Below are 102,544 nucleotides of genomic sequence, written 5' to 3' on the forward strand. Positions count from 1 at the left end.
GTGGTTTTCTTTAGGTGTTTGAATACGTTTTAAAGAGTTGATTTAAAAATCTTTGTCTATGAGATCCAATCTCTATGCTTCTTCAAGGAGTTTTCTATTTTCCCCCAGTGTGTAAACCATAATTTCTTGTGTCTTTGAATGCCTCATAAGTGTTGTTCTGAACTGGACTTTTTTTTTTTATCGGTACCAGGGATTGAACCCCAGGGGTGCTCTACCACTTAGCCACATGCCCCGCCCTTTTTCTATCTTACTTTGAGACAGGGTCTCTCTGAGTTGCTGAGTGTGATCCTCCCACTGTAGCCTCCCAAATACCTGGGATTACAGGTGTGTACCCCCTTGCCTAGCATTAACCTGGACATTTTGAATATTATAGTGTGGCCACTCTGGAAAGTAGGTTCCCCGCCACCCCAGGCCTTGATGTTGGGGTTTGTGGGAGTCATTTCATTAGTGACTTTTCTGAATTCATTTTATAAAGTCTGTCCTTTTGTTGTGTGTGACCCCAGGTGCCCACGATCCGTTAGCACAGGGAATTGGCAGCTTCTCCTAGTTAATGGAACAGCGGTCCTTGCAGATGGCTGCATGTGGGAAACACACCTCGGATACTCAGCCGGCGTCTACAGCTTTGTCTGGCTCTCACTTTCTGCTTGCACGGCACCTGAAGATCAGCTAGAGGTGGGACTGCAGGCCCTTCTCGGTTCTCCTCTGTACACACCAGCCCCAGAGATGCAGGGTCACTTCTGTCCCCAGGACCACGTGGGGGCTTTCCACAGCCCTGTGGACTTCTGAAGCCCCCGGCTCTGCCTTCTCCACTGACATCTGGTCCTTTGTTTTTATTTCCATTTATTTATTTATTTTGCATTGCTGGGAATTGAGCCCCTGTGAGGCTAGTGCTCTACCACCGAGCGAAGTCCCCAGCCCTGGTCCTTTATTGATTTAGGTACCGGGGATTGAACTCAGGGGCATTCGACCACAATCCCATACCCCCAGCCCTATTTTGTATTTTATTAAAGACAAGGTCTCACGAGTTGCTTTGTGCCTCGCCATTCCTGAGGCTGGCTTTGAACTCGTGGTCCTCTTGCCTCAGCCTCCCAAGTGGCTAGGATTATAGGCATTTGCTACTGCAAACCGGTTCCTGGTCCTTTATTTTTAAACATAGAATTTTCACATAAAAATAATGACTCAGTGTATAAAATCTGCATTATAATTTTTCATTTAATGTTATATTGCAAGATTTTATGTTTACTTATATTAGTCTTCATAAAGGTACATTTTAAAATTCATCCTTTCATTCCTAATAGTCACTCTTCCAGGCACTGAACACACAGCAGTGGGCAAAACAAGGCTCTGATTTTATGAGGCCTACATCCCAGAAGGAAAAGAAATAAAAAATATAAAAAAGGAGTATATGATTGTGATGCAGTTTTCTAGAACATCATTTTTACTCAAAATTATGTCCCTATGACTCACCTGGACTTTATGTGGGCACGGCTCACTCATTTTTACCACTGTATAATATTCCATCTCATGAACATAACTGTGGGGACTGGGGAAATGCTCCCCAGAGATATCAGTTCTCAATCTCTGAAACCTGTCGTGGTCCCCTTATACAGGATCTAATGCAGATGTGATCAAGCTTACGAATCTTGAGGTGGGGAGATTATCCTGGATCTCTAGGGTGGGCTCTCCATGTTCCATTATAAGAAGAAAGCAAAGAGATTTGGCACAGAGCAAGGAAGAATTCATATTCAAAGAATTTGGGTTCATAGAGGAAGGATGTCGCCATCACCAGGAACTCTGACACTCACAGGAAGCCAGAAGATGCAAGGAGCACATTATTCCCTAGAGCTTCTGAAGAAACACTGAGCTACCAGCATCTTCCTTTCAGCCTAGTACTATTGGTTTTTTGACTTTTGCCTCAAGAGTGGCAAGAAAATAAATTTCTGTTGCTTAAATCCACCTAATTTGTGGTCATTTGTTACAGTTACTGTAGAAAATTAATACAGATTTATTTTGGAACCCAGAGTGGGGTACTGCTGTAACAAATACCCAAAAGTGTGGAGGCAAGCTTTGGAATTGGGTAATGCGTAGAGGCTAGAAGATTTTTGAGGGGATACGGCGCCAGGGGTTGAAACTAGGGGCACTTAACCCCTGAGCTACATCCCCAGCCCCTTTTTATTTTGAGACAGGATCTCACTAAGTTGCTTCGGGCCTTGCTAAGCCGCTGAGGACGACTGGCCATGAACGTGTTGCGATCCTCGTGCCTCAAGCCTCCTGGGTTGCTAGGACTGCAGTTGTGCACCACCACGCCCAGAAAGGCTGGAGGAATGCTGAGAAGCATGGCAGAAGAAACCCACTGATCAGAACGATGAATGTTTGTGGCTGTTTGTGATGACTCTGAACAAAAGGAGAAAAATGTTACTGGAAACTGGAGAAGAGATGCCTGTTACGTAGTGTCAGGAAGTCTCCTCGTACTGTGCCCTTTAGCTGTATGGAAAGCAGAACTCGCAAGTGATGAGCTTGGATATTTAGCTGAGGTGACGGGCAAGCAAAAGTTGAAGGTGCAGGCTGGTTTCTTTTTGTTGAGTGTGGTAAAAGATACAGAGAGTTCCAAGAGGAACTGTCAAGCGAAAAACGAACCAGCACTTGATGATCTAGGATATTCTCAGATTGGAAAAGATGCTAAAACGAGACGGTGCACTGTTAGGAAAGGGTGTGCTAGAGGGCAGGCTGTTGGTGAGGCTCAAGCCCCTTCTGCTACTGCCGAGGGTATTAGGTGCCTGAGTCACAGATCCACGGAACCATGTCAGCACAAGCCAGAAGAGAGAGCAGATTCCCCAGGAAGGATCCGTGGAGCACCCTTTTATGTAGTGATGCAGATCCCTGGGGCAATACACAGGAGAAGCACAAGATTTTTAAGAATGGTAGAAATGCTGCCGTCTAGACTGAGAGAGGAACCGACAAAATGAAAAGGAAGACAGGTTGATGGACTCCAAGAGTTCTACAGACAGGAAGCAGGTTTATAAAACTGCTCAGCTCCAAACACGTGCTGCCCTTTAAAGAAAAGGAAGAATGAGCTGGGCGTGGCCGTGCACGCCTGTAATCCCAGCTACTCGGAAAAGCTGAGGCAGAAGGATGGCAAGTTCCAGGCTAGCCTCAGCAATTTAGCCAGACCCTGTCTCAACATAAAAAATAAAAAGGGCTGGGAGTGTGGCTCAGTGGTAAAGCACCACTAGGTTCAGTTTCCAGTACTGCAAAGAAAGGGTGGTGAGGGGAGGAAAAGAAAGAGGAAGAATTGCTCAAAGGGATGACTTTTAGGCTCAGAGATCAAAGCCGCAAGTGCAAAGGCTGAAACTGTGGGTCACAGAGGATTCACCTCCTCGAAGCCTAATGGAATTTGCCCTGTTGGATTTTGGAATTGCCTGGGACCCAGGACTCTTCTCTCTTCCATGTTCTATTTGGGAGTGGGGATATCTGTAACTGTTTTATACGGTGCCAATCCAACATTGCATTTGGGGAATGGATGCCTTGTTTTTCTAGTTCCACAATTCCAGAAATAAAAAGGGATTTTTTTTTCCCCCATCAGAATGGATTATACCAGTCTCTTACCCATACTTCATTTATAAGACAAAATTTGGGGCTTAAAATTATAATTGGATAAGATTTTTGCACTTGAGTGTGTTATTTTATTCATATGTTTTTACTGTCTGATTTTCAATCGTTTGCTAATTGAAGTCTAAGATCAGGGTGCGAGCAGATTCAGGGTCTAGAAAGAGCTCCCCCACCCCCACCCCACCCCCCCGGGCTTCCAAGATGGCACCTTCTTGGCGCATCCTCACGTAGAGGAGGGGACACAGGCGGAAGGGCAAAAGGTGCTAGCTGCTCCCTTCACTTTATGTATAAGGCCACTAATCCCATTCAAGAGGACTCCATCCTCATAACTTAAGGACCCTCCAAAGCCCCCACTCTTAATACTATCACATTAGCAGTTAATTTCCAAGGCGGAATCCCAGGACCACATTTAGACCACAGCATCACCCTCGGGCTTTTTTTGAGAAATGAGCATGTGGCAGTTTTGCTGAGGTCTTGGATACCCAAACGTCCCTTTATCCTCTGCTCATACTTGAATGATACTTGGGTCATCGTGGAATTCTAGGTTGGAGACACTTTTCCTTCAGAATTTTGGAGGGACTCTTTCCTGTCTTCTTGCTTCTTGGGTCGTTGTGAGGTTCAGATCCATTCTGATTCCAGACTCCTTGCTCTGACTCCTTCCGTGTTTATGGGGGCTTGTCACGTCCTCTTTTTGTCCCACTGTTCTCAAATTCTACATTAACTCTCCGAGGCACGAGGAGTTTGAAAACTGGTGTATGTCAGTTCTTGGAAATGGTCTTGAATTGTTGGATACTCTGTTCCTTCATTTACTTCTGTTCACTCTCGTAAATCAGGTACCGACCCTCCTAGATCCATCCTCTAATAGTCTACTCTTTCTCTATTTTCTATTTCTTTCTCTTTGCTTGTTTCTTGAATGTTCCATCAATGTTGTACGCTTCTTCTTGGGTTTCCATAGCTGCCTTACTTTTTAAAGATGTACGTTGATTCCAGGGGTTCTTCATGCTCTCCGGATGCTTACTTTCATAGAATCAGTTCTGATTTCAGGAATGCAACGCGCCAGTTCTCTCTCTGAGGATACTAAAGCTGGCTCTTCCCTTCTCCCCTCCCCCACCCCCTTCTTCCCCCTGCAGAGCCTCTGTTTCCTGCAAGTTGCTTTTTCATGCTTCCTGGGTTTGGTTCCCTTCACGTTAGAGGTTCTCCTTGGTTGGCTAATAATCCTCTGTCGCCTGCTCATTTTTCAGAATGGGGGGAGTTTAGCGGGGTGCGGTGGTGCATACCTGTGATCCCCGCTAAGAAGGAGGCTGAGGCTCGGAGGATCCCAAGTTCAATGTCAACTTGGGTAACAGTGAGACCCCCATCTCAAAATAAAAAAAGTCGGGTGGTGGGAGAGGACATTCAACGACTGATGGGCCACTGCTCAGCGTGTTGGCTTTGACCTTCACAGTGTGACGTCCTTGGCTGGATGTCTGCTGGGGAAGACTGACCTTAGGGCTCCCTTCCTGGGCTGGCCAGAGGCCCTAAGAAGGACAGCTGGAAGGTAAAGTTCTGCCACCCTGCTGGCCACTGAGTAACAGAAGAGGTTTGGGGGTCTGTTTTCAGCATGTGTCCAATCACTTAATCTCTGGAGGTGGCCCAGGGACACTCTGTTTTGCCATCTCCAGGGAAAAATTCCCAGTCTTATGCTAAACTCAGAAGGGGAAGGTCCCCAGTGGCATGGAGTAGGGAGAGGACCTAGGGATGGGATTCTCAGTTAGCTTTGAACTAATGCTCCTTTGTGTGTGTGGGGGGAGTGGGGGGGGCGAGGGGTGCTGGGGATTGAACCCAGGGCCTTGTGTGTGCGAGGCAAGCACTCTACCAACCCAGCTATGTCCCCAGCCCCTGCTTCATACTTTAACCTTTATTACCAATGCCAGGGGTTTCTGTTGCTGCCACCTCTGACATTTTGCTTCCTGGGTCTGTTAGTGAGAGAGGTCCATTGGTATTCATAATTTAAAGGTAGATTTGCCTAATTTCTTCCTGTAGCTCTAATGATTTTTGCTTTAAGTATTTTTAGGCATGAATTTATCTATCTATTTATTTTTTTGGTACCTAGGATTGAACCCAGGGGCCCTTAACTACTGAGCCACATCCTCAGCCCTTTTTTTTTTGTATTTTATTTAGAGATAGTTGAGTTGCCTAAGGCCTCGCTGAGTTGCTGAGGCTGGCTTTGAACTCCGTATTCTCCTGTCTCAGCCTCCTGAGCCACTGACATTACAGGCATGGGCCACCACACCTGGCCAGGCATGAACTAATTTAGAACTGCCATATCTTTTGTGAATGTGGCTTTTATTTTTAAACATTGTTAGTAAATAAAATATTTTGGTCTTAAAGCTCAGCTGTTGATAGAGGGGCACCGCCTTTCTTTTTTTTTTCTGGTAACTTTTTTCCATCTCCATTCTATACTGTCAGCTTGTTCGCTGCTGTGACTAAAAGGCCCAACCAGAACAGCTGTGGAGGAGGAAAAGTTTATTTGGGGGCTCCACGGTTTCGGAGGTCTCAGTCCACAGGCAGCTGGCTCCATTCCTCAGAGCTCAGGGTGAGGCTAACATCACGGCAGAAGAGGGTGGTAGAGGGAAGCATGTTGCTCAGAGAGCAGAGAAAGTCCCACTCACCAGATATGAAATACAGACCCCAAAGCCAAGCCTCCAGTGACCCACCTCCTCCAGCCACACCCTACCAGCCTTCAGCCACCACCAGTCAATACAGTCAAGAGGACCAACTCACTCAACTCTGATGAGCCAATCATTTCTCCTCTGAACCTTCCAGTATTGTCTCAAACGTGATCTTTTGGGGGACACCTCACATCCAGACTATAACAATACCTTATGCTTAAGTGTGTCAGAAATGTCCTTTTTCCCCCCCTAGACACAGTGGTACATGCTTGTAAGCCCAGCCAGCGAGTAGGGAGGCTGAGACAGGAGGATCACCAGTTCCAGACCAGCCTGGTCAACTTAGTGACACCCTGCCTCAAAGTAAAAATTAAAACAGATCTGAGGTGTGGCTCAAAGTGGCAGAGCAGTCACCTAGACTGTGTGAAAGGTCCTGGATTCAGTGCCTGGTACTACAAAAAATATATATATTTTTTCTTTATCATGTTAAAATGTACAGCTTAGTGGCATTAAGTGCATTCATACTGTTGGGCAATCATCCAGTTCTCCTTGATAATCTTATTGCTTTTTCATCTTCAATTCCTACATGACCTTTCTATGTGTAGGACTGCAATATCTGGAGGCCTACAGCATCCAGATCTGACGTATTGTTTCTGCTTCTCAGCCCTGTGGCTCACATGTTTATGTGCTGGTGGTCTCTGACGGGGAGCTCACCGCCCGATATCAACCAACGGGAATCTCATACACAAGGCAGACACTTTGTTCCAGAGAATATTTACATCTGCTTCTGTCGGGAGCCAGGGGATGCCACCAACATGGGACGCTTCAATGTTCCTTGAATGTCCTAGTTTGATAGAGGTGCCCAAGATTCAGCCCTTAATCTCCCTCTTGGCCCAGCTCCCAGCTTTTGGGAGTGAGGAAGCAGCTTTTGGAGATTTGTTGTTGATGTTGTTATTGCTGTTGTTGTTGTAGGTGGACACAATACTTTTTTTTTTTTTTTAGATTTTTAATATTTATTTTTTAGCTTTTGGTGGACACAACATCTTTGGTTGTATGCGGTGCTGAGGATCGAACCCAGGCTGCACACATGCCAGGTGAGCGAGCTACCGCTCGAGCCACATCCCCAGCCCCACTTTTTTTAAACTTATTTTTAGGTGGTGCTGGGATTAAACCCAGTGCCTCCTCACGTGTATTTGGCAAGTGCTCTATCACTAGCTGCAACCCCAGCCTGCTTTTGGAGATCTTGGTGGACAACAAGGCCTCAAAGAACCATGGCCTCTCTTTCTCTAGGATAGTGTGTGTGTGTGTGCATGTGTGTGCTCACTCACCAGGTTGCTCAGGCTGGCCTCGTAACTCCTAGGGTCACGTGATCCTCCTGCCTTGGCCCCTTGTGTAGCTGGGGCTACCGGCAGATCCACCATGCCTGGCTGAGGAGATGCTTTTTCTGTAGCAGAAAGATTCCCCGCTGCTCCAAGTCCACCACGTCCTAGGAGTAGAAATTCTCTAGCCCATTCCACACACCCCCACTAGAGCCATCTTTTGGAGATATAAATCTAATCACATCACACTCTTGTTTAAATCTTTCAATCACTCCCCTTTGTCTAGTATAAAATCTGAACTCTCAGTATTCAGAGCCCCACATGATCGGGTCCCTGATTCTCATGCAGCTTCTTATCTTTCCACTCCCAAATCCTCACCCTCGGGAATTTTTTCCAGGCCCCTCATCCAGGTTGAGTTCCTGAATATACTGCCAGAACACCCTGCTCTCCCCGCATCCTGACCCATCACACACAGCTATGATGAGATGTCCCCCTACACATGACACCCTCCCGGATCACATATTTCACAAATGCAGAAACTCTGTCTTGTGTACTCGCCTAGCATCAGCACCCGGCGCTGGGGCCATCGAACGATCGATGGAATGGATGAATGGTGCGTCTCTGGGCTTTCCGCGTTTTTCTTATTGATTTTTGCCAATTCTCTCAAGGGAAAGAGGTTGACACCTTGCCTTTGGCTGAGAATATTTTCCCTTTGTTACTTGCCTTTTTGTTATTTGCTTTCAACAGGATGAAGAACTTTTACATTTTCACTGTCAACAGACCTACGGGTTCTTGTCTGTTGAGATCTCTTTAAACACTTCCAAGTTGAAGAAAGTCCCTTCCCAGATTCTGGACAAACAAATGTCCTTCGCTTTTTTTTCTTTCTTTGCACAAACTGCCAGAAGGGCTCTGATCGTTTTTCTGTCCTGCTAAAAAATGTTTAACAGTCTCCTTAGAGCTTTTAGAATAAAGTCCAAATTCTTTAGCTTGGTCTCCCAGGCCCCAAACCTGAACCCAAGGGCTCATTACCACTGAACCACATCCCCTGCCCTTTTTGTTTTTATGTTGAGACAGGGTCTCTCTCAATTGCTGAGGCTGGCCTCCTGCCTCAGCCTCCTGAGTTACCGGGATTTGAGGTGTGCACCACTGAGCAGGGGACCCCTCCATTTCTAAATAGATAATGAAATCTTGTTTATTCTTTAAGGCCTACTTTCTCTAAAAAGCCTCACCTTATGATTCCTCCTGAGAGGGTGAATGGTGAAGGGATAAGAAGATAATCTTTCAAGTCAGACAAACGTGGATTAAAATCTAAGATCCTTCATTTTGTTAGTCAGTGGCCAAATCCTTTCCTCTTTCAAGTTCCCCCCCTCACCACCCCCCTTTTATTTTTTAGCCCTGGGTGTGGAACCTCATGCAAGTTCTCTCTCCCTCGGCTCCATCCCTCCACACTCCTCCTCCTTCCAGGGGCCCCAATCTTTAAAAGGGCCCCGAAAGCAGTGAAGGACCACTGCAGGGGGAACCGGGTGTGATCCCCTAGGTACCTGTCCTAGGCCCGTCCCTGCCACACCCTAGGACCGTCCCTGCCACACCCCGCATCCTGCCTCTGGGTCACCCCTCCCCTTAGTGGTCATGTTTTCCCGGAAGCTTGGTCCTGGAATTCCACCCGCTGATCAGATGGCTGAGCGTCCTCCGCGGCAGGCCAGGTCCCAGTGAGCCACCAGGTTCCACTCTGGGGAGCCAGGCCAGGCCCCAGGCGCCTTGATGGGACTCCTGGACTATTGGCTCGGAAACATCCCCCTCCTTCCTTTCTCCATTCGCGCTGCCGTGGCTCTGAAGAGGTCTCCAGCACCCCTGCCCCTTTCCCACCACCACCCCACAGTATGATGGCGAGTTCGGTGGAATTAAGCGGATCCTCCCGATTTTAGCTTGGGTCAACCGAGGCTCAAGCTGGCTCGTGTGTGGCTGGGTCTGGAACGTGTGACTCTTGTCAGGCAGGGCCCGGGAGGCCTGGGCACTGGGCTGGGGGACTGGGGAGCTTGGCCCTATTCTAGGCGGTGGGACAGGAATCCGGCTCTCAGGGCCTCTGCCCTGGAGGGGATGCGAGGCTCCCGAGGCTGCAGATAGCTCTGTGTAAGAGCAAGGACGAGGACTCCCTGCTGTGGCTTGGGTCTCCGCAGCTGAGGGTGAGGTGGGGACTTCCTGGACATGTGCCTGGACTCCAAATGTTCTATCTGCAAAATGGGGAAAGGTCTGTGTCTCAGGATCTTAGTGTTCTCCAAGGGCTTTCCTGGGCCCAGCCCTTGGCTCAGCCCAGACTGTCCCCAGGGCCTGACCTCACCACGTGGGCCTGACCAAATCTCTGACACCATCGCAGCCTCCACCCTGGGCCCTGCCCTTCCCCAAGAGCCTGGGCCTGACTCCAGCTCACTCTCCGGCCAGGGGGTAGCAGTGGTCTCGGGCAGGCCTGGAGGCCTCCGCAGGCACATCTGACCCCTTCCCTCCACACCGCGTCTTCCCCTCCCTCCCTCCCTCCCTCCCTCTTGAAATCGGAGCCGGGATCCTGGGAGAATTCTGGCTACAAAACATTCCACCCAGTTGTCCAAACACTCCCCACAGCTGGAGCAGGGAGTGGTGGCCAGGGGCAGCCCTTGACGGCTGTTTCCATGGAAACAGGCAGTCCTCACTCAGAGGGCCACCCTGGCTGCCCTGGGGGGTCAGAGGATTGAGAGGACAAAGGAAGAGTCCCCCTCCTCCCCAATCGCCACCAACACCCAGTCCCTCGGGCCTGCCCCAGGCCACCCTGCCAAGTGCCCGGGCCCAGCCAGGTGTGCACACTTGGCTCCCTCCTCCAGCCTGGAGGGGGCCGGGCAGCCTCCCGAGCCTCCCCTTGTGGCCAGGCCGGCTCCTGGCAGGGGGGGGCAAGCCCCTGGAGGCGACGAGGGCTTTTACTGGAAGTCCAGCCGGCCCAGCGCCTCAGTCTCCTGTTTTTGGTCCTGATTTTTCTAAGTCGCAGCTGAGGGTGAGGTCTTGCAAGCCGTCTCATGTCCAGAAAGCGGCGTCTCTCTGCACGGTGCCCCGTCCCGGCCTCAGCTTCCCCCCAGGGGCTGCGGGGCTCCACTGTCCCGGGCAGCCTGCCCCCGCGGGCTGAGCCCGTCCCCTCCTCCTGTCGGGGTGATGGGAGATGCTCCCCTTTCCCTCTTCCCGTTTCCCATTCATAGTTCCCAGGTGAGGCCGAGGTTGCCCGGCAGAGGAAGGTGGGGGCACCAGAGGGTTTAGTGGGGGGACGAGCCAGAAGCCAAAACAGGAAGGGGGTGGGGGCAGGCCGTGGAAACTTCACCGCAGGAAGGGAGGCCGGCATCTGGTCTGCATTAGGCCGCGCCTGGAAGCCCAAAGCCGGGGAGATATTGTTATCCGCTGGGTGGGGCCGCGGGGGCCTGCCTCCTCGCAGAGGCCAACGTGAGAGAAGAGGGAGCCGGAAGGAGAAGGGGAGAGGAAACCCTGCCTCCACCCAAGGCTGTGGCAGACACTGGTCCAAGGGGACTTTCTTTCTTTGATTCACAAGTTCACAGGGGAAAAGTGCTCCTTCCCATTTCATAGACAACGGTTGGACTGAGTCCCAGAGAGGTTAAGTGACTAGCCCAAGGTCACCCAGCCAGAGAAGGGCAGAACAGGGACTAGAATTCAGACTCACAGACATTCCACACCGGAGTCGAGGCTGACCGTGCGCCAGGCCAGGGGGTGCCGAGAAGGATGCCGCGAGGAGAGCAGGCAGGTCTCTGCCACAAGGCGGTCAGGATCTTGCGAGAGGATCTGAGAGTTCCCAAGGACGTTCATGACGCAAAGCTGAGGGCCCCAGTGCTGTGCTGCAGAGGGACAGCTTCCTGGAGGCCGGGGGATGAGCCGAGAGACAGGGTGGGATGGAAACGGCAGACGGAGGGCAGAGTGTGGGGAGGCAGGCGGCTTAGAGGGCGTCTGGGCCGTGGCTGCTGGCCTGGCGCACCTCAGAGGGTGACAGTGTGGCTGGGGAAACTGAGGCACGGAGGGGCTAGAAGGGCGGTTGATGCAGCCCGACTGACTCCAGGCCTGAGCTCCCAACTGCTCACAGAATGTCCCGTGGTCATGGTGGCCAAAGCGTGAAGGGCTACTGAGGCTGGGCTGGTGGGCCAGGGCCTGTCCAAGGCCACACAGCCAGCCGTCCGCAGGACCAGCCCGACAGGCTCTCTCCACTGTGCCGACCTGGGAGGAGACGGGTGAGGGGACAGCAGCCCCCTCTGTGCCTAGGGAAAGCCCTGGGCCTCAGGCTCTGAGGGGAAGCTTCGCACCCCCGGGCCCAGAGCCCAGGAAGGAGGGCCCCTGACTCTGGTGCTGCTGGGAGCCTGGGAGTTAATAATTATGGGTCGAGGAGATAGAGGCCCATCTGGAGGCTACGCCCTCTGGGGCTGCTGCTCCTAGAGATAGCAAAGGTTAGTGTGGGGACCGCCTGGGGCGGGGAGCAGCCACAGCCGCCTGACCTCCCGGCTGGCCCCTCCGGAATGGATGCCTCCAAGGAGCCCACCGGGTGCCCGGCCAGAGGGACATGCCCAGTGTTCCTGGCCATGAGCTCGGGGACTGTGCGCTACGCCCCATCAGGCCCGGGTCCTGCCCTTTTGAAGGGCTTGAGAGAGGAGCCTTGGGACACAGGCAGGTGAGCTAGAGACCTGGGACACGGGGGACGGGGTCCTGCCACCGCGTGAACACAGGGGCAGGTGGAAGCTGGGCTCCCGACAGGGTGCTGGCATGCACCTATGAGCAAGTTTCAGGAGCCTCTTACAAGGTCACCTCCAGCCGGTAGCTCTGATGGCCTTGTTCCACTTGATGGTTGTTCAGAAGTGGAAATGGAAGCTCAGAGAGGGCAAGGCACTCATTCTGGGCCACACAGTGAGCCAAGGACACACCTAAGTCCAGAATCGGGGACTGGGTCACCCAGGCTTCTCACCTGCCCTCAGCTAAGACTCTGTGGTTAAGGCCACCAAGCCCGGGATGGGAATGGCAGGGGCCCTACGGGAAGGAAGTTGAAGAGGGCAGTGGCTTGTGGGCAGAGGAAACACCTTTATTTCTCCCTCTCTACCTGCTGGGCCCCCCTTCTGACTGTAGGCAGCTGCAGTGTCCTGTGAGCCCTCTGGTTTGGGGGGCTGATTTTTTTTTGGAAAACTGGTGTAAGCAGACTGGCCCTCACTACCCCTGGCTGTGTGACATAAGACAGGTACCTTAACTTCTCTGAGCCCATCCCTTTTTAGTGGAAGAACAGGGTTCACTGTGCTCTGGGAAGAGGCAGTGAAGCCTGGGAATCCACAGTCGCCTGGAGGCACAGAGGACAGGATATTTTTGGTTAGTAATTGGAGGTCAGTGTTCCCAGAAGGGTGACCACACACTTGTCCTTTGAGGCCTCTCTCAAGGGCCTCCCTCGTCAAGCAGCCCTGGTAGGCTGCGGACTCTTCTCTGGGGCTGTAACCTCTTCACCCCTTAGATTCCCCTCGTCAGGGCTACCGTCAGCCATCTCCTGCCCGGGCTTGCGGGCTCAGAGAGCAAGGCTCTGTTTTGGGCTCCCTCTGTGTCTCCTCCTTCTATCCCGAAAACAAAATTTCAAGGTCATCCTGGGTAATGACTTAGCGAGACCCTGACTTAAAATAAAAAGGGCTGAAGATGTAGCTCACTGGGGCAGACAACTTGCCCAGCATCTGCAAGGTCTCGAGTTCCATCCTCGGCACTGCACAGAAGAGGAAAAAAAAGGAAGAAAAAGGTGAACAGATAGGAGCAGGAAGACAGCAGTTGCTCAAGGCTTCGCTGGTGAAGGAAGCAAGTCAACAGACATGTTGACATCTGTGCTGGACTCGGGTGGGTAGAGGAACACAGGTCCCACAAGCTGGTCCCTGTCCTCTGGAAGCCAGAATCCTGCAAACAGTTACCCTGTGTAGGAGCCTGGGCTGAATGGTTCTGGAAAGTTGGAAGGGGTGCCATGGAGGGCTGTCCAGGTTGTTCACTGGATAAGGTGTTGGCCAAGGGAGTGAGCAAGGCAGGAAATCCAGCCTGGCCTCCACTCACCAAGTCCTGTACCTTGGTGGGAAAGGAGCACCCTTTTCTATTTTGACCAGAGACACCACATTTGCAAGTCATGCCCTAGGCAAGTAATGGTGTGCACCTGTCTCAGCCACTGGGGAGGCTGAGGGGGGAGGATCCCATATTGGAAGTCTATATCTGTACAATTTCCTTCTAGGTCCGCCTGTCATGGTTGTAAGGCCCATAGATTGTGTTCAGAAGGGGTGGCTGAGTGAATGAATGAAATGTGTCCCCCATAGGAAGACCTGTCACCCTCAGACATGGGCTAGGCTGTAGCCTAGTAGTCAAGAACTCAGCCTGGGCCCCAGGGTCTGGTGGCCTCTGCAAGAGGAAGGTCCTTGTCTCCGACCCTCAGTCCTTCTCCAGGGCCAGATGGTAGAAGCCCCAGTCACTGGCAGGAGAGAAGGGAGGTTGCCCTCACTGGCTCCAGGTCCAGACTGAAGTTCTGGCCAGTGGTCAGGGAGCGGGGACTGAGGGGCCGGCAGGTAGAGTAGTGGTCAGCGACGGGCACGTGTGGGCCATGTTGCTCTGCAGAGGGTAGATGGTGGAAGGGGGCAGAGGCAGGGCTGGGCAGGGGTGTCCAGTGGCTGGAGAATGGCAGGCCCCTGTTTGGGGAGGCTGGGTGGGGGGCTTGGCCAAAGACAGACACCCCCTGGGGATAAGGATCCCCAAAGCAGGGCTGAGGCAGAGTGTCACTGAGGGGCCGAGGCTGAGGAGTGGGTAGGAGGGTGTCTGCGGGCCTCGAGTGACAATCCCGGGGGCATCTGACCCTCGCCGCCTTTGTGAGGCTCCTGCGCGGTGCCGGGCGGAGGGGGCTGCGGGGAGAACCAGCGGCGGAGGCTGCGCGGCCCGGGGGCCTGACCAGGGGCCGTTCCTCACCGACTCCAGGGCTCGGCGGCCCGCAGCGGGGCTGGGCGGCCCGGGAGCGAGTGCGAGCTCGGCGCGTCCGGCGGGCGGAGGGGCGTGGCCGGGCACGTGTCCTGGGGCCGCCCCTCGGCCACGTGACCCGCCTCGGGCAGGGGCGGGGCGCGGCGGGCGCCGGAGCCGCGGTCCCAGGCGGCGCAGAGCGACCGACTGGCTGCGGGCGGGACTGACAGGCAGCGGGACACCCTGCCGGCCCGGGGCGGAGTTGGCGGCGGGCGGGGACGCAGCGCGGAGCGGCGCGGGGAGCCGACGCCGGGCACCTCGACCGGGATGTGGAGCTGGTGGGTCCGCGCGCGGGGGGCCGGCCCGGGTCTCGGCCGCGCCGCCTCCTGGGGCGGGAGAGGGGGGGTCCCGCCGAGCCTGCGCCCCACCCGGGACGGTCTGCGCCCCCAGCCCTGCCTGGGGCTGAGGTCGCGCGAGCCGGCGTGGAGCCGGGAAGATGGAAGAGACCTCGGAGCGTTTGGGGGGTTCGGGGTGGGGAGTGTGGAGGGCGACCGAGCCACTGCTCCTAGCTCACCGCGAGGGCAAGTGGCGGTGGCGGTGGGGGGACGGGGTGCCGCTCTGTGCCTGCCAGAGCAACCCTGGGGCGCGCACCTAAAGGAGGGACACCCTCCACCCGCTGGATGAGCTCTTGGAAAGCAGTTGGGCTGCGAGAGAGGAGCTGGGTCTCTCCAAGGTCGCAGGCAAGTTGATGGCCAAAGGTCTTGCCGGTACTCGGAGCTGTAGAGTGGCTGGGACCACCCTGCAGCCTGAAAGGGGCCAGCATAGGCTCTGGGTCCTGGGTCAGTGGCCCCAGGACCCCTCTCGGTCCAGACCATTGTTTCTCAGGTGGTTCCTATTCCCTGCTGGTCTGAGGGAGGGACCCCTGCCCTGGGGGTGCAGAAAGGTCGAGGTTTTTTCCATGGAGTTGGGGAGCACTTTCTCTCCCCCATGACTCCTGGGGGTGTATTCTTGTAAAGCACTTGGCCAGATGAGTTGTCCCAGGACCCAGCTCCCTCCCTGCCACACCAGGTGAGTGGGTAACACTCCCCCAATCCACCCCCCACCCCCACAAATGGGCAAGCTGGATCCATTTTCCTCCATGGCCCCCAGCAGAACTTGAGCTGAGGTGCTCAGAGAGTAATGGGGTTTCATCCCCAAGGAGCTCGGAGACAGGGGTCCCTGGTAGGGGTGAGGTGTGGAGAGGCTTGAGCCTCCTGAGGGGCAGAGTTGAAGGCGAGCCTCTTTGCTGGAATTATGCCCTGGGGGAAGGAGGCTGGGCTTAGGGAGAAAGTGACTAAGGGGCTTTGTGGTGCCTGGAGAGGTTAGGACAATCCTACCTGGGGATAAATGGGTTTTACCCTAGGGATAAATGTGTCTGGGGAGCAGCCTTGTCTGGAGGAATCTTGTGACCCTTTGTGTTGGGTGGACTGAGGCACGGAATTGCTGTGTGACCTAGGGTATGGGCTCCCTTCTCTGGGCCTCTAGGTGAAATAAGTAGGTTGTAGGGTAGCAGTGATTCCATCCTCAAGAATGTCCTCTTTTGGAGGCACCCAGGCTAGGGTCAGACAAGGCCCAGTAGATGGATGTTCTCTGTAGGGACAGAAGAAGTTTCAAGGTTTTAGAGAAGGCCTTGTCTGCCATATTCCAGGACCCTCGTAGATGAGCCAGGCTGCCAAACTGACCCCTCCACATGCAGTCCTCAGTACGGCACACTTCCCCACTTCCCATGTGGACCTGTGGGTCCTCTGGGACTTAGCTGGATACAGAGCACACAGTAGGGACTTCATAAATGCAGATGGGAAGTATAGATAGAATGAGGAGCTGGGAACCCTAGAGAGGCAGAGTTTGGGGGTTACCTTGAGCACTGCATTTTTGTGGATCCCTCATGTGGATATGAAGACAGAGATTTAGGGATCAGGGGTCAAGGGGCCAGCACCTACTTAGGCCTGGTGTCCTAAGAGCTCACCCAGATCCCAGCAGCAGAGGAGGACTCTTCTCAGGGTCACACTTGCACAAGCACTAAGTGACTTGTGCTTGTGACCCCAGAAGCTCATGACAATTATGGGACGTGTGTCCTGGGGGCTCTTGGTCCTAGACCAGGAGTTGGGAGACCTGGCTAACCCTCTGTGTTTCTGGAGCTTAGCTTCCGCATCTGTCCAAGAACTGCGGTCTCTCCTGGGTGACTGTTCATGGACAGGTCCCATTCCCTGTCCCCTTGTGGCCCTAGACTTAGGGCTGCTCTCCTGGGGTGGGCAGCAGTAGCTGGACTCTGCAGGAGCTGGGGGAGGGGGGTGTCCTCTCCCTTGAGACTCTCAAGCATGGGCCTTGGACTCTGAACCCAGTGGCAGGAGAGGCTTGGCCTGGCTACCTGCTCCACGTGTCTCCTCCTCCTCCTCCTCCTCCTCCTCCTCCTCCTCCTCCTCCTCCTCCTCCTCCTCCTCCCAGGACCTGCTGCTGCAGGCAGCTCCCACCAGTCTGACTTTAAGGTGCTGCTTCTCTCCCATCTGCCATGGTTTCACATGTCCAAGGTCTTGGGTGCCAAACCTGCTTCAGGATGATGGGGTAGGGATGGCATCTAAGGTACTTCTACACCTAGCACAGTGCTGGGCATTTGAGGCTTGATCTGCAGAGACCAGAATCTGGGTTGGTTCTTTACCATCAAGTGGCCACATGACATTGGTGCAGCCCCTTGGTCTCAGTTTCCCCACTTGACAGATTGGGGGCTACTCATACTTATCTCTAGTGAGTGCTCACTGTTGCCACCTCCCAGAAGCCCTCGACGGTCTGCCTGCCCTCCCTGCCAACAGGTGTGGTATCCTTCCTGCCGATCCTTTGTCAGCACATTTGTGCACAGGCTCAGACCTCATCAGAGTCCTGCTTGACCTGCACTCTCCAGTGTCTGCACCAGATTCATGCTTGATGGCTTTGGGAAGGAAACGCAGTTGTGTGTGTGTGGGGGGGGGGGCGGGGGGGCTACAAAATGAAATAGAATGTGGGGAGCAGGGGGCTTAGTGATGTTCCCCTGGAGTCTGTCTGGTCCTACAGACTGGAAGGATCAGGGCCCCTGGGGTTCCTGGCACATGATAGGTGCTCACTAGGCCCATGTTGGATGGATGAAATCTTGGGGTGTCAGTTCTTAGACTGAATGCATGGGGATCCCCCTCAGGCATTATGAGGCATGTGCCCTGCCTTCTACAGTAGAGAGGGAGACTCCCACCTGCCCCGGCCTGGCACTGGTCCCCAGTGGAGAGACAGGGCTGAGTGGCAGGGGAGTTTTGGCCCAGCTACCTGCTCCATGTGTCCTGACATGCTCCTCCTCCCTCCTCCTCTTCCAACCAGGACCTGCTGCTGCAGGCAGACCCCCCCCCCACCTGTTTGCCCCTCCTGGGAGTGGCCCGGCCCACCCTGGCCCACCCTGGCTCCCGCCCATGCCTTTGCCCCTCCTTGCCTGGAGCTCATTGGATCCTGGCCTAGCTCCAGGCTCTACCAGGAGGACAGCCGCCCTCTCCCACCCTGAGGTCCTGCTCTGCACTCTCCTGTCTTCCCCCGGCCCTGCCTAGAGCTGTGGGAGGACCTCCCAACAGCTGCCTCTGTCCTGCCTTTCCCCTTCAGCTGCCCGCAGCCCGTGCCACTTCCCAGATGCCTCGTCACCCCCTCTCATTTCCCTGAGAGCCCCGTCCCGGTTCCTCATTTCCATCTTGGGGACCACCGATTCCCTCATCCTCCTTAATTAATCAATTACTCTACTGTATTTTTTTCCTGCGGCCCCCTTGTCCTCCCACAGTTCCCCCTCAGAGTCTTTGTCTGTCCCCTCCAGGCCAGGGCCTGCCTGGCTAGTGCAGCAGCCTCCTTGGGCATCACCCTCCACCATGGCCACCCCCACTTAGTCCGATCTCAAACTTCCTCAAACCCCATCCGCATCCTGCCTCACTTCTCTGAAACCATCCTTCATCCTCTCTCCTCCCGATGACAGGTCATGTGACACTGTGCCTGTACTCCAGATTCATCCCCATCCTGCTGCTGCTTTGCTGGGTGTTCCAGCCAGGTCACCAACCCTCTCTGAACCTCAGGTGCCTGGTTTTTCGAACCAGGGTGGGGAATGCACCCTCCACAGTGCCGTCTTGAGTCCCCACCAGTAACACCCGTGGATGCTCAGGCAGTGGGCTGCCATGAACATGGTCCAAAGCGTGGGAACCCTGTGTGCTTGTGGGTCTTGCTCTGAACATCGGCCCTCTCTGGCCTGTGCTGGGCTTGTAGGCTGGCCACAGAACCTTTCCTGGGAGCCCTTCACATTGTGGCTATCAGCCTCGGTCGCCTCCGTCTGCCTGGTCACCCTGAGTGTCCGTCTCCGCTGGCCCTGGGCAGGTCTCTGCAGCTTACCTGGAGATCAGACTTGGTGCCCCTGGGCATAGGGTCAAGCTCCCAGTGTGTCCTCCCTGCTCGGTCCTTTTCCCAGTTTCAGAGCTGACCTGAGTGTCCCCTCCCCTGCTTATTTTGTGAACCCATTTTGTCCATTACTGCAGAAGGTGACTGTGAGGACATCCTGGGCACTTATCAAGGGACAGGCTGGTCTGGCAGGCAGGGAAGGGTGGAACCTCAGAGGGCCACACTGGGTCCTGTTTGGCCTCTGACCAGGCTCTCCTGGCCCAGTCAGGGTGACTGAGTGACTGGGGGCCACAGAGTCCTGGAGTCCTTGTTTTGCTGTTCTGTGAGTGGGGACAGAAACCCAGCGGGGCCCCTGAGGGCAGGCCTGGTGGGCTGAGGACTTCAGCGTCTGCTTTCCCCCTGGTCGTGTGCTTCCTGGGGAAGTGACCCCGTGTGGCCTTTCCTGTATGAGCTGCAGGCTGGCTTGGGACCTGACTTCTAGGGAGATGCTGGCCGCCCCGCCTGCCTCTGACCTTGGCTCTGAGGAGCTCCACCCCAGGCAGACCCTTCCTGGAAGGGGTAGGGATACCTGGTGGCCACACCCGGGTTTGGGAGCCCCTGCTCCAGGAGGGGATCCTGGCTCTGCTGGACCTGGAGGCCTGGGTCATCCCTCCCTCTGAATTTTCTGAGTCACAGGAGCTGGCCTCGCAGTCCGGAAGCAGGAGGGGAGGGGGGTCTGCAGATTGGAGCTTCCCTCCCAGCCCAGGCCGGGCCCTCTTCCTCTCTCACTCCTGCTGCTGTGGCCCAGGCCGTGGGGAGCTGGTGTCTGTGGGGTGGCCCCGCTGTCCCGACACTTCCTGTCGTTAGGGTGTGAGCCTGGGCTTTTCCACCAGGGGGAAGAGAAGATGTCCTGGAGACCGTGTCTCAGGCCTCCTGGGCCACTGTGTCCCCTGACAGGGAGCTGAAGGAGAGCCTGGGGGAAGGTCCAGCCCCAGCCCCAGCCCTGCCCTTGGAGGCCCTCCCTGTGACCCAGAGGCCCACGCTGGTCCCTGGGGAAGGACGGGCAGTCTTGTTCCTCCAGGGGGGTGTAGGTGATGCAGGGAGGTCCTTGGCTGGGGAAAGGCACCAGCTCTTGGTGTTTGAGACCTGGGATCCTGTCCCATGTCCTGGGCTGTCCTGTGGGTCACCTCCAGCCCGTAGATTGCAGTCCTTACTCTGTCAGAGTGGGTCGCCCCACACTAATGGGATCTGCTGCTTCTGGCCTGGCCTTAATGACTGTGACTCCCCTCTGCCACCTGAGTGGCAGAGTCCTCCAGGAGTACATTCCCCTCTCTCTGGGCCTGGGGTTTCAGCTGAGGGACCCAGAGCCTGGTAGGCGATGGTCTCTGTCAAATTGGCTGTGGATTGAACACTGTTCACTTGGCACTGTGTCGAGTGACTCCTTATTGACAGCGTCTCCTTCAGGGTTTTATGCCCACCCCCAGGGGTGGCTGGATCAGAGGACTTCAGAACACCTCCAGGGGCTCACACGTAGGTACCCCAGGACACAGCCTGGCTGTCCTCTTGGCCACAGCTCTCCTGGCCCAGGCTCTCCCTCCCAGAAAGGTGGGGACTGCAGCTGGGGAGGGGACTGGGTCAGATGTCCCTGTGGCAGCCAAGGAGGAGCCTCCGGGGCTCAGCAGTCCCTGATCCTGAGACAGACGTGGGTTCTAAACTCACGCTCCTAAACTCACGCTCCTCGTCCTCCCTGCTGGGCCGCTGGTCAGGAAGCTTTGGGCCTGGGCTGAAGACCTGACTGCCTGTCTTGGCACTGTCACTGACCAGCGGCGTGACCCCAGTGAAGTCCCTTCCCTCTCTGAGCTTCCCTCCCTCATCTGTAGAATGGGAACCATCGTGAGTGCTGTGCAGAGTCCTGAATGAGGACAGAGCACGCTGGATGGGGTCTGGCACAGTGTGACCCCTGGGCACAGACCCCAGCCCGTGGGGCCACAGTGTAGCTGTAGGGGGCTTGAAGGACCTGCCCTAGCTCCTCCAACCTTAGAGACCCTGTGTCACCACAGCTGATGGGCCCTGGATTCCTGGCCTCAGTCATCAAGGCCAAGTCCCTGCCAGGCCAAGTCCAGCCCCAGGACCTCGAGGCCCCATGCTGGGCCAGTTCCCAGGCAGAGGGCAGGCTCTGTGGGCAGCAGGACAGGGCCGTGTGGAAGACTGGGAACAGTCTTGTGGCTGGGGTCTGTGTTACCAAGAGGAACGCTAAGGTTCAGAAGCTGTTGGGTGGCCTTATTGGGAATCTGAGGACAGGGAAGAGGGACAGGCCCCAGACCAGCCTCTCACCCTTCCTCCTCAGTTATCCCAAGTCCCCGTCTCCTTGGCCTTGTCCCTCCTCTCCTCCAGTGGGCCTCTCTGGGCCCCTCCCCCGCACTTCCCCACTGTTATCAGCGGAGGCCCAGCCCCCCCCACCAGCCCAGCCCCCCACCCTACCCTCCCAGCCGCTGCTGCTCAGAAGCTGCTGGCTCAGGAGCCCCCAGCTTTTGCTGAGTGAGCAAATCCAGAGGTGCTGTCTTGGCACAAACCCCTGCTGGCCGAGCCCTCCCGCCCGTCCCTCCGCAGGATCCCCTTCCAGAGGGGGAGTGTGGCTGGGGGGCGGGTGGAGGGCAGAGGCCCCAGCACTCCAGCGTCTTCAGCCTCAGGGAGGGAGGTCCCGAGGCCTAGAGAAGGGGGTGTTTTTCAGAGGATACACTGTAGGCCAGGGGAGAGTTGGAACTGCCCCCCATAAAGTCCAGGGGGACAGGAAGTGGGTCTGTGTTGCCTGGGCTATTTGCAGAATCTTCCTGCTTACCCTAGCCTCATGCTTCCTCTCTGACTCCCCCCCACCCAAAGGAGTGGAATTTGCAATAACTATTTCGTATTAACATTTGCATTAATTCTCACATTAACTACATCATGAATTTGTACTAACTATCAATGAAGGTAGCTCTCACTTCAGTGCCTCCCGGGTGATGGGTGACGAGGTTTTACGCACACACACACCCCCATCCTTGGGGCTGACAGTCACTTGGATCTCCCTGCTGAGTAAAGGTGGAGACTGATCCTCAGCATCCGCACGTGTAGGGTCATCTGTTTGACAGACGCAAACTGAGCACAGCTGTGTGCTAAGCATCTGCTGCCGGCCCAGTCCCTGGGCTGGAGGTTGACAAGGGTTCCAGAGCCCCGTTCTTGCCCCTAAGAGAACATGTGCTCGACCAACATGCTTTCTTGACAGCCTGGTTGTGGCCTGTGGTCCCGTTTTACAGATGGAAAGGCGGAGGCCCAGGTGGCAGGCGTGGTGCCCGGGGCTTGTCCCTCGGGCAGGTTTCAGAAGCCTGCCCTGTGTCTACTGATGCCTCTGTTTGCCTTGCAGCCCACCCCAGCCAGACGAGGCCCCCCCTCCACCCCTCGCGTCTGTCCCTGTCCCCTGGAAGAACGTGGGTTCCTGCAAAGGCCACAGGGAGTCCCCAGGATCCCTGGTGGAGGCCTCTGCAGGGGAGGAGGCCCAAGGGGAGGAGGAGCCCGCGGCTGCCCCGCTGGACGTGTCCCGCCTGCGCAGCTCCTCCATGGAGATCCGGGAAAAGGGCTCAGAGTTCCTGAAGGAGGAGCTGCACAAAGCCCAAAAGGTAGGGACCTCGGAGAGGAGGAGCCAGCCTGGGAAAGCCGGTGACACAGTGACTGACGCGGCCAGCTGCAAGCCAGGCCAGTGCAGGCACCTGAGAACTGCGAAGAAGGAACCCATTTTTGTGTCTTTTTGGGGGGGGTGCTGGGACTCAAACCTGGGCCCTCGTGGGCTTGGCCACCTGGCCACGCTCCAGCGTTCCGAGTCTTTTTAGTGACTCTCACGCGACCTTGACTTGTCTGAAAACCTGTTCCCAGATCTGAGGGGCTGTCGGTGGGCTTTGGGTCTCATGCTGCCAGCTGGTGGAAGAGGCACGACAGAGTGGGGGCACCAGAGGAAGTTGGCTGGCAGCCCAGAGTCCCACTCACGATGGCCGGGCCCATCTAGGGCTGGGGCCTCCCACGAGGCTGACAGTCCCCTCTGTCCCAGGAGCTGAAGCTGAAGGACGAGGAATGTGAGCGGCTGTGCCGGGTGCGGGAGCAGCTGGAGCAGGAGCTGGAGGAGCTGACGGCCAGCCTGTTCGAGGTACGCCTGGTGGGCGGACGGGTGGGCGCAGCCTGCGGGATGGCCCGGGGGTCCAGCTCCCAGCCACTCACACGGAGGCTGCCCTCTTCCAGGAAGCCCACAAGATGGTTCGGGAAGCCAACATGAAGCAGGCAGCATCAGAAAAACAGTTGAAGGAGGCCCGGGGCAAGGTGAGGCCCGTGCCCTCTGCCCAGGCCAGCCTGGGGCGCCCGCCATAGGGCGCACCCCACCCCGAGCATTGGCCTGGGCTCTCCAACCAGATCCTCCAGGCCAGCCCCAGCCCAGGGAGGTGGGGTGTCTGAGAGCCCATAGCCCAGCGCCCTGGACCCCCCTAGTGTTCCTTCTGAGCCACTGAGACTTTTCTGGAGCCTTCTGGGGACTGGAAGGACCCTGTGGTTGCTGTAACTCCTCCTCCCTCCTCCCACCCTCCTTAGCAAAGCAGAAACCTGGGTCTGGCCGTGTAGTGGGCCAGTAGCTTCCTCTCGGAGCCTTTTGGATCAGCAGGAAAATGTGAAGCAGGGCTGCTCCTGCCTTCCAGGGACCCTGGAACACTCAATGGGTCACCAGGGAAGCTCCCAGACACTTGTCCCCCACAAAGTCTTGTTTGCGGTGTGACCTCTGGCCGGCCACATCGCCTCTCTGAGCCTCAATTTCCCCGGGGCAGGCGGGGTTAGGCGTTGGTTGCTGTTAGGCATCAGCTGTCCCGCTGTGGGCCGATGGATGGTGGGAGCCAGGGGGGTGATAACTGGATTAGGTTGACAGCCATCCATCTGGGCCAGATCGACATGCTGCAGGCAGAGGTGACGGCCTTGAAGACATTGGTCATCACATCCACACCAGCCTCTCCCAACCGAGAGCTCCACCCACAGCTGCTGAGCCCCACCAAGGCTGGGCCCAGAAAGGGTCACTCGCGCCATAAGAGCACCAGTAGCACCCTCTGCCCTGTCATGTGCCCTGCTGCAGGGCACACCCTCACCCCAGACAAGGAGGGCAAAGAGGTAAGGAGGCAGGTGGGCAGTGTGCATGGGAGGGAACGGGGTGCCCACTGACAGAGGAGAGGCCGACGAGGACACCTGCGCCCTTGCTGTGTGATCTGCAGTCTGGCTCACCCCTCTCTGTGCTGAGGTGTCTGGTCTTTGGCCTCTAGAGTGTCTGATAGCCACCCCTGTCTGCTGCAAGCGGCAGGCGGTAGTTTCTGCTCCTGGGCTGGCTTTGGTGGGGCTCTGCTCGGGCTCTCTGGCCTTAAGGCCCAGGACCACCTTGTGACACTCTTTGTACTCAGAGTCCTCGGCAGCTCTTGGTACAAGCTGGCCTTGGACAGGTGTCTCTCCTGACCTGGCTGGGCGGGCACTCATGGCTACAGGTCCCAAAGCAAATGAAACCACCCGTTAGCACCCCCATTCCCTCATGTGGTCAATGGAGTGTCCTGGGACCACGGGAGAAACGGATGACACACTGATGTCAAGAGCCAGCTCAGGCCGCATCGAGTGGACACCGAGACAGGTGTAGTGGGATTCAGCTTCCCGGGTGTCGTGTCCAGCCCACCCGGCTCAGTCCTGTCCTCTGTCTGTCTCCAGAGCTTACAGGGAGGAGGAGCAAATAGACCTCTTGGCCCACTTCTGAGCTCTGAGCTTCCAGTCGGACACTGATATCTCCTCATTCCTCCTGTCTCTGTCCACCTGTCTGTCTGTCTGTCTACCCCATGGCCCAGCCTGGGCTTCCCCCTCTCCTCTCCCTGCTCCTCTGCGTGATCCCCAGCAAGGCCATCCACCTCACCTACGAGCCGGCCTGGCAGCTCCCGCCCGGGGAGCCGCCCGCAGCCCCCACCTCTGCCACCTCTCTCTCCTTTTCCCAGCAGGTAATGGCTCCAGAGAGGGGCCGTCCCGTCTGCCCCGCCACCTCTCCACACACTGCATGCAGCCCAGGGCAGGCCACAGTTGCCCCCCTGAGTGGGCAGCAGGAGGCCTGTGTGTATGTGCCTGAGTGTGTCCCGTGCCCTCAGGGACCTGTGGGTGCCCACCAGTTTGCTTGAAGAGGCAGTGAGGGGCATCAGGACGAGGCCGGACCCACCTCTGTAGTCTAGCACTCAAAACTTAAAGCACACCTAGAACAAAACTTTGAATTCAAAGTTGTTGGGTGCAAAGGGCAGAGAGTTCTTCCCTTGGACGCGGCTCCCCTGCACGGCTGCTGGGGACAGTCTGGTGGCTGCTGAGCCTGCCCCACACCTCCCTGGCTCTCCTCTCCCTTAGCTCTGCCTCCCCTGCGATGCCCACTCTCTGCCCTGACCACCCTCACCCCGCACGCCCTCCCTGCTAGGTGGACACAACCCTGTTTGCAGAGTTCCAGGCCTGGAGGGCGTCGCCCACGCTGGACAAGGCCTGCCCCTTCCTGGAAAGAGTGTACCGCGAGGACGTGGGCCCCTGCCTGGACTTCACCATGCAGGAGGTGAGGCGGGAGGGTGGCCTTCTGGGAGGCCCGGCCCAGCCGCCCCTCGGCCTTTGCCCAGCCCTCACCGCTCCCCCTGCTGCCCTGGTCTGCTGCAGCTCTCGGCGCTGGTCCGGGCCGCCGTGGAGGACAACACGCTCACCATCGAGCCCGTGGCCTCACAGCCCCTGCCCACAGGGAAGGCGGCTGAGGTGGACTGTGGCAGTGCCAAGTAAGTTGGGCACCCTCAGCCTTCCCTGCACACATGGGGAAGCCCCCACGGGGCCTGGAGCCGCACCGAGGTGGTGGTCGGGAAAGGCCGAGCTCAGGCTGCCTGGGCCTGGTGTAGGGCCCCAGGGTGGGCAGGGGCCCCTGGTGCATGACCTAGCCCCGGAACGTGGTGACCTGCTAAGAGAGGCACAGTTGCCCCTTGCAGGGCCAGGAGGCATGTGTCAGGTTCCAGCCCCCGCCCCCAGCCCAGGCTCTTCCTGGCTGACCTGCTGCATGCGCCCTGCCCCTCCCTGTCTCTCCCACTGCGGGTTTTGGACCCCAGTCAACACATCAGTGATTGTCAGTGACTGGCTCTGCCTCCTGCCAATCAGTAACTCGGTGGCCCTGGCATCTTGTCCTCCCCACTGTTCACCCCGCTTTGAGCAGGGGCAGTGGCAGCACACAAGGGCCAGGGCAGACCAGAAGCACAGTGTGGGGAGGATTCCCCTGGACAGCGGAGACCTGGCCCAGGAGGGGCGGCACCATGGGGAGCCTCATCCTGGAGGAGGGAACAGTTGAGCCAGGTTTTGAAGGAGGAGTTAGCCAGGGAGAGAAGAGCCCTTCCTGTGGAGGGCGCAGAGTGCAGGAGGGCAGGAGGTGCTGCGTATGGACGGGAGCACCTTTGGCCGGGTCAGAGTGGTGGGGTGGGGCTGAGGCTGTGCAGGTTTGGGCACCAGCCACCGAGGCCGGCTTGTCGTATGTTGTAGCAGAGGGACGCTGGAAGGAGGGTGCTCTGTGCAGCAGGAGGCTGGTCGGGGGGTAAGCCAGGGTGGTGTTTCATCCTCCCTTGACTCGGAACCCTCCGTAACTACTTCCTGGGCAACAGGGAAGCCGCGGGGAAAGGCGATAGATAGATAGATGTGGGTGTTGGGAGGAGCGCCTGGCCAGTACGTGGAGGAGAGAGGAGGAGGTGAGGCGAGGAGCTGAAGAATCAGGGCTAAAGGCAGGCGTAACATGGGGACATGGTGGCTCACCAGGTGGAGGGGAGGAGAGACCCCCGTAGGCGATGCCCAGAGTTAGCTGTGGAGGCTGGGACCACCAGAGGAGCCAGAGAGTGGGAGGCCAGATGGTGGGCTGCCCGCCCAGCCCAGCTAACCCTGCACATGAGCGGCTGAAGGTGCTGAATGAGGTCGCCCAGGCCTGGCTGAGGAGAGAGGGGGGTGCAGGGTGGGGCTCTGAGTGGGAGCTGGTCAGCAGGCAGTGGAGAACCCTGAGGGGCTGGCGGGGCCGGCGAGGCCAGGCCCACCCCACGTCCCCTGGCCTGCCTCTCTGCGTAAGTCCATTCAGGCCTCACGGCCACCTCTGCTGTCCCCCCAGCACGTGTGCCCTGAGTGGGCTGGCCCGCATCTGCCGCCACCGCATCCGGCTTGGGGACTCGGAGAGTCACTACTACATCTCCCCATCCTCCCGGGCCAGGGTGAGTCATCCTTCGCTATGGGTCCCTCGGTTCCTTGGGCTGGGAGCACAACTGGACTGTACCTCAGTCTAGAGAGCAGGGAACAGGCTCAGAGAGGTGCAGAGATGTGGGCCACAGCCAGGCCAAGTGCGCTAATCTGTTTTTCCCACGTGACAAATGACCGTAAACATAGTGACTTAAGCGATGCACTGTTCCCGTCTTGCTGTTGTCCAGGGCCAGGAGTCTTCGCGAAGCTCAGCAGAGATGTGCTGGGATGTGTTCTTTCCTGAGCTCAGGGTTCTCTTCCAGGCTCACATGGCTGCTGGCAGAATTCAGTTCCCCGTTGTGTCAGGACTGAGGTTCTCTTGGCCCTAGAGGCTGTCCACAGTCTGCCACACGGCCTTCTCACAGTCACCAGGAGAACCTCTAGTCTTCCAGACCTGGTCTTATGTAAGAATTGTCCTCCTGGGAGTGGCATCCACACCTCTGTCCTTTGATTAGTAACCTAATCAAGAGAGTGGCTGGATTTCAGGTTAAAGCCGCATGCTCAGATGCTCAGACCCCCCGACATTTGAGGAAGTTCAGGGGTGTGTCTGGCACACAGCCTGTGATCAGGCCCGGGTGCTGCAGGTCTCCAGAAATCCCGTCTGCCACCTGCAGTCCCCCAGGTTGGGTCAGGGGACGTCAGCCAGCTGGGGGTTGAGGCTGGGGATTCCCCTTCCTCTGCCCCACCATTGAGTGGTAAGAGGATTGAGGATGGAAGGGGACATGGTTGACCCACGTGCAAAGCTGATGAGCTGTGAGGCACCACCTCCCCCCCGACCTGCCAGAGGCCAGCTTGGAAGGGCAGGACCACAGTGGACAGAGGGTCCCCACAGCTGGACAGGGAGCGTGTCTGCTCTTGGTTCCGGCACATGTTGTGCAACACTCAAAGGGACTCTTCTGGTGGTGAGTGAGTACCTGTTTACGGGAAAGGAGTGTGCCCCTTTGCAAAGGAAAGGGGTGTGCCTGGGGCCACGTGGCCTAGACCTGGGGCCTCCGAGCTTTGCATTGTGTCTGTAGTGGCTGCCCCATGGATTGGTGGGCAGAGCCTTGTTCTGTGGCCACAGGTCCCCTTTGCTCCTTTCAAATCCCAACCAGAGCTCAGCAGAGGGCTCATGCCAGCCATTCCTGTGCCCGGCAAAATCACATCTACTAGTTTGTTTCTTTTCCTGGCCCAGGTGTCCAGCTGTGTTGGGCAAAAATGGGGATAGGAAGTAAGCTGAGGAGGGTCTGGCATTTTAGAATATGGTCCCCATCCCAAGAGATCCAGACCTGTGGGACTGACAAGGAGGAGCGCAGTCCCAGAGGATGGCTCTACTATTTCTGCTCAGGAGCTTGTAGCGGGTGCCCCTGCCTGGTGCACACCCACCTGGGCTGCTCTCGTCTCACCCCCATGCAGAGTCGAGCTCGAGCACGCCCAGCTTGTGCTGTCCTGCACCTCCTGCCTTCGCTAGGCTCCTGTGAACAGCCCCCTCCTGCAACCTCCTCCACCCCCAGCCAAGGGGTGCCCCACACATGGGACATCCCTCCCCCAGAGTCCTGTTCCACAGGGGCTGCTGTGGGCCCAGCTGCCAGGCCACCTCCGACTGTCCCACTGGGCTCCCTGGAGCCAAGATGGGGAGTTGATGCAACTCTTAGGAGAGTGGTGGTCACAGAAGAGGGGAGGGAAAGGAGCCACACCAGGACAGGGCCTCGGGGCGCATGTTCAGCTGGACCCACAGGGACCCTAGAGCACAGAGCTGGCTCCACCCTAGTCGAGGGGCAGGCCTCACATAGCCTCCATGCCAGTGGTCATTCGTTCTGCTGGGGTATGGGATGCAGAAGGGGACATCTGTGAGCCACAAGTGGCCTATATTCTCAGCCGCTGGGACAGGGACCCCCCCCCAATCTGGGGATGGCCCCTGGGAAGGGGACCCACAGTTCTTTCTTCACTGTAAGAGAGTCCTTGTGACAGTACCTGAGCCAAAGGAGGGTCGCCAGGGCTTGGCATGGAGCAGCCCCAGGACCGACTGGGCCCTCAGGCGCTGGCTGGATAGTTCAGTCAGCTTTTCCCTCACTGTGACCAAAAAACCTGACAAGAACAATTAGAAGAGAAGTTTATTTGGCTCACATCTTCAGAGGTCTGAGTCCATAGATGGCCAACTCCATAACTCTGGGCCTGGGGCAAAGCAAAACATCAAGGTGGAGGAGAGCAGCTCAGGACTTGGCAATCAGGGAGCAGAGAGAGCTCAGCTCACCGGGGACAAAATACCAACCCCAAAAGCACACCCCTTGGTGACCTACACCCTACCTGCCTACAGTTACCACCCAGTTAATCCATATCATTGGGTTAATCCTCTGATTCTGGTAAAGCTCCAACAGCTAATCATTTCACCACTGAACATTATTGCGTTGGCTGACACATGAGCTTTTGGGGGACACCTCATATCTGAACCATAACACAGGGCTGGGAGGGCCCCGTGAGGGACTGATTCCTCGCCTTTCTTGGTATAATAACACTGCCCAGCCTCCACTTCAGCAGGCCCAGCTCCCCAGGTGAGCTTAGACTCTGGGGCAGGCTACCGGCTACCTGGCTTCGTGGCTCAACTCAGCTGCTGATTAGCTCCAGGGCTTGCTATTGTCAAGTGCTTCCTTCTTGGGGACTCTGATTTCTCAACACGTTAGATGGGAATGATTAGCATGCCTTATTTGAGACCCATGATTGATGGACAGGCAGCGCGCTGTGGCTGCCCTGCCGTTATTAGAGCAGTACTAGTCATCTTGTTGCTGTTTATTAAAACTTCAAAGCCCCAGCCTTGTTCCAGGCCAGGAGTGCTACCTAGCTCTGCCAGGGACCTGGAACCTACTGCTGTTTCAGGTCCACGTGGCCTTTTGGGGAACCCGAGGGTGGGAGTTTGGCAGGTCATACTCTCCCTACTTCTGCCTGCAGATCACTGCCGTTTGCAACTTCTTCACCTACATACGCTACATCCAGCAAGGCCTGGTGCGGCAGGATGGTGAGCACCCCCTGGTGGCCAATGTAGGGATGGCACCCAAGGGAGGGGTGGAGCAGGGCAGTGGGGCACAGGCTCATCTAGTGCCTTTTGAGTCCACCTGCCCTAGGGCAGAGGGAGGACGCTGGGGCTCATTTCCCAGGAAGCAATCAAAGGAGGAGATGTGGGTCTAAAGGGATTAGGATCCTCCTGGGTTCAGAATTCCACAGAGATGAGCCGTAGGAGCCTCTGGGCCCTTCTCCACCAGGACAGCAAACCAGAGAGGTCCCACCTGCCCGTCCTCCAGGGACAGTCTTCCCGTTACTGGCCTGGCATTCAAGGGCCCGCACAGCGGGGTCCTCCAGTGAATCTTCCCCCACACCCACCGTGGCTGCCTCATGGCCGCCAGAAAGCGGGCTCACTGGCCTCCAGGCCTTGCCTGCTCCGAGGGGCCTCCCAGACCCACGCCAGCCCCGAGTCAGGGCTGGAAAGTATTTGGTAACCTGTCAACTGCAGTCCTGGGGCCTCCGTCATCACTGCTGAGTGGGGCATCGTGTGCAAGCATAGACTGGTCAGACTGGGAGGTGCCATATCTGCTGCCGCCCACTGCCAGGGGAGAGGGCCAAGCCAGCCTCTTAGGTGACCCTGAGCTGTCCCTCTGTCTACCTACAGCAGAGCCCATGTTCTGGGAGATCATGAGGCTGCGGAAGGAGATGTCCCTGGCCAAGCTTGGCTTCTTCCCTCTGGAGGCCTAGGGCTCGGCCGGCTCAAGAGGGCTCTTAGCTGGAGCATGCCTGCCGCAAGACAGTCACCAAGTGCAGTCCTGGAGCCAGCCCTGAGCGGACACTGACTGTATGGACAGACGGCCAGGCCATAGGGAAGCACTGAGACAGCACCAGACACCCATCCCGGGACAGACAGAGGGACAGACAAACTTGGACTTCATGAAATGACCCTTCTGTCTCCCCTACTGGGTTCTGCAACCACCAGGAGAATTTCAGGAAGCACCGAAGACCAAGGAGCCATATTCAGGGGTTCAGCCCTTGGGAGGGACCCCTGGAAGTCTGTACCCCACCCCGGTCCTGGAGCTACTGCCTGCAGGTGCCTTGTTGCTGCCACCTCTTCAGAAAGGGACTGTCCTGGGGTGGCTGGGTCTCCCAGCTATCCGCCACCTCAGTTCTCAGGTCCTGGGCCACCAGCACCTCCTTGTGGCCATCATTCACCCAGATCCCAGGTGGCCCCTCAGCAGACTGCCCCAGTGACCCTGGCCATGTCAAGGGCCTCTGGCGGCAGGGGCTGGCAGGGCCTCTTCCCCTCCAGCCTGTACATCGTTGAGAACTGAAACCGTTCTTAAGATGAGTCAGGGCCCCTCCTCCCCCCTTCATAAAGGCCCCCGTCCCCTCCTCCCCCATCTCGACTTGGGCTCCAGGAGGCCGTTCTCCCCAAACTACTGGAGGTCTAGGTCGCTTTTCTCCAAGAGGGAGACACAGAGAGGGCCTCAGGAACCCACGCCTGTTTCCAGCCCCTCGTACAACAGGCATCCCTGCATGTGGGGCCAAGTGGGGCCGGCAGGACCTGGCCCTCCCTGACCCCCATCACAGCCTGCCCAGACCAAGGTTAGGGATCCAACCTGGACATGTCCCTCACCGCGCCCTGATTTCCTTCTTTGAATGGAATGTAACGCGATCTCTATTTAATAAAGGAGGGCTTTGTTGGTAGGGCCAGGCGGCTGCTTGCCTTCACTGCTGCACCCTGGGGCTCTGGCCAGGGCTTGGGCATCTGAAGGAATGAAACCAAATCCTTTCCTTGCCTGCCCTCGTGCTTGGGATTAAACCCAAATCCTGAAGCCACCTCCCTCCACCACCACCACCACTTCCTTGCTCTAGGGAAGACCATTCGGGTCCTCCCTTTGTGTCCGGGGAGTTATGGGGTGTTGGAGATGCTCTCGGATCCCTCTCTCCATGAGGAGCAGCCTGCTGTTGGGGAGAACCATGCTGGGGCTGTCTCTTTGCGGCACTTTGGACAGTTCTGTCTGGCTGTCCTAGCCCTCAGAGAGCCTGTTCCAGTCTTCTAGAGGTGGGGAGCACAGAGCCAAAGGTGCTGAGACGGCCGGGGCTGGGCAGGACGTTAGCACGATGGACTGGCCATGTCTGCTCGCAGCACAGGTGGGGATGAGGGAAGCTCTGGACTTCCCAGTCTGGGTCGGAGATGGGCTCTGGGCACGGGGCAGCAGTTGCAGGTGGAAAAAGGTGGGGGTAACCAGAGCCTCTGAGGACCCAGGGTGGGACTGAATTCACACTTTCCTGGCAGCAGGGCACAGCAGCTTCTGCGGTGGGTCAGTGCCTATGGAGGCAGATGGTACCTCCTTGGGACTTTGCTTTTGGCCAGCTTAGCTGGTCAGTCAGCTCTGCTGTGGACTGGTCAGGCTCTGTCTTGCCCTCCCTGACCAGTAGTAGCCTTTTCTCAGGATTCTCTTGCCTCCTCAGTACCCCACTGCTCCCCTGTCCCCTTCCCACTCCACTGTGATACGAATCCTTTGCTGCCTCCCTGGCCTGGTAGTGGTCACCAGCCAGTCTCCTGTCCCAAGTATCCACTCACTCCATCAATACCAGGGACACCTCTGTGCTGGATGCTCGTAATAATAATACAAAAAAGCACCTATAGTTTATCCATGGGCAAGGGTGGCCGTCAGGGAAGGGCCTGTGCTGCTGTGTCACATGGGGTGACCTCAGTGTCTTATACACATTGGCCTCTGTCTGTCTTGCTCTCTGTCAACCCTGAGGGATCCAAGGGCAAAGGAGGACGAAGGCCTGAGCCTGGAGCTAGCTGCTTACTCCTGGCCCAGCCAGACCTAGGACCAAGGAGACATCTGAACATTCCAGCGGCCCAGCAGGGGGTCCTATAACCCAGAGCCACTCTGTCTGCCCAGGTAGTACCACTGGCTATTGTGAGACGCCAGGTGGGGCTGCTGTGAACAAATAACTGAGATGGCTAGGGGACAAACACATGCTGGCCTTAGTATCTACCAGGAACAACCGATATCTGAGTGCTGACCAGGTGCTAAGCATGGTCTAAACCCTTTAAGTGAATTCATTTCCACCCCACAGCAACCTCAGGAAGTACTATGTTCCCCACGTTGCAGATAAATAGATCACAGCACCATGAGGCTGTGCAGAGATCACGGCGGCCCCAGGACACAGATGGGGAGCAGACTCTGGCACCCACAGTATTAACCAACCCTCTAGATGCCTTTCCCTGAACACTGCAGCGTGCCTTAGGTTCCTCCCTAATTTAGAAGATGCAGAAAGCTGAGTGGGTAGCTCAGGGGTGGAATGCTTGTCTGGTACACACTAGGGCTTGGTTTGGTCCCCAGCACCTAAAACAAAAATCTCACCCTGCAGCTGGCCTCTGGGCTGGAGGCGTGGAGTCCGAGCCCACCAGTCCTGAGCGGTTCTCCTGGCCTACACACTTCGCCGTCTGCCAAGCCTGCCCTGCTGGGGCTCCTTCCCCGGGGAAGTCGCGGCTCTCTGGGTGGCAGTTTTCTCATCTCTAAGGCGGAAGATGTGTTAAATGGTCTTCGCCGCCCCCTCCTTTTTTCCCATTTAAAAAAAAAATGTGGTTTAAAAAAATGACAACAAAATTTACCATCTTAACCATTTTAAGAGCACAGTCCAGTAGCGTTGGGTTCGTTGTTCACATTGTTGTGAAACAGATCTTTACAAAATGTTTTCATCTTGCAAAATGGAAACGCTGTATCCATTAAAAACTCCCTGTCTCCCTCCCACTGCCCCGGCCACCACCATGCTACTTCTCTCCAGCCTCTATGAGTCACCTATCAGTGCAGCCGTACAAGCAGTTGTCTTTTTGTGACTGGCTCCCTTCACTTAGCAGTGTCCTCAGTGTTCATCCATATTGCAGCCTGTGACAGGATGGCCTTCCTTTTTAAAGCTGAATAATAGTCCCTTGTGTTGCAATGCCACATTCTGTTGATGTCTTCATCCGTGGACCAGAGGTTGCTTCCACCTCTTGCTATAGTGGGTAATGCTTTTCCCCACGTTGCAGATAAATAGATCACAGCACCATGAGGCTGTGCAGAGATCACGGCGGCCCCAGAACACAGATGGGGAGCACGGCTCCAGCGCCCACAGTATTAACCAGCCCCTTAGATGCCTTTCACTGAACACTGCAGCGTGCCTTAGGTTCGTCCCTAATTTAGAAGATGCAGAAAGCTGAGTGGGTAGCCATAAATGGACCAATAGCTCTTTGAGGCCCTACTTTCGGGATAAGCAGCAGGACTGCTGGGTCATATGGCAATTCGGTGCTCTGAGGAGCATCCTCCGCTGTCCCCCAGTGGCTGTACCATTTCACTTTACCACCAGTGGTCCATGGGGTGCCAGTTTCTCCACCTCCTCGCCAACACTTGTTATTTTATGCTTTGGTTTTGGGTAGTAGCCATTGTAAAGGATGAGTGACATCTCACGATGGTTTTGATTTGCATCTAGTGATTAATGACTGACCACTATTTCACCTTGGTGGCCACTTGTGGGGAGCCCCTTTTACTACAAGATCTCCTAAGGACCTCTGCCCTGCCACCAGAGTGATGCCTTCAAGGAGGGTCTCTGGTGGCCAAGAAGGCCTGTGGCCCTCCCCCCCCCCCCCCCCCCCCCCCCGCCAACCCTTCCCTTCTCAGAGGAGCGGTGTCCAGGACTAACCAACAGCTCATGACATGATGAGCTTTTCACACAGAGGCAAACCTGAACACGGTGACTCGAGTACTCTGTGTGTCTGCTACAGAACTAATGCCTGCGCTTTGTGACTGCTGTCCTGGTGGGCCCAGAGTTCTCCACTAATCTCGCCCTCCAGGCTAATGCTTCCCTAGGAAGCTTGCCCCAGCCTTGCTGACCCTTAGCATGCATCGCTTGGCTCTAGGACAACAGCTGGTATCACTTGGCGGGCAGCAATTTCGTTGTGTCCAGTAAGAGGCCTGTGTTGGCTGGCAATGGGAGGGAGTCCAGCAGGAATGGGGGCTACATTCCAGGGGTTTGAGGGGCTCCCCTCAAACCTAAAGCTCCCCCTTCCAAAAAGTCGCTCCAGCTGGCCAGTTCTGTCAACCCACACCCCCTGCCCCCACAGACCCTGGCAGTGGCCCAGTGGCAGCTCAGGAATGTCAAGTGATGCCTCTCCCTTTCCAAGTGGAGTGAGAGGCCTGACTTGGTGATTTGGGGACACTGGAGTCCCAAGTTCCCACAGCCCCTTTGACTTCCCGAAAATTCAGTCAAGCTGGTTAGAGAGGTTGAAGGTCAGAGATGCAGAAGCAACCTACGGAAAGCCCTGAGACCTGTGGAGAAGTAGTGTGCAAAATTGTCCGTCTGGGCTGTGGGAAGAAGACATCCACGGTTCAGGCTTTATGGGAACACACAATTGCAGATAGCAGAGACATAGAGCGCCGATCACCCCGTGCTGGATCCAAGAAGCCAGGATCCAGGGTGGCAAGGCCCAAGCCCTGTCCTTGGTTTATCTCCCTGGGGAGAACCTGGGCAGGCCTTCCCCATCTCCCCTGCTACCACCTTCTACAGCCCTGGGCTGAGACCAGGCCAAAGCCCCAATGTAGAAGCACCTAGATAATCCCTGGGCTTGACCACATCTGACCGCAGAGGGTTACTAAAGATGGGCCAAGGGCCACACCCTTGTGGACAACCAGATTTAGGTGCAGCAGGTACATTTCCTCTAAGAATCTGCCTTTTCATCTTTGTGCTCAGTGGGAACACGTGGAGACTTCAGGTACTGCTGGCCAGGGCTGCCACCCTCTCCGTGCCCACACATGTGTACACAATCAGGGTTCCAGGGTTTAGTGGGAGCCCCAGTCTGTGGTAATGTCACGGTCTCTCTGGTTTTCCTGGCTACCAGAAGCAGGAGCTCCTAGAACCAGTGAGAACCCAGAGTCACCCCTACCCCCACCCCACCCCACCCCTTCTTCAAGCCCTGGTCTGCCTGTACAAGAAGAGTCAGTTTTCCAAATCCATGGGTTCTTTTTCTGGAATATTCTGGGGGTGGGGGCAGATTCCAGAAAATTCCAAAAGGCAAAAATTGAATTTGCCACACACCTCATACTACAGTGAATCCATGTGAACGAAGTGATGGGTAGGCATCCCCTTCCTCCTGCCTGTTCACAGATCCTGTCTCTGCAGTGCTCACCTGAATGTTCTCCTGTCTCCTTCATGTATTATGAAGCTGAGCCTGGGGTGGTTACATCTGCACTGCACGTGCCCGGACCTTTTTTCTTGTCATTATTCCCTGAACAATAGTATGATAAGTATCTACGGAGCATTGACGTATTTGGTATTGTAAGTCATCCGTAGGTGATTTAAACTATCCGGAAGGACTGTGAAGCTTCAATGCAGATGCCATGCCATTTTATATGAGGGATTTGAACACCTGCTGATTTGGGGATCCATGGGGATCCTTGAGCCAGTCCCCCACAGATACCGTGGAATAACTGAATTAGACACACTGATTTCCTACAAGTTGTTAGACCCAGAGGAAATCGCATATGAGAGAAATGCATCTGGGTTCTCAAAACATGTCTCCCCAACCAACATGCAGCATCACCTGGGACCTTGTTAGAAATGTACTTCTATGCTTTGCCACCAGACCTGCTGAGTCACACTCCAGATGGGACCCCACAATCTGTATACACCCACCCACTGCAGTCCTGGGAACTGAACCCAGGGTGCTCTACCACTGAGCTACATTCCCAGTCTTTTAACATTTATTATTATTATTATTTTTTTTTGAAACAGAGTCTGATAAGTTGCTCAGGCTGACATCCAATTTGGGATCATCCTGCCTCAGCCTCCCAAGTGACAGGGAACACAGGCAGGAGCCACCAAGCCAGATTCCACAGTGTGTATTTTAACCAGCCCGCCAGCTAGTTCTGATGGGCACTCAAGTTTGACAACCATTGTTCTGGATCAGTGCTTTCTCATGTTGGTGTGAACCTTTAACCTTTAGCACCAAGTATGTACCTCCAAGAAACAGAGCAATTTGGGGATCTACCTACATTCTCCAAAGAACTTCAGTTTAAGTAAAATAATGGGACGGTGTGGGGGGAAGAGTGGGATGTGGTGACATCCAAGCCATCCAGCCTAGCACTGGATGTTCTTTCGCCCCCTGAATGGCAGCACTCCAGGGTGCCCTCTGTTCGAACCTCTTCCACCCTGGCGGCCACTCCTGGGCACTCCCAGCCCTGCAGCCCGGAGAGAGGTCGCCGGGTCCCAGCAGCTGGTCACAGAAACAGTCTGGACGTTGGAGGCCCATTGTTTGAAGCCTATTTACTATCGCCCGAGGTAGTGGCCCCATCTCGGGGAGTTCGGGATTTAAGGTTCTGGGACGCGCGGCTGGAAGCCCGGAGAGCCACCACCCCCAGCCCAGCTAGGCACAGACCTGCGCTCCCTCTCCGGCCCCGAGGGCGCGTCCGGGCTCTGCGCAAGGACGCGGGTGACTGTTGAGTCCCCCTCCCCCTCCTCGGCCGGCCGAGCGGCGAGTCGCCGGAGCCGGGGGCGGGACGGTGCCCCGGGGGCAGGGCGGGCGCGGTGGCCGCGGCCCTCCGGGTGGGGGAGCCCGCCGCGACCCCGCCCTCCCCGGCCAGCCAATGGAGGCCGAGGCGCCGGGCCGGGATTGGAGCGGGCGCGGGGCGGCCGGCGCGGGGGCCGGGGCGGGGGGCGGGCGAGGCGAGCGCTGTCAGCGCGGTTATAAGGCAGGGAAAAGTTCCCTGCGCCGAGAGCCGGGCAGGCGCACGCTCGTACGGCGGCCGCGGCGGCAGGGCGGGGCCGGCAGGGGCGGCGGCGGCGGAGGAAGCCCCCCGGGAGCGCGACCTCGCTTCCCTCGGCGTCTCGCTCGGACCTCGGCGCGTCCCGGCTTCCCGAGGACTTTTGCGCGCAGACATGGGCGGCGTCGGGGAGCCCGGCGGGGAGCCGGGGCCGCGGGAGGGGCCCGCTCAGCCGGGGGCGCCGCTGCCCGTCTACCGCTGGGAGCAGATCCGCAAGCACGACCTGCCGGGCGACAAGTGGCTGGTCATCGAGCGCCGCGTCTACGACATCAGTCGCTGGGCACAGCGGCACCCAGGGGGCAGCCGCCTCATCGGCCACCACGGCGCGGAGGACGCCACGGTAAGGAAGCCCACCGTGGCGGGGAGGAGCCTGGCTCTCGCGGGGACCTGGGTCTGGCACGGTGCCGGGTTCCATCTGCGCGGCCCTCGCATCCTTCCTCCCCTCTTTGACCTCTGACCTCCACACCCGGGATCCAGAATTGGGATGGAACCCGGGGCCTGATGTAGGGTAAAGAGGTCACTTCCTTGCCTGGAGGACTCAATCGCCTGTCAGGCCGTGGAGCAGGTCTGCGTAGGGTGGGTGTGCCATGGCGGCAGAGACGGCCCTAGGTGAGGACCCTCCGTGTTGCACTGAGATTAGTGTCTCCGTTTTGGGTCTCCCAGGCCAGGACAGCCTTGCTGGGTGCTTGCCGGGTGCTTGCCGGCTGCTAGGGGCAAGGCTGGGTCCCTAGAAGCCGACAGGGATGTGCCATTAGAGGCTGGGGGCTGGGCAGAAGAGCTTGGGCAGGGCCTGGAGGTCTGTGGCTTTCCTCAGAGCTGCTGTGAAGCGCTTGGAGGGCCAGTGACTCACCTCTGCTGGGCTGGCAGCTGCACGTGGGAGGATTTTGCCAGCCAGGCAGGGTGGGCCTCATGGGGAAGCACAGTCACCCCAGGAATAGGGTGGCCCTTGGGGACCCTGCCTTCCCATTCCCAGCCCATGTCTAGACAAGGAGGGATGTGGCCCTGCCCGCAGGGCTGGCCGGCTGGAGCAGCCACCAGTGGCGTAGCCTGTCCCAGGTCTTACCAGCTCTTTTCCCCTATCCCCCACCTTGGACGATAGGGATTGAGGCCACAGTGCTCTGTCCTTGAGAGTCCAGAATTCTAGGTAGGCACACGGGGTATCAGGAAGCCTGGCGAGATCTGAGGGAATGAATCCCTAATGGCCCAACTTTAGGTGGCAGAGGAGGTTCAGCCTTGGCCAGGACTGTCAGCATTCCTGTCTTCCCTCTCCTGACCCAGGGAGCTGAGGGGTTAGAGTGAGGAGTCTCCTGAAATTCTAGGGGGACTGCATAGTCATGGGTTGAAACAGCCTGTGGGCCAATCAGTGTGTGGGCACGTGCAGGCCTCTGTGTGCGCCCACACACAGTTGTAAGTGTGGTTTTATGTGTGATTCTGCCAGGGAATGGAAGGCATGAGGTGTCACAACCCCACTGCCTGAGCTCTGGCCACCCTTCAAGGGTCTTGTTATGAATGCCTGTTCTGGCCTTTTCTACCTGTAGGCCAGGGTGGGGGCAGGTGAGGGAAGGACTACAGAGAACACTTGTTAATCACTTTTTCCTGCTTGGTGCCAGGCCTCCATCTGATGGTTTTGTCATTGATTCATAGCCAGTAAGTCCTGTTTAAAAAAAAAAAAAAAAATCTCTTGGCTCTCTGGGCCTGAGTCGGCCTTTGGAGGCTCTGAATGGCCTTGAACCAGGCATGCCACTCCCGAGCCTCCGTTTTTTCATCTGGGGAGTGGGTAGGACTGTGCCTCTTCAACTCTGGGGCCCTAAGGCTTCCATGACGTAGTTTCTATGTGCAATGCATGTCGCTGACTCCTCCGGGTGAGCATGCCCCACACACTGGAGAATGCAGTAGGATGGCTGTGACAGAGCTGGGCCTTTTCTCGGGGCCGTGTCTGGTTCCAACCCTGTCTATAATAGAAAGGGGGTGCTGGAGGCCATCATGCACCTCCCTCAAGGCTCCAGACACTGGTTGGAATTGCCGGAAATACCTGGTCTGCTCAGGCCAAAGGGGTTGAGAAGTGGCTGGGTGTGGGGGACGCCGGTCTTGGTCCAGGATGGACCCACATCTGGGGGCGGGAGCAGCCCTGTGCCCTGTATAATGGAGCCCAGATGCCCCATCGCAGACCCCGGAGCTCAGATGATGGGGGTGGGGCAGTGACCTCTCACCAGCCCATCAGCTGTTCTCATGTCCAGGCAACAGAAGCCTTCCTGCCAGGAAATTCCCAGAGTTCCAGTGCCATGAAGTCAGCCTGTGGCCATCCTGGGATACAAAGCCTTGTGCCCTGGGGAAAGAGCTCTGGGCCCAGGGCCAGGTTTATCATAGGCACCCTGGGACTAGCACAGCCAGCCAGAGAGGGCTGAGGCCCAGCCACTTCTGGTCAGGAGTATATAAGAGCCAGGTACCTACTACCTTCTATATGCCAGATTCTAAATTCAATGCTTGTCCATAATAATTCTTGCTTTTTTTTTTTTTTTTTTTTGTGGTGCTGGGGATTTAACCCAGGGCCTTGTGCATGCGAGGCGAGCACTCTACCAACTGAGCTATATCCCCAGCCCCCCATACTTTCTTTTAATCCTAAAATACTCCCATGAGACAGGCACTGTTACTATTATTCCCACCTTACAGATTAGAAAAGCAAGGCTCAGGGAGGCAAAGTGAAATTAAGTGGCAAGTTTGGCATTTGAACACACAGCTGTGCTCTTCGCCACATAGTGACTGCATGTTGTTTCCATCATTCATTCATTCTTTAGTGATTGGATCCTTATATCCATCCGTGAGCTATTATGAGCCTCAAGATGCAGCTATGAACAAAACCTCTGCAGGGAAGGATTTCTTGGCAGAGGGATCAACTAGAGAAAAGGCTCAGGGGTGGGATCATACTTCTTATATCTAAGGAATGCACCATGGTGGCAGTAGATAGCAGTGGTGGGGGTAGGAGTGCAAGAGGCAGCGATACCAGGGCTCCTCCTGACCCTTCATGCCCTTGGACGGACTTTGCTTTATTCTCTTTAGGAGGGGGAGCCATGAGAATCTGATTCTTTTTTTTTTTTAATTTTTTTTAATATTTATTTTTTAGTTCTCGGCGGACACAACATCTTTGTTTGTATGTGGTGCTGAGGATCGAACCCGGGCCGCACGCATGCCAGGCAAACGCTACCGCTTGAGCCACATCCCCAGCCCCGAGGGAATCTGATTCTTAATGGAGAGGGGAAAGGCGGAACCTTCTAGGAACTAAGAGCTAGGGGCTGAGAGAAGGGATGGTAGGGAGGCCACTCAGAAGAAGTGACCATTCAGCTGGACCTCAAAGTGCAGTGTGGCCAGAGAAGAGTTTAAGAGATGCTGTGGACACAGGGATACTAGTGGGAGCCCCCCGAGTTAGCTCTGAGTTGTCTCTCAACAGGGAACTATCTTGGGCTCACACAATGACTCTTCCCTTCTGGGTCCTGATTGTCCCATCAGTGTAGTGGGGATCAGAATACTTTCATCTTGGGCACTCTGTGATGATAGATGGCATGGGGCAGCTGTGTGATGGTTCACCATGGGCCAATAAGCCTTGTACACATACATGTGGTGAATTCCCTGCCCACAGCTCCATGGGAAAGATGAGGGGTTTCCCAGCACCCCATTGTGCCCTTTGGGCTAGAGCACTAACTGCTGCAGATTGAATAGACCTTCTGAGCCCCTTGGCCTGGGATCCTCCCTCTAAGTAGCCTGCTGGGCCTGAACTCAGCTGGAGGTGGGGGTGGCCAGTGCTACCACCAGAGGCTGTGTCATAGTAATTTCAGCCAACAATTACTGAACAAGCAGTGTTCTGAGCGTTTGGGGCTTGGTAACTAATTTAATTTTCTAAACAATTTTATAAGATGGGTCCTCTTGTTCCCCTATTTTGCAGATGAGAGAATGGAGGCCAAAAATAAGTAATGTAATGGGACCTTCTTGGGACCCTGAAAGGCCAGGGCCTTCCTCCTGGGGCTTGGGAGGTGGGGTTGTGTCTGGGTGGGAGCTGTAGAGGGCGAAGCCCAGGACTAGGCAGGTCGGAGGCCAAGGGAGAACAAGGTGGCTCCTGCCATCTGAAACCCAGTGTCCACTCTCTGGCCCCGCCCACCATACTGGCTTTTTTGAAAGTTCTGCTGCTGAAGGGCCACTCCCTGTGAAGTGTGGCCGCTGTGGTCTCGGGCGGGCATTTTTGGCCATGTCCTCATCCACCCAGCCTCCTTCCCTGGGGGAGGCAGTACTCCCTCCCCCCACTCAGGGCGGAGTCAGGATTCTCCCACGCTGTCAGGAATGCAGAGTGCAGAGGTGGGAAGCCGGTGACCTAGTGTGTCAGGCAGCCCTCCCGCTCCCTCGTGAGGATACCTAAGGCTCCAGCCGAGCTCCAGTGCGAGAGCCACAGCTCACTGGTGGAGAGAATACCAAGTACCCAAGGGCCCGATGGCTTGGGGGCCAGCACTGTGATCCGCACCTGTGGGATCAAGGGTGCTGGCTGGAGGAGGACCTATCGTGCCTGCCCACCCTTGACTGGGACGCCAGGGGTGCTGGGAGACAGGGGTACCCGCCCTCAGCTGAGCGCTGCTGCATAGACTGGAACTGCCACGTGCGGAGCAGTGTCCTTGTTTCTTCCTCTCGAGCCCCAGTTTCCCCACCTGTAAAAGTGAGTTTCTGGTGGCTTCCCGCTGGCCTCCTGGAGTGGGGCGCTGCAGGGAGGATGGGGAGGGCATTTCGGTGACCTGAGTTCCTGCTCCGTCCTCCACCCAGCAGAGCCAGAGAGACAGAAGTTTCCAGGGGGGTGTCCTTGGAGACCCCAACTCCACCCCCATCTCCAGCACAGGCCTCAGGAGGCAGGTCCAGAGCACCCAAACCCCAGCAGCTCTGTGCTTTCCCTGCTCTGCTGAACTTCCTGACTGATCTGGAATGTTCTCTGTGCTTTGGCCAGTGACCAAAACTCCCTCCCTCCCCTGCCATCTCTGGGTGAAAGGAGGCTGCTTACCCTTCTCCCTTGGCGGGAGGCGTGGCTGGGACTTGATGGCGTGCTCCTGCCCATGCTCAGGCCCGTGTCAGCAGGCTCTGAACTCTGAGTGGACTCAGGAAAAGGTCATCAGGACCAGGGGCTCAGCTGAGAGCCCGGCTGTGCAGCACTCGCTGCCCCCAGGTCCCTCTGAGTGCTTTACCTGTGCCAACTCTGTCTTCCCGGCAGCCCGTGAGATGGGCCTTAATGGTTCCTGAAGAAATGCGGGGACGGAGGTGCAGTCTTCTCTGGGCTCCTTGGCTCCTAAGTGGTACCTCAGGCTCCGTTTTGGACAGGCTGGCTCCAGGCTGTCCCCTTCAACACCCCTGCCAGCCGCTCCGTGGAGGGCATGGGCAGGGGCCCTGGGAGTCAGCCAAGCCCCTCTGAGGTTTCAGGGCCGGCAGGGCTGGGTTTTAGCCGTCTGCTGAGGGAGCATGAGCGTCACACTCTCATTTGAATCCCAGCTCTGCCACTACTAAGTGACCTGGACAGGCCTCCCTACCACTCTCCTCCCCAGTTAAATGGTACCTCCAGGTAGGGGTCCTAGGGTTTGGATACATTCTCCTAGAAGGATGTTCCTGGGTACCTGGCCGGGGTCGGGGGCTCCTGCAGTTCCTTGAGACCCATTGACGTGGCCCAAGAACTGCTCTCCCATGTACCACAGCCCAAACTTCCAGCAACTGTGTCCTTGGCCACTCAGGATAATGACTGGCCTCACCCTGCCCCACCCAGGAGGCTCACTGCCTCCCTTCTAGCCCAGGAATGGCTGCCCCATGGAGACTGCCGAGTGGCCACAAGCACAGCTTCACAGTCAGCCCTGGGTTCTGATCTAGTATCAGTCAAATGGAGCTGTGTGACCTTGAGTAAGAGGCTTAACCTCTCTGAGTCTTCATTTCTGCATGGCCCCTGGGTCCTTGAACAGAGGCCCAGAGAGGACTAGTAGGTCACATGACCTAGAAAAGGCCATTTGCCGGTTTATCAGGCTTTGGTCTGGTTGGGGGTCCTACCTTGCTGGTTCTCAAGAAGTGCAGGCACCACGATGCCTACCCAGCCCCGTAGCCCAGGCTACTCTCCAAGACCTGCCAGAGCCCTGACCACATTGCCCTGGAATTTTCTGACCTGCCCTGAGGGGGCTCACACCTCCCTTTTAAGGGACAGACTTGACTGGAAGACCCTTGGACAGGCCTGGACTGGTGCATCCCCTCGGTGCCTGTGCAGGCCTGGGTCAGACAGGACCGAGGAGCCGATGCGCGCCCAGCACTCAGCTTCTAGCTCCAGGTGGTGGCCACAGAACAGGTGGGAGGGGGAGGGAAGGGCTGGAAGGGAGGAAATCCTGGGACCAGAGGCTTGTGCGTGTGCGAGGCCTGCGTGTGCACGTCGTGTGTCGAGGCCTGGTGCTCACGTGGGCTGTGACTGGGCCTGCTTCCAGGAGTCCAGATCTGACTTGCAGGGGTGTTTGGGTGGGTGGGTCTGCATGTGTGTGCCCTGTGGAGGGCACAGCCTTGCAAAAGAACAGAGAGCACCCAGCTCCCCTTACAAGAGGTCCTAATGTAATCAGACTCTCAGGGACAGAGAAGAGGGTGGGCCTTGCCAGGGCTGGGGAGGAGGGAGTGGGGAGGCAGTGTTGCAGCTGGGAAAGGTGAAGTTCTGGAAATGGACGGTGGTAATCGTTACCCAGCACAGGTGAACATACTTAATGCCAGTGAGCAGTACATCGAAAAATGTAATAATGCTCAGCAGCCCGACCCTGAAGGGTCCTGAAGTCTGGCTACCTTGGTTCGCTCAGGAAATCAAGGCCAGTAAGTAGGTCAGTGGACTAGGTCAAGGTCACACTGTGGGCAGGGCAGCAAATCCCCAGGAACAGTCTTCCCTCCTTTCTCCCCTGCCCTCACCAACCCCAGCTCCCCAGGGAGCTAGGGCCCAGGCAGCAGAGGGCAGGAGATGGTGGACCGTCCATGCATGTCCTCTAAATGGTGGCTGGCAGGGGCCTGGGTGCTTCCTTTCCCCTGGACGGTGCAGGGCTGGCCTGGCAGTGATGTCCTATCACTTTCAGTTTCATTGACTGTTTTAATTGACACTTAATAATTGCACATATTCAGGGGTGCAGTGTGATATTTCAACACACCTACACAATGAGCAGTGATCAGATAAGGGTAATTAGCACTGTCACACTGTCCCCGGTGAGGTGGCCAAAGACACCACTTCTCACCTGCACACATTGGTAGGCTTATTAGCAAGAGGACAGCAGGAGGCCCCTGTTCTCCACCTGCCTCCCTCAAAGGTACTTATTTCCTTCAGCGTCTGGGGGCCCCTTCGGTCACCTCTCCCGGGCCCAAGGGGACACTCTGCCCAGGCAGTGTAGTCCAGCCTGCTGTCTGGCTGTGGCTCGCCCAATCAGAGGGAGGCTCTGAAAGCTAAATAAAAATCCATCGGAGAGCTGTGAACAATTAATGGGCCAAATACAATACCACGGACAAACAGGGTCTGTGCCAAGTGCAATACCAACCGCGACCAGGAAGGCTGAGCCAGCCGCCACCGTGCGAAGTTCACGTTTACCCGCCCATCAGCGCTGCCGCTTCCTGACGGCTTCTTTCCCCAGCTCCTTATCTTCGTCCCCCTCTGTCTTGTCCTTCAGCCCCTCTCTTTGTTTCCTTCTCCTCCATGGCACCCACCCCCACTCCAGCTACTACTCAGAATCACAGGAATGTTAGATTCTTCTTTTTTTTTTTTTAACTTAAAAAAAAAAAAGTTTGTACTTTCTGTTACTTTTAAATCAAATGTGTTTACCCAGTCAAGTATCCTTCCTCGTACACCCCAAGAACTCTGTGTCCTGCCACTGATGGTTTCCACTCAGGAGCCCAGGTGTCCTTAATTACAAGGCTCCCCACCCCCACACCCATAACCCCAGCTGCTCAGGAGCCTGAGGTTAGGAGGATCACAAGTTCAAGGCCAGCCTGGGCTGTCTTAGGACTGGGAGTGCAGCTCAGCGGTAGAATGTCCTCGGGTCCCATCCCCAGACTGGGACCAAAAATAAAAGGATGTAATTTAGAGAAAGCTTTTTGGAAGAGCCAAACCCTTTCATGAAAGGAATCAGCCCTCCACGGATGTCTCTCTGTAAACCGGATTTTCATCCTCTCAGCCATGTTTGGAGAATGTTGTGCGCCGGGCAGAGCAGATGGGGCACGGCAGGCCAGGGGTCTTGGGAAGCCCCAGGGAGGGCTCACAGGCACGCCTGGTCCCCTTGGTCCTCTTGGCTCTTGAAGAGCCTGCTGACTTTCTCTCCAGCTGTCTGTCTGTCTGTCCACCTGACTGTCTGCTCTCCTTCAGGACGCCTTCCGTGCCTTCCACCAGGATCTCAACTTTGTGCGCAAGTTCCTGCAGCCCCTGCTGATTGGAGAGCTGGCCCCAGAAGAGCCCAGCCAGGACGGACCTCAGAACGTGAGGGGGACGGTGCTGGGGGGCTTGGGGACACTGCTACATTATGCTGGGGGATGCAGGGTCAGAGCTGGGCTTGCCCCCGGGGCCTGGGCAGACAGTCACAGTTGTAGCCATGTCCTGCACGAGTCCGGGCTCCAGATAAGACTTGGCCAGGCGCCTGCTGTGCGTTCCCAGGGGAGGCCCTCCCTGCCCCAGGCCTGGCGGCCCCCGCTGCAGTCAGGATGGGGTGAGCTGAGTTCTGAGGGTTTCCTCTCCTGTTTCTGGCTCTCTGCTTCTCACCCACCCCACACTCTGTGCGGAGGGGGAAACTTGGCCCTCGGGCAGGCCCCTAGCTCACCCCCTGGCCGGGCGCTCCCGTGCCTCCATCCTTGCCCTCTGCCCTCACCTCTTGAGCCAGGCTCCAGGAGGAGAGGCTGGGACCTGGGAGCTGTGGGAGGCCTCTGGGGAGGCCTCACCTCAGCTCAGCGGCTACTCTGCCGTGGCAGGTCCAGCTGATTGAGGACTTCCGAGCCCTGCGCCAAGCGGCCGAGGACATGAAGCTGTTCGAGGCTGATCCCACCTTCTTCGCCCTCCTGCTGGGCCACATCCTGGCCATGGAGGTGCTGGCTTGGCTCATCGTCTACCTCCTGGGCCCTGGCTGGGTGCCCAGCACCCTTGCTGCCCTCATCCTGGCCGTCTCCCAGGTGATCCCCGGGCTGCCCAACAGAGAGGCCCAGCACCTGTGGGCGCAGGAACGTATTTGCTGTGTGTGAATGGATACACCAAAGAGTGAGCTGCCCGCGGCCCGTGGGGATTGCTTGCGGTCAAGCCGTGGTCTCCGTGAGCCGAGGAAGCTCTTTGCTTAATAAATCCTGTGTAAACAGGGCAGAGAGCCCAAGGTCACCACCCCAGGACAGACTTGTGCAGGGGAAGAAAAGGACGATCCCTCCTGCCCACCATAAAGGTCATGGCCCCTGTAATACAAGACGGGTAACGAGAGAAAAGCAAATTTATTTGCTCATCATTTTATGGGACAAGGGAGTCTTCAGAGGGAAGAACCAAAGACGGGGGCAAACTCCCCCTTTGTACCCTTGGGGTCCGTGCAGCAGGGCAGCCGTGTCGAACTGGACAGGAAGAGTGGAGCCAATGGAGACGGACGAGTAGGGAAACCCGGCCAGGCCTGTCCAGATCTCCAGGGCCTCTCTGAGCAGCATTCTTCCCTCCCAGGTGTAGACAGGGCCCTTTCTGGAAGTGGGGGTCTTAGGATCCACTGTTGGATAAGATGGGTCAGAGCAAGTTCTTTGTGGCCACCTCCGAGTCAGGGAGATTGAGAGTCCTATCGTGAGGCCTCGAGGCTGGGCTTCACGGGGGAGGGGCTCTGCTTTCTGTGCCCTGCCCTAGGACACGGCAGCTTCTGTGGCTTGCCTGAGGGGAGAAGGAGCCGGGGACAGGAAGGCAGGAGAGGGCTGGAGAGAAACTTTGCTTTTGAGGCTGGGCTCTGACCTTTGCAAGGCCCTCCACCGCTGCCAGCGCTCAGTTACCCTGGTTTGTGAAAACAGGAAGTGGCCCCCAGGGACGTCGAAGTGACGCAGCGTCTACAGTGGGCATAGCCCTGGGAGCTAGAAGAGCCCTGCAGCTAAGGGCTGGGGTCCCATGCAGCCGGTGCCCTCTTGTGTCCCTAGCGGGATTCCCTCCTGCTCTCCGCTGACCCTGCCCCTCTCCCCAGGCCCAGTGCTGGTGTCTGCAGCATGACCTGGGCCACGCCTCCATCTTCAGGAAGTCCCGGTGGAACCACGTGGCCCAGCAGTTTGTGATGGGACAGCTGAAGGTGAGGGCCCTGGTGGGATGGTGGCCAGTACCCAAGGAGGGCAGGGCGCCGGGCCTGCCCAGCTGTGTGGATGCCGTGGGGGCGTGGCCTGGCCCTGCCACTGAAGCCCCTTGTCCCCTAGGGCTTCTCCGCCCACTGGTGGAACTTCCGCCACTTCCAGCACCATGCCAAGCCCAACATCTTCCACAAGGATCCAGACGTCACCGTGGCACCAGTCTTCCTCCTGGGGGAGTCCTCTGTCGAGGTGGGTGGAGAGGGACATGGACACCCTGAGGCCAGGCCTGCAGCTGAAGGGACCTGGCAGCAACTGAGCTACCCACGGCGGCCCCTTCCAGTCCCAGCCCTCATCCCTACTCGAGCTCCACTCCCAGCCCCTGTCCCAGGTGCTTCCCTCCCTCCCTACCTCCTACCTAGCTGGGACCAGGAGCCCAGCTGCTAGAATCTAGAGTTGCCTTTGACCTTGGCCCCAGCCAGCCCCCTGACCTTGGCCTGGAGAGCTGCTCTCCCAAGCCGCCGCCTGTCTCCACAGTACGGCAAGAAGAAACGCAGATACCTTCCTTACAACCACCAGCACCTGTACTTCTTCCTGAGTGAGTGTGCATCAGTCCTTCTAGGGGTGGGGACGTGGCAGGGCCATGCCTGAGTCTGCACTGTCCCCTCTGCGGTCCCAAGGCGCTCACACCCTGCCTGCTCCAGGCCTGCAGCCTGGGCTCCCTCTCCCAGCACCAAGCCTTCTGCCTGGCTGCTCCCCCACCTCAGTCAAGCCCTGCACGGAACTTCCCAGGCCCCAGCCAGGATTCCCTTCTGCCCTAGAGCATTTGGGCAGTTGTTTTGGCAAACAGGGACAGGGTGAGGATTCCAGGGCAGGAGCATGTGGGGCTGTTTCCTGACGTGGGAGTCGGGAAACGATAGGGCAGGGGTGAGCCGAGGGAACAAGTGTGGACCAGGCCTTGTGGGTGACGACGCAGGGTCGACCCAGCTGGACGGGACCAGTGCCAGCATCCCAGGGGTGTGTGTGGAGGGACAGCCCCCTCTGCCCACTTCCTCATACCCCAGCCCTGCTCCTGCTCTCTGCCCCTTCTTGCAGTTGGCCCGCCGCTGCTCACCTTGGTGAACTTTGAAGTGGAGAATCTGGCGTACATGCTGGTGTGCCTGCAGTGGACAGTGAGTGGGGATGCTCAGGACCCGTGGACAGCCGGGGCAGGGCTTCAGCCCCAGTGCAGAGGGGTGCCCACGCATGGGGGTGCACGGGGGTGGGGAGCGAGTGTCTGCCTGTGTAGCCTGCAGAGAGAGCAAGCGTTCACAGAGGCACTGAGTGCATCTCTATAGGGGTGTCCACAGAGGTCTCTGGGCCGACGGTGCCAGGTGTCTGTCCCAGGCACATGATAGCATTCCCCTCTGTGGTCAGCCCTGTGAGCCGACAGCACAGGGACCTTGTTCTTTCACCCAGTTGAGAAAGTAGAGACCCAGGGAGGGGCAGTGGCCTATCCAGGGCTCCCAGGCAATTGAAGCCGAAGGTCAGATGGCCCCGGCCCTTCCCTCACCCCCTCCCGCTGGCCGGCCTCCAGACCTCATCCCTGGAGGCCGCTCAGCATTGCCTCCACCCCCTGCAGGACTTGCTCTGGGCTGCCAGCTTCTACTCCCGCTTCTTCTTGTCCTACGTCCCCTTCTACGGTGTCCCTGGGGCCCTGCTTCTCTTTGTTGCTGTCAGGTATGGCCAGACTCAGGATGGTGGGAGTGGGGAGGTCACACACAAGCAGCAGGCGGCCCTGACCACAGTCCTCCTGGGCAGCGTCCACCCCTCCAACACCCTAACCCACGGCAGCGCCACCGCCCTGGGCTGTCGGGGGAATCAAATAAACATGAGGGGAGGCCGCTGGGGTGGGCAGTTCCGGGGAAGCAGCCCGGCTCGCGGGTCACCCGCATGTCCACCCCCACGAGCTGGGAGTCTCCGCTCAGCCTTGCAGTGGTCACGGCTCCATTCAGCTGCTTTAAACCCCCGCAAGGGAGCAATTCCCCGACCCCACTGCGCCCAGGGGAAGCTGGGGCCCGGGCCTGGGGACAGGCACACTGCAGCCTGCACTCTCCCACAGGGTCCTGGAGAGCCACTGGTTCGTGTGGATCACGCAGATGAACCACATCCCCAAGGAGATCGGCCACGAGAAGCACCGGGACTGGGCCAGCTCTCAGGTGGGCAGTGGGGAGGGCTGGTGATGTGTCCCAGTGGGCAGGGAGGGACGGGGCCAGCCAGGTATGGGAGGCAGGCCCCGGGGGCAGGACCTGAGCCAGCGTCCCTTACCTGCGCCCCTCGCCCCTGGCAGCTGGCAGCCACCTGCAATGTGGAGCCCTCGCTCTTCATCGACTGGTTCAGCGGGCACCTCAACTTCCAGATCGAGCACCAGTGAGTGAGACCTCAGGTCTTGACAGGTAGCGGGTGAGCCCTGGGGCGGAGCCAGGAGCCCCTTCCCCACCTTTCATGGGGAGGCCGAGACCAGAGTCCTGGGCTTGCAGGGCCGGGGAGGTGAGGCGTGGCGGGGCTCCCTCTGCCAGCCCTGCTCAAACGCCGGCCATGTGCCCCCACCCCAGCCTCTTCCCCACCATGCCAAGGCACAACTACCGCAGGGTGGCCCCGCTGGTCAAGGCGCTGTGTGCCAAGCACGGCCTGCACTATGAGGTGAAGCCCTTCCTCACCGCCCTGCTGGACATCGTCGGGTAAGGCTCTGCCCAGCCCCTTCCTTCCTGGAGGTTCCGGGGGCCACACTGATCCCCATCCCAGCTCAGCTGCTGAGCACCAGGCCCCTCGTCCACACGGGCCCCCTAAGAACTGGCGACGAGGCCTCTCTGGGTCAGCCGTGCCTCCTCCCTTCTCGGCATTGACTCACACCGTGAGAATTCTTGGAGCATCTATAAATACCTCAATGAGCCAGACAGGCGGTCCCTGCCCTCCTGGAGCTGACATTCTAGCAACAGAGAGCAAGTGATTTAAAAGAAAAATGAGACAGCTGCAGAAAAAGTGAACGTGTTCTGGCAAAAAACAAAACAAACAAACAAAAAAACCCAGGAGCAGGTTAGATAGAAAGTAGGCAGGGGTTGCAGTTACAGGATGGCAGATGGGCAGGGTCAAGATGCCAGCTTGTGAGCAGAGACAGAGAGAAGCTGAGAGGGCTGGCCCTGGGGCATCTGGCAGAAGACTATTCCAGGCAAAGAGTCCCACCATGCAAAGGCCCTGAGGCAGGAGCATACTGCTGTGTAGGACCTGAGCCTCATCTTGGGACGAGGCTGTGGCTGGGAGCACACTGTGGGCCAGAGCCAAAGCAGAAAGACAGAGCAGAGGCCCCGGCAGCCTGGAGGTGGGAACACAGATCAGATCGCGGGTCTTCCTCCTCTGGGCCCTGGCACACGCTGTTCCCTTTGCTTGGATGCCCTCCGTTCTCTGCTGCTGTCCAGACTTGGGGTCTCCCCATGTTCTCCCAGCCTGGTCCTCTGAATCCGTGCCATTCAGCAGAGCACTGTGTAAGCCCTGGCACGGGGTTTCCTAGCGAGTTGTTGATATGTCTGACTCTTGTGCCTGACTTCAGGTGCCTGGTGGGCCATGTCCTAGGTGTGTTAGGTCACAAGGTCCAGCAGGAGAGGGCAACAAGAACTAGGAGAAGGAGGGACAGGCCCACTGGGGCTCCTACCCCGACCTGGCTTTGTCCACATCCCCCATCTGCATCCCGTCCAGCTCATGTGTGCCCAGGCTGCTCCCTGGCCCCGTTCACCTGCCTGCCTCAGGGGAGGGGACTCCCAGGGGACTGGGGATGCACCACGGGAGCCTGGGGGTGTTGGTGTCCTGTAATTGAGTCTCTGATGCCCGCCACACCTCCCAGGTCCCTGAAGAAGTCTGGCGACATCTGGCTGGATGCCTACCTCCACCAGTGAGGGCAGCCCCCGGAGGAGAGAAGGGGTAAGGGCCAGGGCCTCAGTAGCCATGAGCCAGACCGGCCGATGGACAACCTCACCCTCCGTGCCCAGCCCAGATGCCCTGTGTGTCCTGCAGGCCCTGCTGTCTTTCCCTCCACCCTCTTGCTGGCCTGTTCAGCCGCTCTGCAGCGTGGCTCTGGGCCCAACAGGACCAGGAGTCGAGGGAGGGACCTAAAGCCACGCTGGAGCACAGCATGTTTTCCTAAAGCAAGAAATGGGGGAAACTGTTATTTTTATATAAAAACCGACCCAGATATATTATGGAGCAGAGTGTGGAGTTTGCATGAGTTTGGGGGCTGGAATCTGCCCTGGATGCCCCATGGGTGTCTGGCCCTGGGTATCCAGGGAGGTGGGTGGCTGAGGAGTTCCCCTCCCTCTCTGGGTGCTCTGGGTTGGGGGTGGTGACAGCTGGCCTCAGATCCACATCACTCACCAGCAACCTGGCAAGTCCTTCTGGACTTCAGCTCATTTCACTCCTCTGCGGGACAGGACGGGGCTGGTCCAGCAGACGAAGGCCCAGGGCTGAGGGCCACGTCTGCAGGAGCCTTCAGGGCCTGGGAAGGGCAGCTGATGTGACCCTGGACCTGCACCAGCCTTGTTTTGCAGCTCTCCAGGAGATGGGGGCTCAGAGGGCTACGTGCTGTGGGCCACCTGCCCCACTCAGGACCACACCTGGCATCACATGGGGAGGGGCAGTGTGGCCTGTGGCCTCCTGGGGCCAGGTGCTGGCCTGCTGTTGCTTCAGTGAATGAGTCAGATCCTTAGGGCACAGCAGTCCCACCCCTGAGCATCAGGAGTCCAGGAACTGTCCTTGGGCAGGGCACTGCCCTTCACTGGCCCTCGCCTCCTGTCTGCACAGTGGGTATGGCTGGACGTCCTGGGTTGGGACAGTTCTGGGGAGGGCTTACCCAGGGCTTTGCGTGTGCTAAGCACACACACACTTAGCTCCGTCCCCAGCCGGGGAGACCTTTGGGTTTCCTCTTGGGGCATCCTGAAGGTGAGAAGAAAGGACAGGGGAAGTGCCACACCCCTCCGCTCTGAGCTGAGCTCTGGGGATACTTGGAGAAGTGCTGGCAGCCTTAAATAACAACAGAAAATCTGAGCTGCTGTGCTAGGGTTTCTCTGAGGGCCTTTCTAGTGTGGGAACAGAGGTCACCCCACCAGTGGCAGGGAATGTCCTCCACTCTTTATTAGGGTGCCTAGTAGTTTGTGCTGGGGTCCCCTTTGGGAGATGAAAGGACACAAGTACTGCACTTCTGGTTATATCCTTAGTGGGGGTCCTCTGTGGGCACGGAGCGGGGACATGCCCTCCCTATCCCCTCCATAAGGCAGCCCTGAGCATCTATTCCAGGGAGATTCTGGACTTTTATTCCAGGTCCTGAAGCCCCTAATGTTCGGGTGATTGTGATAGTCCCTGGCACCTGGGCACCTGCTCTGGGTAGGGAAGGTGCTGCCTGGTTCCATGGGTTCTTGTGGCCCTTGCCCAGGGTCTCGCCTTCTGGGAAGTTCTCCAGGACTCTCCCCCTGCCACCTCAGCCTGAGATCACGGTCTCTACACCCAGAACGTCGACTGAGTCTTTAACTGCTGAAAGCTGGGGGAAAACTCAGAGCTCCCCACGCCCTCCCTGCCCAAGCTGGTGCCAGCGGGAGCCCCCTGAGCAGGGCCAGGCAGAAGCAGAGGGGGATGCTCATGAGCAGCCAGTGCCACACAGCCCGCCCTGGTCCACTCCATGTGGCTTCCACCTGCTCTTACCTGGGGTGGGAATGGGTGGGAGGCCCAATTCTAGTGTGGGAACAGAGGTCACTGGGAGAGGTGGGAGTGGGTGGGGGGCCAATTCCGACCTCTGCCAGGACTCAAAAGCTATGTGACCTTGGGAAGTGATTCAGCCCCAGCCGTAGTCCCACTTGGGAAGTGATGGAAAGAAAAGGGATGCGGCAGGAAGGCTCCTGGTCAAGAGACCAGCAGCAGGGCCTGGAAGTTCTCTAGGAGTTTTATGCAGTCCCAGGCCCTGAGCTCGCTACTTGCTCTGTGACCTGAGACAAACCTTTGGCCTTATCTGAGCCTCATTTTCCTCCTGTGGGTAGGATTGGATGCCCCTTGAAAGGTACTTCCTGCCTCAAGTGCCAACTCTATGCCCAGACCTGTCCCACCTGCAGGGTTTCTGCACAGGCTGTCTCCTCTGTGGACAGTCCCCCTCACATCTCCACTTGTCCAAACCTGCTGACTCCTGGTGTCACGTGGACACTGTGAGCAGGGAGGGCTCTGGACAGTGTTCCCTTCACCCCATGCCTTGCAGGGTTTGGTCCAAAGATGGTCAGCAGAGTTCTATGGTGGCACATGCCTGGGAGCCCAAAGATTTGGGAGGCTGAGGCAGGAGATTCATCAACTCAAGGCCAGACTTAGTAGTTCAGCAAGGCCCTAAGCAACTTAGCAAGACCCTGTCTCAAAAAATAAAATAAAACTGGGGGTGTAGCTCAGCAGTAAAGTCCCCAGTACCCCCGAAAGAGTTAACACCCTGGGTAGGGGGTGGGGACATGGGACACAGTATGCTCCTGCCTGAGGGACCACTGAGCCTGCAGCGCCACCCAGGGGCCCCCGGAACACCTGCACCACTGTGGGGTGGGCTGTGCTCCATGCTGCCTCTGGCGGCCGGTGGCCTCTGGTGCTGCCTTGGGACGATTTGCATTCCGGTCTGTAAATCGGGAATCAGCCAATAATGTGCTTGAAGGACCTTTGGGGACACCCTCTGTCCTTGGTGACTACCCCCAGGTTCCTGTCTACTGCCTGAAATCCATCACTGACGGGTCATCTTTGCCCTTGTCCCCTTCCTTCCCCATGCTAGAGCCCCTGGGGACAGGCCACGCCCCACTCCAGCAGAGCTCCCCTTCCCTATCTATAGGACTCCTTTTATTCAGTCACAGGGTTTGTAAAAGGAAGGCAGGAAAGACCTTGGTGGGGCCTCCGAGACACGTCCCCAACAACATCTAAGTCTCCTGAGGGCCATTCAGAACCAGCCCTGGCCCTTGTCCTGTGGGAGTGACAGTGATGGAGAAAATCGTGAATCTATCCCATGCTCATTTCCTGGGATACCTCCCACGGCCAGTATCTGCCCCTTCGGAGCTCCAGCCCTCCTGGCACTAATTCTCTCAGATAATTGCCATCGGACCGCAGGACTTGGAAGAAAGACCTAATTGCTTTCAAAATCCGGAGAAAGGCATCGCTAATGGCAGAGGGCAGGGACGCGACCCCTTAGCATGCTGGGTGGCTGGCTGCGTGCTCCTGTGTGCCTGGAAACAGAAGGTGGTCAACCAGCACTGACATCCGGGGCCTGCGGTGAGCCTTGTCCTCTGGCCCGTCTTTACAGGTCATCACCAGGCGCCCTGCTGGGTTCCACAGCTGACCATTTCCAGCTCTGTCATTAGAACAGACCACCCCTAGAGGTTCTTCTCCCTGGGGATGGTGCAGCTGGGCCGGCGTCCTGATGCACCCAAACCACATGGCAGCCCAGCCCAGCCCAGCCCAGGTGGCTGCCACCTCTGCCCTGCCTCTTGCCAAAGGCTCCTCTCCCCTCCCAGTGGGCCCAGAGGGCCCCTGAATGTCCAGCAGGACTGCCTGCCTCCCGCTCACCAGCTTCAGGCACAGCCCAGGCTGTTTGGCCAGCCCTCTCTCTGGGCCTGGTGCCCAGCACGTGCCCACACCACCCACGAAGCTGATATGGTTATCTCAGCAGCCACCCTACAAGGGGTGAGCTCTTATCTCCTCCACCTGCACTAACTGCCCTCCACCACCTCCACCCACTCTGCCAGCCTCCTGGGAGCAGCTGGGAGAGGTCTGGGGTGGGGGCAGGATTCCCAGGTGCCCTCCGTGTTTCAGCTGCCATTGCTGTGTGGCTCAGGCCAGTGTTTCCCCCTCTCTGTCCTCAGCTTTCTGGACTATGAATGGAGGTGTCAGGGTTTTGGTCACTCAGGGTTTTAAATATGAGGGTGTCATACCTTTGGCAGGGGGCAGAGTCAGAAATCCACAATTCGGGGGGTGTTGTGCAAGAGCCATGGCTAAGTACTGGACAGGAGGGAGCCGTTAGGCATGAAGCACTGGTGGATATCCCCAGCTTCTGGACCCGACCATAGTACTTAAGGGCAAGGCAGGGGCTGGGGGTATCACAGAGAAGACTCAAGTACCTGTACCTCTGGACCAAGATTTACCTGGTGCCTAAGCTGTGGTGTCTGTCCACCTAGTTCCCCACCACTGTCCCTGGCCTCAGGTGACGAACCCTGGATTTCCAGTTGACAGGGACTGGGCTGCAGGTGGAACTCACGCATACATAAGAACAGGAGGCAGGTTCTCCAGGTCTCCGGCCTCCAAGGGACTTACCAGGAGGGCGAGGGCTCACAGGTGTTGAGATGTTGGCGTCCTTGGAGTCCCTTTACCCTGTCCCTTTTCTGCTCAAATGCAGAAATGTGGCCCTGAGGCCCAGCAAGGAGGAAGGACTCGCCCAGGGCTACTCAGTGACTCAAAGCACCCTAGACCCTGTGGGGGTGAAGGTCTCTGCTGGAGCCCTCCCCAGCCCCGCTGAAGAGTCGAGAGGCCATGTGGGGAGCCCCAGGCCACTCTGTCTCCTGGCTGTCCCCTGAACCAGCAGACAGCAGCGCGAAGCCAGTGATGGCAACTGTCAAGGGCCCCTGCCACAGTCCTCTGACTTCCCAGGCGCAGGGTCAAATAGACCCAGGACCTGACCCCTGTGACATGGGCTGGGATGACCCTGGCCTCCCCTGGGCTGTAGGGCCGCCCCCTGCCCCCAAGCCCCTAGAGCACACCCTGTGCGTTAGGCCGGGCAGCGCACCAGCTGCCTGTCCATCTCACTGAGCCACAAGGAAGTGAGAATAAAATTACTGCTTTTATTTCCCAAAAACGTAGGGGTGGGGAAGCGACGTGATAAAAATGAAGATCAGTTCCCTAGGATTCATTCTGCCTCCGGAGAGCACATAGGAGCTAGGTGGTGGGAGGGGTCGATGCTGCCGCGGTTCCCTTGGGGTCTCAGCCCCACTGAACTGTCATCAATCTAAATGTTGGTTAGTGGGTTAGACGGTAGAACCAGGCCGCTGGGCCGCAGCCTTCCCCCTCCCGCACACTCTCCCAAAGCCTTCACATGTCCTGGCCTCCGGCCGGCCTCCTCCTCTTCCCAAAACCCACTTGGCCCTCACTGGGGCCCCCACTCCCCTGGCACCTCAGGGTGGCCTCCTGAGACTCCCCTCCCTCCCTGCTTCCCTGCCCTCCTGCCAGCAGTGGTCTCCACACCCTGGGCCTGGGGGAGCCCACGCGGGGCGTCTCATAAAAGGCATATTGTCCCAAGACCCAGCCCATTGCCCTCCGCCAGAATGCATACCGTGGAACAAGTTAAAATGGCAAAGATTAAAAGCAGTAAGACAGGAGAGCGAGGCTCAGTGCTGTCCCCCTGACACCCATTCTGGGGAGGGCCTAGTGCCCTCCTGCAAGGCCCAAGTCCTCCTCTCGGCCAAGTAGCCAAGGACTGACCGGAGCCTTTGGGGGCAGAATCTGACGGCTGGATCTCGGACACTCAACTAGGACAAATATGTGAAAGAGGTGGACCCGGGGCTGAGCCTCCAGGCTGGCCAGCCCCCCCCCCCAACCTGGCCACCGCCTCTGCCGAGCCCACACAAGGGACGCCCCTCTACTCCCAAGGTCGTGGGCTCTGGAGTTAGGAAGACGGAGGAACAGAAGCTGCACAAGCCTGGGGCCCAGAGCTCCAGTGGTAAGCAGTGGACGTCCCCTGGGCCTCGAGGTCTGAGCTGGCCCTGCTGCAGGCCTGGAGCCCTGGACAGCTGGAGGGAGGCCCCAGGTACAGACCCCAGCCGTGGGAAGGAGACCCAGAGCACAAAGCACACCTCCCTCCAAACAGGAGCGCGGAGCCAGGCCGGGACCCTGCCCACAGACCCCAAGAGTATCGGAGGGACTCGGGTTTGTCAGGCCTGGTGGCCAGGTAGAAGCGGAGGAGTCCCAGGCCACACCCCATGGACCTCTGGTCTCCTCAGATCTTTGGGGGCAAAGGCTGGAGGCAGGGACAGAGCCACTTCCCATGGCCACCTGTCTCTCTGCTCCTGGGGAGAAGGAGCCAGGAGGTAGTGGGTGAGGGTTAGGGCTGGGAGGGGGCAGGCCGCAGAGGGGTTGGTGGGGTGAAGGGAAAGAAGAGAAAGAAAACCAAACATGGGGTCCATAGGCCAGTGTGTACCCCAGCCTCATGGAAAACCCTCAGAACAAAAGCCCGCCCCTCCCTCTGGCCATCGCCCCCACCTGCGCCCCTTCCCCATGGGGCCCTCGGTGTGTGTGGGGAAATCTGACGCTGAATCTCGGGGCGCTCAACTAGGACCAACATCGGAGAGAGGTGGGCGCGGGGCTGAGGGCGGCCACTTCACTTGTGGAGGTAGGCGTCCAGCCACAGCTCCCCAGACTTCTTCAGGGAGCTGCAAACAGAGAGGGAGGGACTGGGGCTCAGGAGGGCGGGCGGGTGCTCCGTGGGAGCTGCGGGCTAAGGCTCCCCAGGGAGGTCCAGCAGAAGGTCAAAGGGTCAGTCCTCCCCAGCCCAGAGCAGGAAGCCAGGAAATTCCTGAGGGTAGGGGACAGGAAGGCCAGGCCCTCTTGTGGTCTCCACCATGAGTACTCCCAGCTATGGACGTCCTGGTCCCCTCAGCCCCCACCCTGGGCCCTCCCTGCACCCCAGGGCCCCAGGAGCTCCAGCACTGTTGACTCCCGGCTTACCTGATGATGTCCATCAGGGCCCTCAGCAGAGGCTTCTCCTGGTACTCGATGCCGTGCTTGGCGCACAGAGACTTCACCAGCGGGGCGATCTTGTGCAAGTTGTGCCGGGGCATGGTGGGGAAGAGGCTGGGGGAGCACAGGCCGGCTCAGTGTGAGGGCACCTCCGGCTGCTGCCCGCCCCTCCCACGGCCCAGGGAGGCCCCATCTGCAGGCAGGACAAGGCTCCTCCTGAGTGCCCACTAGGATTGTGGGAGGGGGGCTATTGGTGAGCAGGTGTGTCTGCTCTAGATGGCCAGAGACAAAAGCGTCACGTTCCCCCACCCCCCAAAAAAAGGAAATGAAAGAAACAGACGGGAGATGGGAAGAATGATGACAAGAGGCGAGACTGGGACCAGGGGCAGCAGGGACAGCCCCTCGACCACCTGTGTTCCAGGGAGGCCATGTAGTGGAGCCTCAGTTTCCAGTCCATAAAATGGGATCAACCATCCCTGCCCGGCTAGCAGGGATCGAGATGCCCAGGCAAGCTCCGTGAAACTACAACCCTCCAGCCACACGTCAAGGAGTGCACCCACTACCATGGCCATGTGGCACGGGGTCCGGGCACCAATGCTTTGGGGAGACAGCCCAGGGAGTCCCTCTCCTGACCTCAGTGAGGGTGGCTGCGGAGTCGCACTCTAAGATGGGGCAGTGACCTTGCTGAGGGGAGAGAACCCCACAGGCCACCCACTGCCCCGTGGGCCTGGTGGCCACTTCCCTCCCTGCCTGTCTTCTCCGGGCCTCACTCACTGGTGCTCGATCTGGAAGTTGAGGTGCCCGCTGAACCAGTCGTTGAAGAAGGACTGCTCCACATTGCAGGTGGCTGCCAGCTGCGAAAGGGAGGGGGTGTGAGCGGCGGGGGCGGGAGGGGGAGATCACGGGGCCACCAGATTCCCCACCTGTCCCTCTTGGGGATCCTTGTCACCCTTTCTTGCTTAGCCCCAAGGCTGCCAGCAGGACACAGGCAGCCCCAGTAAAACCCAGAGTAGCGGGTCCCCTGGTGACCAGCTCTGCCTTCCCTCACCTGGCTGCTGAACCAGTCGCGGTAGTGGTCCAGGTCGATCTCCATGACGATATGATTCATCTGTGTGACCCACACAAACCAGTGGCTCTCCAGGAACCTGGAAGGGAACCTAGTCAGCACTGCAGCCCCCGGGCCCTCCCTGGGCCCCGCTCAGCCCCTGCTGCACTGCCAGGAGGGAGGTCCCGGGACACAGGGGTGTGCTGGGCATCTCCCATCAACGTCAGTGCTCTAAAGGGCCCAGGGGACCACCAGCCCAGGGGAGGCACCTGATGAAGTTGAGGAACAGGAGGGACCCCAGGATGCCGTAGAAGGGGATGTAGGTGCAGAAGAAGCGGGCATAGTAGCTGATGGCCCAGGCCAAGTCCTGTGGGAAGAAACAAGATCAGACGCAGGCCTGCCCTGCCCCCAGCCCTCCCTGCCCAGCGCGCCCAACCACAGCTGTGCACACACACACACCTGGCACTGCCAGGCACAGCTGTGAAGAATCACCCCCGACAGCCCTCTGCGGGCTGGACACCAGCCCACGGAGATACAGCACCTCCCCGAACACCACCTGCTGGCTCAGGTCTCCCAACTGCCTTGATGCCCGAGGAAAGGGGGCGTGGTTCAGTAGAGAATCCGGACAGAGGCAGAGAGGCAGCCATGGGCAGCAGCCAGGGGAGGCAGGCTCGGTGGGTCCAGGGGCTTCTAGAGGCTGCGTGTGCGCTGCCCACCCACCACGCGTGGCCAGGTCACCAGCACCTGGGCCTCCTTCCTCATCTGTTGCTCCAGCATGAAGACATGGGAGGGCAAAGGCCACACACCCTCTCCAGTCCCTCCTCCCCTTCCTGGGGCCACGTGGGTGGCAGGGTTCTGAGCAGCCCTCTCCCCCTTCCTCTGCTACCCAAGCCCATGTGTCTTGGCTGGCCCACAGCGGTCCTGCTCGTCCTTGTGCACCCTTGCCTCCAAGAAGATCCCACCTCTCTCCTGTGACACCCTCCCATCCACCCCAAGTGGCCCAGAGCTCTGCAGCCTCGGGAGCCCCGTCTCCCCAGCACCCTGCGCCAGCTCATCCCCACCTCAGGGCCTCTGCATGGGTTGCTCCTCGTGTCAGGAAGGCACACCCAGGCGGTCCTTAAGTACAGACGGTAGACCGCATGGGACAGGACAATGCGTGAGGGGTGAGACGGCTGGCCAGGTGGGCCAGAGTGAGCTCAGGTGTGGCTCAGGGGACTGTCCCCTCTCTCGGGCAACGGAGAACCATCGTTCTACAAACAATCCTTCAAAGAGGACCGCACTGGTGTCTTAAAATAGATCCTACCACGTGGAGTTGGGAGATGAGGAGGTTATCTCAGCAACCCCCGCATGAAATGGTGGGTCCTCAATCGGGACCCACACTGGGGATGAAGAGGTGACAGATTCCAGTCTATTTAGGAGGCAGAGGAGGCCGTATTTGGCAGCCGCTTGGTTGTGAGGAACCTGGGCTGGCCCCGCCATCGGCCCAGGTGGTCAGGGCTGGGTGGCATAGGCTGAGCAGAAAGGGGGAGAGGGCGGCTTAGGAGAGGCAGGAGAGGGCAGAGCGGGAAGGGCCAGACGTTTTCCTTCATTCTCATTTTCTGGTGTGTCTGCAGGGCAGAAGTGGGGGTGTGTGTACACACATGGAAGAAAATGGGGATGGGGGAGATGCTTGTTGATTTTGCGCTGAGTGACATATGGCTATGGGGACCTCAGGCTCCAGGACAGGGATGACAGGGAAGTCACGAACAGGAACAGAGGGAGCAGGGGAGCCGGAGGGGAGGGGAGGGGAGGGGAGGGAAAGGGTTAGGAAGAGCTTCAGGAAGAAGTGGTCAGGGTGTCCGTGACAGTCATAAAGGGGGGCACACGTTCCTTCAGAGGCCTTCCTCACAGCTCTTGGGGAGCTGGGCACGGTGGCACATGCCTGTAATCCCAGCAGCCCAGGAGGCTGAGGCAGGAGGATTGAAAGTTGGACACCAAACTGCAACTTAGTGAGGTCATAAAGCAACTTGGTAAGACTCTGTCTCAAAATAAAAAAATAAAAAAGCCTGGGGATGTGGCTCAGTGATCAAGTGCCCCTGAATTCAATCCCTGGTACCAAAACAAACACAAAGCTCTTGGGGCTTGTCCCCCTCTTTCCTCAAGGCCAGGGCTTCCTGGGGCTCCATCCTGCAGCCATCTGGCTGAGTCTCGGCTTGACGGGTCACATGCAAGGTGGATGTCTAGCACGCTGCCTGGCTAGATGCCAGAAGTGCCTTCCCATCTCCAAGCTGTGACATCCAAAATGTGTCTGGACCTTGCCAAATGGCTCAGCAGAGCAGCTCTCACTTGGGACTGAAAGGCCAAGGGACTGACAGATGCCCGGCTCTGCCAGCTGGTGCCCGTTAGGAACGTGGTCTGATCTCCTTTCCTGCTCTTCCTGGTCCATGCTTTGTTCCTTACAGAGCAAGCAGGTTAAAAAAAAAACAAAAACGATGTGCATTGACACCCAGTCATCCGATACAAAATACAAACGCTAGTTAAATGACCAGGACTGCGGGCTCAAGTTTCTCCTGGGGACCCGGGCGAGCCCCAGGGGAAACAGCAGTCCCACATGGGCAGGAGATGTGGCTTCAAACATCAGCCGCTTCACTCCTTTACCTCTTCAGCTCCGACCAGCCTGCACAGTAAAATAGGGTGAAGGGACGCAGCAGAGATGTGTCACTGTTCCCAGAACACAGTACACACTGACAAAAATGTCCACTTTTCCAGAAGACAGCATGCCCCACCCCTACCCCTTGCTCCTCAAGTCCCAGCGGGAGGCTCCATCTCCAGACTTGTCACACAGAGGGATCTGAAGTCCCAAGGTGCTCTACAAATACGAGGTGCTGTTATTTGAAAGAGAGAAGGACCAGGCTATAGGACGTGGCATCAGGACACTAACTCAGATGGGTCCTGATGGGCAAGGTTCAAACTTTCAATTTCAATCATCTTCATGTGTGAAAATATATTTAAAAAAAAAGAAAAAGAAAAAGAAAAAAATGCCAGCCAATCGGTCATGGTGGCTCATGCCTGTAACCCCAGTGATTCAGGAGACCCAGGCAGGAAGCTGGTGAGGACAAGGCCAGCCTGGGCAACTTAGCAAAATCCTGTGTCAAAAATAACATTTTAAAAAGGGGTGGGGATGAAGGCCAGGGGTAGGGTGCTCGCCCAGCAGGCACGAGGCCCTGGGTTCAATCCCCAGCACCACAAAAAAAGGAAAGAAAGAGGAAGGAAGGAAGGAAGGAGGGAGGGAGGGAGGGAGGGAGGAAGGAAGGAAGGAAGGAAGGAAGGAAGGAAGGAAGGAAGAAAAGAAGGAAGGAAGGAGGGAGGAAGGGAGGGCGGGCCAGCAAGACCTACTAAGTGACTGGATTTGTCTGTTCTCTGCTGGGGGTGGGGAACATGTCCCTGTCACAGCAAACCCTGCTTCTGCCTATAGGTTATTCTGTCAACGGCGTGTTCTTATCTTGCACAAAATCAAAATCATGACGGCCCGTGTACATAAATCCGAGGGTTCCCTCGGGCCCCGCGGTGCTCGGTCGCCGTCAGGGCCACTCTGGCTCTCTCTTTGGAAGCAGAACCAGCAGACGCCCATAAGCCTGTTATTTTGGGTTGAATTGTGGACCCCCCATTTGTATGTTGAATCTAACCCCTAGCGCTTCAGAAGGCGACCTTATTTGGAAATGGCGTCACTGCTGGTGGACCTAGTTAGAAGGAGGGCATCAGGAGGGGCCTCAATCCAATCGGACTGGTGTCCTTATAAGAAAAGGGGGACACTGTACACAGACAAAGGAAACACAGAGGGAAGAAGACGTAAAGGTGGAGAGAAGACGGCCTGTGCCAGCCCAGGAGAGGGTCTTGGAACCGGCCCTTCCCTGGCAGCCCTCAGAAGGGCTGATGTCCCTCCAGACTGCAAATTTGGGTTTGCCGAAGCCACCCAGCTCAGGGTGCTCTGTTACACAATCTTGGCAGAGGAACACACCTGTCTTCTTAGCCAATGCCCAGCTGCTTCCCATTTCTCAACCAGAGTGTGGAATGAAAATGTCCAGGAATCCCACAGGGGACGCAGAGGGCAGGGCAGGGCAGGGCCGGGCAGGGCCACAGCTGGCTGGGCTGTGTGCCTATCCCAGGCCGCCAGGAATTTTCTAAGGAGCTCGGCAAAGCAGGGGCTGCCCCGCGTGTGCGCACTGGAGGACTCCTTGGAACCGGCATGCGGTGGCCTTCCTGGCTCTGATGGTCCCAGAGGAGGACCCTTGCCTAGAGTGAGCAGGCAGCCCCAGGCCCAGAGAGCCACACAGGGCACAGGGCAGGACCCGTGGGTGCCTGTGCCCCAGTCCCCCGCCCCCCGGGCCAGCCCCCGGACTCACCGCCCAGTGCTTGTGAACGATCATGGTCATGATGATCTGATACTGGAAATACAGGGGGATGAGCAGCGGCGGCCCAACTGTGGGAGAGAGCAGAGGCACTTAGAGGCCACCCGCCGAGCACGGCTGGGCTGGAGGTCAGGGAGCCAGGCGGACACTGGACAGAGGCCACCTCGGCAGTGCAGGGGAGGACGGGGTGCAGCAGCCACACGTCACATCTGTGATGTGGGCTGAGAAGGGCCAGCTCCGGCAGGCTGCCGTGACCCCTGCTCTGACAGATTTAGTGTCCTTCCTGGGCCTGGAAGGGCCAGCTCCCACAGGGGTGAGAAGTGGGGGCAGAGCAGACACCCCGGCACTCACTCAGGAAGAAGTACTGGTGCTGGTGGTTGTAGGGAAGGTACTTCAGCTTCTTCTTGCCGTACTGGGGAGAAAGGAGAGATGCGCGTGAGCACCGGCCACCCGGGCCAGCCTCCTGTGCCCCCCACCCACACACTCTGCAGCCACCGTCCCTCCTTGTCAGTCTGCACCCTGGGCCTGCGAGACCTAGCGGGGGCCAGCATTCCTCCCCCTGGCTCATGTGTCAGCCCCCACTGGCCAGAATCCCCTGCAGGCCCAAGGGACAGTGCTGACCGAGCTCAGGCTCAGAGGCCCAAGGCCCAGGCCTGGCTGGGACTGGAAAGCTCACATGGGTACAGGTGCCCAAAGGGAGCTCCTCAGCCTTCTCTCCCCCTTTGGTGGTCGGAAAAGTTCCGCGGTCTCCCTGGGGAGCTCCCTGGAGCCCACAGAGGCTGGGGGAACCCAGTCAGGGCTGGGAATTGTTAGCGGTCATCAGCCCGGGAGCATGCACTCCCTGGAGCTGCCCTGGTTAATTTCTTTCTCCTCCCTCCCTTCCTTTTTCTTCCTTCCTTCCTTCCTTCCCTTTTTCCTTTTTATTTTTGGTACTGGGGATTGAACGCAGGAGCACTCTTCCAACCACTGAGCTACATCCCCAGCTCTTTTCATTTTGTTTTGAAACAGGGTCTGGCTAAGTTGCCCAGGCTGCCCTTGAACTTGCCATCTTCCTGCTCCTGCCTCTCGAGTGGCTGGGATCACAGACAGGTACCACCATACTCCGCAGCCCCGAGATGTCTAAGAGTTGATCACTCCTTCCCAGTACACCTGGGAATGCCAACGGACCACCCAAGGCCACACGCAGCACAGGCACCAAGGACTCCCCTGGCGATCTGTCTGTCCCACAGGCCAGCCCCTAGGAACCAGCCTACCTTGCTCTGTGGGGGCTGAGCCCCGAAAAGTCTCATAAAACCCAGTACTGACCCCAGGACACTGCCCTCATCCCAGAGCCCAAGGCCAGGGACACCCTCCACAGACGGTGTCCATTCCTGTTATCAGAGTCCGGAGATCCAAGTGAGTTCCAGCTGGGAGAGAGCTCGGGCGCTGTCTAGGCCAGAGCCAGCTCTCCAGTGAGAACACAGAGGAAACTGCTCATCGGATCCCAGGAGAGCCGATGTGCTCTGGCAAGGGAGCAGGTGTGAGGAGGACCAAGTCCAGCCCACCCTTGGACTTCCATCTTGGTGCCGGAGGCCACGGTCACAGCACATCTGGCCAAAGCACTGCCAGAAGCAGCCCCTTTGTTCCATGTGGCTCCGGGGCCCTGCCAGGAGCTCACTCCTTCCCACAGCATTCCATGTGCCCTGAGCCTGTCATGAAGGTCAGGGCTGAGGCTGCTCTTGCAGGGTTCAAGCCAGGGAGGCCTCAGAGGAGCCTGATGATGACCCAGTGAAGGGAGGGGAAGGGCCAGCCTGGGAAAGCGAGCCCCCAAAGTGGTCACCTGCGGGGAACACAGAGGTCCAGGGTTCCTGGGAGGCTGTGGCCTACAACACAGGCCCTGGGCCCTTTGCTAACCTCTGCCAGCAGCTGAGGACCCAGGCCCAGCCTCTATACACAGACTCCACACCACGTCTCACTCCACGGACATCTCTTTCCTCTCGGGGACTGAGCACTAAGAGCAGCCTCCAGGTCAGCAGAGGCCAGAGGGTTCCCCTAGAGGGACCTGAGAGGCACGAGGTGGGGGGCACCCCGGGAGTGTATCTGAAGCTGCACCTGTATGACAAGCACACTGTTGTCATTGGTTTATGGTGACTTGGCAGGGATGACAAGGCTGTCCCAGCTCCTACACTCTGCTAGGCCCCACATGTAGCTCTTCAATGCCCCCGACTGACCTAGGGGAGACCAGGGACCCTGGTCCCCCTGGGCAGTGGCAGCCCTCAGAACCAGCCTCAGGGAAGCCCTAGGAAGCAGGGGCTCGGGATTTAGGAGCCATTCATTATCTAGGCAAATGGCATCACCCCCTGAGCTCTGAGGTCCTGTTGCAAAGTGGAGGTTTGATGTACACACTCCACAGGGTTGTGAGGGCCCAGCGGAAAGAATGGATAGCAAAGCACTATGGGGCAGCAAACGAATGTTAGTCATGGTCACGTGTGTGTGCACCAAGTGACACACCAACACTCGGTGTCCATCGGTCCCCATCTCCAGGGTTTCCAACGAAACAGCTGCGAGGCAGTCTGTCAGGGGACAGCGGACCTGCAGCACTCTCCCCCAAATCAGAAAGCGCCACTAAGGCTTTGATGACATCAAGCCCTGCCCTGTGCTTTTCTTTGTCAGCACCTTGTCTGGGAGCGGGGAAGGGATGAAGAGAGGTATTTTAGGAAGCAGAACCAGGAAAATGAGCTCCTGACTTCTTTCTCTACCTGCACCTTTGAGCTGGCTGCTTCGTCCCTAGGCCTCAGCTGCTCTTGAGGGCTGGTGACAGCTCCGCCTCACAGGCTCAGCGAGGACTAAGTGACGGTGCACACGCCTGGTGCTTGCCGTAGTGCTGGGCCCACGGACTCGGTCGGAAAGAGTCCGCTTTCCTCCCAGCTGGGGACTGCAGGGAGTGGGGGACCCCCACCTCCCTCCGCTCCTCCCAGGAGGTCCCACGTGGAAGAGGGCTTAGGAGGCAGCCGCGGTGGGTAGAGAAAGCAGACAGACGGCGCTTTCACCAGCTGGGCTGTAGGCAAGGATGTGGGTGGCTTGCTGTGGCCGGACCCCAAGGGGGAGATGATGGTACACACAGGACTTGCCTTGAACGGGGACAGAGCGTTCCCAAGCCAAGGCCGACAGCTAGGGACGCAGGCCAGGGCAGAGCGAGGCGAGAGCTGCCAGCCCCGGTGGCTGGGCTGAGCCCTCTGCGCTCCGTCTCTACAAAACCCACAAGGCCAGCATGGGCGAGGGCCAGAGCGGGTGCCAGGGGCATGAGGAGGGGACTGTTCAGGTTTGAAACAAAAATGTCTGAGCAATGACAAGAGCCTTCCTTGTGTGTCTAGGGCTGGGGGAAGGGGAGCTGCTGAGAGCCGGCTGGTTGCCTCTGGGAACCCGCAAACTCACACAGAGAAAACGAGCCACGTGGCCATGTCAGGAATGAGCAGAATGGCAGGGTCCCTACCCAAGGCGCCAGAGAGGAGAGCCACATTGTTCCAAGAGGGGACTGGCCACTGTGGCCTGTTCGTGGTCTGCAGGAAGCCTAGGGCTTCCACTGCCAATGGGCAGAGGGCAGGGACCTCCCCAGATGGGAGGAGCAAGAGGCTCCCAGGCGGACATTCTGGGAGCCATGACAATGCTATGTGGATATGGCCTTGCGCTGCCCGACGATATGGGGAGAACGAGGAGCAAAACAAGATCGCTGCATCCAATGCAGCCATGAGAGTTCCCGTCAATGCACTAAAACCCTAAGCAGAGGTCACAGGACAGAGCCATTAGAAAGAGCATACATTCCCCCCTCCTTCTTTTTGGTACTGGGGAATCAAAGCCAGGGACACTCTACCACTGAAATACATCACCAGCCCTTTCTATTTTCTTTTTTTTTTTTTTTGAGGCATGGTCTCAGTTGTTGAGGCTGGCCTTTAACTTGCAATCCTCCTGCCTCAGTCTCCCGAGTCGCTGGGATTACCGGCACGTGCCACGGCACCCAGCTACATTTTCTTTATTTTCAAGGATACGACTGTCTATCCAGGAACTCAAAAAGAATCGACTGAAAAACTAGAATCAGGAAGAGACACCCGTGGGCACTAGCTGGACATGACTAACCAGGTATCAACCACATTCCTGAACCCCAGAGAAAATCCAGTCATAAGGGTGAAAATTTGAAAAGAAGTCCCCGAGAGACCAAGGAGCACAAAGCCTTGTCCAGAGAGACAGAAAGGCACGTGAGTGGCTGAGAGGCCCTGCTCCTGGGAGGGAAGCGGAAAAGTGCGGCTGCACATGTTTTCAGAAGAGACAAGTGCTCCATCACTAGCTTCTGAAGAGCCATTAGTGCAGAGTTCTCATGAGCACGGGTCCAGATGACCCGTCCAGACCAGACGCTGGGCGCGGGAGGGCTCACGCCATCATTTGGGGGAGCGGTCAGTGTGATTCCTTAGGGGTGCTGGGGAGCCCGGCTGGCCCTGGAGAAATGTGAATGTAGAACATCATCAGCCCCAACCCCATGGGCAGAAGCTAAGCATTCAGACATAAACCCATGAAGAAGGGAAAGCGACATCATGAAGAACTCCCTAAGCCTCAAAGCGACGGAAAGAATCTATAGGGAAGGAAAGTGACTATGTTTTACTACATAAAACACAGCAACCAAAAATCCTCCTGGAAGTCATAAATAAGACCCAAAGGTAAGGCTCTACCCAGGAAAAGGGTCTCACTGGGGGGACCTTGCTGTCCACCTCTCTTCTTGCTGGACAGCCCTCAGGGCCCCGGCTGTGGCATGTGAGGCTGATGGGAGACAAGAGCCATCAGACCAACTGTCACCTCTGACAAAACACCAGAGCTCCCTGTGGGTAACAGTGCACGACCTGACCAGGAACCCAGGAAACGTGGGCCCTTTCCGCTCGTGAGTAGGTGAGAGGGGGGTTCCACAAACACTGGTGGGGGCCTGAGTCTCCCAAACGTGATTGGCAGCTGGACAAGGCAGACCCCCACAACCTCCCACCCACAGGCCAGCGTTTGAGAAGTGAGATGTCAGAAGAGGTTCCGCGGGCCACCACGCAGACGAAGAACTGGAAGCAGAACAACGGGTGAGACTAGGTTTTATTTGTTAGGGACACAGAGAACATGATCAGAACAGCCAATCGCTCTACCCCATGAGAAAGGAGGCCTTTGTCTGCGCTATCAGAGAGCCTCCAGCTAATCTGTTCTCTATCTAGACACCACTAATCAACGCTGGCAAGCTGTTTCCTAGAAGAAAAACAAAGGCTTGTGTTTAAAATCCCTGCCCCGCCAGCCAGAGAGGCTCAGTGCCTCCAAGGTACCCAACTGCGGCTCGCTTCCTGTGATTGAGCTGTCACTACAGACCCAAGTCTGCCAGAGAGAGGGGTTCAAACCAGAACTGGGGAACAGGCTCTCTCCTCCCCATGCTCCAAGCCTTAGACACCTACACTGTTGGGATACTACCTCATTTATGACGCCACTGTTTACCAAGGGTGAATTTGCCTCGCTTGCCAAATGCTTATCGGGCACTTTGAGCACTGTGATTCTTAAGACCTGTGTAAAAACAACAAAGACCCCCTGACTTTGGTTTCCATCACCAGTGTGTTCCCCAAAAGAAAAAGGTATGTAAATATTGTTAAAAATGAAAGGCTCTACTTTAAAAAAATAAATTGTGGCTGGGCATGGTGAGGTGCACCTGTGATCCCAGAGATTTGGAAGGTCAAGTTCCCGGCCAGCCTGGGCAAATTAGACCGTCTCAAAATAAAAATATAAAAAAGGTTGTGGATGGAGCTCAGTGATAGAATGCCCTTGGGTTTAATTCCCAGTATCAAAAAGTGTTCAATGAAAACCTTCTTTAAATGCATTTGGGAGTACTTTTGTTAAAAGAAAATTAAGAAACTAGGGGTAGAGCTCAGTAATAGAGCACATGCTTAACATGTGCAAGGCTCTGGGTTCAATTACCAGCTCAAAAAAAAAAAAAAAAAGGAAGTTAATAGTTAATACTAGTAACACCACATTTTCCTGTCTTACAAAATGCAGTAGCTGTGCTATGCTACAGAAATGTAACAGAATACTGTACAACCTTCAAAATGGATAAGAAAAATCTTTTTGGGACTCCTGAAACAGGGTCCACATTTGGAGAGGCTGCAAGCTACAGAATACAGGGCAGAATTTATTTTAAATATTGTGTTTATTTTGTTGTTGTTGTTGTTTTCATTTTGGTACGTGAACTTGAACCCAGGTGCACTTTACCCTTTTTATTTGTTTGTTTTTTGAGGCAGGTTCTTGCTAAGTTGCCAAGGCTGGCTTGGAACTTGCAATCCTCCTGCCTCAGCCTCCGGAGTTGCTGGGATTATAGGCATGCATCACCATGCCTGGCTTGAATTTTGTTTTGAAAGAAACAGATACATGTATATCCATACACACTTAGAAAACGTTGGGAAGGACACAGGACATCTTGTCAACAGGGGTAACCTCAAGGTCATAAAACCTGGGGCAAAGAATGTGGTGGAGATACTAAAGAATCACCTTTTAATGTTATATACTTTTATATTATTTCAATATTTACACCAAGTAGGTATAAACATGAACTCATATAAAAATGAGATGGTGTACAGAGCCATAGTAACATAAATGGCATGATGTTGGCACCAAAACAGACACGTAGACCAATGATACAGAAGACACAGAGACAAACCCACATAAATACAGTTATCTCACACTAGACAAAGGCACCAAAAACACATTGGAGAAAAGATAGCCTACTCAACAAACGGTACTGAGACAACTGGAAATCCATATGTAGCAAAATGAAATTAAACCCCTATCTCTCACCCTGCACAAAACTTAACTCAAAGTGGATCAAGGACCTGGGAATTAGACCAGAGATGCTGCACCTAATAGAAGAAAAAGCAGGCCGAAATCTCCACCATGTCCGCTTAGGAACTGACTTTCTTAACAAAACTCTTAAAGTGCATGAAGTAAAATCAAAAATCAATAAATGGGATGGGATCAAACTAAAAAGCTTCTTCACAGCAAAGGAAACAATCAATAATGGGAAGAGAGAGCCTACAGAATGGGAGAAAATCCTTACCACACACGCGTCAGGGAGAGCACTACTCTCCAGGATATATCAAGATCGCAAAAAAATTAACACTAAAAAAACCCACAAATAACCCAATCAATCCATAGGCAAAGTAACTGAACAGACATGTCACAGAAGAAGAAATATAATCAATCAATAAATTCATGAAAAAATGCTCAACATTTCTAACAATTAGAGAGATGTAAAACTACACCAAGATTCCATCTCACTCCAGTCAGAATGGCAGTGATCAAGAATACAAGCAACAATAAATGTTGGCAAGGATGTGGGGGAAAGGTGCACTCATACATTGCTAGTGGAACTGCAAATTTGTGCATCCACTATGGAAAAAAGTATGGAGATTCCTAAGAAAACTTGGAATGGGCCACCATTTGACCCAATCATCCCACTCCTAGGTTTATACCCAAAGAACTTAAAGTCAGCTTACTACAGTGACACAGCTACATCAATGTTTACAGCAACCCAATTCACAACAGCTAAACCGTGGAACCCACCTAGGTGCCCTTCAACAGATGAATGATAAAGAAACTGTGGTATATATACACAATGGAATATTACTCAGCCTTAGAGAAGAATGGCATTACAGCATTTTCCAGTAAATGGATGGAACTGGAGAATATTACAATAAGCAAAATAAGCCAATCCCAATGAATCAAAGGCCAAATGCTATCTCTGATATCTAGATGCTAATTCTCAATAAGGGTGTTGGGGAGGAGAATAGAGGTAATGTGGACTAGACAGAGGGACGTGAAAGGAGGTAAGGGGGTATGGGGATAGGAATGATAGGAGAATGAATCACACATTATTACCTGACGTGCATACATGATAACATGACTTGTGTAACTCTACATCTCGTACAACCAAATGAGAAGTTATACTCCATTATGTATGAGGTGTCAAAATGCATTCTACTGTCATGTATAACCAATGAGAACAAATTTATATATGAGATGGTGTGGTTGAATGGAAGGAAATGGCCTAGCAGCCAGGATCTAAGCCTTCTCTAGACTGAACTGTAAGCCCTGCGACTCGGAAGACATCCCATTCTCTCGCTGGGCCTTGATTTCTCATCCATGAGTGAAACAGCACGGACCAGGCCATGCTGAGGTTCCTCCTACAGGGGAGACTCCCAGGGGGCTATGAGTCACCAAATAGTTTTCTCAGCATGATCTGGCCCATGGGGGATCCAGCTTTAGCCTGGAACCTGGTCTTCCTGCTAAACTTGAAACAGATTCCCCGTGGGAGGAAGGGAGGCAGCCTACACTCCAATAAGGAGTATTTCTATGGGGGCATTCCTGTGGAGGCCCCTCCTTATACTCTCCAGGTGGAATAATCTGGGTGCCCAGGAAAGTGTTCTGAGTGCATCAGAGGCCGGTTTCCTGGGTGCATGTCGACCCTACAGGATCCCTCCCCTCCCCTCTATGACACCTCTTATGTCAATGCTGTCACATACCTCAAGGGCCTGCCATTCACCGAGGACGAACACGTGAAGCATCTTCACATCTGGGTCCTTGTGGAAGATGTTGGGCTTGGCGTGGTGCTGGAAGTGGCGATGGTTCCACCACTTGGCAGAGGCTCCCTGCGGGGAGAGGGGCTGGGGTGAGCCATCCGGCCCAGAGGCAGAACTCACCTGCGACAGGCTCTGCAGGACAGTTCCTGGTCCCCGACACACAGGCGGACTTCCGTATCCCACTCGAGGTGGTGCCTAAGGCCCCCGAGAGAACAAGGCCCTGCCACAGCTGAGCCCCCAGTGCCGCTCAGCCCCCAGTGCAGGGAAGTCCCTCCTCTCTCCAGCCTCAGCTTCGCCTTTTACACGATGGTGCTGCGGGTGGAACGTGCTGGTGTTGGGTTGCAGGGTGAGGGGCGGGGTGATCTCTGCCTCTGCCCACGCCGGGCACAGAGCCTGCCACACCCGCTCACCCAGGCTCATCCCTTGGGCACCGGCATTGACAAGAGGGAAGGGTCTCGGCAGTTTCTCTCCTGGATGTGCAATTAAGAGAAACGAAAACGGATCCGCAGAAAACCTGCGCGTGAATGTTCACAGCAGCATTCTTGAAAACAACCAGAAAGTAGAAATGACTCAAATGCCCATCTGCAGGAGAATGGAGAGACAACACGTCGTGTGGCTACACAGTGGACTCGTTTGGCTAGACCTTAAGAAAGAATGAAGCACTGACACATGCCGCAACACGGACGGACCTGGAAACTCGAAGTGAACAGAGTTAATCACAAAGGACCCTCAGTCCCCCATTCCAGGTATGAAAGCTACAGACGGAAAGATCAGCAGCTGCCCAGGCCTGGGGTGGGGGGTGAGGAGGAGACACAGATTGAGATGTGATGGTGAAGGGGTGCAGGGTTTCTTCTTGGGATAAAGAAAGATTGTGATAATCGTTCCGTTAACTATGAATACACTACACACATATTCGCTGCTTTGGACACTATTTTTGCAGTACTGGGGATGGAACCCAGGGGCGCTCTACCGAACTACATCTCCAGCCCTTTCTATTTTTTATTTTAAGACAAGGTCTCACCAAGTGGCTGAGGCCAGCTAAAGCTCTTGCCTTTAGCCTTCTGAGGAGCTGGGATTACAGGTGTGCACCACTGCACCTGGCTTGATTTGTACACTTTAAATGGGCGAAGGCATAATATCTTTAGACACGTTTTCTTTGTGTTTGGAGGCTCAGACACAGGACTGGGCTGGAGCGATGCTGACGTCCCTGACCTATCAGCAGGCTCTAGGAGGGCTGACAAATAGTTGTTAACAGGGTCAGGGAAGGGCCACCCTGATTCTGGCACTGAGGCTAGGATTCCATGAGACAAGGAGCTCACACAGCGAGGATGTTTATTTCAAGGCCACAGACTGTTACGTCACCAGCTCAAGCTCTTGAGCATTCTGCTGAAGTGCGTCCCTCAACAAAGTTCATTGCTCCGTGGAAGAAATCAGTCTTTGCTGACCCTTGAGCAGCAGAACTGCATGGTGACGGCCAGATCAATGCTAGGGCTAGGGTCCGACCAGCCGCAAAGTGGCCCTATTTGCTAAAAGCAAACAGTTTACTTGGGAGGTGTTTTTGGCACAAATGCAACGTCTGGACACTCCTAGCCATGGGTGGGGACGGCTACAAACAGCTGTGGCCTTTGCAGTGACCTCAGGCCCCTGTGGACAGGCGAGCCTCAAAACCCATCCGAGCAAAAACCAAAATGTCAGAGAGGAAAAGCCCAGAGGTTTGAGGAATCAGATGACACATTCACATCTGAAGCCAGAGGGAACAAACTTCCTGGGAAGAAGCGAGTGGAAAAGTCCCTGGCACGAGGACATTGAGGAGCAAGGCCACGTGACAAGAGAGCAAGCTACGGACAATATGCCAACCCAGGCCTGGGGTGCAGCTGGGCAGAGCACCGGCTGGCCTAGCACCTCAGGGCCTCCGTTCTACCTCCCGAGCTGCAAAAGCCAAGCAAAACCCAACGCACCCACCTAGAGGTGTTTGTTAAGTGGATAATCAGAGGGACAAAAGTGAGACAGCCACGGCTAGCCCCTCACTGGGCGCAGGTGCTAACCGGGCTCCGGCGTGATGAAAACACTTGTTCCTGCTGTTCCTCGGTGGTGATTCTCCTCCACTCTTCCCCGAGCAAAGTCCTACTCGTCCTTCAGGAACCCCTCCTCCAGGACACTGTGGAGCCTGCCAGTGTCCTCAGAATTCAGAGCAAACGCTGCCTGCTCTGAGCCAGCTGCTCTGCTGGGCCCTGAGAACCAAGAGACAAAGCCCTCATCCCCAGGGAGTGGAGCGCCAGATTTCAGGCAAGCTGTGAGCCTCCGGGGCCTGGGGTGGCCCGGGGTGAGCCACAGGCCACACCACTGGCTCAGCTCTGCACACAGCACCACGGACACGGGCAGCAGGGACTGGTGAGCCACGATTGCAGTCCAAGTCCCTGAGCCCAAGGGCCTTGATGCTGTCAGCTCGGAATTCTGATTTCCTAGTGAATGATCCACGTGGAGGCCAGCGCTCGGTCTGGCCCTGGCCTTCGGTCTGATGAAAGAGCTGGGCTACAGGAATCTTCAGGGACCAAGGCCGTGGGGCTAGAAGGCCTTGGCTGCCCAGATTCTAGAAACAGCACGCAGCTCATCTTGGTCAAGGGCATGGGGAGCGCATGGGGCGGGAGTGAAACGTTACTCTCCAACTCTGAGAAGGGTTTTATCCGACAGAACACAGCACAAAAGGAAACAAAGTGCTGTGCATTCATACCCTCTCCCTCCACCCCTGAAGCTCTGGAAGCCGTCCAGGTTCTCAGACCTTTCAGGCTCAGAGCCCGGCAAATGCTGGCCGGGGAATGGGTGGCCAGCTCGGGGCTTGTCACCCTCTGGCTGAGCTACAGCTGGCAAGCCCAGAGCCCAGGAGATGTGAGCAGCAGCTTAACCTAGACACAGGTCCCCCTCCCCAGCACGGGCAGGATGGTGTCTCCAGGACCCAGCCTTCTTAGGAAACTGCTAGATACTGTTAGGGGAGGGCTAAAGGTTGGGGATGATAAGGCCTCAGGGAGATAACACCTATCGGATCAGCACAAGGTGTCCCTGGCAAGTGGCTCATCTTAGTAAACCTGCTGGGCAGTAATGCCTCTCTGAGCGGGTCTGTCTCCTCACCCAGGGGTGCCCAAGACCGAAGAGGCTCACAGCTTGCCTGAGACCAGGCTCTGGCCCTTGGCAGGCACACAGTATACAGTGGGCAGATCTTTCAGGGCCATCTGTGCCTTACTTCCTGGGTTTTTAACAACTTTTTATCTTTGGCTCATTTGGGCATCATCCAGTTTGATGTCCCCTATCTAACGACTTATCCATGACCATAGTATCGATGGTCCCCAACTTACAAAGGCTTGACTTGTGATGCTTTGACTCTATCATGGTATGAAATAAGCCGTCGGTAGAAACCCTCCTTTGACTTTCCATCTTCTCCCAGGCTGGGGTAGGCACTGCAGGACTCTCTGGAGGCTGGGCGTGGCAGCGAGCCACCGATCACAAGAGTAAACAACCAGCACCCGACAGCGCACCGTGTTGCCCAGCCGTGGGTAGGTGAGTTACGGGTGCTCCGAACACTCAACGTCCGGGTGGAGTTCTTCCAAACTCCGTCAGAAGTTAAGGGGCATGCCTGTCTGCCTTTCGTACCCCACATGTTTCCAAAGAGCACTTGAGAGGTTTAAGAGAGAGGACTCACATAGACAAAGTGGTTCAAGGGAAGGTAAGAGGATCAGCAGTGTAGACGGAACCAACCAAAGGCAGAGGGTCAGGATGATGGCCCTTCCAGATGTTGCTCCGCACTTCCCGGAGCCAGAGGATAAAAAAAGGGACACAATGTGAAATGGCTCTCCTCCACAGTGAGAGGAAGCCCAGCAAGTCACCAGGGGAGAGGGCTTCTTCACTGGCCCCAGACCAACAGTTAAGAAGCACCAAACAATATGACCAACGGAGCCAGGAGACAAGAAAGGGGGGTGTCTGTTTTATAATCAGAACATGTGCCAGGCGCGGTGGCACATGCCTATGACCCCAGTGACTCAGGAAGTCACTGAGCCTGGGCAACTTGGGATACCCTGTCTCAAAATGAAGAAAGAAAAACAAACAACCTGGTTTTGCAGGTATGGCTTGGTACCAAGTCACACTCTGGGGGAACAAGGGCCAGCATGTGGCCACACGGCCCATCCCACCAGATGACACTGGGAGGGCCTGCCTTGTTCCTGAGCGGTCCTGGAGCACTGACCCCGGAGGTCCTGGTGTCAGCAAAGTGAGATGTGCGGTGACAACTGCTGATTGACAGTTTACCTTTAAGTGGCCGATGACGAACTTGTGGACGATGTGGTTCCACTTGGACTTCTTGTAGACAGAAAGGTGGCCATAATCATGTTGCAGCCATCCAGCTTGGGCCTGGGGACAGAGGGCCACAGAGGCCGTCACAGAATCAGCAAGGTGGGGGAGCCAGTGGGTAGAGCGGGCAGGACTTCCAGAGACGGGTGAGGGTGTCATGCCTCACCTGAGAGGTAGCAAGGACAAAGGCTGTGACGAGGGTAGAAATCCAGCCATTGCCGAAGTAAAAGACAGTGAACCAGGCGATGCTCTCCATGGCGATGATGTGGGCCAGGAGGAGGAAGAAGAAGAGGTGGTTGGTCTTGAACAGGTTCATGTCCTCAGCAGTCTTCTTCAGGTTCCGGAAGTCCTCGGTGATCTGAGCCTGTGACCAAGAACACAGAGAAAGGAACGGGCTGCCTGCCCATCCGAGAGGACCGATGTCTGGAACCCAGGACACCCTTCAGAAGCTGTGGCAAGAGGGGACAATCCACTATCCTAAATCCTGCAGGAGCTGGACCACCACATACTGCAATAGCTGACATCGCCACATGCCTGCTGCGTGTGTGGCACAGGCCTGGGGACTGTGTACTGCCACAGCAGTGAGTGACAAAGAGTTAGACTCAAAAGCTGGCATCTTATACCTCAATGCTCTCAGCAGGTTTTTCAGGATGGTTGAAGGTGAAAACAACCCAAATGTCCAGAGATGGACGAAGGGCTGACCCAAATGCAGCCTATACCTACAATGGAACAGTATTCAGCCTTAAAAAGGACATTTCCGACACATGCTACAATACGGAGGAAACCTGAGGACATTGTGCTAAGTGAAATAGGCCAGTCCCTGTCACAGGAGGACAGATACTGTAGATCCCTCTTAGGTGGGGTCTGTAGAGTGGCCAAATGCCTAGAGCAGACTGTTGACGGTAGCTTCCAGGGGCCGAAGGACGTGGGGAATGGGGAGCTGGGGTTTCATGAACATGGATTTCAGTTTGAAACGATAAACAAGTTCCAGAGCTGGACGGTGGGGTGGCTGAGCAACAGTGAGAGAAACCGAGTGCCGCTGAACTGTGCACCTAAGTAAGGTGAAGTTCTAGGTTAAGCATATTAGGCAACACTTTAAAAAGGAAAGCTTGTATGTATCCACCACCCGCCACTCCGTGCCACTCGGCGCCACTCTGGAGAATTGAAGGGAGTAAAGTGGGGAACACAAACAAGTCGGGCTGGTCCCTGCCCACAGAGGGCCTGGGGCACAGGGAGCCAGGGGTTAAGCGGAGTCCGGAATGGCCCTGGGTCAATGCTGGGAGTCAGAGCGAAGCAGCAGCGGGCAGAGAGCGGAGCATGGAAGAATGGCTGGGCGGGTGTGGGGGAGGGGAATGTGCAGGAACGGGGTGACACCTGGGGGGCAGGTGCAGAATCTGAAGAGCAGCTGTCAAACCCAAGTAGCAGAAAGGGGAGAGGCGGGTGGAGAGGGAGAAGCCAGGCAGAAAGGAAGGAGCTTAGGACGCAGTGGAGGGGACGGCTGGAACCGAGGAGAGCCAGGTGGAGGAGAGGAGATGACCGGGTCAGCCAGGGCAAGGGGTGGAGGCGATCTCCTGTGTGCCCTGGGGGCAAAGACGAGAGGAGAGGGGAGACATAGGTGGGGCAAGGGACTGGCCTCTGCAGGACACGCAGGACGGTCTGCATCTGTTCGGGAGGACCAGACGCAATGGCAGGGGGCCAGTCAAGAGCCTGGGTTTGGAAGCCTGTGTCCAGCCTGGCTGGGCTGAGGCCACTGAGATGGAGGCTAATTATGAACCACTCCAGGGTGGGGCCCAGCTCAGGCAGGGAGCAGGAGACAGAGGGCCCATCAGAGGCAGCGTGTGGTGTCCCCAGGGCTTCACCCTAGACAGGAGTCAGAGGCCATGTCCTAGGGCTGGCAGGGGCCGTGGTGGCCCAAGAGCAGAGGGGACGAACCGACCACAGCCTCCAAGGCCCTCAGAGGAAGCAGGATTTCCACGGAGCCCACCCCAGCCCTGGGGTCACAGGCAGGCCTTGTGCAGACCCCCACGCGGCCCTGGACACACACTGTCGGGGACAAGGCTGGGCCAGACAGGCTTGAGGAAGGGACTGGACTGGGTGCCTCATCCCTGCATAGGACCAGGAGAGAACTGGGCTTGCTGCGCAGGAGAAGGCCAGGACTGGGAGGAGCGGGGAGGCCAGCCAGGGCGACTGTGCAGGAACTCAGAAGCACACGGCTCCATCATCTACGCAGGGTCTGGCACGCGGGCCCTTCGCTGTTGAGCAGGGCAGCGCCACGAGGCCCAGGTGTTTCTCCACACACCGCCCTCGCTGGAGCAACCAGCAGGGCATCTGACCCAGAGAAGATGAACAACGAATGAGCAAACGATGGTCACTCTCCCAAAGTGACCACTGACTCCAAAGCGGCCACACTTGTCACTATCTGATCTTCTCTTACTGATCCTACATTTATTCCTAGATTGTCAAATCCAGGAAGGGAAGGAGGAGGAGGAAAATGAGGTTAGCTGGGAGAGAGGGGATGCCCTAGCTATTGCCAGTCCCTGGCTGTTGGTGGGAGCTCTGAGGTCCACTGTGACCCCGGGTGCTCCATGGAGGCTCCTCCTGGACTGGACCAAAGGCTCCGCTGCCCCCATCCCTGACATTGTGGCCCTAGAGCGAGGGAGCCTTCCCAGGACCCCCAACCCTGCTCAGGTTTGAAGTCCTACTCACGCTCTTGCCACGATCCAGGCTGGGCTCCTCTGGGGCCAACTCGCCAATCAGCAGGGGCTTCAGGAACTTGCGGACAAAGTCAAGGTCAGGGTGGAAGGCATTGAAGGCATCCTGGGGAACAGAGGAATAAAGGTGAGAATGAGCCCCAGCCCTCTGCCTGCTTTTCTGGCCCACACCAAGCAGGGCGTCCACCATCTGGCCTCAAGAGCTCTCTCCAGTCTCATCCCCCAGACAGATCCCTCAACCAGGAGCAATCCTGGAGCTGTGTGGATATGGGGCCTGCTGAGCTGGCCAAGGGTTTGAGTGCGCATCCCGGGAGGTGCGCCCACAGGGGTTGGGCCTACTCCTAAGCTGGGTGCCTGACACAGTGCGCAAATCACAGTACCCACCACCCTGGGGTGCTCCTCGCCCACACACCCACAATTATCAATGAAAAGAACAAGACCAAAGACAACTACAACGTGGAAAACATGCTTAGGACATCACAGTAAACAGAAAGCAAACACAGAACCGGGTAAAAGGCACTTCTGACAGGAGTCTTGGGAGAGCTAAACTCAATGTGTTAAGAGAGGGGTGTTGAGCCACACTTCATTTTCCTTACTCCCCAAATTTTCCCTAACACCACTATCATGTTATGCATTTTAATCTCTCCTAAGGATGAAGGAAAAAATGCTTAGTTTGGGGAAAGTCAGATAGTGTACAGAAGAATAAAGAGAAAAATAATTACCATCAAGAAAGTGGCCACCATTGCTAATAATTTTAGCATTTTTCCTTCCAACTTTTTCTATACATATTAAATAAATTATCTCATTAAAATAGAGATGAGCGGGCCCCCAGGAACCCCCAGGGCTGAACAATAGGATGTTCCAGTGGCACAACCTTTACCCCACATCAAACTAGTCCTTAGAATGGAGAGGTCACCAGGACTGAAGGAGAAGCCTCACAGCACCATGGGAAACCAAGAGAAAAATCAATATGGCGGGTGGAGGTGGGGTGGAAACATGGGTTTGTGGGAGAATGGTCTAGATGAAAAGAAACTAAAAAGACATACAAACTGCAATGCCTTAGCTTGAAAGACTCCTGTTTGGAGGAAAAATACAAGTTTTACAAGACTCTTTTCAGGGTTATACATATGGGTTGGCTATTTGATCCTATCCAGGAATGGCTACTCATTTGCTTGGCAGGGACCCAGGGAGTTGCTTATCTTCAAAAGAAAAATGGTCTGCGTACAAGGGAGAAAGCAAATGTGGCCAGGTGTCACAACTAGCGGCTGTGGGCCGAGAGGATAAAAGGTGCTCACTTGCTCTTTCAATATGTCTGTATGTTCAGAAAATTTCCAAGTTAAAAAAGAAGTGGGGGGAGAGAAGGTGGGAAATGCTGGCAACTCCTAAAACTCTTCACCCCCATACCACGGTATCTCCCGACAGCGACTGTCAGTCCCCGCCGGCTTCCTCACTGCGCCCTGTATCCCGTCCTTGCCCGGTTTAGAGCAGACACACAAAGCAACACTTCATGCAGGGGAAAAATGGGCCTGGGGCTTTAAAAGAAAAAAAACCTCTGAGCCCCGATTGCTGAAGGGAAAGGTGTGGATCACAACAGGTGAATTTTCTGAGACAAGAGGAGCTATTCCAGGGGCCTCCTGGGGAGGAAGTGAGGAGGCCCAGGACCCAGCCCTGATCCGCTCTGCCTGCCCCGGGCTCAGACGTCTCTGCCAGGCGAGGAAGGCCCTGGGAAGGGCCCAGCTGGAGCCGCCGGAATCAGGGTCCCTTCATGTGTCCCTCTCACATCAAACCACGGCCTTTGAGAAACAAACAGGAAGTCCTCCGTAGAGTGCCCGAGGAACAACTCAGTGTCTGACAACTAAATGATGCCTCTCGGCCAATCATGGAGAGGTAAAGTCCAATGCCTTGCAAGTGTGTTCACCGCAGCCTTTCCCAAGGGCCAGACATGGCTTTGGTGGCCGTACCTGGGTACCTGGTCGCACAAGGACTTGAAGGGGTTCCACCCTGCAGACCTGTTCATTGTAAAGGTCTTCATCTACTGCTTTACACAGCCCTGCGTATACTTCTGGAACACCAGTGTTCTCCTCCATCTCCCACACCCACACCTTGGTGGCTGGTCTAGCTGCATGTGCCGAGGTGGCAGAGGCTCGACACTGAGCCACGCGAGTGGCCTGCATCATAAGCCACTCCTCTTTACCTAACTCTGGGAGACAGGTCCTCGATTAGAGATGAGAAAGGACTCCCAGGTTGGAGAGGCCACTTGTCCATGGTCACTTTGCAGGGATTAGCTGGTCAGAGCTTCAACTAGCTGCGTTTACTCTAGATTTTTTCCTCGGTTCACACAAAGACCTCAATCAAAGCAAGTGTTCATCTCCCTGAGAGTTAAATCATTTTTTCTGTCTCCCCATTTAAGTTGCCACAAATGTGCCTCACACACTTCCAGAAGTGTCCCAACAGCTCTTTGGGACAGGGGTGTCTATTTATTGCAAGGTAGGCCACGGTACCCCGCAAGACAGAGCCAACGTTGATTTTGGAACAAGAATTGGAACCAGGTTCTATCCTGTTCTGACAGCCCTTCTAGCAAGAGAACCCGGGACTCCAATAAAGAGAAGGGATGCTGGGCCTGGGCAGGAGGCCTCCCACTGAGCTGCAGCCACCAGGAAGCAAGCAATTCAATGCCCCCTAGATCTAGGAGACAAAGCTGCCCCCAGGCTAGGAACCCAGGCTCTCTCCCCTGAATACCACGCCCCTCCTGCCTGTCCACCACGTGGGGGCCAGGGTCTCTTCAATTGCTGCCTTTTCCCAAGAACAGCACAGGGGCAAGCAGGCAGCTGGAGTGTACCTCTGGCCTCATCTTGCCTTCCCTTGATTTCAGAGCTGAGCAAGGCAGACAAGGCAGGAAAAGGGACAAGGCCAGCTGGGGAGGGACAAGATTAGTGCCTAGAGGCTGACAGTCCAGAGTCAAGCAAGCTTGAGAGAGATGAGGGAAGCAAATCCAGTAGATTCAGGTCACTGTGAATTATTCATCTTCCTGCCAGGGCCCAGCTCGGAGTCATGGAGCTTCTCAATGAATGTTTGATGAATCCCAAGTGGAGGACGTTCTGTAGGGATGGGGACTGCAAGGAAAAGCGCAGACACACTTTTGAGGCACAACGGTGAGGGTTCTTGGCACCCACAGCATGGCAAAGACAGGAGAAACTGCAGGGAGCAGAGGGAAGAGATCGGAGAGGCAGAAATAGGAAATGAAAGAGGAAGAGGAGGAGTGAGCCCACACGATTCGTTGCAGGAAGATCCCGAGTTTCAGGTTTAAGCACTGCTGCTTGAACAAGGTTTCCGAACCTTAATAATGAGAAATATCTACATGGCTGATCTAAGGATTAAATAAGATAACACATATGAATGCACTTTATGAAGTTGCAAGAATTAAGTGACTTTGTCTTTTTTTTTTTTTAAGATATAGGAGCTTGCTATATTGACCAGGTTGGCCTCCAACTCCTGGGCTCAAGCCATCTTCCTGCCTCAGCTTCCCCAGCAGCTGAGACTACGGGTATGCACCACAGTACCTGGCTAAGTGACTTTTTATTATAAGCACAGCCAAGGTCTAAATTCTGCAGAAAATCCTAAGGACAACTGCTCCCTCCTTTGGGGGAAGAGGTAGGTCCCTAACTTCTGACGTCTTCTTTTCTGTAGAAACAGAAAAATCCCCTACTGACATCTGGATTGTGCCCCAAAATGGCTTCTTTAACTTATGGCGTCTCTTTCCAGCCCCTTGTTAGGATGTCACTGGACTGTGGGTAGCTCAGAGCAAGGTACTACGGGGATACCCATCTGTCTGCTGCTCCGTTCCTCCCAAAACTTTGCCTGATCCACAGATACTCTGTCATTTCCTGTGTTCTCAGGAAGAAGTCTGTGCCCCAAGGAACAAAGCCACTTGCTTAACAGGCTGGACAAAGCTCTCTTGAGTCCCACAGACTGCTCCTACCTTTTCCCTTCCCATATTCCCCTGCTACTCAGGGCCTTTTTTAAATTTGGTCTCAGAAAGTTAAAAAAAAAAAAAAAATTCAAACTGCCAAAAGAATCCAGTTGTTCACTCTATCACTATTCAATTACATCCATGCCCGAGAAGTCTCCATATGGAAGGCAGTAAGCTTCATGGACAGGGGTTGTCTTTATATTTTGCTACAACAAAATAGCTAGCATAAATTAACATTTTTTTTCTTCCAAGTTCCTCTTTGCATACTTTACATTCTAGTGGTTTCCTAATTCTCTCTCTCTCTCTCTCTTTTTTTTTTTGTCATTTGTCTGATAACATCATGTTGCATGGCGTAGGGCTTACTTTGCCTCGAATATTTCATTGGAGCAGGTACAGGTGTATCTTACCTATGAGGACAGGGGGCTCAGTAGCATGATACCACTCCAGTGATCACATCTTCTTTCTCCCATTTCAGACTGTCTGCAGCCTAATCTGACTCCCGGCCTAGCTTTCCGACAACAGGCAAGTCACATCCGTGTTGCCAGATTTACCACCAATGAAATTTATACAAAAAGCTCTGGGGCAAAAATCAGAAATAAAGAAAGTGTTATATTTTTACCTCCAACTTGTGAGATAGCGAAGGGGCATAGAAGAGTAAGGCATTCCAGTACTGAACAGGATGGATGTGAGCACAGTTTCTTGGAGGAAACTCATTGTAAAGGTCAGGAAAACACTGATAACATCCAGAATACGGATGGAATAACTCTGATGGCTTAAACTATGAAGTTCAAGGCAATGGACAGACTGAGCTTCCACATAAGGAAAATGATTATTAGACAAAAACAGAATAATCAGACCAAATATATCATGCTTGGCTTTTCCTTCTAGGAAACTCTTTGGTGACAGCCTGGTAGGGCAGGGACCTTCTACAACTTACCTATGGAGTCATGAACAGGCTAGCACAAGTCCAGCAACAGAGAATAGTGGAAAGACCCCAACCAGGAGGTAGGAGGTCTTTTATCTAGGAATTGCTTCACCAAAGCTCCTCACCAGATTGCAGAAAAGTCCAACTGAACTAGTACTGAAAGTCTGTGAAAAGTTTATACCCATCTGAATTCTGATTAGCATCATCAGCCCTCCTGGGCTTAAGCATTGTAGTGAGCAGGTCAAACAAGGTGGGGAGGAAAACTGCAGGCTACATGGATATGGGTGGCCCTCTTCTCAATCTTGAAAAGAGCTGAGCCCTGCTCACCAAAGCCACCAGTCCATCTGGTCTCCACCATATGAAAGTGGGGAGAGTCAAGAATTAGGAGTATCCCACTTGAACAGCAAAAGATCACAAACAGGTCAGCATCCTAGACCTCCAGGTGGAATGAGCGGGGTCAAGGTTATCCCTCCTTTCTTTCTGCCTCTCCCCTATTCACCTTGCCCCAGTTTCTTTAGCCCAGTCCACCTTTTTCTCTGCTCTGGTTCACCACCACCAAGGGTGAGCCAATCCTTGTCTCCCTCTCGAAGCTCTAAGTCTCTGGGCTCCTGTCGAACTTTAATGCCAGGATTTCAGACTGGGGGCTGCCGGAGTGGGATTGCTGCGTAATTGCGGAGCCACACACGTGGTGAGGGCAGGAGAGGCAGCCCTGGCTCTGGAGAGGTCCCAGAGCCTATTATCTTTGACAGTGCAAAATGAGGGAAGTGAGTTTCTGGTAGGATTTAAAAACAGAGGGCCATTGAGTTGAACGTCCGAGAGTAACCTCGGATGCAGATGGACCTGTTGCCAAGCCTGCCTACTGTTTCTAAATTCCGGTTCCAGGCATCCTCTCTACCTGGGCTTTGCAGACTCCAGCCCGTTCTCCTTCCACCAGTTCTCCATCCGGGTGTCCCAGAAGACCGGCCTTTGAGTTGGGTCCAGATAATCCTTGGGAGCGTGGGAACCTGAGCCACTAGGCTGCCTCTCCCGGGCAGCCATTGCGAGCCTTCTCAGACCAGAATCCAAGCAGCAGCGAGCTCGCGCCGGGGACGAGCTTCCCTTCTCCGCCCCCTAGTTTTGCTAGAGAGTGCAGTCCCACACAGGGCTGCCCGCTCTCCCGCTCCTTTCCGCGGCGTCCCAGGGTGGCCATCTTCCGAGCTGGGAGCGCGAAAGCCCCGAGGAGCGCCCCCTTTGGAGAGTGCCCGGCTCAGGCTGAGCCCGCGGAAGGAGTGGACGCGTGGGTCGCAGCACGCGCGGCAGCTGTGCACAGTTACCCACCGCTGGGACCTCCACGGCGGCGCTACCCCCCGGGGTGCGAAATCCGACCCCCACCCCACGTCGGCCCAGTAGGCCCAGAGGAGGACGATTCTGGACGCGGGATGAGCGCAGGAGATTCACTTTCCTTCCCTCCTGGACGTCCCGAGCTCGATTCAGAGCCTGAGGTCTGTTTGGCGCCCAGTAACCCCGGGCTCCCGATCCCGCCCGAGGCAGAGAAGCGAAGCTGGAGCCCCCAGACTCTTACCGTAGCATCTTCTCCCGCGTAGTGCGCGATGACCCGGTGGCCCCCCGGGTGCCGCGTGGACCATTTGGTGACGTTGTAGACCTTGCGGTCGACCACGAGCCACTTGTCGGTGCGCTGGTTGTGCTTCTGAATCTCCTCCCAGCTGAAGGTGGGCATCGGCGCCTCGCGCTCGGTGGCCCCCTCGCCCTGGTTCCCCCCCTTCCCCATGCTGCCTGCCCACCGGGATGCTTCGTGCGCCGCGGTTTCCGGGAGCCGGCGGCTGGCTGCACGGACCTTTCCCTCCTGGCCCGCACCCTCCTCGCTTTCGGCTTTTGTCTTCTCCTACTCCTCCTCCCACCGCGACCCCTCCCCTCGCCTTCGCTCCTCCTCGCCTTGCAAGTATCCCTGCCTTCCTCCGGTGTATCCCGGTTTCCCGGTGCCCCCAAGTGGTCCCCTTCCTCCGCCCCACCCTCAGCCCGCCCGCTACGACTTTTGCCTCCAGTAAAAACTCCCGGGTAGCTCACGGCCTCGACGCCTCCTCCTCCCGCCCCTCCAGCTCCCCCCGCCCGGGGCTCCGCATCCTCCCGCGTTCCCCGCCGCCCGGGTTTCCACAGTGATCAGCAGAGCGCCTGCACCAATCAGGGATCGTCGCCCCGCCTGCCATTGGCCCAGGAGGATCTTTCGAAGGCCAGCGGGCTGGAGCGGTGGGTCCCCGGCTCCCCCGCCCGCCCGCCCGCGTGGAGTCCAGCCCTTCGGCGAGGCCCGCTACGTGTCCGACCTCCTCCCTCCCCTAGATGCAGCCCTAGGGCCCGGAGGAGATCCCAGAGGGGCAGACCAGGGGCGGCGACTGGGCTCGGCCGAGCTCCCGGGCGCGTGCGCGCGCGCCAGGCGCTTCGGGGATTTGCACCTGATGCCGGCACAAAGAGGGTTCAGCCGCCGCCCACGCCAGCAGGCTCTTAAGCTGGCGAGCAGGCCAGGACACCGAGTTGGTGAGGTCCACTCCAGGACTGGCTTGCCTAGGTAACGCCCTTCCCTGGCTCGCTGGAATCGAGACTCCGGTATCTCACATTGTCTGAGCGATCCACATTGTGTGGCACCTCCCCGGCAGCCTCGCTGGGGAAAGGAGCCGGTCTGGATCTGTTTGCAGGCTTTGAACCTTTTAATCAGACAGTCTTGGGAGGAGAAATTGGGGGATCTCTGTTCTGTTCCTTGTGCGAAGAGCCAATGCCAGGAAGGAGGTGAAATTCCAAGTCGAATAGGTCGCCGCGCTTTCCCAGGATTCAAGCTCACTGCCTTGTTGGGAAACACGGAAACAATACGGGACCATATGTAATTGATCAGATAGTGGTGGTGTTCAGACTGGGGAAAGCCTGCAGTCCTGCAGGTCCCCAGATGCTGTTTAACATCAGTGCCCTAACAGGGCTGGCCCAGATTCCTGGGGAAGTGGGCCTGGCTGGATGAGGAAACCAGTAGAAAATAAGGATCAACAGAGGGAGGTGCAGAAGATTTGGGAATCAGCAGTGGCCCAGTCACTCCCGGAGACCACAGAGAGGACAGAGTTCATACTGCCTAGCTCCTAATGACTTCAGTGAAAGGAACCAACATGATGCAGGGGTGACTTGGGCAGACATGGGGAGGGGGGACCAGGCAGGATCCCTTTCACGTCACTCTTGTAGTCTCAGACCTATAGGACCTCCATGGCCTTGTCATTCCATACTGGTATCAGTCCTGAGCCCTGTCATTCACTCCACAAACCCCAGACCTGAAGAGCGCGGGACCTCTGCCTTAGAGCTTCCCCACACGATAAGAGAGAATGAAGCAAGTCATGGGTGGGGGGTACAGTGACTTTTAGGCCTGTTAAAGTTTTATTGAAATGGAACCAAGAAGAGGATTTTTTTTTCAAAAGAGTATTAGCACAATACAGAGATAACTTCAATGAAAAAGTTTTAAAGGGCTGTGGAGCTCAGGAGAGGGAGCGATATCTGAAAGGAAGACTCGGGAGGTCTCCCGGGTGAGCCTTGGAAAGTTGGGGAAAGCTGGGTTTTCCTAGGAGCAGGTGCCAGCTGGGCACTAGCCAGAGTGCGGGGAAAAGGCAGGAAAGAATGAATGAATAGGACGGCTGCAGCCAGGCCAGCTCTGGGCAGGTTTCAGGTTGGGGGAGCCTCTTGGGCCTCCATAAGGACAGGATGGAGGACTTCGTGGTGGAGCCAGTACAGAGCTTTGAAAATTCACCCAGCACGAGTGTGCCCTGATCAGATCTGTGATGTGGAAAGAGACCTTCTGAGGCAGGTTGGGGCTGGGATGAGAAGTGGGGAGAAGCCAGGGAAGCAGCAAATTTAGCTTAGGATGGAGGAAGGGAGGCCTGGACTAAGGGGACTTCAGGAGGCCAATCTCCCACCAGAAGCACCTGGCACCCTCTGCCCTCTTCCTGTTCCTCTCTTACTGAATACTCTGCCTGCTTGGATGAGCTGGTGAGAGTGTTTGCTCAGCCAACCCACCCAGAGTCACTTAGGAAAAGGGGTGATCTCAGAGAGGGAGGAATTCCTGTGGCTTCCTCCTGTCCCCCAGAATCGGCCCTCTGCTCCCCCAGGAGCACCAAAGACTGCAGCCTCCCAGGGGTGCTGCCAGGATCTCATTATGATCTTTCATCTTTATCAGTGACAAAAGGTACCAGCTGGCATGGCATGGAGCCCAGGTCCCCTCAGCCAGCCAAGAGGGTGAACAGATCAGGCAGAGTGGGGTGGACGAGGGGAGAGAGGGCCTCCAGGAATGGAGCCCACACCCACAATCCCCGCTAAAAGGGGGGATTGCCCTCGCAGGGAGGCACTGATGGGAGCCTGTTAGGGTCATGAAAGAGAGAGTGAAAGTGAATGACCCTCTAGCCATCTTGCAGCTGGGGCTCATCCAGAGGGAACACAGTGGAGACAAAGGGCACCTTGGAGGCAAACCATCAGCAGAACGTTCATCCTGGCCTCTTCTGTCTCTTCCTTTCTTTGGGTGATAAATATGGCCACATTGCTTCTCACCTTTAAGATATCTTCCCGTTGCAAAGCCCTCAAGTTTTCCAAAGCCCTCAAGGTCCACCCACTGTCACATTTCATGAATGCGTCTCTGTGCTCTCTAGGTTTACTTTCTGTCTTCCATTCATTTCTCAGTTCGTTACAATTTCTCCATTTCTACCATTTTTTTTCCCTCAGTGCTGGGGATGGATCCCAGGGCCTTGCACGTGTTAGGCAAGTGCTCTACCACTGAGCCCACCCCGGCCCCAATCTACTCCAGTTCTCCTAGTGTGTCAGTCAGCTTTCTGTTATGATAACAAACACCTGAGACGATCAACTTATTTTTTAAATAGGTTTCTTTTGGCTCACAATTTCAGGGGCTTCAACTCTCTGGGCCTGTGATGGCACATCATGTGGAAACGTGTGGCAGGCAAAACCGTCTACCTCGTGGCTGAGAATGGAAAGAAAGAAAGGAGAGGGGCTGGGGTCTCGCTGTCCCCCTTGAGGGCATGCCCCTAGGGACCTCTTTCTAGGTCCCACCTCTTCAGGGTTCCATTGCCTCTCAAAAGCACATGCTGGGGACCAAGACTTTGACACATGGACATTTGGGGTACACTTACAATCCAAACTATAGCAAAACATAATAATAGCAATCCCTCCCACTGGTTTCTCAATTTAAGTGCACAAAGATCTTTCAAATAATGTACAAAACCACTGCATAATGCTCAGTACAGAGCGATCATTCAATAGACAGAAGTTCTCATCCTTCCTCCCCATGACCTGGTTTCTCCCATTTCCTTGTTCAGGGACCAGTCGGCATCCAAGTCTACATTTGCAATGCCATCTCTTTCCCAGGGCCTGACCACACTTCCACTCCTTCCCTGGGCTGCAAAGCTGAGGTCCACCTCCCAACTCCAACCCGCAGGCAAGGGAGCAGCCCAGCCTCATGTGTTTTGGGGGTCTATCCAGGTCTAACTCACACTATTTCAGGTACAAAAATCAAACTTGTCTTCTTCCCAGATCCAGCCCTGCCTTTGAACTTCTCCATGTCCATGAATAGCACCATTGTCCCTCCAGCCATGCAGTGTCAGAATTCCAGAATATCTTTACTTTTCCAGGATCCCACTCTTACAAAAAGGTTATGGTGTTCAGCAGATTCTACCTCCAGGGGGTTTTATCCTGCCCGCCTTATTCCTTTGTCTCTGTTACTGCCCTGGATAATGCCTCTCAACAACCAGCCATTGCCGCACTGAGCCCAAATCTCACTGTGACTTTCCTTGACTCCAAACTTCTCTCGGTCCCTCATTACCTAGTGAACTCAGTAGGGCTGAAGTGCTCCCTGGGGGCTGGTCATGTGACTCATGGGTAGGGTGCTTCTGGGTTCTATCCTTAGAAGGAAGGAAGGAAGGAAGGAAGGAATGAGTTTTCCCTGAAGACATTGGCTTGCCTGCAGTTCTAATGCAAAAGGCACCCCCCCCCCAAAAAAAAATGTCATGTGGGGAGAAATAGCCTTATTTTTATGTAAAATCATGGTAGGAATATCCCATTGTAGTTCAGCCTGTGAAGCCAAAATTAGAGAAGTGTTCTTGGGCCTTGAAGTGGACAACCAACAGAACCGATATGTAATGTCTTAAAAAGCTTAGTTTATCTCACGGGCAAACAACTGTAAGAATGGGCAGTGGATGACCAAGCTACACTACTCAGAGAGCCCAGGCTGGGTGGGTTGTGTCCAGTCTTTGATTCTCACATCAGACAAGGTCATTGAGTGCTTTATATGTCCCTTTAGGTCCCTTTGAAGGGTACTGGACCACAGGCCATTGTTATTAGAAGGCCCAAATTATCCAAGCTCTGGCTCCTGTTGGCTTTGTGATCTTTCTTGACCAGGTCCTTTGGTTTTTTCTGAGCCTCAGGGTCCTCATCTGTAAAATGGGAGCAAACCTACCTCAAATAATTTTGAAGATAAAATCAGGCAATTACAATGAAAACTAAAAACATTTTGTAGTCTACAAATTAATCCACCTACCTACTTCAAGGGACTTATTATTGCTGCTGTCATTGCTATTGTATCAGTAATGGCAGGGCTTTGGTGTTGCCACCAATGTTTGTTTCTTCAGCTATCAGTACTGATAATGAACAGTTCTTGAGCACTGATCAGGCACTACTGTGTTACATGCTTTAAACCCATTGTCTATTTTAACCCTCATAACAGCCTTATTTTGCCAATGATGACAAGAGGGCTCAGGGAGATGATACAGTTGCATGAGGTCCCATGTTTATAAGCATTGGTGGGATTTTTCTGATCCACGGCTCACATCCTTTCCATCAAATTGCAAATTGCTAGGTGACAGCAGGTAGATGGTTAAACCTAATCTCACCCATTCATTCATGCAATAGATATTTTTTGAGTTCCTATTACTGTCACACAGCATAAACAACTGAGGTAATGTCAATGGATCAAGCGGCCCTCTGCCAGGAGGAAGAGCTGCACTGGAGACCTTAGATCCTGCTTTCAAGTTAACCAAGTTCAAATGCATTTGTACATTTCACAATATCATAGTTTTAAGAACTGGAAATACCTTGTTTTACCGACAGGATGGCTAAGGTCCAGCAAGGATGATGAACTTGACCAAGGCCAGCGTTCGTTGTAAATGAACGGTAGAGCAAGGACTAGAAATTGTAACTCAAACGTTTTCTGACTCAAAGGTCAGGGCTGCCTTACTGACAGCAGCCAAGGCAAATACAGGTGGCCAGACCTGCCCCAACACGACAACATGTACATATGCATTTGAGCACGATGCTTCTGGAGCTTTGAATGTCTTCTCAGACACGTAGGGTTAGGAGGCTTAAGTTAGACTGAAGTAGGGACTCACTGGGCATTAGCAGAGTAATCTCCAGGCCTCGTGTCCAGTCTTTGGTTGACTAAGCAGCAGGGTCAACACTGGTGCCCAAGCCTTGTCCCAGCTAAAGGAGGAAAAGCACCAAAAAAACCTATCATCCTCATTTTTACAGTTGGGAAAAGTAATTGATGCTCAAGTAATTGGTAAAACTTGGATTTAACATTCAGGTCTAATTCCACAATAGGATCTCTTTCCCAATAGCATTACCTCAGGCAACTCATGACTTGTTGATCAGTTTTCCCACAAGAGATAAACAAGAGGCACCCACACATTTTGCCTGCCTCCAGGGGCTGTTGTGATAATCATGGTGTAATGGATAGAAAATCACTTTTTAAATTGTTATAGATGCAAATGAAATAACACGGATACATCTAGATATGGACATAAACTTTACATGGAGCTAACATGCTGGATCTGGAGGCCATTCAGTATCTAATCCAATCATCCGATTTGACCAGACTTGAAGCTAGTCTCATGAAGCTGGGTGGTTGCAGAGTCAGGACTAGAGTTCACAGATTTTGGTTTCCATTCCAGGGCTCTTTCCCCAAGGGACCACGAGGAATTTGCAGAGCTGGATAGAAAAGTGGCTGCTGTGTTTCTGTGGTTCCCCCTCCAAGCCTGCTGTGAGGGGGGACAGGCATCCTCATAAGGGGCAGAGGAAGGACCCCCAAGAAAAAGGAAGCCCAGGGGCAGAGCTGAAGCAGAGGAGAAAGACTGTGACCACTGGTGTGGGGACATGGGCACAGGAGCCCACGGGGCACACAGCCAAGGCAAGGCCAGAATTCTCCCAGGTCATGGAGGGCAGCCTGGCGATTACCTGGCTTTACTTTTAAGAAACTGAGACCCAGAGATGGCCTTGTTCAAAGTCACACAGCAGTTAGGAAATCTGAGAGGCTTTCTGTTTCTAAGAATAGGTTGGCGGGTTCTGAAGTTAAGAGGCTGATGAAAACACAAGAATAGTATGGCCTAGGCATCCGAAGCCACCCTCTCCATGAAAATACATAAAAGTTCTGGCTAAAATATATAAGGGATCCCTCAAATGCAGCGGTCATCGATTTCTACCCAGCTTGTCAGACCTCAGGTGACCTGTCCCCAGGCCCACCTGAGCAGCATCTCTTAGCACTGGGCCCCTGGGCTGTGACACTGGCTGTGGGCACAAGAGAGCCTTCCTCTTTTGTTTGCCATTGCTCTAAGCCCCCCAGTCAAACCCGCACCCTCTCATGCCCCACAGGTGAACAAGGTCAAGTCCTCTTCTGAATGTCTCCCGGGTGGATGTCCTCTCCCCCTGCCCAAGATGCTGTCCTGCATCTTCCTTCCCAGAGTTCTGTGCCCGCCACTCTGGTGCCCTCACTTAGTCCTAACTCTTTTTTTCTCCTCTGATCGTTACCGTCCAACCACGTGGAAATGCCCGTTTCTCAAGCATGGCTGTGACCTCTGAGTCCTCCTGGCTTTCAACCCCTCTCCTCTCCTGAGCAGAGCGCCTCTCCCCACCTTCCCTGCCTGCAACTCCTACTCAACCTAAAGACCCACTGGAGAGTTTCCTCGGCTGTGGCAAAGTCAGAAGTTCCCTCCTCTAGGTCCCACGGTACTTCTGTCTATTGCACTGGGATGATTTTCCACATCTCCTCCACCATCCAACCTGTCATTCCTTCCGGGAAGAGGTTAAGCCTAACTCAGCATTGACCCCTTGGAGTGGGGCACAGTCTGGACTCTGGTTAACCATCTGTGCAAATCTACCCCGGGGAAAGAAGGCTGAGCTAAGGACTCTCCAGAGCCATGGGGGTGTCCTGCCCCGTGGCCCCTGAGGCTGCGCTGAGCTTCCAGGCCCTCTGTGTGTGTGGTGCAGAGTCGCACCCCTGGGTTGTGAGACTCCATTCACATTCCAGCCTTGCAGCCTCCTTCCTTGCTGTCTTCCTTCAGTTATTCAGCAGCTAGGGGCATTGTGGTGTGTCAGTTTAGCTAAGCTGAACTACACTTCTGACCCCCGTGATAAACCCTTTTTCTCCATAGCCCACAGATGGGACCCCCTAGACACTAAGGATGGGAAAAGAAACAAGCCATCACCCTCTGGGATCTCAGAGTCCCCGGCTGTACAACTCAGGGGAGCAATTAGATGATCGTTAAGATTCTCAGCTGCTCTTCAGCTGTATGACTGGACAAGCCCCCACTTCCAAAGCACATGCAGCCCCTCTTTGCACATGTATGGGTTCAGGGAACTCATTCATTCCTCCCAGAACATGGTGCTGTGAGTCAGATAGTGATCCAGAAACCACGCTCAGATGATTTTGGGGCTGTGTGTGCCTAGGGATAAAAGAGAGACCTTTGGATTCTGACCACCAGTGAGTTCAGCCAACTACATGCTATTTTGTTGTTTTTGTTCATCTTGAGGTCAGAGAGCTCCTGGGCTCCATGCAGAAAGTAGGGGGTGGGCAAAAATTCCTCAGTGCTGTGCTTCTCAAGCTTGTCAGCAGGGAAGGAACAGCCTTTTTAAAGAATTTCCAGTTCGTCACTTGATTGACACTTTCATATTTCATAAAATATGAATAAAAATGAATCATTGGGAAAATGAAAATCATAAAAAAAGAGAATAGAATAATGTCACTTGAGACTAGGGATTAGGGGGGTGGGGAAAGTGACAGAAAGAAGTGAGAAAACAGATATCAAAATACAATTAGAGGAATCAGTTCTGGTGATCCACAGCCCAGCAGGGTAACCATAGTCTACAGTTGATGCTCTATTTCAAAATAATTGGAAGAGTTCAAAAGTTTCCAACACAAAGAAATGAAATGAAATGTTTGAGGAGATGGAAATGCTGACTGCTCTCATTTGATCATTATGTATTATATACATGTATGGAATTGTCATACTATACTTCATTAAAGGGGTACAAATATTATGTGTCATTTTTTTTTAATTTTAAAAGGAAACTGAAATATAAAAAAGATGCCAATATTTTAGCTCAGATTTTTTTTATTAATGTTTACAGGCAAAAAATTATTCCGTCAAGTTGCTAAAACATTTCTGAAGGTCTACTTCTCAGTTCTCTCACTTCTCAGAGACAGACAGCAATTTGTGGGCAGGTACTGACTTTGGAGTAAGGTTCCCTATGCCCGGTGGGCTGGGGAGAGACCCCAGCTGGTGATGCGTAGGCCCAGCGTCTGAGCTTTCTTGTTCTTCTGGTGCTAAACGAAGAAAACAGGTCTTGGAGTCACTCACTCTGTGACCAGGCCCTTCCAGATTTCTCAGGTTTCTTCAGGTTTCTCATCTGCAAAATGGAGCACAGGTAGAAGGGTAAGGTGACACACGTGAGGGCACCTTGTGAACACTTTGCATTGCGTGGTGCACAGCAGCAGGGCCTAGGCTGGGCGTTGGCTGTGGCTGCTGATTCCTAGTTGGTAAAAGGACTCGTCCAGGAGCACATTTTGGGAGTCCTAGGGGCAGAGGCAGAGCTGGAGAGACGGGTGGCATCTTGCTGGGTCCAACGTCCGATGAAGAACTCTTGAGGTCTGTCTACAGGCATGGAAGAGCACGGGGAAGACTGTGAGGCATCCTGCAGGCTCGGGGTGCTGAGGTCTGCAGGCAACAGGGCGCTGGGACTTTGGGAGTGGGGAAGAGGTCCCTTTGAGAACGATAGGGTCCTCTGCAGTGCCTGCTAACAGGGGCAGTAGTGAAGCATGCTCTTCAAGGAAGTGAAAATGGACAAGTTCGTGAGCACAGACGAGACACTCTGGTCCCTGTTATAACTGGGCAGAAACTTGATCTCCAGTGTGCATTCTCAAAGGGGCCATGGTGCCCCTAAAGGGGGTAGAAAAAAAATCTTATTCTTTTTATATATAAAATAGATGTACAGTGTGCATATTGGCTCGCACCTGCAATCCCAGGGACAATGGAGGCTGAGGCAGGAGGATCTTAAGTTCAAGGTTAACCTCAGGGATTTAGCACGGCTAAGTAACTTAATGAGACACTGACTCAAAATAAAAAGGGCTGGGGATGTGACTCAGTGGTTAAGCAAGCACTTCTGAGTGGTTAAGTACCAAAAAATAAATAAATAAATAAATAAAAGAAAGAAAAGGAAAAAAAAATACCCCACAGATGTGTAAACCAATACAGTAGTTAGTTATTATTTATCCACCATTTAATTTTCTGAGGTTTCAATTACCCACAGTCAACCACATCCCTCAAATATTATTGGTATATTGTTATAATAGTTTTATTCTTTAGTAGTCATTATTGTTACTCTCTTAGTGTGCCTAATTTGGGAGTTGAACTTTACCATAGGCGTGTCCGCACATGAGTGAACATGGTGTGTGTGTTATTCAGCACTATCTGAGAACTCAGGCACCTGCAGAACAGCTGGCATCATAACCCCTGCCGTTCAGGGGAGACTATGGTAAACAGCTTATCTGTGGTGTTAACATTTCGGGGGGGTTCCATCAGGGAGAGAAACATCTCAATGGCTCCTTGGGGGTCCAATAAGGAAAAAGAAGGACACACCGCCCAGGGCTCTGCAGAACTGCCACTATGTAGGGAGAAGCCAGTGCCATTTTTCACATGTGCTATGAACTCACTGGCGTCCCCTAGACTGGTGAGACCCAGGGATAACCGAATTGCATTTTTAGTAACAACAAACCCCAAACTCCTGAGCTCCCTGTGCAAGGCAGGGGGGATGTTGCAGCCCTGCCCATGCCCACCACTCTACTGTACCAGGCCGGTCTCTTCTGGAGCCCTGATGCATCCACGAGTCACCCTTGGCTCCTTGTGATCTCAGAACTATTTTAAGAAGCTAGCATTTCCCCCCCAGGCGCTGCATGAGAGAACCTGGGAGGACTGGTGCCAACTGTGGTTAGCCTTAATGAGCAAGTCTCTGCTCTTATGCCAGCTTCCAGAATGGCGCCTCAAGCCTTCCTTTCTCGCCCTGGCTTCAGCCCTGCAGATACTCTGGTGGATCCGCGATGGCAAGGCAGGGGAAATCGCCCTCCCTCCCGACTCGTGTGGGCCAGCACACTCCCCGGGAGCCTCCCGACAGTCTCGCTGCTCCATTCAGCTTGAGTGATCTTAAAATACAGGTTGGATCCTGTCATTCTCAGGCTTAAAACCTCTCTCTTTTTCGAAAGTTCAAAATCTTCATGTCAGGCCTGCTTGTGGGTTTTGGAAAGTCAAGTTTATTCCTGTTTCGTGGCCTTTGTCCAGACCTCTGCTTAAAATGTTCCTCCTTGTCCCCTGCCCACGTCTGGCTCAAAAGTTTCCCAGAGTTTTCGCTACCCACCCCCGACCACCTCTGCTTGTTCCCGCCACCCTGTTTGTCTCCTCCGTAACACATAGTTGTCGTGCTTTGTAATGGTTGGTTTGCTGGTTCATAATTGTTTCTCTTCCCACCAGACTGTTAATTTCCTGAGGGTGGGGACCAGGTCCATCTTGCCCGTTACTATATATTCAACCCCGAGGAGAGTGCCCAGCACATGCCAGGCATGCAGTAATTATTTGTTGAGTGGGTCGAGCATGCATGAGCAGATGCTGCCCAACAAGAAGGGGCAGGCTGGGACAAACCAAAATGCCAAGGTCAAGGGGCAGGAAGCTGCTTCCTAGGGGGTCTCCTGCCCTAGCACTACCTTTGAGGATCCATAGGGTCAGCTAACAAGAAGAGGCTGAGGACAGAAAGGGTACTGCCCAGTGTTTTCCAGGGAATAGCCCCCCCCAGGGGCCTGGGGGAATTCCCTGGCTTCACAATCTACCAATGCAGATTGGTAATGATCTAGAAGGATAAGTCCACCCAGTAGACCCACTCAATGAACTGGTAGGAAAGGTGGTTCGTCCTCGGACAGCTCCCAAAGGCTGGGAAGGAGGGCAGAGGAGGTGTGGTCGACACTCCTTGGTCCAGTGATGTGAACAGCTCTGGTGGGCTTCTGGGGGACTTTTTACTTTCAGGGCACTGTTTTGACTTCCTTGACATTTCCACGAAAACATATCCTCTCAACTTAACTTGGCCACATTAATTTCATTGTGCTTTTAGTAACACCGGTGGGTTTGGATTTTCAAGGAATTTTTATGGGCTTCAATCTCCCTAATTCAGCCAACCAAATTGTCTGTGCAATGGTCTGGGGAAGAAAACCAGAAAGAAAAACGTGACAAATATCTAGTGTATACTGGAACCGTGCAGGACGGACACACACACACACACACACACACACACACAATCTCATCGACGAGTCACTACCTGTGAAGTAAGCTTTATTATTCCTGTTTTACAAAAGAGGAAACACAGAGTCGAGATTAATAAAATAATTTACCCCAAACCACACTTATTAACTTAAAAAAACCTATCATGGGTTCTTCGACAGAACAGCTTGTGTTTTGAAGTCTGAAGGATATCAGAGAAAACATTTGTAGTTGGATCGAACGTGGATCCCCACTATAAAATTCATGATCAAAATGGTCTCATGGGAGAGAATTCAGTGCTAATAGAGCCAAACAATATCTATTGATCAGCCTGGAGTGGAAGCTCAGTGGACCAGGAGGCCTGAGTTTAGTCCACCTCACTTTTCACACTTTTGGGCTTTTAAGCTGCCCCCTCTCAGCCTCGGTTTCCCCAACAGGGCACCAACAAGACCCTCAAAAAGTTCCAGATTTTGGACATTTTGAGCTTTAGATTCCCAGATTAGGGATGCTCAACTATTCCAAAATCTGAAGCACTTCTGGTCTTAAGCATTGTGGGAAAAGGATGCTCAATTTGTGTCACTTATCAAGTCCCTGCTAGCTCAGATGTCCCATCCGTGAATCACTAGTCAGGTCCAAGGCTCACTTTAGCAACCCTGGACTCGCGAGCACCTTTCTTGAATTCTTTCCTGACCAGCATTACCACATGTCCTGGTTCCAAGCCACAAAATCTTGAGGTCTCATTTCCCCCTCTTTCACCCTCACCCCAGTATTCTTTCCTGTGTCTTGTTCAGATTTCACTGGTTCTGTCCATCTTGCCTGTCCTCTCCTGCCTGGCTCAGGTTTGCAGTTGCTTTCCAACTGGTCTCTGCCTCTGAGCCTGGGTTCTGGAACAGTCTGTGGGTGCTGCCAGACTGATCCTATTACGAGACCATGAAACTCTTCTCGCTGTCCTCCCTCCTCGTGAAGCCACGGCCCTGCTCTTCTAATTCCCCCAGTTCTGGTCCCGACTCAACCTCTCTGACTATTAGTTAATCCCTTGGTCTCATTCCTTGGTCTATTAAAAATGGAGAGTGGACAAGGTCCTGCTCAAAGTAGTCTAAAAATGCCCCAGCTCTCCCAGAGCCACATAGAGTTGCCGGCAGCCTGGTGTGGACCAACCTCAGCCCGCCTCCCCGCCACGTTGCCAGAGCGTCCTGGGAGCCACTGAGGGTCCGACAGTGGAGACAGGGGAGGGTCGAGTCCGGTCCATGCTCACTGTGATGCCAGGGATGGTGTTTGACTCCCTCGGCCTGTTCTTCACCTGCAAAAAGGAAAAGTTACCCTTTCCCTGGGTCCCTTAGAGATTTGTTGAGAAGGAGTGACTATAGAGAAACAATCTTTCCATTCTTTCTCCCTCCTTCTTCTATCCCTCCCTTTCCCCTTCCCTTTTTCTTTCCTCCCTCCCCTCCTCCTTCCTTTCTTTCTTCCAAATATGTTCATCCTATGCACCAGGCACTTTGGTAGACATTGGGTATATTATGACACCAGGCATATCAGGGAGGAGAGCACAGTGTCAACCAGTTCTGTCCAATAGCTCTTTCCAGGAGATGAACTATGGTAGCCACTAACTGGATGTGGCCACCGAGTACTTGAAACATAGCTACTATGTTGGACTGAGAGTCTGCATCTTTATTGTTTAATTTTAACAAATTTAAGTTTAAATAAACACACAGGGCTGATGGCCTCTATATTGTATGGCACAGACCTAGCTGTATGATGGTAACAGAAGCATTAACAATAAGACCAGTCCGGGCAACTCAGGGAGATCCTGTCTCAAAATAAAATATACACAGAGCTGAGGATGGAGCTCAGCGGTACAGCCTTCACCTAGCAAGTAGGTAACCCTGGGTTCAAGCCTCAGTACCAAAAATATTAATGATTAATATTAATCATTAATATTAATTAATGATTCTCCAAAAAGTTAAACAGGACTACCATATGACTCAGCAATTCACTCCGACATATACGCCCCCAAAGAACTCCCAACAAGGATTCAAATACTTGAGCACAGATGTTCATAGTGACCAAAGATGGAAACAACCCAAATGTCCGTGAGTTGGTAGGAGCATGTGGTATAGCCATTGTGTTGGGAAGAACACAGAACGCCTGTTTCTCCTCTGTATTCAGGCCACGACAAACACAAAAGACTTCTGACCCCAGGCACGTGGGGCTTTCACCCCGACAGCCAAGTAAGCAATTCTCCAGCACCAGACACTAGCTGAGTCTCCTCCAGTTCAATTCAGTTCTACCTGAAGGCGGTGTCAGACCAAGGACTCGGTCTCTGAGACTGCTCCCTCTCCCATACACACCTGGGTGGGCCACCTGTGATTTCCATCCACCAAGGCTCCCACGACCCTGTCCTTTGCTTTGATTAGTTTGCTTGAGTGACACACAGAACTCAGGGTGACACTTCCAGTTACCGGTTTATTCTAAAGGATATTAGGAAGCACATAGAAGGAGAGATGTGAAGGCAAGGCCTGGGAGGACACAGAGCTCCCATGCTCTCTCCGTGGTCAGCCATTGGAAGCTCTCTGAACCCTGTTCTTTGGGGCTTTGATGGAGACTTTATTGCTTGGGCACAATTGCTCATAGGCTGATGACTCTCAGCAAGGCTTGTCCGTCCAGATTCTTCTTGATCTCTCTGTATAGCATTCCTGCCTCCAGGGTAGGGGACAGGATCCCTTGCCCCTGTGTAAAATGAGAAGGGTTTTAAGATCTACTACTATTGGACCAGGGTAGGTCCAGGAATTTTTTTTTCTTTCTTTTTTTGAGAGAGAGAGTTTTTTGATATTTATTTTTTAGTTTTCGGCGGACACAACATTTTTGTTTGTATATGGTGCTGAGGATCGAACCCAGGCCGCACGCGTGCCAGGTGAGCGCGCTACTGCTTGAGCCACATCCCCAGCCCCCCAGGAATTTCTTTATGACCAGCTCCAAGACAGAAAGGTGGTGGAAGATCAGAGTTTCTGTGACCTGCCTTAGGGAAGAGAAATTCTAGTTTCTGTGGTCCCTCGAGGAGAGAGTTAGGATCCAGCAACCATGATTAAGATCCAAACTATATAGAGGCCCTAATATCACAACCATATATCAGGGGATATTAGTCAGCCATAAAAAGGAATGAGGTACTGATTCATGCTATCCTATGGGTGACCCTTGAACATTATGCTAAGTGAGAGAGGCCAGAGGCACAGGCCATATGTTGGATGATTCCTTTGATATAAAATGAACAGGAAGGTAAATCTATAGAGACAGGAAAAAAGACTGGTACTTTCCAGGGGCTGAGGGGAAAGGGTCAATGCGAAGTGACTACTTAATGGGTATGGGGTTTCCTTACGGGATGGTTGAAATTGTTTTGGAACTAAATTGAGATAATGGTGGCAGAACGCTGTGAATGTACTCAAGGTCACCACGTTGTACCCTTCAAAATGGTTAATTGCATACTTTGTGAATTTCACCCCTGCAAAATACATACGTGGACACATATTGTGATTGATAACGTAAAGAAAAAAATCAAGATGCTTTGGTAGAGGCTGGGGATATGGCCCAGTTGGCAGAGTGCTTGCCTTGCATGCACAAGGCCCTGGGTTCTATCCCCAGCACCGCAAAAAAAAAAAAAAAGATGCTTTGGTAGAGAGTGATGGGGAGCCGGGAGGGGACCTTGTGCCCAGGTAGATGAGGAAGGGCTGTGCAGGGTGAGACCTGTGGGCGGGGAGAGAGGTCTTGTGGTGGCAGCTGTGGGGAACCAGAGTTCTCTATGGAGAGAGAAAATAGCAGGAGCCATGGCCGGAGGGCCAGAGAGCTGGGCAGTTCCAGGTGTTGGAGGA

The 102,544-nt window shown here is 55.2% G+C and overlaps 3 protein-coding genes and 2 long non-coding RNA genes across 9 annotated transcripts; 3 read left to right on the top strand and 2 right to left on the bottom strand.

Annotated features, from left to right (window-relative positions):
• Positions 1-10,560: 10,560 nt before the first annotated feature.
• LOC144376998 (uncharacterized) lies at positions 10,561-11,984 on the bottom strand. The gene is made up of 2 exons (XR_013437464.1): positions 11,268-11,984; positions 10,561-10,955 (listed from the first exon to the last, which is right to left on the bottom strand). It is a non-coding gene; the product is annotated as an uncharacterized LOC144376998 (long non-coding RNA).
• A 69-nt stretch (positions 11,985-12,053) lies between these two features.
• Rab3il1 (RAB3A interacting protein like 1) lies at positions 12,054-31,939 on the top strand. 4 transcript variants are annotated; one of them, XM_040284227.2, is made up of 11 exons: positions 12,054-12,260; positions 22,344-22,596; positions 23,022-23,117; positions 23,210-23,287; positions 23,897-24,115; positions 24,829-24,975; positions 25,434-25,562; positions 25,661-25,773; positions 27,129-27,228; positions 30,179-30,245; positions 30,897-31,939. In XM_040284227.2, the coding sequence occupies exons 1-11, from the start codon at positions 12,109-12,111 to the stop codon at positions 30,974-30,976; spliced, it is 1,434 nt and encodes a 477-aa protein (XP_040140161.1). In that variant the 5' UTR covers positions 12,054-12,108; the 3' UTR covers positions 30,977-31,939. The 4 variants fall into 4 exon arrangements, with proteins under 4 accessions (XP_040140161.1, XP_040140160.1, XP_021586268.2 ...); XM_040284226.2 differs by having other exon boundaries at positions 12,057-12,260; positions 30,894-31,939; XM_078045875.1 differs by lacking the exon at positions 12,054-12,260 and adding an exon at positions 14,722-14,877 and having other exon boundaries at positions 30,894-31,939.
• A 6,017-nt stretch (positions 31,940-37,956) lies between these two features.
• Fads3 (fatty acid desaturase 3) lies at positions 37,957-52,572 on the top strand. Of its 2 annotated transcripts, XM_078045899.1 has the most exons (13): positions 37,957-38,389; positions 46,427-46,537; positions 47,023-47,220; positions 48,243-48,344; positions 48,466-48,588; positions 48,874-48,934; positions 49,432-49,508; positions 49,958-50,055; positions 50,438-50,534; positions 50,666-50,745; positions 50,931-51,056; positions 52,214-52,290; positions 52,384-52,572. In XM_078045899.1, the coding sequence occupies exons 1-12, from the start codon at positions 38,165-38,167 to the stop codon at positions 52,263-52,265; spliced, it is 1,350 nt and encodes a 449-aa protein (XP_077902025.1). In that variant the 5' UTR covers positions 37,957-38,164; the 3' UTR covers positions 52,266-52,290; positions 52,384-52,572. The 2 variants fall into 2 exon arrangements, with proteins under 2 accessions (XP_077902025.1, XP_005331565.1); XM_005331508.2 differs by having other exon boundaries at positions 52,214-52,572.
• A 4,611-nt stretch (positions 52,573-57,183) lies between these two features.
• Fads2 (fatty acid desaturase 2) lies at positions 57,184-86,986 on the bottom strand. Its single transcript, XM_005331513.5, has 12 exons — positions 86,651-86,986; positions 80,190-80,300; positions 77,650-77,847; positions 77,442-77,543; positions 73,089-73,214; positions 64,879-64,939; positions 64,522-64,598; positions 60,409-60,506; positions 60,143-60,239; positions 59,869-59,948; positions 59,083-59,208; positions 57,184-58,787 (listed from the first exon to the last, which is right to left on the bottom strand). The coding sequence occupies exons 1-12, from the start codon at positions 86,855-86,857 to the stop codon at positions 58,736-58,738; spliced, it is 1,335 nt and encodes a 444-aa protein (XP_005331570.1). The 5' UTR covers positions 86,858-86,986; the 3' UTR covers positions 57,184-58,735.
• On the top strand, positions 82,413-84,782 carry LOC144377002 (uncharacterized). The gene is made up of 3 exons (XR_013437470.1): positions 82,413-83,346; positions 83,646-83,845; positions 84,640-84,782. It is a non-coding gene; the product is annotated as an uncharacterized LOC144377002 (long non-coding RNA).
• Positions 86,987-102,544: the final 15,558 nt, after the last annotated feature.

The sequence above is a fragment of the Ictidomys tridecemlineatus genome, chromosome 4 (assembly GCF_052094955.1).
Source record: "Ictidomys tridecemlineatus isolate mIctTri1 chromosome 4, mIctTri1.hap1, whole genome shotgun sequence".
Classification (NCBI taxonomy): Eukaryota; Metazoa; Chordata; class Mammalia; order Rodentia; family Sciuridae; genus Ictidomys; species Ictidomys tridecemlineatus.

Bases quoted from the DNA above. Each gene is read 5' to 3' on its own strand.
- Rab3il1 (XM_040284226.2), top strand. From the start codon at position 12,109: ATGGATGCCTCCAAGGAGCCCACCGGGTGCCCGGCCAGAGGGACATGC. The intron at 24,976-25,433 runs GTAATGGCTCCA...CCTCCCTGCTAG, and splicing joins CTCTCTCCTTTTCCCAGCAG to GTGGACACAACCCTGTTTGC. The intron at 27,229-30,178 runs GTGAGTCATCCT...TTCTGCCTGCAG, and splicing joins CCCCATCCTCCCGGGCCAGG to ATCACTGCCGTTTGCAACTT.
- Fads3 (XM_005331508.2), top strand. From the start codon at position 38,165: ATGGGCGGCGTCGGGGAGCCCGGCGGGGAGCCGGGGCCGCGGGAGGGG. The intron at 49,509-49,957 runs GTGAGTGGGGAT...CACCCCCTGCAG, and splicing joins TGGTGTGCCTGCAGTGGACA to GACTTGCTCTGGGCTGCCAG. The intron at 50,535-50,665 runs GTGGGCAGTGGG...CGCCCCTGGCAG, and splicing joins GGGACTGGGCCAGCTCTCAG to CTGGCAGCCACCTGCAATGT.
- Fads2 (XM_005331513.5), bottom strand. From the start codon at position 86,857: ATGGGGAAGGGGGGGAACCAGGGCGAGGGGGCCACCGAGCGCGAGGCG. The intron at 80,301-86,650 runs GTAAGAGTCTGG...TCTGTTCCCCAG, and splicing joins ACGCGGGAGAAGATGCTACG to GATGCCTTCAATGCCTTCCA. The intron at 60,240-60,408 runs GTGCCTCCCCTG...GTTCCCTTCCAG, and splicing joins CTGTTCCTCAACTTCATCAG to GTTCCTGGAGAGCCACTGGT.